Below are 119,155 nucleotides of genomic sequence, written 5' to 3' on the forward strand. Positions count from 1 at the left end.
AGACCTTTTACTCATGTCGCTTCATTAACATTCCGCTTGAGCTCATGTTGTATTATTTTGTCGCGTGTTCTGTATAATTGATGTCCAGTACATAGACGTGGTATGGTTACAAGCTGACGACGCGATTGGCCTATTTTGGTGTTGGAGACACTCCGTCTTTTTAAGATGGACCACTTTCTGGTTCGCACTGCCTGAACTCGAGAGCGGTTGTATATTTTTTATGTGCTGTGCGTTGACGTTCTTATATGTCCCCTTATTCGGCGACCTAACCCCTAAGTCTCTGTGTGATCGTGGCTGGTTCTGACACTTGGATCCGTGATACCTTTTGTGTCTAATTTCTTATTTATTGCTAGTTCCACATTGCCCTCGTTGACTTTCTTGACCTGTTTTCTAGTTTAATATGTTGCTTCTCATTTTATCTTAGTTGTGTGGCGTGAAACAATGGTGAGTTCCCCTTTTCTCTTTGCTTTAATTTTATGAGCTCGGTGCGCCCTTCCCTCTTCTCCCGTTTTAAGCTCTTTTACTTAATGACCTTATATTCTCGGGGGAAATGGATTTTTATTGTTCAGAGCTTTATGTCTTACCTTAGGAATTGAAAGGGAGAATGTTATGATAAATGCTATTACGCCATAAACTTATGGTTGTTTAGACCTGATGTGCATAATAGAAATACTTTGTACCCATCTAAATTCATATTCTTCATTTAATGATGGTAGATGCCAAGCCCTTGTACCTAACATTTCATCACGTCCTTTATCAAGGTAGGCGAGTCTGAAGGTGCGATAAACAGTGAATCTTCTGTATTTTGATTATGGGCCACGTATGATTAATATTATCTATTTGATTTTTGGCCCCTTTGTTTCGCCAATGCGACCTTTTTTATTTATTTTTTCTTCATAATAAATTTATGTTCTTGCCCCTATTCCTGTTATATTTTTATTAATTTGGGTCTCTTATATGTGTGTTATCTGTAAGAGGCCCAGGTCCAGTTCCTGGCAGTCTTTGCTAGTTTTGACCAAATCCACTGCACTGGGTCTTCGTCGTGTTCTTAGTGTCAGTTCAATTGGTAGGCAGAGCGTGGTTTGGTCAAAATGTTTCACCAGAAGGGTGATTTTTGGTGAAGCAGAGCTGGACTCGTCAAACCCCCTGAAAATACGTCATGATGTGACTACTTTTCATTATGTGCGATACATGTCCTTCCACTACCGACATTGTTTTCTACGCATGTACATTTGATTGTATCTTGTGCAGTGTTGTACTTTCATTCCTGATTTACGAGATCTTTTAAACTATTCCTTTATTTGCTCTTGCGTATTTTATCTGTAAGCTATGGACAACGATATGGATAAGCATGCTTGTAGTGGTACCCGATGACTCTCCGGGTATTGAACTAGACAAAAGTAATAATGTAACCAATAATGTTACTTCACCTCGTGCTTGTACAAATTGTAGCGATGCAGATATCAGGGTTGTGATAGTGGTCATGAACGTATCCCTGGCACGAACATGAGAGTTATGGATCAGATTCCTCGTTCCATTACAGACAGGTCCCCCTCTTTTAGCCCTGCTCTTGATATCATTCGTAAATGGAACTTGAAATTCTCCGGGGAAGGTAAAGGACTCTCGATGCACCTCGATGCCTTTAGATACATTTGTACCCGTCATTCCCGGTATATTGGAAGATAGTGCAAGCAAATGGTACAGATTATGTAAGTACAAAATTCAATGTTGGTCTGATTTCGTCCAAGAACTTAAAGTTAGATTCGGGTTATCTGATATGGACTTCGTATTAAAGCAAGAGATATTTGGGAGAACTCAAGGTCAGGATGAGCCCATCGACGAATATGTCACCGGTATTCTTACCCTATTTAATCGCTTGGATATTAGAATTCATGAGTCCGAAATTTTGGACACCTTCTACCGCAACCTAGCTCCTCAATATAAATTGTTTATAAAGAGGTCAGAATTAAATTGTGTTGACGACATCATCATTCTTGGCCGCGAATTTGAGTTGACACTGCAACTGATCAACATTTACCAATCCTCTCCTCCTCCTGCTGATTGCTCTTTTCCCGATACGGCTTGTCGCACCTCGCCTAAAATTGTTTATTTCGCTAGGTCGCCAACCAGTGTCCGACATTCTAACAGGTCTACTGATCGTTTTGAATCGCCTCATTCTTCGGGCCGTATCACCAATGCTCTCTTGAGCCAAGATGTATCTCGCCGTAAGGCTGCGAATCCCGTCAAATGCTGGAATTGTAGAAAATAAGGACATATTTTTCGTAACTGTAGAACGAAGTCTTCTGTAAAGTGCATCAATGTGGTTTGACTGGGGTCTATCGCAACATATGCCCTCAATGCAATTCTGACCAGGGAAACTAACGTCGCACTAACGCAATTGCCCACCGTTGGTGCCGAATAACTATCCTAATCGTAAAATTTGGGGACTTCCTTCATCTTCACCCTGGGCCAAGGTTCTTTGTAATTCTGGTTGTACGGAAAATTATGTATCTGCGGACAGTCGCCGCATATTTCCTGTGAAACGCATCCGAAACCAGGTAAAAATTCATAACCTTTCTTGGGACTGATACTTCAATGTCGTCCCAGACTTGGCCGATCCTCTCAGCCTAGGAACTGACTTCATGTTAGCTACTGGACTGTCGATTGATTCCATCAGTCAGTCCTTCGCTTTCAGTTTTAGATGAAAAGAAAGTTTCCCCTTTGAGAGTTCCTTCAGAAACAAGCCCCTGACGACAAATTTTACATCGGCCTAAGTGATCTGTCTGAAAATCAAACTTTCATGCTAAATTGTCTCCTGGAAGAATTCCCTGATGTACTGTCTGCAAAGTTAGGATGTGCTAAGGAGTTATCATATCGTATCATACTGAAGATGACACGCCTAATAGACTCCCTTCTTTTCCTTCATCTGCTCCTAAACTAGCCGCCATGTGGAAGTGCGCCATTGATTTGTTGGATAAAGGTGTCGTAAGCCCGTCGAAGTCGCCTTACAGCAGTCCTACTGTCAAGCGTGTCTGGTCATTGATTACAGGGTCCTGAACCGTAAGGTAATCTTCGACAGTTTCCTTCTTCCTACGATAGAGTCCGCCTTGCAGTCCTTCGGGAAAGCTAAATTTTATTCAGTCTTCGACTTCAGTTCAGCTTTCAGATTCCCTTGGATCCTAGTTGTCCGAATTGACTGCTTTCGAAACTCCTTTCGGCCTGTATCAGTTTCATAAGGTGATTATGGGTATCTACATTGGTGGTCAAGCGCTAAGCCGCATTCTTGACACGGTCTTTGACTTAAAGTTCTCCTGTCTGTTTTCGTACCTCGATGATGTGATCTTTTCTAACACCTTTGAAGAACACATTGCCCATCTCCGTGAATTTCTCACAAGGCTAAAGAGGCATGGTTTTACGGTCAACCATGAGAAAATATCCTTAAGTACTAGACGGATCAAGTTCTTGGGACACATCATCTCCGATTCTGACATCTCTGTAAATCCCGACAGGGTGAAATGTACCCGTGAGTTTCCTAGACCCAAGAATGTCCATGGTATCCGTAGATTTCTTGGTATGGTTGGGTTCTATTGTAGGTTCATCCCAAACTTCTCTGACATTTCTGCCCCTTTGTACCTATTAAAAAGAAAGAATGCTTGAATACGTGTTTCTGTTAGGGTGATGCTCAAGAACAAGTTTTCAGCAAACTGAAGGATGCCTTCTGTCAGGCTCAAATCAATCAATCAATCAATCAATCAATCAATCAATCAATCAATCAATCAATCAATCAATCAATCAATCAATCAATCAATCAATCAATCAATCAATCAATCAATCAATCAATCAATCAATCAATCAATCAATCAATCAATCAATCAATCAATCAATCAATCAATCAATCAATCAATCAATCAATCAATCAATCAATCAATCAATCAATCAATCAATCAATCAATCAATCAATCAATCAATCAATCAATCAATCAATCAATCAATCAATCAATCAATCAATCAATCAATCAATCAATCAATCAATCAATCCTGATCTGCATTTAAGGCAGTCGCCCAGGTGGCAGATTCCCTATCTGTTGTTTTCCTAGCCTTTCCTTAATAGATTTCTATGACATTGGATATATATTGAACGTCTCCCTTGGTAAGTTATTCCAGTCCCTAACTCCCCTTCCTATAAATTAATATTTGCCCCAATTTGTAGTCCTGTATTACAACTTTATCTTCATATTTTGATCTTTCCTACTTTTAAAGGCGCCACGCAAACGTATTCGTCTACTAATGTCATTCCATGCCATTTCTTCGCTGACAGCTCGAAACATACCACTCAGTCGAGCAGCTCGTCTCCTTCCTCCTAGTTCTTCCCAGCCCAAACTTTGCAATATTTTTGTAAAGCTGCTCTTTTGTCGGAAATCACCCAGAACAAATCGAGCTGCTTTTGTTTGGATTTTTTGCAGTTCTTGAATCAAGTAGTCATGGTATGGGTCCCATAAACTGGAACCATACTCTAATTGGGCCTTACCGGCTAGTTAGTTGCTTTACGTCGCACCGACACAGATAGGTGTTATAATGTTATTGGCTTTACGTCCCACTAACTACTTTTTCGGATTTCGGAGACGCCGAGGTGCCGGAATTTAGTCCCGCGGGAGTTCTTTTACGTGTCAGTAAATCTACCGACACGAGGCTGACGTATTTGAGCACCTTCAAATACCACCGGACTGAGCCAGGATCGAACCTGCCATGTTGGGGTCAGAAAGCCAGCGCCTCAACCGGCTCAGCCACTCAGCCCGGCTGATAGGTCTTATTATTGGGTCTTACCAGAGACTTATAAACCCTCTCCATTACATCCTTACTAAAACCACTAAACACCCTTATAACCACGTGCAGAGATCTATATCCTTTATTTACAATGCCATTTATGTAATAACCCCAGTGAAGATCTTTCCTTATATTAACACCCAGATACTTACAATGATCCCCAAAAGGAACTTTCACCCCATCAACGCAGTAATTAAAACGCACAGGTCTTTTCCTATTTGTGAAACTCACAACCTGACTTTTAACCCCGTTTGTCATCATACCATTGCCTACTGTCCATCTTACAACATTATCGAGGTCATTTTGCAGTTGCACACAATCTTGTAGTTTATTTATTACTCTATCGAGAAAAACATCATCCGCAAAAAGCCTTACCTCTGATTCCACTCCTTTAATCTATCATTTATATATATATAAGAAAACATAAATGTCCAATAATACTGCCTTGAGGAATTCCCCTCTGAATTATTACATGGTCAGATAAAGCTTCGCCTACTCTAATTCTCTGAGATCTATTTTCTAGAAATATAGCAACCCATTCAGTCACTGTTTTATCTAGTCCAATTGCACTCATTTTTGCCAGTAGTCTCCCATGATCCATCCTACCAAAAGCTTTAGACAGGTCAATCGCGATGCAGTCCATTTGAAATCCAGAATCCAAAATATCTGCTATATCTTGCTGGAATCCTACAAGTTGAGCTGGAGTGGAATAACCTTACCTGAAACCGAATCTCCTTCTATCGAACCAGTTATTAACCTCGCAAGCATGTCTGATGTACTCAGAAAGAATGCCTTCCCAAAGCTTACATACAACGCATGTTAAACTTACTGGCCTGTAATTTTCAGCTTTTTGTCTATGAACCTTTCCTTTATATACAGGGGCTACTCTCCATTCTTTTGGTATAGCTCCTTCAACCAAACAATGATCAAATAAGTACTTCAGATATGGTACTATATCCCAATCCATTGTCTTAAGTATATCCCCAGAAAACTTATCAATTCCAGCCGCTTTTCTAGTTTTCAAATTTTGTATCTTATTGTAAATATCATTGTTATCATATGTACATTTTAATACTTCTTTAGCATTAGTCACGTCCTCTATCTGGACTTTTTTCTTGTGACCAACAACTTTACAAACTGCTGACTGAATACTTCTGCCTTTTGAAGATCTTCAAATACACACTCTCCTTGTTCATTAATTATTCCTGGAATGTCCTCCTTGGAACCTATTTCTGCCTTAAAATACCTATAATACCCTTCCATTTTGCACTGAAATTTGTATGACTACCAATTATGCTTGCCATCGTGTTATCTTTAATTGCCTTCTTTGCTAGATTCAATTTCCTAGTAAGTTCCTTCAATTTCTCCTTACTTCCACAGCCATTTCTAACTCTATTTTTTCAAATCTGCACCTCCTTTTTTGTGTCTTTATTTCTCTATTATTATAAGGTGGGTCTCTGCCATTCCTTACCACCTTTAATGGTACAAACCTGTTTTCACATTCCTCAACATTACTTTCCGGATTTGGCTTTGACTCCTTTGCATCTATTTGCAATTTTAAATGATCACATTTCTTGCAGGTGACCATTTTACGAGATTTAAATTTGAGGTTGAATTACCTGTAAAATACCCTTTTGTAGGTATTAATGCTGAAAAGCGTCTCCATTACCACCCTTTGCTAAGTTATGTTATTTTCTATGATTTCAGTATACATTTCACATCGTACCAGTAACGCTGGTCCAAGATAAAGTCCTCGCACTTCGAAATTGAATCACGCGCTGCGCGCCAACTCGACAGCTAGCTGCAGCATGCAGACCGTATGCCACGTGGACCTTATGACGTCACAGCCTACCTCAACTTGCGACAGAAAGATTGCATCAGGCAGAGAACATTTGGAATCGTCTATGCCTAATAACTTTCGTTAGGATAATAATTAAATTATGAGAACATCACCGTGTTGCCAAAATTTTTGTCTCTTTCTCTGGTGTAAATCCGACGAAAGCTAAAGAAGATATCAATGAAATACAACTACTACTATCTTCACGATTTGCGTACATAAGGAGGGCTAATTCCCAAGGCAGATCAGTGTATAAGGTACCACGATCGAACCCGTTCGGTCGGCTCTTGGCAGTCGCGATGTAGTGTTGAGTGACAGTTTAATTTCTTCACGTTCAGGAACTTAAACTCAAGGGTGTTGAAAGTGGACTTATAAACTTTCTTCGGTATTCCAGTTCGTGAGTGATAGAATTTTTACTTAAACTAAGAGCTTGCCAGTATTAACATTTACAAGTCATTGATTATTTAGGATAAGTGTTTTAAGACTTGTGCTTATTTTACCAGTGCTCATATTTCAAAGCGAAGGAGACTTTCTGATCAGTGATAGATTTTTGAACGGTGCTCATACTTTGTCAAGTGTTTGAAATATTTCGATAGTTTTCATTGATATAATAGCGCTATAAGTTTTAGAATTTCTCAAGTGTCGAATATTGACGAGTGATTGAATACAAAATGATTTTTCTTTCAGACTCAAGGATTCGTTCCACAGAAGCATTATAAGTGCAACTACTCAATCTCCTGTAGACACCGACCCCACTAAACTGTCTGTCTGCAATTTTGTAATAAGCACATAAGGCCACTGGTAATTATTGAAAATATATTTACACAGTTCTATCACTGTGGTACGTATGTGACCAATCTTCCTTCTGTTTATGACATGTGTTTAAATCCATATAAGTATTAAACATGTAAGAACGAAAGGTTCAGGTTATCAAGACCAGTGATTGGACTAGCATCTTCATTTCTGGTATATGTACCTTTCATGGGATGCTGTATATTGCAGACTGACCACCACTTTTAAATTACTTTTAGAAACGGGATTGTGCCATCAGAAACATTTACACCTTGACTTTTAAACAATTACAAACCAGCAACATTCTTATGATCAAAGACTTTACTGCTAGTGATATATTCTGTCTCTACTGTTAGTGGATACGGAGACTTCCTAGAAAAATTTGGAGCCATTTTAGTAACAATCTCTTCTCTGAATAAAACATTAATTTATGGTCTGAAAATTTGGCCTCAGTAGTTGTAAATTTACAGACTGACTCTGCACCAACATCAGCACTTATCAACGTTTGGTACAATAAGAGAACGTCGCTGCCCATATGGTTAGTTCTGGAGAGTATCTTATTCGATTAGTTATAGAGAACTCTAACTGTTCCCGGACAAATTATATTTTACCAGTTCTCTCTGTATTAAACTCGCTCACACATTCTTTTCAAGAAAAGAGAAATTTTATCACTGAGCCCAATATTATCATCAGAATAACATATGAGATGACTTAACAAAGTGCTAAATTAGTCCGTATGTCACATTTCAGGTTTTCAGAAGCATCAGATGCCAATATAAAACTAAATTGCTCTGTAGGCAAACAAAAATCTTTTGTAAATATTTGAACTGCAAAAGAACTTGAAACTTTAAAACTCATTGACGGAACATTAATAAATGGCTCATCCTCCACCTTCACAAACAACACCTAATCTTACTTTACTAGTACATTGAATGGTTTTACTAATTTCTTCGTAACTTCACAGATGAAGGAGGTAAAATCTGTTATTTTGTCACTTTCACACCACTTACTGAAACAACATCATAGCACATTCAAAATATCCAGATAACCAATAAAAGGACATTGCAATAATACCGTATTTAACACACAAAAATGTTCGGTGGAAAATTTAATGGCGAAATTCAGTGGTGAGATAACCTCAGCCAACCACACACGTGAGCGGTATAAACCAAAATGAAATGAATGTAAACAAGGCCTCACACGCCGTCTACACGTGGCCCATTGTGGCAGCCATTTTGTCACGTATCGATGTATGCATTCGGGTCTGATAATATTGTAGTTGGTCTTGGTTCATATGTTGATAAAAATCGACAATCCTTTCCAACATACGATAAGTCAAAGACGCCAAAGTTTGCTTGTTTGAGATGGCCGACAACGCGAAGAGGCTGGGTGGTTCGCATACAGACGTAGAAATATTGCAAGATTAAATTTCCTGAAAAGTGTTTCTTATTTCGAAAATAAGGAGCAACATAATAAATATAACAGATTCGTCCGACTTCTATGGTGATTGGTCAGCGTTGAGGTCTTCAGTTCGGTGGGTTCCGTGTTCCGATCACGGGAGGGTCATGGTTTCAATTGCTTCCGGCTCGGGGACTGGGTGTTTGTGTTCATCCCAACACTCTCCTCTTCATATTTACGCAAAACTGCCAACACACAATAGTCATTACATCGCATCACGTAGGCTTGGCGTCGGGAAGAGCATCTGATTGTAAAACACAATGGGTCCCATCTCGCACCCACGACACACTGGTGCGGGAAAAGCGGTAGATGATCCATGCCATGTTATTTTAACTTATCTACAAGAAGCACCAGCAGCCTCAGAAAATTGAAAAGAGGATACACGATTATGTAACTTGCGTCGCGCGCAGTTTGTGCGATCTCCATAACTGACCATCTTCCTCGCTCCTTATCAGGATGACGATAAAGTGTTGTGTCAGCACGTATTTTATAATTATTGAAGTTAGTTCACTTACTTAGACTACTAGGTACTGTTCATTGTACAATTTGCTAGTTAAATATTTCATGAACTTCATATTTTATCATTTTCAGCACGTCGGACATTTTATTCAGTGAATTGGACTTAGCTATGAAACGTGGTTCATGTTCCACCACGCCATCAAGATGCACTGCTTCTCTTGCAGTCCTAGATGGAAGTACGCTGTGTACAGACACAGTGCTTCGAAGAAATTCGCTGTGCCGTATCGAATGTTCGAAGCAGTCAGCAGTGACATTTAGCTCATATCTACTGTTATAACTGCATTTAAGTCTACACGAAGCGGAATAATTCAGGCTTATCGCATTCTATGTTGTACAGATATAATCATAATATGAATCTAGCAATGATTCTTCTTCTCCTGCTAACATATCTTCATTGCATGTCCGCTGACATCAGGGCGATCTGCGAATTTACGGTTCCTGGCTCAAACATGGTTCCCTTTGGATCTGAAACTAGAGAAGGTGATGTCTACGGAGAGGGCGAACTGTACTCTGCTTCATGTCAAGTGTCAGGTGGAGCTGTGCCCACAAGGGAGTGCAATATAATTGTAGGGGTTGGTTTTAGACACCCTGTGATCAGTCAGCAAGCTTCGAACTTTTTGGCACGTACAGATTTATACCACACAGCAGAGGCAATTGTCACTGTTTCTGGATGAGCAGACCAGCTTGATCATATCAAAGCAAGAGAGGCCTTTTGACTCGATGTTGGGGCAGTGATACGCAAAGTGTGCCTTCAGACTGATAGGACTGATAGGACTGCTGATAGTGGGATTCGAACCTTCTATCTCCAGGATGCAAGCTCACAGCCGCGCGCCTCTACGCGCACGGCCAACTCGCCCGGTCATAGTAGATATTGAAGAGGAGTGGAATTATAACAGGACCTTGCCTAATCCCTTGCTTTATTTCAATAGCACAGCGGGTCGTCACTTCACCAGTGTCCGCTCCTCATGCTCGACAGCTTCCTGAACTCTTTGAGATTTTCGGTTTATTCTTCCACGGCCGGTGTCTTCGCTGCACGCCGTGGTCAAATTGCGTTAGTAGCTGCCAAGGTTTCGCCGGAAACCCGAAGTGGCAAGAAATTCCTCTGAAAGGAAGCATAAAACACTTTGTTGGTGTAGCTCCCAAGACGTAGCAGATTGAAACTGCCACGAAAGTGAGGATCTGGCAACGCTTGTGGGCGACGTGTGGAATGGACGTGTTCCTACAAGCTGGGCTCAGCTTACCTCGCCTGTCCGTTATGTAAAACAGAGGAAGGATTGTTTACAACTCGGCCATGTGTAGAGCTGTATAGTGATTATCTTCCTCATGACGGAACTGCAACGTGTGTCACAATTAGCCAAGTCTACTCCATCTCTTCGTGATGTGATGATGATTGTTATTTGAAGGGGCCTAGCATCTAGGTCATCGGCCCTTAATGGTAAGAAATGTAATACAAATGTTCAAGTCCAAAGATTCATCCAAAACCAAACCAAACCAAACCCCATGGCACTACAGCTCTTGAAGGGCCTTGGCCTACCAAGCGACCGCTGCTCAGCCCGAAGACCTGCAGATTACGAGGCGTCGTGTGGTCAGCACGACGAATCCTCTCGGCTGTTATTCTTGGCTTTCTAGACCGGGGCCGCCATCTCACCGTCAGATAGCTCCTCAATTCTAATCACGTAGGCTGAGTGGACCTCGAACCAGCCCTCAGGTCCAGGTAAAAATCCCTGACCTGGCCGGGAATCGAACCCGGGGCCTCCGGGTAAGAGGCAGGCACGCTACCCCTACACCACGGGGCCGGCTCAAAGATTCATCCACCGACCACAATCCAAATCTTGATTATGAATAATGAATGGATGAATAATAATGTACAATTATTAGCAGATCCAGCTCACAGTATAATATTTACAAATAATTACAAGTCGATCCTCCGACTAGAATTCAAAAACACGACGATGAGCAATGTTTATGAACTTAAAACCATCAGTGGATCCGATCCGCAATGACCCACCTTCCCACAATCTAACTTAAAACAATGGTATGTACTCACCATGGAGCTGCTTCCAAAGCACATCCCTGAATCGATGATGCTTTTTGTCTAAAGGGGTCCAAAATCCAGGTCAACGGCCTCTCATAAAGGTACGTATCTCTGGTAACGCAGAGCCATGTTATTCCCCTTGTAGCGGTACTAATCACAAGTAATGCAGACTCACGGTAATCCTCACATTGCAATACTACTCACAGGCAACGCAGACTTATGGTGTTCCTCACAAAAGGGGCCACTCATAAGGAACGCAAAACCATGGTGTATCTAACATAGTAGGTACTAATCACAGGGACCCGTACTAACCCGTGGTGTTCCTTACGTAGTTGGCATTAATCAAAGGTAAACCCCAGACCCATGGTGTTCTTCGGAACGATAACCCATTGCATTCGTCACATATTTGTACAAACCTCAGGGACCCGTACTATCCTGTAGTGTTTATCACATAGTTGGTACTAATGATAGGTAAAGCCCAGACCCGCGGTGTTCCTCGAACACAAACCTATGGTGTTCCTCACGTAGTGGCTATTGGAGATAGGTAGATCCTAGACCCGTGGTATTTCTCGGAACGCAAACCCAGGGTGTTCCTTACATAGTGGTAATAATCTCAGCATCCCGTACTATCCCGGGGTGTTCCTCACAATGTGGGTATTAATGGCAGATAAACCCCAGACCCGTGGTGTTCCTCACAAAGTGGGTATTAATGACATAAACCCCAGACCCGTGGTGTTCCTCGGGACGCAGACACGTGGTGTCCACAACCAGATGCTGAAACACTCAAGCGAGGTTAGCCTCTTTTTATCTCCATTAGATTTTCCCTACCGAATCTGGGCAAAGGTTTAGCCTCCGTCATAGTGGTGGGTACTATACACGGTACTGTAAATCCATAGTGATCCTCCAACAGACCCAAGGTATTCCTCAGTTTGTGGCAATAATCACAAGGATGATGGAACTAAACACAGGCAATTTGGTTCAAAATTCAGCATCAGTTGGTCTCTTCCCCCACCCACAGGGGTTCTTGGCTTGGCCCGCGAGAGCTATTTTATTTCGCTCAAGTCGCCCGGCAAGCCCGATAGGAACCCCTACCCCATCTTGGACGCAGCACGTAGGAGTATCACCTCTCCCCCCTGATACCGTTCTATGTTCGTGGTTAATTTGTTGTTATCTGATGGCTTACAACTGCCAATGGCTGCCATGAAGAAAAGCCATATAAGATGACTAGACCCTAATTATTCTGACCGTAAAATTTTGAAGATGATGGTGAGGTTTACAATTTTCCACGAGCTGCCGAAAAATCTGTTTAGCTGTTACATTCGCATGGCCCTGTCTAGCTGTTGGGTCACAACTCAGACGCTTAAGAAACCTCCAGGCTTTCTGGCTACTCCTTCTTAGATCAGTCTCCTCCATCGCTCCTGTTATTAGACATCGCTCTTAAGAGATCTTCCCCAGATTGAACTGTACCGAGCTCAAGGGATCGTTGTCAACGAGATCACGATAGCTTCTTAATATTTCCCTAGTTTCTGTATATAGTGTGCAGCCACAGGGAACTGAGATACAGAACAATGCTTCACGATATTTAAATATTCACCATATGATTCAGGAAAAGCCTCTATGTTCAGAATGTTCTCGTCCATTGAAATGGAACATTTCTCCCAATCAGACTTCTTGAAATGATATCTTCTTAGAAAGGGAACTCACATTATAACGATTTAAAGATAAATAGTATAGATCTAAGACGAACTAGTTACAAATGGAGGATTGTGGTGGCGTTTAGTAGATTCAGAGAGGGCCGCACACTGAACGCTGAAGTGCATAACAGTCTGTAATGAAGATATATGTATGAAGAGGAACTGTCCGTGGTCAGATTACAGCCTATATATCTGGCATATAAGAGGACGATGAGGGATTGCTTGCCCCACTGATTTCGGTGATAACAGAGATATGTCTCAGATACTGTAAGTTAATATCTTGATTAAATCCATGCTTCCATCTCGCATTGTTGAATGTTGCTGGACGTTTGTTATCATGCAGTAGAATTGGATCACACGTAACTCCCCATTCTACTTCAGCCTCTGCGCTTTTGTCGGTACCTGGGTAGCCCATGTTGTATTATGTCTGTTGAAATCACCAATCACCAACTTCACATATTAATGCTAGAATGCCCCCACAAACCTAAATACAGTACCTGGTGGCTTATTAATTAATCTCCACTGTGAAAGTTTCAACGTCATCACGGGAGAGGATCTGAATATTGGATAGCACTGAGGGTGTTCACCCACTAAGCGCATGCCCTTGCTTTTTGGACGGTGAAGATTCTATCTAGTCTCGGCGAGTTTCTTGAATGCATATTATTAGCATGTGGGGAAAACTGCTAAGGGATATATTTTGCGTTCTCTTTCAGATTATTAGAATTAAGTCAATAACAGAAACAAAATAATCAAAAATCAAAATATTATTATGCAAACTTGCGTAAAATAAACCAGTAAACCCATACATACAGAGGACGACGATGGGAAGAAAATGGGAGCTGATATGATTTAAATAAAATCTGTGAATTCCAGTAAATTCGACAAGTAGTCCGGTGTATTATGCTATGTGTAGCGCTGATTTGACCTTGTTTTATTTTAGTGGAAGTTTATCATAGTTTCAACTATTAATTTTTGTGCCGAGAAGAAACGAGGCGAAATTTACGATGTCTGCGTGTGTTGGAAGTGTCAGTGTGTTATAACATAAATTTTGTCATAGTTTTCTTCAGGGTGGGACGTTAAATTTAGTGCACTTACCATCGAATTTGTTCCTACGGAATGAGAAACATGTTAGCAGTAGGGCAGTGAAATTTAGGGGAATTTTAAGTACGTTAATTTGCGAGATTTAATATCCACAGACGTAGAATCAGTTGTGTATGAAAATCAGAAAGTTTTGGTCAACGTATAATTTTTAAATGTTAATGATTATAAAATATGCATTTATTTATTTGTTTACTAATTTATATGGTCAATGCCTACATTACTAAAAACAATTAATATTTACAATACTTATCTCATACTAATAACACTAATAATTGATTCCATCACGCTAGTAAGTTGAAGACGGCAGAAAGTTCGATTTTAATCTATCTCAGCAATATAACTAAGGTATATAGCGTTAGAGTTTGCCTCAAGACATTTTCTGGCAAGCTAGTTAATGTAAAATTAATATCTAGTGGTTGTCCTTTGCAGATGGTCTAGTTTTTCTATCCTACAATAAGTATGAACGAATTCAGTCTCTGGAGAAACTTCATGCAATTGCATCTAAAACGAATCCAAATCTCACATAAGAAACCCGATACATCGAAGGATCTGCTCGATACTTACACAAGCAAAATCTGATAAATCAGTTTGGCAAAACTGCTCTGGTAAATCATTTCACATAAGGTAGGTAGCGGTAATAAGGCCCAGCAGATATTAAGGCCCACTGTTTTATTTTCATATTTGCCGCTTCTTTGGTCGATAGTAAACCTACACGTCTGCTTACCGTCTATGCCTGCTACCTGTTGAAGAAAGCGAGAACTCGGCCCCCCTCAATATTTGGTTGCTAGGTCAGAGTCAAGACTCGAGAAGGGGAGTTGATCTCATTTTTATAACTTTTCTTTGGAAAAGGAAGTAAGAAGGGAGTGTTAGTGCTAGGATAGCATTAAAATAATATATGTATTGAATAGTGCATTAAATAAGTAATGAATCGGTGTACACTTTATCGAATTTGGTTAAGAACACAAGATGATGCAATCTAAATCCCTCAAGGTCACGATGCAGGAAATAAGGCCCACGCTTCGCAACGTGTGGGCCTTATTTCCTACAGCTGCTACGAAAGATTTAGTTTCATTTTAATACGAAAATATGTTAACCCAATGTTATTTTAGGACGTAAAGTATCACAAATAAAATAGACTAAGATTATTTTAAATAAACAAAGATTTTTTATTTTTTATCCATTGTGCACATTGGTATTGATCATCTGAATTTGAAGTCGAAGACATGTTCTTACACATTTTGAATTAAAGACTACCGCGGTGGTCTCAGGGTAGCTCTAGCTCCTGGGCGTGGATTCGATTCCCAGTATTGGCACACAATTTAGAAAAGCCAGGAGGCCAGGAGATCTGGAATGGCGTTATCTCAGCGTTGTGAGAATAATTGTGAGTAGTGGTTTCGGTCCAAAAACAAAGGGAAGCGTTAGGCTTCGGCCACAGTGCAAGAGGCGAGCGGAGCGTTACGTTGTGTGGCGGCATAGATGAAACTCAAACCTGCGTTAGCAAATGCATGTGGCCGTACCACCAACGGAGCGTCAGGAGTCGCTTACTCCTGTTTGAGATTTCAGCTGCGCCGCTCGCAGTGACCGTTACTGAATTAACAAGGGAAGAGATGAAGGATTTGTTGGACTGACTTTAAACGACAAGGAAGATTGTTTTCAGACATGGTTTTCGAAACATCAAAGACTCTTATTTCATGTAGAATTAAGTGTTAACTTAAAGTAAATTAGTTTTTAAATAAGTGAAAGGAAAATTTAAAAATGTCTTTGTCTGAAAATTAAGTGATTTTTTGAAAGTTTGTGTGATTTAAATGTCAAGAATTTTATATTTAGCGGTTATGATTAGTTTTTAAAGCACATTAGCTTAGTTTCACGAAGTATGATGAGAGGAAATGTTGCTTCCTGAAACTTTTAAAGAGGAAAATTATGATCTCCTAACTTAGCATGGTGAAATGTTCCATGTTATATTTTCAATTTATAAAATTCAACATAAATATTTTTGAATTAATGACCATGTCTTTTAAAACTTCTTATGTATAAAATATGCCATTTCCTATTCCAGTTTGACCTCTTAATTGACCATAGAGATGAGGTTAAGGTACTCTTCCATTGCGGGCCTTATAACATGTTGGAGCAGGAAATAAGGCCCAATTACATTAATTACATAATTGAGCTATGTGGCAACCACGGATGTATTTACAATTATTTGTTTGTGATATCTGGTGAAAAGATGTATCAAAGAACATTTCTTGTTTGAAACAAATTTTTGTATCTCTGTTACCTTGAGGGCAAACGACAGTCTATCTGTAAGTGGGCCTTATTTGCCCCGTTACCTTACTTGGCGAAATCATCCAACCATCTGCATTAAATCATAAAGCAAACAGAGAGAGGATATCTATATTACAAGAAGGCCATAGAATCATATGGAAAAGGTACAACATAAACTCAATATCCCAGAACGCTAAATTAAAGTATTATAACACCGTAATTAAGCCTGAAGCGTTGCACAAGTCAGAAACATTGATATTGGAGAAAGGTCACTGACTAAAATTTCAGGAAAATAAGAAAGAGATGTCTTGAGGGAAGTGTTTAATAACCAAGTATGCATAGGAGTGTGGATGAAAAGAGGCCTCTGGACTTATACCAACATACTGAGAAAATGTCACATACAACTGGAAAAAGGCGATTGAAATTTATTGGCCATATTCAAAGAATGGATGATGAAAGACTCCCTAAAAATATATTTAATTAAGCCTCCTCACTAAAAGTCATGAATAATTGGACAATCGAAATTAAAAAAGACATTCAAGAAATCAGCATACCAGATGAAATTATATGGGACACGCCTAGCTTTAGAATGTTGAGGAACAAACATTATTTTGCAAAAAACACAAAAAGACAACACCACCGCATGGACGGAAGAACGGATGAAATACACAGCGAGGTAAGAAGAGAATTTGGGAAGAGAAGAAAGCACATTCATCTGCAAAGTAATAATAATCGCGCTCCTCAGCTGAGCACAGCAATTTGAAAGAATAATACGTAATGGAATGAGTAATAGTTACTATCCGTGTGGTATGCTGTTTTGTGAAAGGTCAGTCTGCGATAAATTTGTCAGGTGATGGGACGGGGTTCGGTCTAATGAGGTTTAGTCTGCCTCGGTAGTGTAAGGGGTCGATTTGAAGTCAGTGTCACATGCACCTGGAGTATTGTATTTCCCAGTGAAGTGAGAAACTTCGTACTGTCCATAACTGTCGCTGGCAGATATATTTTATTTGTCCATGTAGTAATGAAACCATGCGATTCAGTGAGACATGTTCCTAGTAGATATTCCAGAGGTAATAGTGTAGATAATGCCCAGAGTTCTTTGTAAAAATGTCCGAGGGATAATCGTCAAGACAGAATGTTTTGAAATATGGTAAAGCCCATGGTTCGAAGATTGAATACGATCCTATATCCAGAGGGATCCTTTTTCAACAAATAACTCCATTAATACCAGTGAAAGGCATATCATATTCCACAGATCCCATTAGACTCGAGTACATTCGTGATGGCAATAATGTTGACCGATAAATTGTCTAAAAATACAAGGATTTGAATGTAGATCTACGCTGTAGTAAAAGGCCGTCAGTTGCGAGATTTGTTTGCTCACTTGTAAGACAGTCGAGAGTAGCAGGTATAAACACGTTTGACGAGATAACAGGTGTTCACATTTATATGAGGTGGACCCTGTTCCAAAATAGAAGGGCGTGTTACAACATTATCGATATTAAAGTAAAGGGAAGTTATTTTAATTTCAATTCTATTGCATAGGCAAATGATAGAGTGGATTCTTAGTAACAGTTCCAAACATTTGACTTTGATTTCCAGTTTCAATTCTTCCATAACACAGTCGTAATTCGTATTCCCACTGAGCATTTAAATAATTATTTTTCTTTCAAAAGTATGTCCTCAGATATTTAGGTTTTCCATTTCTTGATTTGTTTGCAGAGCAGCTAGGTGTTAAGGATTCTTGATGGCGTGTCCTCCAGTGGAAACGAAGGATGGTGGCTGAAGAGCATGAAAGGGATTTCTGGGATTGCTCGGCCATGCTAGGACCGTGAAATGATGAACGATTTAGCTAAACAACTACTACTAGATGAGAGGTGAGTATCCTAGTTTGACACAAAGAGTCGGTACCAGTTGGTATTCTATAAGATGTAGTAGCACTCTGCCGTTAGACCATGAGATGCCCATGTTGTTCATAAAGGTGTTGTAATATTTTCCATTTTTATGTTTTAGTAGGACTATATAAGTGCATGTATTTGAACTCCGTGGCCAATAATGTTTAAGGGTTACCCATGAGTAGAATTTATTTTGGGGTTTGTTTGAACGTTATAACAAAGTGATAGAAAGGGTCAAATTGTAGTAGCACAGGATTTCCTTTAATAGGTTTCCATGAATGTATGTCAATCACTGACTTTAAATTGTTTTTTTACGAATTAAAACAACAGGTTGTTTAATATAAATAATACTACTTTATGATGTGTAATTTTACCGTATTAATTCACTGGCACTTAAAGACTCCTTGCTTTGGAGGGTCAATTCAGTCGTTAGGCACATTCAATTAACTTCAGTGAAGAGTCACTTGGGTCATCAGGCACGTTTCTTTAACCTTAAACATTAACTTTTTGGATGATAATTATAGCTCAGCGATGTGAATTGGAGGTTACTCAGATTCAATTGAGGGTCGAGGTAACTCGTGCTACGCTGATTGCCAGTTAGTGGACAGCCTTAATTAATAACCTCTGGAGGTCATTTGCTGACATTTAGACGACCGAGATATCGGAAGCATAACGCACAGTTGTTTATGGAGCCGACCAGATTGAATCTCGTGTGGTTCTTTTCTTGTTAACCACAAAATGGCTTCTTTCTTTTGTGGTGGATATTAATATCCTCCTGAAACGGTCCAGCCGCAGCATTATATTAATGTCATGGCCGAATTTGTAAACACACCGGCCATCATATTTAATTATTTTTGCTTGAATAAGCATTGAATAAACAGTCAGATTATGTAAGCTTTTGATTTACGTAAGTAGGCCTTGCTTGATACCCGATAGTCATGTCTGGAAGTGACGGAGAACCATTAAAACCCCTGAGACACAAGAGTTAAGAATTCATGCTAAAGACCTAGAACTGGCAAATGTTATTTTGACATGAAGAAAATGGGGCAGTACATAGTACGTCCCTTCATCACTTGCAACGTTGAGATATAAGAGATTTTTAGTAACTTATTTGTGTTTCAATAGAGAAAATCGAGTGGCCAATTCTCTGCCACCAGATAAACAAAAATGGAGAAAGATAAGCGCGAATATACTGCAGCTGTCGACTTACGAGTCCTTACTTCGGACGCATCCTCGAGAACTACGTGACCTTCATGAATAGTTACGGGCACTGAAGTTGAACTTTCAATTTGCACTCGGAACAGTTTGACAGACACAATATTATCGTACAAGAGCCGAGGGCGCAGGTACAGTTTTGAGCTACTGGTCCACTCCGAATTAAAGTAACACACTAGTGACAAGAAGGAAGGGGGAGCACAGGTGTGCTCACTCTTCAGCAGCAATTTCTTCACCTTAATATAACTTTATTCTGCACTTATTTATTTCCTTCAATTGTTTGTTCAAACGTTTGAATATCCTTCTCCTGTGCTTCTAATCTATTACCACTTGTCTTTGTCATATGATTCTTCTCTGTTCATCCGGATTACTTCTTATCCTCACACCTGGACGGCTCCTCAATGAATGTTATTGAGCACACTTTTAATAAAGTGCAGAAATAGAAAAAGGGTCGTCCATGGCTGAGAAAAAGCAGGCGTCTTATATCTGAGATTGATGAGGATATTTCATGAAATATCCTTTGATCCTTTTGCACATGGACCCGGCATTATGCTACCTGAAGATTCTATCTCAGAGAAAATGGCACAAAGGGACAGACCACTCTCCGGTGTACATCATGGTACTCCGAGAACATGCTGTTCTGGCTGAAGAAATTATTACTTCTCTGCTGTGTGCATTCGCATATGCCTGGCTACATCTCCAGAATTGGAGGTGTTGTGGAATTACTAACTCTCGTGAAGTACTTGTGAAACCTAAACAAAACTAAATTATTAAATCACGTGCGGATTCATCCAATTGTGACGTCAGGGCCGTATGCCCAATTGCCCGTGTGCACCGACAGCGAGGTGATGCCTGCTAGCTATTTGCTACAAAGCACAGCGAAGTCCGGCATCACTCCAGTGTAGTCCACAAGTGCAAGTTTAATTATCCTGATTCTCGGAACATTTTATCGCGTTACTCAGCATTATATGCGCGTTCGGATGGGTACTGCTAGATATAATTTCTAGCTGAAGATTTGCGACACATTTAAGCAATATGGCTTCTCGTCCGTATGCAACTGTGTTTTTCGAGAGGGCAATTTCCCCCCCCCCCCTTAATAGTGATTACTACAGCTACTGCTGTGGTGTGGCTACTCGCCCGTGTAAGTCTGCATGTGATGTACTAAGTAGGCTTTCGGGGTGAAGGATTGATGCCCGTGTGAGACCCCATGTGCGGCGCTAGGCAGTCTATGTGGTTGAAGAATTTGCCACACACATAGCACCTGAGCGGCGTGTCACCTGTGTGAGTCAGCATGTGACCTGCTAGTCCACAACACTGAATGAGGTATTTGCCGCATAAGTGATATTAGTGTGCGCCTGCGTGAGTCAACATATGACTTGTTAGGTTGGCTTTCCAACTGAATGATTTGCCACACTCATTGCAGCAATACGGCTTCACACCTGTGTGAATAAGCATATGACTTGCCAGGTTGCTCTTCTGACTGAAGAATGCGCCACAGATATTGCAGCAGAATGGTCTCTCGCCTCTGTGAACACGCATGTGTTTCGCGAGTTTACTTATATCTATGAACAGCTTTTTGCAGATATTACAACAGTGTGGCCTTACGTCTGAGTGAGTCCTTAAATGTCGAGCAATGTAATGTTTCGTGCGAAAAGACTTCCCACATTCATTGCAGATGTACGGCTTGTTACTCCTGTGAGTCTGCACGTGTGTACGAAGTGAACTTGAATCAATGAACCGACTACCACAGATATTACAACAGTGTGGCCTTTCCCCCGTGTGAGTTCGAATGTGTCTCGAGAATTTACCTGTATGGGTATAGAGCTTACCACAGACACTGCACAAGTATGGTTTTTCACCTGTGTGAGTTCGCATGTGACTTGTTAATCTAACACAGCGGCTGAACGATTTCCCACAAACGTTGCAACGAAAGGGTTGCTCACCTTTGTGAAATAACATATGATCTTTTACACTGACTTTCGAGCTCAAGGATTTACTACACATATTACAAGAGTATTGCTTTTCGCCCGTGTGAGTACGCATATGAAAAGTTAAGTGGACTCTCTGACGGAAGAATTTGCCACAGGTTTCACAACAGTGTGGCTTATCGCCTGTGTGAGTCCGCATGTGCTCTGCAAGAACGTCTTTCCGGCTGTAAATTTTCCTACAGACAGTACACGGGTACGACTTCTTGCCTGTGTGAGTCAGCATGTGGCGTGACAACAAGACACTCTGGCTGAAGGATTTGCCACAGACGTTGCAAGAGAATGGCTTTTCCCCTGTGTGAGTGCGCATGTGTAGCGTCAGTTTACTTTTACAGGCTAACAGCTTACCACAGACACTGCAGCAATTTGGTGTCCTGACGTCTGGAGACTGATGATCTGCATAGGTCCCCTCCGGTCTCGATCTACAATGGCAAATCAATACCATGTGACCAATAGTTCAACAGCCAACGCGCACACAAAGGAATTGTTACTGAACATTCCACTCACTGATATCCAAAGCAAAGTGGTTGATACTGATGAACATCACATTTCTGAGGGTAAAAATCATCTGAAGTAAACTCAGAGTGTAGTGTTAAATTTCAATAGCTCAGACCTGTTTTGAAGATGTGTTGAGTCTTTTCTGTCGAATCACGATATCACGCACAAGAAACTTCTGACAACTTAGGAATGTACGAGCTCATAGACAACCTCATTTTGATTTCTAAAGTGTACCGATAATACATACATTATAGGTGTGCAAACTGCATTATATATACCTATATGAGTGAGGTGCAGATGAGTAATTGTGAAGTGTATAAACATACTTATATGTGCGATAAGTTATTAATACTCAATTCTAATGAGAAACTATTTATCTGACAATGTTTTGCGTATTATTGAAATTTTCTGCTGGTGAGTAACTGCCTGTTAAATATCAAGGAATAAACTCCTCTCTTTTCAAGAAGATAGACAACCAAAGAGAATAACAGCATTCAGAATACCCGCTGGTGAATAACAGCATACTTAATATCAAGGAATAAACTTTCTTCTTTTGAAGTTAGCAAACCAAGGAGAAATAACAGCGTGCCTTTACTCAGGTTGGAAACAAACAGTTCTGAATGGCACAATGTTGAGTGGTCTAACAATTTATTAATTAATTATTAATTAACTTATGGTTTGTTCAATTTGTTCAAAACATCTTCATTCTCATCTCCGATTAGGACCATCTTGTAAGTGTACTAATTCTGTAAGTTCGTACTTACTTCCGAAAGTGACATCTGCAGTGTCTTACATACGAGTGAACTGGCAAGATGGCTTCCAGAGAGAAAATAGGAATGAACACAGACAACATGGCTGTCAACAGTAATTCGGCATTACCAAATAACCCTTCATCAGTGAAAGGAAAATTGTGCGGAACATGCAAACTAGTCATTGATAAGGATTGCGACGCAATTGAATGCGAGGGTTCATGTAGCTCATGGTACCACAAAACCTGCTCGAAACTTACAAATGGAGAATTCGACATAATTAAGAGATGCAAATGTAAACTCACTTGGTTTTGTTACTCTTGCAAACCAAAAATTTTTAAACCGAAAGAAAGAAATGACCTGCAGGAACTAAATGAGAAAGTGGAAAATATCATCAACATTCTGACAAACGGCATGACTATCACGATCACGAAAACAGTCGAGAAGGCGCTCCAACTCGAAGAAAGGTCGACAGGGATGAAGGAATCCAATAAGAGGCAGGCTCACCCAGTGCCCAAACAACCGCAAACCTCTGAAACATCACAACAGAAAAAAATCACAAGAAATAGAGACAACAAAATATCCGCCTCTTGCCCAGAGCAAGTACCCGAGCCAGAAAGCAGAAACGGGACATACGCAGGTGCTGCAAGAAGCCCACAAAAACCTAGAGAACCCCAGAAAACAGTAGGAATACAGGAACCAATAGAAGGAGAACTTCAAGCAGGCCCTCAATATGCATGGCTGTACAAAGAAATAACTGAAAGGCATTTACAAAACCAAGGCGTTACCGAAATGAAAGAGTACGTGGAACTGTCAACAGTTAGCCATCTAAAGACCTTTCGTGTAGGAATACCAATAGAAGACCTAGAAAAAGCGACCGACGCAAACTTTTGGAAAAGAGGAGTTACGGTCAGACAGTAGTATAATTAGATGGTGCGGTGAGCGAGTTAGCTACTCAGTATGGTTTTATGATTTGTATATCGTTTACTGAGCGAGTTAGCTACGCGATATGTGCAGTGTGTTTTTATTTTCGTACTCATTGAATTTATATCGTTTACTGAGCGAGTCGGCTACGCAGTATGGTTTTATTTTTATACTAGGCAAATCATATGAAGTGTTGCTATATCGTTTACTAAGCAAGTAAGCTGCGCAGTATGGTTTTTGTTTGATTTTCACACTAGGCAAATCATTGAATTATTGCTATATTGTTTACTAAGCGGGTTAGCTACGCAGTATGGTTTTATTTTCGCACTAGGTCAATCATTGAAGTGTTGCTATATCCCTTACTGAGCGAGTTAGCTACGCGATATGTGCATAGTGTGTTTTCTGCTATATCGTTTACTGAGCAAGTTAGCTACGCGATATGTGCACAGTGTATTTTTTATTTTCGTACTCATTAAAGTTATATCGTTTACTGGGCGAGTTATCTACGCGATATGTGCACAGTATTTTTTATTTACGTACTCATTAAAGTTATGTCGTTTACTGAGCGTGTTAGCTACGCGATATGTGCACAGTGTGTTTTTTATTTTCGTACTCATTAAAGTTATATCGTTTACTGAGCGAGTTAGCTACGCGATATGTGCATAGTGTGTTTTTTATTATCGTACTCATTAAAGTTATATCGTTTACTAAGCGAGTTAGCTATGCGATATGTGCACAGTGTGTTCTTATTTTCGTACTCATTAAAGTTATATCGTTTACTGAGCGAGTTAGCTACGCGATATGTGCAGAGTGTGTTTTTATTATCGTACTCATTAAAGTTATATTGTTTACTGAGCGAGTTAGCTACGCGATATGTGCATAGTGTGTTTTTATTTTCGTACTCATTGAAGTTATATCGTTTACTGTGCGAGTTAGCTACGTGATATGCATAAGATCGCGTTGTATGTTCGATAAAGCTATGCCTTGACAGAGCAGGAAAATGAGGTTATAAAAATCGCTATCTTATGCAAGCTGTTCAGAATTCTTGTCTTATTAATTTTTTCTCTTAGAACAAAGGTATACCCCAGACATGTTGTAAACACATCAATCGATGTTCTGATCATATGTTGTATGGAGTACAGTGTTCAATTCTAGTCTTGATCACTTATTTAGTGTTCTGAACACATCAATTAATCTTCTGAACACATATTGAAGTTAACGGTATCGATTCTAGTCTTGTTATGTTTCAATCTGATTTAATGTTCTAATCACATGTTGTATCGAGTGCAGTGTTCGATTCTAGTCTTGTTATGTTTCAATCTGATTTTCTTAGAACAAAGGTATCACCTAGTATGTTCTAAACACATGTGGTATCGAGTGCAGTGTTCGATTCTAGACTTGTTATGTTTCAATCTGATGTGTTCAATGTGTTCTAAACACATGTGGTATCGAGTACCATGTTAGATTCTAGTCTTGATCACTTATTTAGTGTTTTGAACACATCAATCAATGTTCTAATGACATATTGAAGTTAACGACATCGATTCTAGTCTTGTTATGTTTTAATCTGATTTTCTTAGAACAAAGGTATCCCTAATATGTTGTACAGTGTTCGATTCTAGTCTTGATCACTTATTTAGTGATCTGAACACATCAATCAATGTTCTGATCACATGTTAAAGTTAAAAGTATCGATTCTAGTCTAGTTATGTTTCAATCTGATCGTCTTAGAACAAAGGTATCCCCTAACATGTTGTGCAGTATTCGGTTCTAGTCTTGATCACTTGTTTAGTGATCTGAACACACCAATCAATGTTCTAATCACATGCTGAAGTTAACAACATCGATTTTAGTCTTGTTATGTCTCACAAGTCTAAACATGTACAATGATGTTATCGGTGCACACTCATGCCTTCGCAATGCATGTTCGATAAAGCTAAGCCTTGACAGAGGAGGAGGTAGGGGAGGAGGATAGAATTTCAAATTGCCGCCACCACATGTTAAATGTATAGCAGCACGATGCTCTGCTGATTAAAGATGGCGGATATAGCTAACGGAAGTTCTTTCAAATTATCCACCACCACATGTTAAATGTATAGCAGCACGGTGCTTTGTTGATTAAAGATGGCGGATGACAGTGGACGGAATTACCCGCAAGATAGCAGCACAGTGCTCTCATGATTAAAGATGGCGCCAAAAATGTAGATTTTAAATTTCCCAACACCACCACGATAAGGTTTAGTACCGTAAAGATAGCGGCACTGAGGTAAGCGATGTAAGATGGCGGATGACAGCTGACGGAATTGCCCGCAAGATAGCAGCACGATGCTTTGTTGATTAGAGATGGCAGCTTGTCAAATAGAACTTTTCAAATTGCCCACCTCAAAGGTAAGTAGGTAAAGAGGGCAGAACGGTGCTCTGTTGATTAAAGATGGCTGCTTGTCAAAAAAGCACGTGGGTTTGTTTCCAAACAAGAGAGCTAAAGAGGGCAGCACGATGCTCTCTTGGTTGAAGATGGTTGCTGTCAAAAAATAATTTTTCAAATAACCGCCACCACTTTTCAAAGGTAAGTAGCTAAAGAGTGCAGCACTGAGGTTTGCGATATAAGATGGTGGATGACAGCTGACGGAATTACCAGAAGTGTCGTAAAGAGTGCAGCACTAAGGTTTGCGATGCAAGATGGCGGACATCTGTCACGTGGAATTACCCACCACCACATTTCAAAGGTATGTAGCTAAGGAGGGCAGCACGGTGTTCTGTTGATTAAAGATGGCTGATGACGGCTGTCAAAAAAGCACGTGGCTTTGTTTACCAATTCAAATCTCGCGCTAGTAAGGTGTAGTTGGCAGCACTGAGGATTAGGCCCGTCAAGATGGCAGCAGTGAGGTTAGCGATGCGTTGTTGTCGATGATAGCTGTCAAAAAGCACGTGGCTGTCAAAAAAGCACGTGGACTTGTTTACCAATCCTAATCTCGCGCTAGTTAGGTTAAGTTGGCAGCATTGAGGTTTAGGCCCGTCAAGATGGCAGCAGTGAGGTTAGCGATGCGTTGTTGTCGATGATAGCTGTCAAGAAGCACGTGGCTTTGTTTACCAGTTCAAATTTCCCGCGGGCGGAGGAGCAGGCCCCTCAGAAGGCCTCCCGTGCGGAGGCGGAGGAGAGGGCCCCTGTAGAGGCACCCCGTGCGGAGGCAGAGGAGCGGGCCCCTGAGAGCCTGCGGAGGCGGAGGCGCCCGAACCATTCAATTATACTACTTCAGACGTTTGTTTTCGTCGGTCCACAGGAGCAACACTTGCCCAGAAAGACCCCAACGCAAACGAACCAACAAGACAAAAACACACTAAAACTACTCCAATTGAACGTAGAAGGCATAAGGAATCCAAAAGCAACAATCCCTACCTACTTTTGGAACAATTTCGATGCAGTAATAGCCACTGAATTTTTCCTCTCAGAGCCCATCAACGAACCCCTCTTCTATAGTACACATGCACTGGCAAAAACAAAAGAACGCAGTAGACCAGAAGGAGACGTAACCGTCATGTATAACAACACCATAGGAAAACTCAAAGCAAAACACACAGAAGAAAACACAATCATAGGCCGGGCTGAGTGGCTCAGACGGTTGAGGCGTTGGCCTACTGACCCCAACTGGCTCAGTCCAGTGGTATTTGAAGGTGCTCAAATACGTCAGCCTCGTGTCGGTAGATTTAGTGGCACGTAAAAGAACTCCTGCGGGACTAAATTCCGGCACCTCGGCGTCTCCGAAAACCGTAAAAGAGTTTAGTGGGATGTAAAGCAAATAACATTAGTATTATTATTATTATTATTATTATTAACTAATCATAGGACTGCACACAAGTCCAGCGCAAACATTCGACGATACAGTAGAACAGATAATTAATGCAATCTCAATGACACAGGAAGAAGAAAATGTGGTTCTGGAAGGAGACCTAAACTGCAGGCTGGACAAGCCTGACCAAAAAACAGCTCTGGTTTTGGAATTACTACAGGAAGAAGGGTTCACACTGGTCAATAAAAAGGAAGAAAAGACAATACCTTGCACCTAATGGATCCAGTACAATAGACCTGGTCTTCTACACAGGAAAACACATTAAAATTACAAGAAGTGTTGGAACCATCAACATCACTGAAAAAACACCTACCAGTCTGCACCATATTTGCCATATCGGGAGCGGCTGCATTGCCGAAAACCTCCCATACACAGGTCTCAAGGAAACTGAACAATGACGCATTAGAAAAGAGAAAGGATCTCCTAGGGAATGTTCCAAGCCTAATAGAAAAGGACTGCTCCAATCTGCACGGGACTCCATGCTGTTGTATATACATAGTGCACAATTGCTGAAGAAAACAAGAACAGCACAGCCCAGGTTTGACACAGAATGCTACCGCACCAGAAAAGAAGCCCTACACCTCCTCCACAGAGCGAAACACACAAATACACCAGACAACCTGAAAGCATATGCACAAAAGAGGAAAGAATACAAGAAGCTAAACCTGCTCAAAATAGCAAATCAAATGGAAGCAGATGCACAAAGACAAGCAGACAAAACCCTAAAGGACCCCTTTATAGCGATCAAGAAGAAAATCAGAGCAGGAGTGGCAGAAATCCCGATGAATGTTTGGGAACAGCACTTCATTCAGCTTTACAACGAGAACTTAGAACAAGCATACGAAACCAAAGAGACATACACCATAGAATCTGAACCAATAACTGAGGATGAAGTAAGACGAGCCATCCTAGAATCTAACAAAGGAAAAGCAGCAGGACCAGAAGAGGTGTTCAACAAAAACCTCATAGAAACTCTCGAACATCCCACCCAGCTGTGGACGATGTTGTTTAACAAATGCCTTACATCAGGAAAAATACCAGAAGATTGGAGGAAGTCGAACATCATCTTGTTATACAAGGGTAAAGGCGACATAGAGGACCTCAACACATACAGAGGAATTGCACATGAGAACATCTTCAAGATATTCTCCACAATCCTGACGAACAGACTCTACTCACTAACAGACGACTTAATGCCGGAAACACAGTTTGGATTCAGGAAGGGAAGGGGAACCCTTCATGCAGTTGCTAACCTCCTAGAAGATATACATGACGCACGAAGACACCCGTCGAGGAAAATCTACAGTCTTCGTAGATTTCACAAAAGCCTTTGACCTGCCGAACAGACAAATACTCATGAAGAAACTTGAAAGTATGACAGGAAAGGATAACCCAACAACAGCTGCTTCATAATCCTGCTCACCTACAAAAAAATCACAATCAAAGATGGGGTGACGACCTCAGAAAACATAGTACAGAGCCACGGCGTTTTACATGGAGACCCGATTATCCCAACCCCATTCAACATCGTCATGTCAGACGTCAGATATCCTGCAAACGGACTCGGTGAAACTGTACCTCTGCAAAGATGGCAGGGAGGCCCTGCAAGACACTGTAGACCGGCTCCAGGAATGGGTCGAAAACAACCAACTCCAGCTGAATACCAAAAAGACAGTGCAAATGATCTACAGGAGGAGAGGAAGAACCTCTGCACAAGACAAAATGTATTACGCAGCGGAAGTGTTAAAGATCATAAACTCCTTCGAGAATCTAGGCATCACCCTACAACCATCGGGATCATCTTACAAAATTCACATACGGGAGAGGACACTTATGACATTTATGACATTAAAAATGTGACAAGACTAGCACTAGACACTGCATTATCAGTTTTCTATGCAAAGATAATGCCTATTCTGACCTATGGCATTGAGCTCATGTGGAACAACCTGACAACTAAAGACCTCTCGACCCTTGAGTGTGTGAAAGCAAGATACCTAAAGAGAACTTTGGATATATCAAAATACGCCCCTTCGAGACTGGCCTACGAACTTGCAAAAATGTGCTTCCTCATACAAGACTTGAGGTTCAGACAACAGCTGCCGGCGAGGAAACAAGAGTTGGACCTACTTCGGGACAGACAAAACAAGAGAGCGGACATCTGCCCCAAATTCTACGAGACACATGCAATGCTAGTCGGAACTGGACGGGACCAAACAAGAATTTATGAAGCGCCATAACTAGGCTCACGATGCACGGTTTCCACCACAAGCTATGCACAAGAAACTGTTTCCACGAACCCTCACAAGCGCACTAAATCACTAATGGAATATAGCAAAGAACAATGACCTTAACTCTCTGCACGTTTGTGCGCTTTTCTTATTAATAATAATTTTGAGAATGCAAAAAAGAAGTGGTCCAACCCAAAAGGTGAAATACAAGCCCTTTAATCCAGCACACATTTATCTATTGAAATCCGTACATGCTTGTTCTCCTACATGAAGGACGATCTTCTTCAAACACTCTGCACTTTGTTCCAGGCAACCCCCCTTGTTGTTGAGCAATGCCAATGTTGTACATATTGATAATGTTGAGAACGTTGTTTCCCGACAGTAAACAAGATCTGTTGAACCATGGCTGTTCTTATATGAATGTTATTTACAGTCGTGCAACCGTACATATTGTATTTGTACATTGTTATCATATCAGTGTAGCATTCCATTACATCACGTGTGGTTGTTTCTAATTACATAGCTTTCCTGTGCAATCAAAAAGAGCCGAACTACATATAGGACGATATGTTTATACAAGGAAGTTCACTCATTCTACCATGTATTACATCAGTCTACGTCCCAACTGCTGTCTTTAACAGAGGACGAATGCAACATGGAAGCCACAAACCTGATAAAATCCTGGAAAAGCTGAAATATAACAAGCAGATGACAGCTCTTTCCTTTACACTGACGTTTACTTTTCCCCTCCAGATACTGCTGTCATAGACATTAAGAAGGCCACAAAGAATATGACATTGGTAGTAATGTTTGATTTCAATGTTGTGATATCCTGAATTTGAACCCAAATCATGTCCTTGAATATTCTTGCAAGGGTTCCTTCTGAAACCACATTTAGAAGGAGCATGAAAATCAAGGCTTCAGCCAAAATTTGAGATGACAGTACATTGAACTGCACCGTAGTGGATATTGCTGCTAAGTAAATGAAGGAATGAGATTCCTTTCATTCAAAAGTTTACAGTAAAAGTGATTATTTTTAGTGGAATGGTAACATCGCTGCATAGCATCCACGTCTGTGCCTGTCTCCCAACTGCAGAGTGGTTATACATTTTCTAGGAAAGAAGAACAAGAAATAAAAATTTCTTGGTAAAAGTTCGGATCCGCTTATAACAGGCACATGGGAAAAGTCGATCACACAGGCCAAAATAAATCGTAACGTGAAGTTGCACTTCCCAATTCATGCTGTATGCGCTGAATTCACATGGCCCAGTCGAATGCATGATTTCATCACAAGCAAAGCAGTGGGAGGCTCAACCGCGTGTGGTTACTGCACTCTTAGGAGAAAATAAGTGGACAAATAAAAGGGTGACTCAGATTCCAGATACAACAGGCTAGACCTCTAGATCATTACAGAAGATATTGATGTTGATACTACTAGACAACAAGGGGCAGAAAATTCGACACTGGACTCTACGTCATACGTTTTGTCCTATCACGCCAAGCAAAAGGTGCAAAAGTCTGCGACAATTCTTCTTTATGTGATTATGTGATTTTTGTGACAAGTGATTTACCATGTTCACAGTTAGTATTTCAGTAAAATGGTATTTCATTTTGCATTGATGAATATTCTTCACGAACCAGCTACACTGCTGTAAAAAGTGGCCCGTCCCAGGTGACGGATACGTCTTCCCCACGGGCCTGCCGACAGCTCTCACGGATGGTTATGAATTTCATGTTTTTGGTCCGTATTGAACAATATATAAGTAATAATAATAATAATAACTTAAATGTTTCCACCTTTTCAATACAATATATTCACAAAATTACAAAATTATACGGTACTAGTTTCGACCCGTCTAGGGGTCATCATCAGCCGTATTGGAGCAAAGATCATTTGTGGCGAAATCCTAAGACAATATTATTTTAAAGAATAACAAGTGAAATGAGATGTTATGGTAATAGTTAATAATACAAGGAATGTACATAATAAGAGGTTTTTAACAAAGAATAAAGTATAAATGGGGTGTTGTAAAAATTATAATCATGGAAATCAGTAAGTCCTTGTATTGAAATGAAATATGGCTTAGGAAGAGGGCTTAAGGTGGGGCTGAAGGGTGCGGGAGAAAGTGTAATTGTCTTGGAAAAGTACCTTTGATTAAATTTAGGATTGAGTTTAGGTTGGCTGCATTATTGTTTCTGAGGAAAGTGATAAATAGATCGAAGAGGATGTTGGGTTTCTCTGAGATTTCATTGAGATTGTGACTGGCATTAAAGTATTGGTCTAGGTGTATGTAGTAATTTTCCATTATGTTCAGTAAAGGGCCCTTGTTTGCTAATACGAGGATGTCCATGTCTTGTTCAATACTGGTGAAATTATGGTTATAATCTTGCATGTGTTGGCTGATGGCTGAAAACTTGTTGTATTTTATTGCGTTAGTGTGCTCGTGGTATCTGATAATGTTCTCCCGGTTTGCCCGATGTAGGTTTTTTTACAGGTGGTACATTTGATCCTATAAACTCCTGATTTTAAAAAACTGCTGGTCTTGTTGATGTGTGAAGTATTGTATAAAACATTCATGTTCTTATTGTTGGTTTTGAAGGCTATTTTAACGCCTTGTTTCTTAAAGATGTTGGTTAACTTGTAGATATCATTGTTGAACGTGAAGGTGGAAAATGTTAGAGGTTTGGTTATTTCTTTTTTGAGGGTAGTTTTTGGGCGATGTTTGTGTTTATTGATTATCCTTTCTATAAAATGATTGCTGAAGCCGTTGAATTTTGCGATTCCGCGGATTGTGTTGAGTTCGTTTTTTAGATCTTTATTGGACATAGGTATGCTGAAGGCTCGGTGAACTAGGCTGTTGTATGTGGCTCGTTTGTGGGACTGGGGGTGCACTGAATCTTGGCGAATGGTGGAGGCTGTTTGAGTGGGTTTTCTGAAAATTTTATAACTGAAAGAATCTGAGTTTCTAGTGATGGTTAAATCTAGAAAGTTGATTTTTTGATTTGATTCGGATTCTAGTGTGAATTTGATATGAGGATCAATATTGTTAAGTCTTAAGAGGGTGGTGGGTGCGTTAATTGATTTCTCATTCATTATTACAAAGACATCGTCGACATATCTGGCCCAAAAGAGAATGTTTTCGAATTCGTTGTCAATTTTGGTGGAGATTGAGACATTCGGTTCAGAGCAGTTGGCAGAAGAGGTACTCTACCTTTCTGGAAGTTAATGCAAAAGGAGCATAGCGTTCCTTTTCTACAGGATCGACTGCAAAAGGCGTCTCTTCTGCATGTCCGGAGCGGCGTAACTACCTACTGTCATGAGATCTAAAATACTTCAAGACAAGCGGGCCATAAATAGCACCGTCTCATCATTACGGAAATATGTCTCATGGAATCGTAACCAAGGTTAGGGCGTCCTCTGGCACGGGCGCGTGTTGGCAGGTTCCAGTCAGCATGAAAAGTATGCAAAGGTTACCGTCGCAATGGCTGTGATGGCTAAGCAAGCGAGTACACACATTCTGTATTGCATCATTGAACTATGTCTGGATGAAGTAGCACATTAGCCACAGCACTTAAGAGGCGGCATGTAGGCATCTGTGAGGTACAGGAAAAAAAGATGGAGTGGAGAAAAGTCATGCTAAAAGGGGTGCGGTTACTAACTGGTGCACAATGGAAGCCGAAGAACAACTAATGGTGTGTGAACTGTTATATCAGCAAAACTTGACACTTCAGTCTCCGAGTTGAAAAACAATGGAAAGCACTTGATGTAACTCGTCTACATTGGGGGGAGAAGTAAATCCTAATTTTTCAGTGGAACGCTCCACAAACTGGCCTGTGCACGAAAACAAAAGGTGCCTTCTGGGAACTGCCTGTCAAGAAGACAGCTGACTATCTTGTGGTTAGATAGATAGATAGATAAGAAATGGGTGAGCCCTGTTTTCGCAGAGCTCCACACGTAGGTCTATGAAGACCCTTTGTGCCCCTTGAACGGGTTTGCCTAGTCCAGACCTAGTGCTCCTATAAAGGATACCAGTGTCCGGATTTTGGCGTTCCTGATGTCCTCCAGGCTCACAAAATGTGAGCCCAGGTATCGATGTCTAGTGCCTGCAAAAGCCTCGCACTGACATAACACATGCGCGGAGGTCTCCTCCTCCTTACCGCATCTTCTACACATCGGATCCTGGGTGATTTTCATGATGTGTAGGTGTCTCTGTAAGGTATTGTGGCCTGTTAACAGTCCAACTACCATTCTCATTCTGGTCCTATTCAAATTCATTAGGACCTTTTTATAGCTTTGACTAGGCCCTTTGATAAGTTCACGTGCCTGTCTTGCTATGGTTAACCTCTTCCAAATATCTAGGTGAGACTGGTTTATCCATTGGGATATTGCCAGTCTCACACTTCGGAGTGACACTTCCAGGAAGGGCTCTGGTCCTGTGAAGGAACCCATTGAGCCCTGTTTATCTTGTGGTTGCTGGTGTACTGAATGGACGTGTCGGACGGAGGAAAGAACACACAGTCCAGGGTGGACATGGATATAAGAACAACGATGGCAAACAAATTACTATTATGCAGAAACTGATCATCACAAAAACGCAGCTCAAAAAGCATGATACACATCTAGTCATGTGCTACAGTGGCTCGCAACTAACTCACATTGACTACATCCTTGTGAAACGAAGGAATCTCCAAGATATTCTACAGACAAAAGTTGTTCCTTACCAAACCGTTGCAAAGCAACATCGACCAGCATTTGAAAGCTGTGGACCAAGTCACCAAGAGCCCGATACTTCGCAGGAAATGGACAACAAAGGATCAAATGGTGGCGCCTGAAGGAGGCCAACGTTGTTGAAAAGTGCCACATATCACCATAATTGAAGTGAGCGGGACTAAACTGAGAGACACGGTAAGCTCTATTCTTGGAACAACTAAGTAAGGGTGACGACAAAAAATAATTAACTATGACACGTGGCCTCGGAATGACGATGTTCAGTATGCACTACGGTTGAGGAAACAGTATTTTGCTTGTTGGAATGCCTACAAAGCAGCCAATAGTAAAGTGAAGGAGGTCATTGTTGTAACAAATGCAAACCGGTATGCAGGTCTATATGCTAAACTTGACTCGCATGAAAACGAGCACGATTTTTAACGGCTATTCAAATCTGGGCTTCGGACAACAGAAGGAGTCTAATGTTTTTACGACATCAATGAGGAAACGTACGGTTTGCTACCCGACTGGCAGAAACTGCGAGTACACTGGCGGAACTACTTTAGCAAATTTTCAATATTGGAATTTCCGTATCTACCAATCCAATCACCTCCGCTGTTGAAGGTCCAATGTAGGAAATTGACGTCCCTGAAGTCCAGACTATGCTGAACGAAATGAAACCAGGGAAAGCCAACGGTCCTGCTGATCTTCCAGAAGAGCTTTGTTTCTCACAAATATGGGATCCAGCAGTGTGGTTAAAACAAGTTTCTCAACCCAATCATCAAAGAAGGTCAAAAACCAACAAATTAGCGACGAAGAATACATTCAAAAACACGGAAAGCCCTGCCGATTTTTCGAAATACCGCCTGATCATATCTCTGAGCAATGCAATGAAAATTACGAACAAATATTACACAAAAGGATTGGCGATTTTGCCAAACAAACAAAAAGCCCACTTGGATTTGCGTAAAATTGTGGCGCAACAGATGCAACCCACACCGCAGGTCTGTTATATGAGAGAGACTGTGAAAAGAATAAGAGGCTTCATCACGAATTTCTGGACTATGAGAAGGCCTTCCATCCAAACCTAACCACATGGCATCACAGCCCTTGGAGGTCCTTGGCCTACCAAGCGACTGTTGCTCAACTCGAAGGCCTGCAGATTGCGAGGTGTTGGGTGGTCAGCAAAACGAATCCTCTCGACCGTTCCTTCCACTGGGTACCTCATACCATAGCATTCCAGAGCACCTTGTTGAGAGGATATAATTGCTCTACGAAGAACCAAGCAGTTATGTTCAAGCTGCCACAGGAGCGTCTGATGACTACCGCATAACTGTAGGACTCCACCTTATCACCACAGTTGTTCATTCTTGTGATGGACACCATTATATAAGACGTGCACAGTCCAATACCATGGACACTTACTTCCCTATGCAAATGACGTAATTTTGGCTGGCGTAAGTTTAATCTCCACCGCCAAACAGAAGTCTGGAACAATCTACTAGTGCAATATGAACCACGCCTCAACAAAAAGAAGACAGAATTTATGACACTACATCGTCGAGAAGTTGGAATCATGCACGTTGATAGTGAAGATAAAGCACGAGTTGAGAAATTTAAGTATCTTGGCTCCTCAATATCTGATGATGGCCCACTCAATGACAAAGCCAACTTAAGGATATACAAAGCCCAGCTGAAGTGGAGAATGACAACAGGCGCCCTTGCAACCGTCGGATGAAGGACTATCTGAAATCTAAGATCTACGAAACTGTTATCCGTCCTGTCGTTTTCTACGACAATGAATGCTGGCCAGCTAAAGAGGAGGTAGAACGCCAACCAAGCATCATGGAAATGAAGATGCTTAGGTGGAAGGCTGGCATAACTAGACTGGATAACATTTCAAATGATGTTATTCGAAAACGATTTGGCATTGCACCGATCCAGAAGAAAAGTGAGGAAAGGCATGTGCGATAGTTTGGGTATGTGTTGCGTGTAGAGGACGATATATTGGGGAAGGCAGCGTATACACAGGAACTCGGCGAAAAGAGGCGCAAGAAACGAACAAGACAGCATAGGAGAGATACAGTGCACAACGACATATACGCTCTGAGACTGCATACAGACATGGCCTGAGAGCAAACCAACTGAAGACAATGAACCACAACACCGGACCCTGCCACCAGGCAGCACTAACACTAAAGAAGCAGAATAACAAGAAGCAGGTTTATGGATAATCTGTTATAAAAATGGGATACAATGGGTATTTTACACATCTTAACATTCAGCTTAGGATGTTCAAATTCTCCCCCTAAAGCCTATGTCTAACATGCTATTTTCACAAAATACTGCGTGAATGACAGAATGCTTCTGGATTTCGTTTTTAAGTGACCCCTACAAATGCATTAAAAAGAAAAATATATAACTCAATAAAATAAGAATGTCAGGATTATCTGTGTTACTCGGGAGTGTCAGTTTGAATATCTGGTCAAATTCTACGAGTACCAACAAGAGTGTTCTAGCCTGAATGGATTTTGCAATTCATATTTCTGCTTACATCCATCATAGAAAACAGAGGACCAGAATAATCAATGTCTGTCACCCCGATCAAGTCTATAAATATGAAGACCATGGAGGAGAGGCACAAAGTGGTCAGCTCAAGCCTATGTGACACTCGACAAGTGGAAGGAAACTGTATATAGGATAATATCTTTTGTTTATTTCCACCTATTCAATACATTACAAGATGTTGGCATTTACTTTAAAACATTATTCAGATGAGACATGTTTCGCCTCCTGCTGTGAGGCATCCTCAGTCATTATCAAAACCTTAATTATTTTACCAGGCATCTGGTTAAAGATATTCAAAAATGTGTTTGATGATTATAAGAGAGGTAAGATTTACGTTTGTTATAAACATGTTCATGAAGTAACTAAAAATCTAATATATTGATAAAAACATATGTAGTTCTTTGCTGAATAGGACTTGTTTGATTGTACTATAGTAAAAGAAGGTGGCTTGAAGCCGTAGTCATTAATAGATGTCTAATACATAGTGGAAAGCATCAAATATCAGTTCTATGAGAATATACATTACATTCAAATGATACTAAAAACTAGTGGATTCATAGGTAGTACATATAAAATGTTCAATGAAAAAACTAAAGATCTAATAAAATGATAAACACATATGTAGTTCTTTGTTGATTAGGACGTCGTATGATTGTACGGCTTAAAGCCGTAGTCATTAATAGATGTCTAATACATAGTGGAAGGCATATGAAATCAGTTCAATGAGAATATATAATACAATCAAACGTAAATCTTACCTCTCTTATAATCATCAAACACATTTTTGAATATCTTTAACCAGATGCCTGGTAAAATAATAAGGTTTTTGATAATGACTGAGGATGCCTCACAGCAGGAGGCGAAACATGTCTCATCTGAATAATGTTTTAAAGTAAATGCCAACATCTTGTAATGTATTGAATAGGTGGAAATAAAAAAGAAGATATTATCCTATATACAGTTTATGAAACTTTCAATACGGACAAAAAATGATTTTCATCACTTGTAATAATAAAGCCAACCAGGCTAATAAAAACAAGTATCTAAACCTTAAAACAAAAATTATCAAGATCTCAAAAGATATTCAATTCCTAAAAGAATGTGTAAGATCCAATCTAGTGCCGAAATTTCTAAAATCGACTCAAAGGAAAAACATTCCGAAACATAAATCTAACGATATTCAAAACAAAATCAACAACCTTTGGCTCAAAAATGAGATAAAACTATTGTATAGAAAGAAATCATTATTAAATACACAACTTTATCGCGAGCATTTGATTATCGTGCAATCGTTATCACCGCTAGAATGGATTTCTTATCAACAACACATTATATATAAAATACAGATTGCATTGAACAAAAAACAAGAAACACTAAATCGTAAATTGACACACTTAAAAGAAGAAAAAGCAAAATCAATAAACCGGAACAGTAATATAAAAATATCCCCCTCTCCATGGAACAATATTCCAACTACAATTAATCTATCCGACGTCACCTTCACAGATAAAGAAACACGTTTATTCAACTAAGGCTTAAAACATAATTGGCCCAACCCACATAAAGCAGAAGATATAATCACTACAACAGCCGAAGCTGAAACAAACATAAATAAACAAATTCCAACAGACAACCAAAACGACATAAAATACAAAATTAAAAAGAAATTACCTGCCCTTGTAAAAGTAATTTTTAACAAAAATAACTCGTCCTCACTAAAACAGATCCAAGAATTAAGAAAAAAAGTGGACACTAATAACATAATAATAACTAAAGCCGACAAAGGCAATACTGTAGTCTTAATGAAAAACCAAGATTACATTCATAAAACAGAGGAGTTCTTCTCTAATGAGACCTACACAATAATCTCAAAAGATCCCACTACAAAAACTCAACGTAATCTAAAAACACTTTTAAAAAACTCTTCATTTTTATTTAATGAACATGAATACCAAAGTCTCATTAATATGAACCCCAAACTACCCATCGTCAGATCACTACCGAAGGTACATAAAAAGGACGTTCCCATTCGACCAATCATAAACAGCCAAAATAGCCTGACATATAAAACCTCACAATTCCTCCAGAAATTTCTCAAAAAACATTTCAAATTCCATAACAAACACCCCAAAAATTCAATAGAACTATGTGAATCTCTCAAAAAATTTAACTTAAAACCTAATCATACATTGTGCTCATTTGACGTCATTAACATGTATTCAAACATTCCCGCTAAAAAACTATAGAAATAATAAAAAACAATCTTTCCAAACATAGCAATTTAAGCAAAATAGAAATAGAAGAATTCTTAAAAGTACTAAACTTCGTCTTACAAAACAACTTTTTCACTTTCAACAATAAAATATACAAACAGGAAGGCCTGGCCATGGGAGACCCTTTATCCGGAATACTTGCTGAAATTTATATGGAAAACCTCGAAAACAGCAAAATAATAAATAACATCAATGGATTAAATCTCTGGCTATGTTATGTTGATGACACGCTAGTAATAATTGACAAAAATCTCAACAATAGTGAAAACATATTAACTTATTTAAATAATCTGGATAACAATATTAAATTCACTAAAGAGGACAAGAACCACAAATCAATTAATTTTCTTGACATCACAATAACAAGAACTTCCAATAAGTTTGATTTCCAAATTTACAGAAAACCCTCATTCACACCTTTAACTATTAAACAAAGTTCCCTTCATCCACAATCACACAAACAGTCCTCATTTTATAGTATGGTGTACAGAGCTCTAAAAATTCCCCTTTCAACGACCAATTTAAAAAAAGAAATAAATACAATAAAAGAAATAGCCACTTTTAATGGATATAATCCCTCTATCATAGACATGATTTTCATCACTTGTAATAAAAGTGGAAAGAAACCACATCACTAAGTGATTAGGTCAGGACCATGTGTGTCTATACAAAGGAAGTTGGCCTCATCACTAATTATTTGGTTCAGGGCGATGTACCTCACCACACATGGAAGGTAATCTCATCACTAATTGGTAACCTCAAAAATATGTGTCTTCCCACAAGTCAGCAATTAGCAAAATTTATGAAACTTAAAACCTGTTCTTATGTAATTCAGTACCAAATTGACATGACAAATCTTTTATACATTCTAAAAGAAGTCATTTAAGCTGCTGCATGATATTTTAGACTGTTGAAATGAGTCAGGATAACAGCGCCTGAAACAAAATATAAGACAAAGTGGGAAGCAGTAGATAAGTTCCGGTCGACTAAATCTTCAGAACCATCTAAAATCTATGATATACAAGTGACTAAGCTATGTAGACAATGAACTGTCCACTGCCTTACATACCGAGGAAAAAGAATACACACAAAAGGCTTGTCGCTTTGCTGGTTCAAAGATGCCTCTGTACAAGGTATGTTCAGGAAGAAGAAAGCTAATTTTAAATCCATCCAAGAATTGAAAAATGCATTTTGTGTGTGAAAAGTAATCATAAGAAACATTTTTATTGATGGTCATAATACAAGATTGTTCTCTAACATAGCCTATTGTGTCCTGTTACACAAGGAATACAAAGAAACAGCAGAATTTTTAACCTCACAGAGTGGACATATTTGGGCAATTTTCAGTTGTGTGCATGGTTCTACTCTGACCAATGAGAGAGTGTAAGCCAGTACTGGGCAGTTCTTAGGATTGAAATGAATATTTCTTGCCACTAGTTGTGAATGCAGAGTAGGAACCAGTCAATGCGTCACATAACAGTCGAGAAGATGCATACCACCCACTAAATCAAATAAACCTTTCAGAATTCATAGTTCCCATCACTAATCCGGTTAGAAGTCAAACCTTAGGCTATGACTAGCCATAGAGGGACATGCCGATACAAGGGCTCAGTCAAGAGCACCAATCCGAGATTATACAATCAAATCTCAGGGATATCAAAGATTGTTTCACACAGTATCCACAGCAAAGGTGTGACAGCAAAATATTAATTACCAAGTAGTCCAATGGCACACCTCTAGTTCGAAAACCACAACTGCATTAAATGTTTAACACAAGGACATACACTTGTGCTACTTGGTAACATCAGTGATAAAAATTACAATTTTGAAATAATATTATGTCATTACATTATTATTTATCTACTGTTAGGGATAATAAATTCACTTGAAGAATTCTGAATTTTTTTAGGCAACCTGCACAAATTTCAAACATCACTTGTAGCTGTCTGTTTTATTAGTTTATATTGACTGTGTAAATGAATGTGTTTGCAATCAACACACTACAAGCACTCGACTGACAATGAGCACTAAACTGAAAAGTGAGAATTGGCAACAATCAGCAAGTGTGACCACAACACTGTACCTGATTATGCTAACAACAACAATGTGGAATAGAGGAATCTGACTTAACACACAAGATAACAGAAGAGATCATAAAAAAAAAGAAACCAAATAAATCATTTAAAAATGACATTCTTTTATTTATTGCACTATTCAACTCAGACATGATGATCTTGATTAATGAACCTAATTATGTCAGTTTGAAATTATTATGTTTACAATGTATAAAAATTACCAATTTTGGATTTGTGGATTTATTTTATAATCTACAGAGATGGCTTTCTCTGTGTGTCACTGTTGGTATGAACGTACAAAATTATTGAGAATATCTGGAGGTAACAGTTGCAGATGGCATTTCAGTTGATAAGAATGTGATGAACAAATGATGTAGGGACAGTGAAACAATGAACACATTTTTCATGGTCGATTATGAGGATGATGCTTGTTGTTTAAAAGGACCTAACATATAGGTCATCAGCCGCAAAAGGTACGAAATGAGACAATATGACATGACAAATTAAAAGCCCAAAAACATCCACTGACCACAATTCAAAACGTGAAGGCAAAGAATGAATGGATGGAAATGAATTTAAAATGATCAGTGGAACCGACCCACAGAGCCTCACATGCACAGAAGCTGGTGCAGAACAATACTATTACTGACCAAGGGACAGCTTTTATAGTACAATACTGGATCGATGATACCTGCAGTCAAAAGGGGTCCGAAATCCAAGTCAGTGTCCCCTCACAATGGTACATATTGCTAGGAAAGAAGAACCGTGGTATCTGTCATGTTGCGGTACTAATCAAGAGTAGTGCAGACTCGCGGCATTCTATAAATTATGGTACTGCTCATAGGTAATGAAATTCACACAAGTATTACAGAGCTACATTGTTTTGCACATTGCAGCGCCATTTACAGGCAACGCAAGCCAATGGTGTTCATCACATAAGGGTACTAACCACAGGAAATCGTACCATCCCGTGGTGTTCCCCATATAGTGGGTACTAATCATAGGCAAGCCAGAACCATGGGTTCCCTCATCCCATAGTGTCACTCATATAGTGCTACTAATCATAGATACTGTAAAACCCATTGTGTTCTTCTTTGCTAATAATCACAAACCTATTTGGTACCCAACACAGTGGTACTACGCGCAAGTAAAAGTGGCCCATTGTGTTCCCCGCATGGTGGTACTAATAACAAGTAGTGTCATGGTTCTAAATTGATCATCCCTTGGTTGCCCCTTTTAGTCACATCTTTCGACAGGCAGGGGGCACCGTGGGTGAATTCTTTGTCTGTCCCCCCACAGGGTTTTTTCATGGTTGTTAAAGGTCCTGTAAATGAATACACTTCAAAAATATCTAGCTTTACCAGAGATTTGTTTTGCAGATATATACATATTCAATAAAACTACATGAAGGAACATTAAATATGATCTTAAAGTTTCTGAATATTTTAGATAATTTTAACCAATAGAATTTTAAGACATTAGTGTTTCAATATAACCTCGTAAAGAAAATATTAAACTGATGAAAATGGACAGTTTTTGGAGATAAACCCACCACAACAGAACACAACATATTCCATATTGTTTAGGATTTCTAGTGTACGTACTTTGTTTCTTCTTTGACGTATGGCAACAGCTGATCATCAGTATGTTCTTCTATGTATATTTCTTCCTTAATATCTTTGGAAGGCTATAAGTAAGAAATAAGAGAAGTAGAATAAAGAAGTATGACAATAAAAATATATAGACCTAAACAAGAAACAGGTGAGAAAATAAATTTCATGTAGGCACAAGAAGAGTATAACTAATTTTTCTCCCATTTTAAAAATATAAGAATGTAAAGGGACAATCAAATCCAAATCACTTTAAATGCAAAATAGGTGTCTACCTTGGCGGCAAATGGTACACAAAATACATTATTATCAAGCACTAAATTTTAAATGAACAGAGAAGACAATTTCCTAAAATACAGGATTATACAATTTACACTAAATTTTTAAATGTTAAACACACAACTCATCCCTAATAAATTTACATTATTTACAAAATTCTACTCATAATGTCTTGTGTATTTACAAACATAATCAACTCACATAAAACATGTGGAATTACTTCAAAGTACACTAAACAACTTCTATTAGATTAAAATTTAGATCGCATTTATTTAATTTTTAACCCTTTTTGGAACGTAACTTGCATTACGACCTCCTGCATCTTAACCAGAGCCCCTTTTGCCACTGTTTTTTTATTGGACAGCTGATAAGTGAGATAAGAACATGAAAAGGAACAAACTGTAGGATAGCAGTAGACAAGGCAGCAACAGAAAAGGAGGAACATTTTAAATATGTAAATTTAAAATTGCCTACACATTCATGAATACTCAGCAGAGTATATGTATACATACATGTGGGGATGGAGGCACTACCGTGTATGTGTGCATGTACAATTTAACAAAAATAAATAATAATAATAATAATAATAATAATAATAATAATAATAATAATAATAATAATAATAATAATAATAATATCTCCAAATCATTACCCAATGCCATTCCTAGCTTCTCTTCCTCTTTCTGTAATATCAAATAACCCCACATTATTCCTACCACTTTCCCAACAAGTGGACAATGCTTAAATCATAACTATAGATATATCCATCATCCCTCTCTGGAAATCACATTAAGATGAAGAAACATAAATCAATCAAGGTCTCAATCAATTAATCAATCAATCAACAAAACAAGAGCACTTAGGGGCTCTCTGTTGTTTATGTAGAAAAAGATTGTGGAAATGTATGAAACAACTCCCTTGGTAAATTATTTTAGTCACTAAATCATCTTCCTATAAGTGAACATTTGCCAAAATTTTTTGCCATGAGTTCCAACTTATCTTCAAAATGTGAAATTTCCTATATTTAAAAAACATGACTTAAATTTATTCATCAACTAAAGTCATTCCAAGCCATCTCTCCAATGACATCTAAGAACATACTGCATAACCGAACAGCTTGTCTCTTTTCTCCAAGTGTTCCCAGCCGAAATTAGCAACATCTCTGCAACAACTCTTTTGTCAGAAATCACACTCAAGAAATGGAGCTGTTTCTGTGGTTTATTACCTGTTCTCTAATCAAGTAATACTGGTGACTGTCTCATACTCTCATTGTGGCCTTGATGGAGATTTATATGTACTCTCCTTTACAACATCTAAATAATCTCATACCATATTAAGAGATCTGTAAATTTTATTTCCAATCCTGTTTATGTGATTACGACAAGGAAAATCTATCCTTATTATGAATACCTAAAAACATAAAGAGGTGCATATGAGGAACTCTCACCCCATCAATGCAATAATTAAAACAGAGAGGACTCTTTCTCTTTGTGAAACACACAATATGACTTTTCACACCGTTTACCATCATACCATTGTCCGATGTCCATCTCAAAATATCATCAAGGTATTTTCGCAGTTGCTCACAATTCTGAAACATATTTATTGCAAAGAGCCTCATCTCTCATTCTAGTTCATTATTCATATTGTTTATATATTTCAGAAAATAAAGGTCTTATAAAACTTCCCTGTGGCAGCCAACCCCATAACTGTTACAGGATCAAATAAAGCTTCACCTACTCTAATGCTCTGAGTTCTATTTTCTAGAAATATACAACATGTGACCAAATTATTAGGGTAAAAGATATATTCCTATCTGTATGTAAATTATCGACGTTTATAGCCTAATCCATGAACATGTTTGGTGGTAAAGTTACCTCTTGGGATATCCCTGTCTTCACAAATATATTTTTTCATACAGTGGCTACAGTGACAACCACAATGTAATTTCATTATTTAGATGGTTTTGTGTCATTTTTGTTAGTGTTCATGTTTTGTTGTTTATCATCTATATCTGCACATTTTTGCTGTAGTGAAGTAAATAATGTGACATATTGTTAAGACTGTGCATCTTGTAAGACACACATTATTGATTGATTATTGGGTTGATAATTTTTAAGAGTGGTTCTAGAGAACTGTCACATTTTGAAGTTATGGGGAGATGAAAGGACCTTCTGTCAAGAAAGATAGGCATTGTCAGAGAGCTACTTGTTGAGAAACGCTATTCACAGCAAGATATAGCTTCTAGCAAATACAGGAGACAATACGCGACACTTCCGGACTTAGCTTTGTTAAAATAGGAGACAATTTGCAAGTGGCACTCCTAGTGGCCTGACCTGAAAATTCGTGCTTAATTCAAATATCAATAGAAATGTATATATGGAAATGGATAAATAAATTACGTCTAGAAACAAAGTGTTGCTAAAACATTAACTCCGAAGTTGCTTAAGCAATTCTGGATACATGAATGAAGAATAATTCTTCAAATAATTATTATTTATCAGGTTATTATTATTATTATTTAAAGACTGAAATTAGACATATAATCAAGATATGAAATGGACTGCTGTGAAATGGCTTGATCTTTCACTTATGCATTACTATTTTAGCTTTAGCATACCAGCCTGAACTTTCACGGCTAGATTTGACTTTTTTTTCTCATCCAAAAACATTGTACATCCATTAAGACCCTTATCAATAAAAATATCAGCACATTCCTTATATTCATGACTTAATGAATTTACATTTAGAAGCTGGACTATTTTCCTTTTAACTTGAAGCCTACTAACAGAAAGAAAATATACAAATTTAGCTGCAAAAACATTTAAAATTTTCCTATAGGCAATACTAGCCATTACATTAGGGTAAACCAAATTTGCATCATCATCACATTTCATAAATACCCCGTATTTTCTTCAGTGCTTGACAATGCATTATGGCATTCCAAATGGGGCAGCTTGGAACACACATATGCATTTTCCTGAATGAAATCAAAATCCACAGATCACACCTACAACACATGCTGCAGTAATACAATGAAATGAGCTTATTAAAATATGGGTCGCGCAGGTCAGAACTATAGGAAGTAGCCCTTCTATAAAAATATCTTTGTAACTGGAAGAATATATATGCAAACACAGTATTTACTTACATTTTCTTGTCACGAGGGAAACAGAAGAAAGACCGCGAATCCTTCTGCACTTCATAGTTATTGCAGCCGAACGCAGCACATATATTTCCACTCATATTGAGAGGAGATATAAAGGAAAGACACAAGCTACTATTCACTTATGTCAACTTAATGCAAACACAAAAAAACCCCAAAAACTTCACAAACAAATACATGTGCTCTTATGTCAGAATCAGTAACTCTCAGGTCAGTCCGCTTGATAGAACTCTAATCGTTGTCCCTCGATGTCTTGCAGAGTGTCGCGTATTGGCTCTACTGTATTTGCTTCTAGATTGCCAATACCACAGCTATCTGTTAGTAGAAGAAGACTAAATGTCAACAACGTATTGGAAACTGCACGCGAAAGAAGAAACTAATCCCAAGGGTAGCAAAAACAGATTAATTTGTCAGTAAACAATCACAAGCCTGCTAGATCGGATTTACCTAAGAAATTTGAAGAGTATGGGTCATTCATATCAGCCATGACTGTGACACGAGAGCTGTTTAATGCCGGAATGAAAGCAAGACGACCTCGAAGAAAGGCAAAGATTACTCCTGCTATGGCTGCAGAGAGTTTCCAGTGGGCCCAGACTCTGCAGAATTGGTCATCTGATGACTGGAAAAGTCAAGTCCATGACAATTACTATAATTCCTAAATTATCATTCCTTATTCCATTTTTAGCCAAATCTAATTGATGTAACCATTCTTTGATTCTGTTCAGCTTATTGCATTTCGTGCTAGGCTTATATGTTTTATTTATTTCAGGTTGGTTTTAGTGACGAATGGGTATCTCCTGTCGAAGAAGAGACAAGTCAATATGTCACAAGAAAAGAAACATTCCATCCAGATTGTGTGAAGCAGAGAGTGAAGCATCCAACTTCAGTGATGGTCTGGAGTGTGTGTGGACGATTATATATTTTAGAAGAAACTGTGAGACATGAACAGTATAGTATTAAGAACCTCAGGTGCAAGAGTGGTTTGTATGCAAGATGGGGGCTCCTTACCACAAAGCGAATAAAGAATTGGAATGTTTAAGGGACAACATTGTAGAAGTGCTTGATTGGCCGAGAAATAGTCCAGACATGAAACCCATAGAAAATCTTTGGGCGATAGCAACGAAAAAAATCCGAGAAACAAATATAACGACAAAAATTGAGTTGACTGAGAAGCTCGTTCAAATCTGCTTTCATGATGACGATTTAAAGTCAGTGTAAAATAATGATTGAGGGTATGCCCAGTCGAATAGAGTCACTCATAAAAGCAAAGGGGATGCATACCAAGTACCGAAGTCATCAACTTAAAAATTGGGAACATCTTATGTGTTCAGTTCTCACCTAACCATGAAAAATTGAATTCTTTAATGTTCACTCTAATAATTTGGCCATGTCTTTTTAGCCACCCTTTTAGTCACTATTTTACCTAGCCAAATTGCACTGTCAGTAGTCTCCCAAGATCTACCTTATCAAAAGTCTTAGATATGTCGATCGTGATACCTTTGATCTCTCAGAAAGGATGCATTCCAAGAGCGTGCATGCAACACCAGTCAAGGCGACTAGTGAGTAATTATTGGCTTTCTTTATGCACAGGGTGCTACTACACCAATGCTTCATTCTTCTGGTATAGCTGCTTCAAACATACACCAGTCAATTAAGCACTACAGATTTGGTTCTATATCTCAACCAACTGAATTTCGTGTATGCCCAGAAATTTAACAATCCTAGCAGCATTTCTAGTTTTAAATATTTTATCTTATTTTCTATGTCCTTTTATTGTAGGTCCATGTGGACACTGCAAAATAATTACAAGGTATTGGGTGAAATTGTCAACTGCATCAGGTACTGGAAAAGGACATGGCCATACCATTGGTGCGATGTCGTTTGCCTCACAAATGATGGATGCGATGCCTATTTGCTGGTGAACGGTGTCTGTTTTTTACATGATGCAGGAGTCCGATGCCCATCAACTAATAGAGTATACACATTCCCATGTTGTATAATTGCTACTCCATACCCTTCTCAGTCTGTCGACACTCAACAACGAACACAGCAACAAGACGGAGTACCATGCAGTATATTATGGACTTCAGATTTAGTGGCATTCTTCAAAGTGTATGCCTGGAAGTTCCCTTTATCTCATTCTTGCTGCCTTTATTATAATTCGGACTTCAACAAGTATCCCACTATCAGTCTGTGGGCAAGATCCTAGATATCTGAATGAACTTGGATGGAGCCACTAGATGGTTCGGATGACTCCAGGTATTCACTCTTCTTTTTGATCATTCTAAGGTCACATTGTGAGAAACAGGTATTCCAATCTATCAGCAAGTGCAACATCATCTGCATATAACAGAGTCCTAGGAACACTCCTTTACAGGTCCCATATGATGGTGTCCATGCTGAGGACAAATGGCAATGGGGACAGAGCGGAACAATGGCGTACACACCAACTTTCACTGAGGAGCTCTCCGAGACATTGACAGAACAACGTACACAACTTATGGTGTTCGTGTATAGCATCTTGATCCAAATTACACGCATTTCTGGTACACCGTGGTCAAGAATGCAGACAAGGTCACATGTTTGGAGTGTATGATGCAGACAGAGCGTATGAAAAATTCCCTCATACGACTTCGATACGAATGTCTCTAACAGGCAATGCCTACAGTTAATTTATTAAATAGCCGTAACTGCGCCCAAAGTTAAAGAACACACTCTTGACTCTTGGACTCTATCCAGGACATGTAGTGTGGGGGCGAACAGCTTGGAAAGATGCATATGTTCTTGGTGCAAGTATGTCTTACATTAAATGTGGGGTTCACATAGTAGTCAATTTCTGTAGAACAAACTGTACACCGCCTACCGGAGCTTGGAAGCGACTATGAGAAATGAAGGAGAAACTTGTGCGTTCGCACCGAGCATTACCTCTGTCTCCCACTTTTCACATCCCCTCCCTTCTCTCTTTTGACGCACAGAAACAGGCAGCGGCTGACTCTCTGGCATAGCAAATACAGCAAGTTCTTCAATTTGGATCAGGCGCTCAGGAATCTCACAGCACCATCATTCTCAACATCACACGAAGAACATGCATGATTTCCTTGTCGATATAGTTCTGATACACGTTGTACACAGGTCATTACAGTGAGTGCACCTCGATTCAGCGACAGATTTCTTAGCCACACGTTTGGCAATGACAATTCTTTCCCCGTGTTCTGGAGCCTTTTGTGAAACTCAGTTTATATACAGTATGTCTTTGTGCTTTCTTGCACCTCTTCTTGGACTGGAATCATCCATAAGGACATTTGATTTTCAAAACAGTAGGAACTAGGTTATGCTGTACCAAAGTTTACTCTAATGGTTGCAGTGAAATATCCGTAGAACGTGTCCACATGTTGTCGATTGCATTTAGGTCAACGAGAGGGAAATTTATGCTGTCTGCTAGGGTCTCCTTCTAGTCTTAATGCTTCCACCACTTGCTCTTCTCGGGGGCATTCATCCCTCCACCTCTACGATGCATGGAGGTCCTTAAGTCCGCTATGACTACCTTATGCTATGATGTATTTTGGAGTAATTTTATGTGTTTGCTATATAGCATATTTGGAAATTGTATCAAGGCAAATTACCATCCATGATTGAGTCTCGTTGACCTGTTGGCGTATTGTTAAATTTATAACGTGTTTCTGTGACTTCAAGAGAGTTTGCACGGATGCCAGACTCCTGAAGCTCGCCTCTGTACGGTGGTGCCACCTGGCTGCATGCACGGAACATTGTCTCGTCGTTTGTCAACTTGTACGTACAACGACAATTACTTAACTCTCACTTGTTAGTCTGGGGTGTTCGTAGATGAAACATCAATCTTTGCTGTTGCTTTGGACACTTAATTGAAGTTTAGTAAAATAAGAAGAAATGGTGATGGAGTACGATCCTGGTTGAGATAATCGCCATCCGGCGATGGGCCAAACATTTCTTGGACTATTTTCTTAATTTTTCTTCCTGCAAGACTGTAACATTATCAGTTATTCTTTGTCCCCGAACTGAAATAAAGTGATGGTTAAAGGACTAAAATTGAACTATGGCTGGTTTACTCAGAATATGTGCATCTAAATTTCATTCTGGTGATATTTATTTTACTTCGATGATAACGAAACTACATTTAGGCAAAAATGAAATTGTGTTCCAGTGCATTTGGGGTGTTTTGATGTAATTTTTTAGTCGAATTATTGGTGGTCTGATGACCATTTCAAAATTGATTAAACATTATAAATGATATATTAAATGTTATTTATTGTACGAGCTCGTAAAGGCAGGTATAACTCGTTTACTGTGGTATCAAAGAATGTCTATCCTGTTGTGCAAGTCAATGGTGGTTTAACTTACTAGTTCCTGAATAATTGTTTTAATGAGTTGGAAACTGTATCTTTTATCTAACTCGGCTTGTTTTGATGCAGCCATTTTTCTTTCCTGGGTCACATGATCTAGTTGCCTTAGTTTATTATAAAAACCTTATGTGGGCATTTCTCTGTTATTGATTGACATTTGATGTGCGATTGCTCTGTTATGAGTTTTAACATTCAACATTCAACTATTGAGATGATGTGCGGTTCCTCTTGGTATTGGTAGCTCAGTTCGATAGTATTTTAAATACGTCAAACACCTGCAGGACAAAATTATGGCACTTTACAATCTCTGCAGCGGTTGCTTCAGTATGATTCTCAGTGAAGACAGAGATTTTGCAGGCTAAGCAGTGGTACACAGATACTCCCCGTCCGATTTCTCGGTAAGGACAGGGTAAGTGTTCTACAAGATAGTGTGTTCGAATCCTATAATTTTACACTAAGTAAATGTTGTGAGTTAGAAGAGCACAATTCTTTGCAGTTAGATAGGGCTTTCTTCTGAGTCTAGACTCAGGTCAGGAGCCTCGTGGTCGCTAACCCAAGTTATAGCCTTAGAAGGTCAAGAGGTAAATTTGATTCGTACTTTAACTATCGTACAAGTAGTTTTTGACTAGGGATAGTACCTAAATTCAAGAACCGAATAGATGCCTTTGATATGTGGTGTTGGCGGAGAATGCTCCGTATACCATGGACAGAAAGAAGAACAAATGCCTCCATTATAGAAGAACTGAGCATCACAAAATGTTTATCCTCCCGCATTAGTGAAAGTTACCTCCAGATCCTGGGACACATTTTGAGGAGAGAAGGAGACAATTTAGAAAAGACCATTTTGCAAGGCAAAATTGAAGGCACCAGACCAAGAGACAGAACAACAAGTAGATGGTTAGACCAAGCACAGAAGATCACCGGTCTACCTCTTCACAATATCTTACGAAGAGCTGAAGACCGCTCAGCATGGAAAAATCTCGTTAAGGATGCAGTTACTAACGAAGTGAAGAAACGAGGTCACGACACTCAGCAATGAGTAATCCGACTGATGATGATGATGAGTACCTAAATTAAGGGTGCTTCTTTATCAATTTTAGAGGTAGGGATAGTACCTAACTTAAGACCGCTTCTTTAACATATTTAGAGGTAGCAGTGTTAGATTAGGAGACTTAGTTTGAAAGGAACAAGAGTTGACTAAGGAAGTCAGATAGGATAAAGCATGCAGTGAGTAAACTTTTGTTACTACTATAATCAACAAAGGTGTGTGCTAGCTGTTATAAACCCTTTCTGCTCTCTGGATAGCAACAAGACAGAGCACGGGAAATACTCTTTGTGAGACGCACGGCATTAATCCAGGCGTAGTCGTAGTGTGTGTGTGTGTTAAGTGCTTGCCGTACCAATCTGCGTATATATAAACGAATAGGCAATTTAGTGCATTCTCTTTTGATCGAAGCTCATCATCGTAATTCATGTCTGCCGTCTACATTATTCCAGTGCCATCTGCTAAAAAATTAATCATAATTCTTGGAATATTATTATGATTATTGATTTTTTTGTGTATTTAGGATTTTTATTTCTTCATTGAAAACCGTCATCCACATTGATATCTGTCGTCTACTTTATCCGAGTACTATCTGCTAAAAAAGTAAGTTTATTGATCTGCCTCTGTTTCATACTTAGCTTTAAGTGACAAACGAGCTCACAGCGGAGCTTTTGGGGATCCCACTAACCTTCGAGCAGAGTGTTTGCTATAAATCGTGTAATGCATGCATTTTAGTAGGCTACAACATCTAGCTCGGTGAAAAAACTAACTCAATCAGTACGCTTCTTTAGTGATGCTTAGGCTATCTATAACAGCTGATAGCGGAGCTGTTGAGGTTTTAACTAGCCTTCGAGCTATGCAGCTAGTGTCTCGTGTAAAACTGTTGCTTATAGAGTCGGTTAGTGCTTGCATTTTAGCAGACTACAACTTCTAGCTCGGTGAGGAAAGCACCATAAAACTACCTTACTTAGTACGCCTCTTTAGTGAAGGCTACAATGAACATGCATATCTTAAAGTATGTTTCAATTTTTTTATAAAACTCCTATGTATTAACTTCTTTTTTAAGTTAAAAAATAGTATTTCACTCGTTTGGAGAAAATCAAGCAGAGTAACCAGGTGGCTCAGCAATCTTCTACTAAATCAGCTATTTAAAGTGATTTCGCTTCGGAAACTGAAAGCAAAATTTGGTGAAATAATTCTGTGCATTTGTGAGGACTTCCAAATATTATTACCCAATAGATTTAGTATGCTAACAGATTTAGAATCAGAACAACTAAATCTATAACAGCTCATACCTGAGCTGTTGAGGATCCGACTAACTTTCGAACTGAGTGCCTGCTATAAATCGTGTAAAAACTAATGCTTATAGGGCTGTTTAGTGAACGCATTTTAGTCAGCTTAGCAGTAGCAACTTCTAGTTCGGTAAGGATAACTACCTTACCTAGTATGTCTCTTCAGTAATACCTAGGCTATCTATAAAAGCTGTTAGCAGAGCTGTTGAGCATTTAATTATCCTTCAAGCTACAGACATAAATTAATATTTTACTTATTTTTTGTTTTAAAGCTATACCGTGAATTATCGTCGTCATTGCTATTTGCCATTTATTTCATCCAAGTCACAGTTTGCTGTCTATGCACACACAGCAAGGCATATCTACAATGAACGTGCATATCTTAAAGTATGTTTCAATTTTTTTTATAAAACTCATATGTATTAACTTCTTTTTAACATTAAAAAATAGTATTTTGCTCGTTTGGAGAAAATCAAACAGAGTAACCAGGCGGCTCAGCAATCTCCTACTAAATCAGCTATTTAAAGTGATTTCACTTTGGAAACTGAAAGCAAAATTTGGTGAAATAATTTTGTGTGTTTGTGAGGACTTCCAAATATTTCTACCCAATAGATTTAGTGTGCTAACAGATTTAGAATCAGAACAGCTAAATCAACGATCTATTTGTATTATAGAGAACAAATCTTGTATCATTCTTTTTTTTATATATAATTATCGCAACGAATATGGAAACTATACATGTTTTTCATCGCGTATATTAAGTGGTTGAATGTTTTAGATCAAAATTCTTTCTTACCCTCTTGCTATAATGTTATCGAAGAAAACGTCACTTCTTCGCTGACTATGCATACGGCGCTTGAACTAAACGCCAGACTTGTTTCATCATTCTTTTCAAGGATAATCAGGAAATTCATGAAATATTTTTCATTTCTTCTAAAATGGCAAAACTCTTATGTTTAGACAGTATTTCAGAATTGTTTTGCAAAAGCATTGTTGACATATAGCTTGCTAAATTTCAAAAGTTTGAAGAGGGTGCGTATAATAAACACTCGAGAGTATTTCGCATCTTCAAATTAATGCATGTAAATTTGAACCCTTGAATTCAGGTAGGCGATACATTAAACATCCTCAAGCGATTGTATATAAGAGAGCAGTGATCAATACTGAGAATAACGATAACAATTGTATCACAATGGCATTAAAACCAGCAAATGGCAGTGATCTCTAACCTTAATCTGTGGGAAAATAATTGTCTGTTTACAGATGTTACATTGATCGGTTTCATCATGCAAAATCATCTCATCCAGTGTCATTTGAATGGGCACTGTTTGCGAAATAAGCATATGAACGCGATGTGCTCACTCTTGTAATTTTTTAGGATAGTGATGCATCGTTTGAACGCTTTATTTCATTCAGTTATCGTGCAGGCGATATTAACATTCGGTTTCTAGATTCCTATAAATTTATGAAATTTTCACTTGATACACTTGTAAATGGGCTTTCCAGCGATGACTTGAAATACATTCGGGAGTATTTTCCAGATCCTGAGCAATTTAAACTTTGTAAGATTAAAGGTATTCTGCCCTATGACTATATTCAGAGCTTTCAAACATTAGAAGAAACGAAATTACCTCCTCAGTCTGCATTTACAAGTATGTTAACTGAATATGGTACACTGTCACTCATCTCATCGTCATACAATAAGCATTCACAATGAAGTATTTATTTATTTTCCACCTAGTCAATACAATGATTGCTTAAGGCAATTTTTAATGGTCAAAAGTGGTACATGTTTCGTATATTATCAACATCTTCAGCAACATAACACTGTTTAGATGAAAAATATATAAAATTGACAAAGTAATGCTTTAGAGGAAGTGTCCTTAAGCAATCATTGTATCGACTAGGTGGAAAATAAATAAATACTTCATTGTGAATCTATTGAAGTGCGATACGGACCATGAAGCTGATTTTATGTAATACAATAAGCATACGGTATTGATTTCAGATGAAGAGTATTTGCATGCATGCCAGGTGTGGTCAACGTTTCATCTACACATATTAGTTCAATATGCAGGCTTGTATTTGAAGGTGGATACACTTTTACTCTGTAGTGTTTGAAAAGTTCCGTAAAATGTGTTTATCTATTCACAGATTAGCCCCTTGCTATTACTACACAACACCAGGTCTCTCATGGGATGCGATGCTAAAGTGTACTGGCGTTCAACTTGATTTTCTTATGGATGTCGACATGCTTTTGGTTTTTGAACGCAGCATTCGCGGCGGACTAGTTTTGCTTGTCAACAGGCATGCGATCGTGAATATCCCCTACCTCGGCAACTATAATTCAGAGAAAGAAGATTCTTAACTTAAGTATTTCGATGTCAGTAATCTGTATGGGTAGGTCATGTCACAGCCATTACCATGTAAAGATTTTGTATGGCTAACAGAAACTGAAATTCAATACTTTGATGTTTTTGAAGATGCTAAAGATCCTAATCGCGGCTACGTGCTGGAAGCTTCTCTTGCATGCCCTTCTCATCTGCATGATTCACATTCCGAACTTCCTTTTTCCATTGAAAAAATTACTCCACCTAATGATACATCAAAACATAGTAGACTGCTAGCCACTCTCTTTCCCAAAAAGCGGTATGTTATCCACATACTATGTCTTGTTCAATGTCTCAAATTCGGCCTACAGTTAGAGTGTATTCATCGTTTCATTGCGTTTAAGCAAGAAGCATGGCTTAAACCTACATAGATTTGAATACTGAACATCGTCAATGTGCTACAACAAAATCTGAGAGTACGTTTTTCAAACTGATGAATAACTCGATCTATGGCAAAGGCACGGAAAAAGTACGCAAACATTGTGACATTCATTTAATTAATTAATGGGATGGCCGGTATGGGGCACGCAAGTACATCTCAAAACCAAATTTCGAAGCCTATCATGTTATTGATCGTGACCTTATTTCTGTTGAAATGAAAAAACTGAGATCGTCTATGCCAAGCCAATTTATTTAGGAATGCTATACTTGATTTTTCAAATTCAAAAATGTACGATTTTCATTATGGATTGGGAAAGAAAGAGTTTTATGATCTTACACATTTGTATATGGATACAGATAGATTCATTTATCATATTTGGACGACAGACGCCTACGATGTGATGCGAAACCATTCTCAATACTTTGACACTTCTTCCTTTTTACCGAGTAATACATTTAACATTCAGCCACAGAAGAAGAAAGTGATATGGCTTATGAAAAATGAATGTGGCATGAATATCATGACTGAGTTTACTGGTTTAAAGTAGCAGCAAAATGTATGCCTATGACACTAAAAATTCACAATCTGTTAAAAAAGCAAAAGGCGTACGTTCAAGCGTCGTTAGCCGTTTACACGTTCAACATTATCGCGATGTACTAACACGTAGAAATGCCACTTTCTTACGCAACAGGATGCATAAATAACATTGCTGTACGTACATGATCTGTAAGAAGAGAAAATTGCATTATCATTTAAGAAGGGAGAGGTACACCACTATGTGTAATATAATTACATCATCGTTCAAGATGCTGAGAATGATTAAGTTGTACATATAAGAAGGGGAAATGACTAATTCTGTAGTACAGCAAATCATTCAAGATGAAACTTGTACATACAAGATGGAATGTTAATAAATAATGTAGAATCTGCATATTCTTTTATTTTAGATGATATATTCTTTTGCCCACATGTGTATTACCTCCTCCTCCTCTTACTGCTCCCTCCTCTTCCTTGTAAGATAAGGTTAGGATCGTTTGCTTAAATTCTACATCTGCACATCACTCAAAGAGGAGGAGCAAGGGGGGAGGGAGGAGGAGGAGGAAGCTGTTACATTTTATTTTAAAGTAAGTATGTCAAGAAAGGTCTTATCAGTGTTCAGAAGAACAGGTATTAAATCAATGTTCTTTAAGATATTAAAAACAGCAGCTTCATTTAAGTATGCCAAAAACTAAGTTCTCTAAGAGAATAGTATGTTGAGATGGGCAGTTTGCTATAAGATAGTATGTTGAGAAGAGTTGCAGTAAGCAATTTTCTTCCTTTCTGTTCAAATCGATCTTCTTAGGACAAAAGTATCCCCTGCTAAACAGTAAACATGTTACTTTGCATTCTGAACACAACAATCAGTGTTCTGAACACTAGTTGTAGGCATTGACTATAGTGTTTCATTCTAGTTTGTTACTATTGCAGTACAAGATATATATTTTTTTCTCCGTTCGAATCCATCTTCTCAAGACAAAAGTATCTCTTCCTAAGAAGTAAACATGTTTCAGTGTTCTTATCACCTGTTGTCGGTAACAACGGCTTCGTTTAAGTTAGTAAGTATGTCAACAAAGAAACAAAGTCTTAGAGTGTTGAAAAAAGCAGCTTGATTGTATACTTAAAAACAATAGTATGTTGAGAAGGGCAGCTCACTATAGGATGGTGATATGTCAACAAAAGCAGCTAAAACAAGTGCACGTGGTTAAAGGTAACAGCTCTCACCTTGAGAGCTGTCGATTCTAGTTTGTTACTTTTGCAGTAGACAATACACTTTTTCTCTGTTCAAATCCATCTTCTTAAGACAAAAGTCAAAAAAGCACGCGGAATTTCAAATTGCCCACCACCACGTGCAAAAGGTAGCAGCCATGAAGTTTAGTGCCATAAAGACGGCAGCACTGAGTTAGCGGTGCTCTGTTGTTTAAAGATGGTGGCTGTCAGCTTGACAGCAGTCTAAAAAGCATGTTGCCTACTTTACAAACAAAAGCACGTGGAATTCAAATTTCTCGAGCTACTGAGTCAGCAGTCACGTGACCCACTCCGCGAACTCTGATTGGAGAGCCGTTGAACTGTCACAGCTCCTCTACTGGCAAGTTTTCAGAACTCTTCAAAACACCAGTTTCGAACCAAGATATTTTAAGAAGACATGAAGAAACTTCATGACTGGTTTCCAACTAATCACACCTTCTGGGCTGAGAACTGATAAAGGCAGTGTGTAATCGACGCTCAACTTGCTCAGCTCTTACTCTACTGTCTTCATACTGCTCTACTTTAGAGCACAACTTCACTTCGCTTTCCCGCTAATATTCTACAAGATGAAATGAAATGGCGTATGGCTTTTAGTGCCGGGAGTGTCCGAGGACATGTTCGGCTCGCCAGATGCAGGTCTTTTGATGTGACACCCGTAGGTGACCTGCGCGTCGTGATGAGGATGAAATGATTATGAAGACGACACATACGCCCAGCCCCCGTGTCAGCGAAATTAACCAATGAAGGTTAAAATTCCCGACCCTGCCGGGAATCGAACCCGGGACCCCTGTGACCAAAGGCCAGCACGCTAACCATTTAGCCATGGAGCCGGACTTTCTACAAGATATTGTATGCCAATAGACGTTTCTTAGTTCTGATGACTTACAAAGGGAACAGTTTATTTCGTTTATAAGACATAAGCAGAACAACATTAATTGCATAACACATATGGTATGCATAAATCATCTAAACCCGTAAGTGTCAACTGACATTAGGTAGGCATGGTTGGAACACATATTAATGTGACGTTTTAGTTTCAGTGTGTGCGAGGGTGTGTGTGTATGTAGGAAGCCTATTGTTACAAGAAGGCTGCAAGACAAGGAACAAGGAGAACCATCATGCTGCTTGGAAGAGGAATCTCTACTATCATCATGGTGCACTTTGCAAGGGATATTCCCTCCAGAATGTGCCCTAAAGGCACCAATCTTGGGACGTGGCCAGCAAGGACTCAATCAAATTCCAGCATAAATATTAATTTCCTTTTCAGAAGGAATTCATTCCTGAAATAATATTTTCTATTATTTTGTGTCGTTACAGATTCTTATCGCTTCTGATCAACTTATTGGTGTTGGTAAATATTGTGAATGATTGAAATACACTCATCTCTATAAAATCCAGAACACCTTGATATACTAAAGATAGGAAGGTGATATTCAAAGGCAATGTGCATTAGTATGTTCTGAAGAAATGATTAGCATTTGAACCATGTTGACCCTCATGTCCAAGGTCCACATCCATATCTCTGCACAACACCACCGACTGGTAAATTGTGCCTGCGGCTCTTGTTGGCTAAAATCCGAAGGCAATGGATCAGTGTGACTCGACCAGACTTGCAGGATGCATCCCAGACTTATGTAAGAAAATTACTGTCAAGTAAGTGAGTCTGAAAGAGGGTGCATTATTGGCACGAGAGGATGTGATGCATCTACCTGGGAAATTTGCTGCTCATGTGCAAATAAGTGTGTCGGGAGTACGAGTGTGTACAGAACGTTCACAGAAGGCCGTAGATTACGACAAGAAGGATTTGGTCGCACCACCCAGATCAGACCCCTCCCCCGAGAATATCGACACCTCATGGATCTGCGTCCTCCTTGGCTTTGGCGCAACAGTGGAACAGTGTAACACATCATACACTCTCAGGAGTGACAGTCCATCCCCATTTATTACGATCCGGGTTACCGGCGTGTAGTCCACTCCGCTCCCTACTTTTGACTAATCTGCATAAACATGCTAGACTGCAGTGGTGTAAGGAACGACGTCACTGGGGACATAAATGGAAGCAGCTAGTGTCTTCGGACAAATCCAGCTTGTTTGTTTGAAAATGATGGACGCATTTTGGTTTGCCGCAGACAGGGGGAGACCCATCACACTAACTGCATTTGCACCACAAGACATACAGTACAAACTCAAGACTTTATGGTATGGGGTGCTATTGGGTAAAACCACAAATCACAGTTGGTGCGTGTCCAGGTCACTGTTACCAGTTTGACCTACGTGAATGACATCCTGTGACCCGTAGCCATACCCTTTCTGCACGACACCCCAGATGCCATAAATCAGTAGGACAATGCACGACCTCAACTAGAGTACGGTTCCAGTATATGGGACACTCACCAGGATTACTTGATTCAAGAACTGGAAAAAAACCAATGAAAAGCAGCTCGATTTGTTCTGGGTGATTTTCAACAAAAGAGTAGCATTACAAAAATGTTGCCAAGTTTGGCTGGAAAGAATTTGGAGAAGACCAGCTGCTCGACTAAGTGGTATGTTGCAACTGATTAATATCATTGTTGATCCATATTAAAATTTGTTATTTTTGCTAAAATAATTGTTTATTGTTCAACCACCTGTTCAATACATTAAATTCATGAGAAATTTCAGGGTTTTATCCCACTTATATTCGATGAAACAGGACATGTTTTGCCTCACTTTGGAGGCAACATCAGCCACTGTACCTCCTCAAGGTACCTGATTTAAAGTTAACTTGTAAGTTACTAGGATTATATATCTATCCACTTAAAATTGGATAAGCATCATTACAGAAGAATTGAAATGTACAATTATAATAATACATTGAATTAACAAATTCCCTGGTTTGCAAGTCACATGTGACTTGTACAGTACAAAAATGTGGTGCTGGAAAAAATACACATTTTATTCCTATGCTGCAACTGTGATAACTTTGCATAACAGTACAACAGCGAGTCACAGGTGGTATCTATGCTGTTCTATGGCATAGTTGTATTTTTAACAACTAGCTTACACCAAGAGGCACAGGTGACTCATGACACATGGAAGTAATGCAGCTTTTACTATTTGCTCTACGAGTCACCAGAGTCTCGCATTTTTACTAGACATCCTGCTCAGCTGCGGTGGACAACATGGGCTATACATTGTTGATCAAGTATTACCATGCTCTAGCCATCATTGTAGGCTGGTGAAAATCTGTTTCGACAGCGTGTGAATACTCTTGTCATCGTGTGAGGTAACTACATGATATACAATTGGGCATTTACTCTTTGCAGCATCACGGTAAGAACGTTACTTATATACAGATTTCATCATCTTATTCTCAACTACAAGCATAGAAAGCTAAGGAATGTGAGTTAATTGTATGAGATGAAACGTAGATTACCAGACTTTCAACAACCCAGAGAGTGTTCCAGTTCGGACACTTCACAACGAGCCAGGAGATCTCGATTTGAGAAACCATTAGAGGAGTTGGATATTGAGGATCTTTTAGGAGATGGAGATATCCAATGTAGTGATATTGAGGATCCCAATTTTTCATTGTCAATTTCATCATCTTCACCAGTGTCCTCTGGAACCGACACAGATGTACATGATAGCCACAGTGAAAGTGACAGTGAACAAGTTAAAACACAATCAGTTACATAACGCTGCAGTTGGTGCGATATAACCAGGAATGATTCAGGCTTCACTGTTTTTCCTGCGGAAGCAAAGGTTCAGTTACAGTTAGAAGAGGGACAGCCCGCTGATATATACTCTCACTTCATGGATGACAGCCTATTAGAAACGAAGGTTCAGGAAACCAACAGGTATGTCAATCAATTTAAATAGTCATTATGAGAAAAGCAAGTCCAGAAGTTTGAAATGGAAGGAAACTAATGCCGAGGAAATGAAACAGTTTCTAGGAATTATCATGTGTATAGGTCTTGTTCCTCACCCAACTATTAACTCATACTGGTCTAAGAACGACTTGTATGATGTGCAACTTATTGGACGGGCAATGCAACGGGATCGTTTCCTTCTCCTCCTGAGATTCTGGCATTTTGCAGACAACGAAGCTAACCAACAACCAGATCAAATCCAACCCCTGCTTGATAAATTAAACCAATATTTTGGGAATTCCTAGACAATGGGGAAGGAAATGGTTATAGATGAAACTATGGTTCCTTGAAGAGGCCGTTTAGTTTCCAGAATGTATAATCCTAACAAAACTCACAAATATGGAGTTAAGGTGTATAAACTCTGTACGAAAGAGGGCTACACTGTTAGAACGAAGGTCTATGCAAGAAAATCCAGTAAGAGTGAAAGCGGAGTAGGTCATGTTCATTCTGTTGTAATGGAGCTTCTACGTGGATTCTTAAATGAAGGACGTATCGTCTTTGCCGGTAATTTCTACACCAGTGTGCCTCTAGCAGAAGAACTTCTGAGGAATGAAACATTTGAAGGGTCGGGGGAAAAAACCAGGCAAGTCACTTTTTCATCGAAATTGAGATATTGTTACAGTCCGCTTCATCTATTGAGAAGTCGGAAATGGGAAAAAAAGCAGGCAAGTCAGGAGAAATTAGCACTCAAAGTTTCGCTGTTAGGGGAAGGAAATAGGGAATTCAAGCACAAAAGTTGCTTTTTCTCAAGTTGTACAAACATTGACTCTCCTGCTTTTTTCCCCTGACCCTTCATTTGTGTGTGGGACTCTTCGTATTAATAGATGTGGACTACTGATGATAGTGAAACAGTTATCAAGTGGGACAAGCAACCTGTTCTAATGCTTTCAAAACTGCCGAGTCACAGTGACTGTCTGGTAGACTCTGGAAAGAAAATCAGAGACAGTGAACCTGTCAGGAAGCCTCCCTCTGTTCTTGATTACAATGTAGCTAAAAAGGGGGTCGATTTCAGTGATTAGATGTCTTCCTATTATTCAGGTCTGCGGGAAGGTTTAAAATGGTACAGGAAAGTAGCCCTAGAAGTTATCACTGGAACGGCCTTGGTTAATGCTTGGATACTTCACACCATGACATCTGCGAAAAAAATGCCACTACTAAAATTTCAAGAAAAGGTTGCAAGAAGTCTGATTGGACCACAGACAGAACCTGTCATCAGTCCTGGGAGGAGGTGTGCGCACACACTCTCACAAATGGAAGGACCAGCCAAAAAAGTTCAAAGACGATGCATGGTTTACTATAAAGCTCAGCGAGTATGTGGCACATCGAAAGACGCTGACAACAAAATAAAAGCAGGTGACAACCTACTGTGAGGAATGCCCAAACAAACCATTCATGTGCATTGAATGATTTAATAAGGTTCATGAATGCTGAAATGGAACTTACTGTATTCAAAATAAAAACTGCCGTTGTATAATAACAAAATTAATGAGATCATGAGTGTAAATAGTTTACAGAATTTTGATATCAATGAAAAGAAATAGACTATTGAGTTCAAATAGAGGAGAGTGTTATTTTAAATTTTATATGCAGTGCTTTTATTATAAAGCAAATATATATGGTCATTTATTACTTGTGTAAAAATGTATTGATGGTCATGTAAATCACCCTTTACCAACATGCAGAAAGGGATGTTAACGCTCTGTTCTGTGCTGCGTGAGGAACGGGTGACTCGTGGACTTTAATAATTACTGCCGCTAAACCGAGCGCTGGTGGATCCTCCTGCTGAGGAATGTGAGAACTTGACATCCACATATTTTGAAATAATATACTTTGGCCATCCACAGGCAGCCCGCACAGCTACTTCCGTAGGACGAGTCACACGTGCCTCATGAAGCACACCAGCAAAGTACAGTACGAGACAGTGGTGACTCGTGACGCACTCACACTTAACACAGTGCAAACCGGTCCCGAGAAAACTCGTGTTTGCCTTACCGAACGTTACGGACCGGTCCAGAGTTATCTCGTGTTAGCAGCAGATCCAGCAGACTGAAATTTAGTGCTATCTTTTGAGATATACCGGAACTGTTTGGAGGTCAAGAGTGATAGAACTCTGTTACGTATGCTTTTACACAATCGATAGTCGCATTTCTTTACAATAATTCCTCATATCATAGATTTTCTTTGCATTTCTGACAACATGTTTACAAAGTTTGAAGAGCCATGCAAGATGGCATCGCCCAGGGATCACATGTGTTTATACAAGGATGAAATTATTCACAAATTACCATATTTCCCGGCATAATCATCGCACTTTTTATACCAAAATTTTCGGAAAAAAAGTAGGGTGTGACCATTATAGGAAGAATTTTTTATATCAGTATTTGTATTACTCAAAAAATTCACTTACAACTAAACTGTATTTGATACAAATTGAAGATGCACGTCTTACTTGTGTTTGTACATTAAAATAATTAAAATAGTCTAAAACAAAATTCATAATTATTTGCAACAATTCGGCGAATGTTTTTCCAACCTGAAAATAAAAATGAACATATTAAGTTAATTGCCATTAATTTGAGTATTAAAGTTAAAATATTACACTTGCAAAAAATTATTGCTTTGTTGTGTAATACGGACTTACTGGTACACAATTTATTCTAAATCTTCTGTGTTGCTATCACAGGTTTCGGTATCTGATACGCCGTCCTCGCCGCTGTTAATACCAGTATCAGATTCTTTGTCTCTCTGCCACACTACGTCATCTTCAGATCCGTCTAGTGCATTCGAAATCCCAGTCTTTTAAAGCTCTTGGAGACTAGTTCAGGTGGTATTAGATTCCAACTCTTCATCACCCACGAGCATAACGAGTCCAATTGTGGACGCCTGATATTTCCAGCGGGCGTCAATTGCTGTTCGCCTCTCATCATCCACTCGTAAAATCGACGTAAGTGGTTTTTAAGGGTTTATTAATGCATACGTCTAGTGGCTGCAAAGCAGATGTTAGGCCACGGGAATGACTATCTGCCGTGTCTTATTTTTTACTGAGAAGTTGCTTCACTTCGTTCCCGAGGTGACCTTGGAAACTATCTAAAACAAGCAGAGCTGGTTGTTTTAGTAGTGCACCGGGTCTTCTATCCCACACAGTTTTAACCCAGTCCAGCACGAGTTCTACGTCCATCCAACCATTTGGTTGCATTCGTACATGAATTCCACGGGGAAACTGTATATTCTTAGGCATCGTTTTCCTCTGGAAAATGATGTAAGGCGGCAACTTTCATCCATCAGCTGTAATGGCTAGCATTGCCATGCATCGCAACTTCTCACTACCGCTGGTTTTCATTAATACACTCCGTGATCCTTTTAGCGCAATAGTGCTGTTGCGAAGCATATCAAAAAAGATTGGAGTCTGATCGGCATTACCGATTTGGGAAAGCAAGTACGAATTTTCCTTGCACAAACATATGACAAATCAGTGAAAATTTACAATCTTGTCCGTGTAATCAGAAGGCAACTTTTAGCTTAGTGTTGTTCTCCTTCACACTGGCAGATTATGTTGTCGCATGAACCCCTTAATCCACCCACGACTGAGTTATCTTGTGTTTGCGCGCTACCTCCCGTCCCTTAATTTGTAACATTTCATATGATACACTGCAGCCATTGCTACGATTTCATTGACATACGTAAACACTGCTTTGTCAATTATAGGAAACTTCCCTGTTTTAGGGCCTCTAAATGCGCGTCTAGAAGGGTTTGTGCTCTTTAGCATGTTTTTGAATTTCCACCAGTCACACACCAACTTTTCACTCACTGAAAATTTTCTTTCTGCATCTCTGTTCCCGTGCTGTTCAGTGAAGGCAATTACGCTTAGCTTGAAGCCCGCAGAGTAGTTTCTACCATCTATTTACCCATAATTGCTTATAAATGCTTCACACGTTAATGTTTTGCAATATAAATGACTTTCTGTAATTGTTCACCATTAGAACTATTTATTTCTACAAACACCCCAAACACAAATTAAAAACTTAAATTCTCATGCACACATGCCTACAGTAATCACGTCAGTCACAAACAAATAAATGCATCTGTGATCTGTCCATTCCAGAGCAGCCAATACCATTAGGCAGCAAGGAAGCATGCAGCAATTTGTTATCAGTTGAGCTCTTTGGTTGCGACACACTAGTGCGCTTGCGCAAAGCTCACAAACCGGAGCACGGACGTCTTCATACATCGCTCTGGCTAGCCTGGTGTAGATCAACTGTAGTTGACCGTGTTCCGAGACGTCAGTAACAAACATTCATCTTTTTCAATTTCTTTTAAACGTATGGTAATTAGGTTAATATTTCCTCCCAGATAGTGATGATTTTACATTACATTACTGACGAGTTTATAAAATAAAACACTAATACCATTGGAATAATAATTATCTTGACTGCTTGGGTAAAAGTTTTCATCCCATCCCCGGACACTTACGAGGTAGTAGTAAGATAAGAGTCTAGCGATGACAACTGAGATATCGTAAATAATTCGGCTGACCGTGAGCTGAATAATTCCGTGGAAATCTGTGTTATCGTCTTGAATTTCACTTCGTGCACAATAACGCAGGAGCCGGCCCCATGGTGTAGGGGTAGCATGCCTGCCTCTTACACGGAGGCCCCGGGTTCAATTCATGGCCGGGTCAGCGAATTTTACCTGTATATGAGGGCTGGTTCGAGGTCCACTCAACCTACATCATTACAATTGAGAAGCTATCTGATGGTGAGATGGTGGCCCCGGTCTAGAGAGCCAAGAATAACGGCCGTGAGGATTCGCATGCTGACCACACAACACCTCGTAATCTGCAGGCCTTCGGGCTGAGCAGCGGTCGCTTGCTAGGCCAAGGTCCTTCGCAACTGTTGTGCCGGGGGGCGGGTGGTCGTAATAAAGCAGAATTCTAGCAGACCTATTGTCTACTAGAAGACAAGTGTGTGTTGGTACCGGTATTTCCTGGTGACGTTGCAGATAAGCGATAACTTACAGCTTTACGCATTTCAAATGAGAACTCATAATATGGAGGTCATGAATAAATTGTACACTGTCTCGCGACCACGTTGTCAAACTGCCGATAGCCTACTGGTAAGCCATGCATCGTACATATACCGGTATTATTTATTTATATGTTGTGCCACATCTCGCAAATGTGACTCTGTTGGCAAATTGCCCATAAACCATACACGTATTTAAATTGCGCATTCACGTGCAACTCACATTGCAGTTCCATTTACATTTTAACCAGATTGGTGAACAAAATTTGGACGTGCAACGATTATGCAATTAAATGTTTAAAGTCTGATTTTTGTATTGAAAATAAAGGATGCAACGATTACGCAGTGGCGACGATTATGCCGGGAAATACGGTATGTGCTGATACATGCTCCGAATATCCAAGTGATGCTGAGTTCGATGATGAAATATCTTCCAACAGAAATGTTTCAAGTGATGACAAGGATATAGCCTTATCTTCAAGGTGTAGAACTAGCGTAGCACAGAACGAGTCTGATAATTGTGTTACGGGTGTAAATATTCTAAACATTGTAAATAATGTAGTGTTCTCTGACAACTGGGTTGTGAACAACAGTGAACCTAGGCTAGAGGATTTTGAAGGTACTCCTGGTATAAATGTATGGCCTAATGAATCTGGAAACATAGTACAAATAGCAGGACTTATGTTTGGTGAGGAATTTTTTTTAGTATGTAGCTGAGCAAACAAACTTATACTATGAGCAGAATTCACATTTTCATAACATATCCCCTAAAATACTAAAGTGGACTTATGTCACTAGCAGGGAAATTAAAAAAATATTGCTCTGTGTATATTGATAGGGCAGGTGAAAAAATCATGTCTGAAAGATTACTGACCAGATGATCCCCTAATAGAAAATCCCATATTTCGGAAAACTATGAGCCAAAATAGATTTCAACAAATACTTATCTACCTGCATTTCGACAACTATTCAGGAAGGCCACCAGAAAAAAAACACAGTAGTCCTTCAAAAGCTAGTGAAGTTCTGACGGTTTATTTGAATGCATGCACTCCAGCTTGGAGGTAGTTAGAATGTGGCAAGGAACAGGGCTGTGCACAGGGTGAAGGGCACCCGGTCTGCAACGTGTTCATGTCAACAGTGTAACAATAGCAGCGAAAGTGTTAACAAAATTATAGCAATAGCTATGATTAAAAATTGATTGTATCTAATGTACTTAATATAATGACATAAATGGTGGCAATATTATGTAATGTTAAGAGCTGCTACACATTTTCAGTATGATTATAAGAAAACACATTCCAACTAAAGTATCAATTGGCAATACTGTTAAAATCTTATATAAATAAAAATGTTAAAAATATAAAATCATCTTGTCAGAATCCTGGGTTCGAGAGATTAAAAATTTGTTTAACCTGCATTAGACGCAGTCCTTGAAGAAGAGTTCAAGAATTAGATTTTAAGCAACAAACAACGTAATTAAAGTTGTCATGAACTCAATTGGGCCATTTTCCATCATGTTAGAGTGTTGATGGAGAAATAAAGTTGCAATTAGCATCGCATGTCGATGATGGAACGTGATGATACAAGCGAGCCGGTCGAAAGGGAACAATCAAACTTTTTGATAGACATTAAGAGTGGGCAGAATGCTAAGTGTGTTTTGAAAGTCTGTATGATATAGATGTTGATTCCCATACCGAACCTGAAATATTTGCCGCAATGAGTAAATTTATAATACCATTATAAATGGTCCATTACTGGACATAATAAATTTTACACCTAAATCCTTCACCCTAGTGTGCTAAGTTGGGCTTATCAGGTGGTAAATAGCATACCCACAAGGACGCATGGCTAGTGCATAACATGGAGGCCACTGCATAGACTATTTGGAGCCACCGGCAGTGCCAATGCACTATGACAGATTATGTCTCATTACCAAAAATTGATGCTTGCCTGGTCATCAGATGAAATAGATGTTGATTCCCATAGATAACCTGAAATATTTGTTCCGAATGGGTAAATTTATGATACCAGTATAAATGGTCTGTTATTGGACATTATAAATTTTCCAGCTAAGTCATTCCTAGTTGCCAGCGTTTCACCCCAGTGTGCTAAGTTGGGCTCCTCATTTGGTAAATAGCACTGCCACCAAGACGCATGGCTAGTGCATAACGTGGTGGCCTTTCATCGAAACAACCCCAAGAAAAACGAACTCTTCACGGCAACTGCAGGCATGGGACTGACATGGTAATTCATCCTACCTGCAGCACCAAACTTTGGTGGAATCTGGGAAGCAACTGTCAAGAGTCTGAAATATCACCTCAGAAGAGTGATGGATTCTTATCGCTTCACCAACAAAGAATGGAACACTCTTACGAAACATACGTCCCTTTACTAAAGTGACCCTTTTGATACTTCTTACCTACCTACATCCCATTTCCTTATAGGAGAGCCAATTACTACACTCCCTGATCATGAACATACTTTCTCCCTCATCACTAACTTGCCCAGATGGCTATATATTCAATAGCTAACCCAGAACTCCCGGAAGAGGTAGTCAAATGAATATCTCAATAAATGGGCAATGAAATACCCCATACCAGCATGCTATGCAGTGGACAATGGCAGTGATCAAATGTGTTTCCTGGTAGTAATGGATTCATTCATGTAACGAATGTCCAGCTAAGTAATGGTAAACATGCAACACCTATTCAAAAACAATATCCCTTACGAATTATGAAACAGAAAGGCAAGATCACTCTTGAAGGGCTTATTTATTCATTGCAAGTTTAAGCAATATTATAAATCACAATAGCATAACACCACAGACCACATTACGTAGAATAGCAATGTTTCTCACTTACCACATGATGGCTACAATGTGTGTAGTGTATATGTGAATATCACCTTCACCTTGTATCTATAAATAATTGTATTATCTAGAAATTGATAATTAAAATAATCAATAAGATTACAAAGGTGTTTCATTTGGAAGCAACTAATAAAACATCCAATAACAGTAACAAGAGAATGTATCTTGTAGCAATTCTGTGTTTGAAAATATCTGCATACTCAAAAGTATCAGCAGGAATGATACCAGCTCCCAAATTATATACAGTAGATGTCTTTGGAGCAATCCTAACAGCTACACAATACATAATGCAAGATCGTGGAACAACTTGAAGGAAAAGTGAAATTAGGTCAGTAAACAGTCAATCTCATAAAAAAGTATATTCTGCGCAGGACTATCAATTGTATGCATTGAAATGAAGAGTCACCCACTGATATCTGTTGGGTAATTTTCTAACTATTTTCATTACCTGACAACGGCTTATCAGATTATGCACATTACCTCAAGAGAGTTTTCCTGTGTTTGCCCTGGCTCTGTTAACTCCAATTTGGCTTCTTTCTTCAGAACTATCATATCTGATACATGTTCAATATTTTCCTGTGGAAAATAAGATATAATAGTTATGCACATAACAAACATGTACAAATATAGTCACCAACAAATGAGCATGATAATTCATTACCTGCCAGTATTACAGTTACTTTCATAATTTCACTAATGTTTAACGAAGATTTCTACCAGCAGACGATTCTTATAACCAAAAGCTGTACTGAGAATGGTGTTATTATCCTTACTCACTGCTTATGTCAGAGAAAGGATGAGACTGAAAACCGAATATAAAATGAGAAACATTTTCTATCTATGTCAGAAGATATCCTACCGGGCATGCAATTGGGGCCATCTCGCACAGAATTTGGAAGGAAGCTGACACAGACATAAACACCAAATCGTATTAACTGTTTTCATATGTCCAATCATATCAATCATATCTTAGAGGTTGCCTGAACCATTTCCAGGTGTTAAAACTGTTCTAAATCTTTTCTTTCTTCTCAGCATAGAGTCTGCTTACAGACAGATTAAAATACCTTGAAATATTTTAATCACATTTTCTACTCTGGTTTTGCTGAGTTCACAAGGGCTTCATAAAGCATTGAGACAGTTCTGTTTCAAACAGCATATTTAAATGCTTCCAAGTGTAAAAATATAAAATGAACAAGAAAGAAGCAGGCTTATCACAGTCATATACCAGGGAAAGATGTGATGTAGCCCAAACTCAAAGCAACTACAAACGCAATGTTATACTACTACAACAATGTTATGTACAATTCTGTGAAGAACTGTGAGGATGAGAACACCAGCAGTGTTGTAGTGTACATCTGCAGTTTCAGAAACTCTTTCATGATCTACTACGAGACCTCACTTGGATTCATGAAACCTCTCTGTGTATGGGAGAGGGACTGTAATCAAAAGCTTACGATCAAATATAAGTTCATTTAAAAATAAAAGTGAATTAAAGTATACAATTCTAGAATACAAAGACTTGACAAATTCAATATAGGAGAAAGAGAATAGAAGCTGAACTACGGAAAGGATGACAAATGATGGACAAAATGAAATAATGGCAAAGAGGGAAAAAAAGTCCATTTTTAATGTGCCTTAAGTCCTCAAAGTGTCAGAGCCCACTAAGAAGGGGCATATTAAAGACAATTTTCTCAGAAATCATGTATTCTAGAGACCTTATACATGGTTCTATATATACAGATCTGTATTGGAGGAATAAAATTAATCACTATTCTGCCTTTCTAAATGAATTCAACATCCGAGCAAAATACTTATTTTGAGAGAAATTACATTCAGATTTTGAACTATTTTATCTCTTGTATGTCATAGGCAAATCTGCTCTTTCCTTAACACACATATCTTCCAGCTCATTGTGGATATGAGGGTAACCCAGAGTTATCACACCTGTGTTAACATTCTGTTTCAGTAGACTGTTTTGGTGATGATGATGCTTGTTTGAAGGGGCTTAACATCTAGGTCAGCAGCCCATAATGGTTCGAAATGAGACAAAATGTAATGACAATTTAAAAGGACAAAATTCATCAACTGAGCAGAATTCAAGATGTAATGATGAAGAATGAATGGATGAATATGAATTTAAAACAATCAGTGGATCCGACCCGCAAAGTCTCACCTTTCCTGAAATTATATTACCGACCAAGGGACTTCTTCCACAGCACAATCCTGAATCAATGCTTGTTATCTAAAGGGGTTCTATATCCAGGACAACGGTCCCTCATAATGGCACTTAATGCTAGTAAAGTAGAACCAATGTATTTCTCAAGTTGCGGTACTAATCAAAGGTAGTGTAAACTCACGGTGTTTGAAACATTATGGTACCACTCACAAGTATTGTACATCGTACAAGGAAGGCAGACCTACAGTGTTTCTCACATAATGGTGTCACTCGTAGGCAACGCAAACCCATGGTGCACCTCACATAGGTGTACTAATCATATGGATTTGTACTATCCCGTGGCGTTCCTCACATACTGAGTACAAATCACAGCAACGCAGACCAACAGTGTCACTCATACAGTGGTACTAATCATAGGCAATGCCCAGACCCATAGTGTTTCTCGCATGATGGTACAAATCACAGGCAACACAGACCAACAGTGTCACTCATACAGTCGTACTAATCATAGGCAATGCCCAGACCCATGGTGTTTCTCGCATGATGGTACAAATCACAGGCAACACAGACCAACAGTGTCACTCATACTGTGGTACTAATCATAGGTAATGCCCAGACCCATGGTGTTTCTCGCATGATGGTACAAATCACAGGCAACACAGACCAACAGTGTCACTCATACAGTGGTACTAATCATAGGCAATGCCCAGACCCATGGTGTTTCTCACATAATGATACTAATCACAGGCAACACCCAGACCCATGGTGTTTCTCACATAATGGTACAAATCACAGGCAAAGTAAGCCCGTGATGTTATGCATATAGTGGTACTAATCACAGATACTGGAAACACTGAGTGAACTGCCCTCTGCCGCTACTAATCACAAACCTATTGCATACCTAACCCCGAGTGATGGTATTAATCACAAGTAGTTTCATAGTTCTAATTCAATCATCCCTTGGTCGCCCCTCCTTGTCACCTCTTATGACAGGCAGGGCATAACGTGGGTGCAATCTTCATCTGTAACCCCCACCCACAGGGGGTAGTAGACTCACGAAATATTTGTGATTTATCTTCTTCAACACTAATTAAGATAGGAGTAATAATTTTTAACATGTGGTGCTAATGGTGGTAGAGTAGTGTTGGAGGATATTACTTTTTTCGAAAGTAAAATGGGCCAACTATCCTTTTTTATAATCAGATGGTAAAAATAGTAGAGGTGCAATCTGATATCTGTACAAGTCTGACACAGTAGCACTATAAGAAATATCAAACCTAGAGTTCTTGATCAGGAGTGCGCTAATATGTCAGGTTCAAGTTTGAAAAGAACATGACATGACAAGAAATATGAAAGGCACAGATCTTGAATAGTGGTCCACTCATATCTTGGGATATGTTCGACCACCATTCTCCTGTGCAGTGCCTGTAACATAGAACTCAAAACAGCATGCATTAATTGCAGAATTTGAGCTTTAATCAACTCTTGGACAATATCTCATCTATAAATTAGCAGTCTACAGTGTTTGCAACAGATTATTACTGTGAAGTCACAGTTATTGATTGAACATCCCTCTTCCAACTTTCAAGATTTTCAAAGACTCTGAGGTGCCAGAATGATGTGGAGGAATTCACTTTCATGCCAATATAACTACAGACATGTCCTGCGATAATTCAGCTTCCTCAAATAACCCTAAACTGGATCAGAATCACACTCGCGAACATGAAATTAGCATAGCATCAGTTTACCCTCTGAGCTACCAGATCAAGAGCCACTGAACTGAAAGTCACACACTCAGATGAGTGTACTGTACTACGATTAGAGTAGCAACAGACAGAGTAAAGAAAGGTAATGTAAAGATAATGCTTCTTCTCAAAAATATTCCACTGCATCTCTGCCTTCATCAGGATGTTTGATTTAGATGAGCTATACCCACAGTACACTGCCAGGGCAGAATTTTACTACTTGCTCATCCAACATTAGTAATAATGTAAAAAAGTTTACTTGATGCAAATCTTAACTGTAATTTCTTATTAAGGAAAAATATGTTCACCATGAGAGCCACGGACCTACTGGCCATAACCCAATTCAATCTAGCACCCACCATTTTACATCACCTCAGCAATTACTACCAATGCAGTTGGCTGACATATGAGAGGAAATGATGTCAATCCCACAAAGATTCCATTACCAAACCAAGCAGAATAAAGACTTGACCACACACCCCACAGAAATCTATTTCACAACCAACAGAGGTAAACATTTAAAAACAGACAGTCAGTCGATGGGTACTTCACACATGAAATGCCCTGAAAACTCAATCTTGAGACACTGCCTATCACAACTTTGTCACAAGATGAACCTAAATAAGGTTATTTTACTATCAAGCCCACAACATTAATTCAGCTTTTTGCCTCTATCAAACAGGGAATGCACGGCCATGTCCCTAGTAATTGCTAGAGGCCAATTGTCCACTCGGCGGCCGATACCTGCGGGCTTATGCCACCAGAACCCCTTTCCTCGACCCATGAACTATGCTTTAGTCACTAGCTGGAGCAATAGATGTACAACTTGTGTCTGAAAAGTTCAGAGAATGGTCGGCTAGTTTGTACACCGTGCTAGTTCAGACGGTGCACTCGCGCATACCCATAGCACGACATAACACCAAATGCCCCATATCGGTGAACTCTACACAGTTAAATGGAGTTGAATGCTGCAACACATTGCACGGAGTCAGTGTGAGGACTTGTGTCATTGCACAATGGAGTGCAAATTGGAGCAACGCATTAACTTGAAGTTTTGCTTCCACCTAGGAAAAACGGCAATGGAAACATATGCAATGTCAGAGCAAGTTTACCACGCTCAGGCAGTGAGTAAAAAGTGCAGTTTTGTCTGGTTGGGGTTGAGGACGAGGCGCGTTCGGGTCGACCAACCACAAGCACATCTCCAGACAACATCAAACGAGTGAGACAGATGCTTGTGAATGATTAGCGACTGTCCTTACGAATGATAGCAGATGAAGTGGGTGCAGGAAACGACAGTGTAAGGACCATTGTTCACGAACATTTGAAAAAGCGGAAGTTTTGTGCCCGGTTTGTACTGCACAACCTGACAGACTAGCAGAAGCAAAATCGTATGGAACTTGATGAGCATGTTTGAACATTGAGTAAGTGACTGCTACAGCTAATGACTGCTAGGAATAATACTATCATATATATATTATTCTTATTATTATTATCTTTATTTCTCTCTTGATTCTGGGGTTTTAATTCAACGGAATGAGGGGCATGGCACGAGGTTCTGAGGATGACTGCTGTGGTGACTCTATTTAGGGGTTTTACGTTTCCGGAGTATCAAACGAATCTCATGGCATGCCCAGGGGATACGGCAATTTCTTTCCTTACCCTTTTTTTGTAATATGAGTTGTCTATTATTATTATTATTATTATTATATTAGGGCAGGTGCTTTTTTCTCACCATACATGCATATTAGGAGGGGGGAGTAAGGGAGGATGGGCAAGTGAGAAAGACGGGGTGGGTAAGGCCCACTCCAAATAAGCCAAGGAAGGGAAGAATACGATAGGCTGGATAGGGGAGGAGAGAGGATCCAGTTAGATGTGGACCGTCGTAATGGAATGGTGGGAAGAAAACACACTGTCATCTGGTAGGATGGTTGGGGTTCTCCTTAGGGCCCCACAGTTAGTGCCAGCCTTGTCATCATGGGGAAGGCGGCCTTCTTCTCACCAGGGGGATGACACAGTCGGACGGTAGCAGCAGACAGCTAAATTTGTATTGCTTCACTTTATTATTCTCTATTATTTATTTTACTCTGTATGTGAACATGTATAGGGGCAAAGTCGCCTGTTATGTTCAATAAATGTTCTGTTGTGTTCAAAATCGTATGGAAACGTTGGGAGACATCATTGACGTATGTGACCAAAATTGGCGGATGTTGAAAACCATCATTACAGGAGACGAGTCATGGAGCTACCAGTATGATACGGAGACCAAGAGACAGTCAATAGCGTGATGTTCAGCGTCTTCTCCGCCTCCCGAGAAAAGTTGGCTCATAATTGACTTTTTCGATAGCAACGGTGTCATTCATCATGAATTTGTACCCCAGGGTACACCTATCAATGCGGAATTCCACATGGGAATTTAGTACTGTAACGCATCAGTCGGGTTCGGCCTGAACTGTACCAGAGTAGACAGTGGAAGCTCCTGCCCGTCTGCACACCGCAATCCTCATGACTCAGTTTCTCGCCGAACGGAAGGTTATTGTTCATCCACACCCTCCGTATTCTCTGGATTTTGGGTAGGCAGATTTTGTTTTGTTCCCCGTCTCAAATTAGCCCTTAAAGGCCACCAGTTCGACAGTGTAGCATGTAATTGAAATAATAACATTAACATTAAGTGTAGCATGTATCCAACAACACATGACAAGGGTTCTCCAGGAGATTTCAAAAGAAGTGTTTGCTGGCAGCTTCCAGCAGCTTTATAGTCAATGTCAAAAGTGTGTTGTAGCTAACAGAGATTACTTCGAAGGCCAGTAATGGAATTTTGTGTGTAACTTATGTTGTCTTTATTTCATGAGAACATTCACTGAACTTTTCAGACACAGGCTGTATATCAATACTGTTGTTTGTAGTTCCTAAGAGTTGGCAGCTTTCTGTAGCATGCTGCTGCAGTATTCCCAGACAAAGAAACAAAACAGAGACATACCACGCTTAGATAACCATGCAGCAAATTGTGACTGCTGATGTTAATATAGGGGAAGCACATAGTAAATTATGCCCCAGCAAATATATTCAGCTGGTAAGGGTTAAATTCTGAACTCTATCAAGTTATCTGGAATGAGACTTACAAGTGATGCATTTGTTGTTCCTTCAAGCCTGGCTGGTTCTTCTTTCATATCTATTTCCAGGTCCATTTCACACTGCAACTGAAGTAGTTAGAAGGTAATAGAGTTTTTGACTACTTCCAATGACCTTACACTGAAACACAGTCCAGAAAAATATATTACCTTATTGTTACTTAGGTTATTTGTCAACAGACTAAGCAAATTTTCTTTGCTAGTGGCTTTACGTCGCACCGACACAGATAGGTCTTATTGCGACGATGGGAAAGGGAAGGCCTAGGAATGGGAAGGAAGCGGCCGTGGCCTTATTAAGGTGGTGTGAAAATGGGAAACCATGGAAAATAAAAATTTATAAAACACTTCTATAACCTCATTTCATCGAAGAAATGCTACCAACATTTACTTAAGTGCACTTTCATTATTTGTCTGTGCATGTCATGTCTAATGACACAACCAAGATTTGATTAAAAGAGCACCCCATGAAGGGAGTTCCATGTCAAACAATTGCTTTAAATATTTAGCAGTTTTTATTGTTCCCCAAGGTGGTAAGAAACTTGTCTGTGTTGAACACCTTGAGTCGTGCCTCACAGAATTCATTTCAGCCAATAAGAGTGCTTGTTAGTCACCGTGATATTTTACTGTAAAATTAAACATAATGCATAAATATAATACGAGCTTCATTCCTGTGTCCATTTGCATCAATTCTTATCATTGCCAGAAAGAGATTTCGATGTAAACACATATCTATTCAGGAAACTACGATCAATTATTTTGTATATTGCAACATAGGCACACTACTTGTTCTGGCCATCACTGGTTATTGTATTAATATATTATTGATTTTACTTTCAAGTAACCACCTTTTACAGTTTCCAGAGCCAGAATGTGTCCCTGAAGATTTTTCTTCCATTTTTTGCTACTGGTTTAATGTTGCACCAACAATTCTAAGGGAAAGTGCTAGGATTAAGAAGATAGTGGCGTTAATTAAAGTTAATTAACGAGAAAAAGGGGAACCACGGAAATGATTTTCAGGGCTGTCTATCCTGGGATTCGAACCCATGCAAAAAGATCTTTTACACACCAATAAATCAGGAAATATCTTACGAAAGAGAGGCAGCCTATTGTTAACTAAAACATGAGGAGTAAATACCAAATACAGCTGTTGTGGTGTAAGGATGTAGTACAGAAGAATCACCACAACAACACTGATACACCAAGAATCCTACATATGCAAATAATCTTACAGATATCCTACACGGAACAGCTCTCAAGATTTCAAACACTACTACAATCTTTTGCAGCCTACAGTGTATATAACAACTCAACATCCACAGCGTCACTTTTAATTCACACAAATCACACATCAACACAATAATTAAAATTATACATTACATTTTGTAATTTCTTTCTAAAACTAGTATCCGCAATTCTTCACCTACGTAGCCCTACAAAACAATTCCTCATTCCAATAAATTTCGATACCCGATATACTGCTACAACACACGAGGGTAAGACTTGCCTGCAACTGTAACGCAAAAGTAAATTACTGAAACTTGGGCATTACCACTGCCTTCGTGATGTCCAGGCCGTACTGTAACTAGCGCGGGAAAGCAATCAGCTGATCGTTAGGGGGGAAGTTTAGCACATGAGTTAGTAGAGTTAAACACAGTTTTTCGCAGTTTTATTGAAACTTTTAACGATGGCTGCATGTTCACTCAGATTTATGTGAGAATGAGTCGTCATCGACTGCATTATTAAGTGGAAAGTCGTTAATTAGTGAAGAAAACTTAGTGTGAGCGTGTATTTATGTGAAGCTATAGGTTAAGAAGATCGTTCTTCGGTGTTTTAATTTTGTAGTTTATTTGTGTAAAGTTATATTTATAGTGTAAAATTAATTGAGTTTCTGCATTCTGTGTTTTATTATTAACCACGAATTGTATATACTTGAATTAAGATGATCAGTGAGGGAAATCACCATGCCTTAGAGTTGCTGTGTGCCTGGCTGCAAAGCCAATTATAAACAAGGAGACTACACTCCGGTATTTGTGTTTCCTTTTGATGAAGAACTAGTTTAGTTATGGAAGAAGGCTATTCCCAGGGAGAATTTAATAGTTAATCAAAACACAGTTGTGTGTATCAAGCACTTTCCTGAAAATCACATCCTGAGAGAAATAAGAGTGTCACGTCCAGATGGTGAGGTAAATTTTTTTATTATGTCATAAACATGGGTCCCATTAGGTAGGTCCTGTATTTTTATGTAATTAGACCTATGGCTTATCTGAATTCGGTGTATTTGAAAATGCAAGTCTTATTTATGAGTATCACCGAGCTCGATAGCTGCAGTCGCTTAAGTGCGGCCAGTATCCAGTATTCGGGAGACAGTGGGTTCGAACCCCACTGTCGGCAGCCCTGAAGATGGTTTTCCGTGGTTCTCCATTTTCACGCCAGGCGAATGCTGGGGCTGTACCTTAATTAAGGCCACGGCCACTTCCTTCCCATTCCTAGACCTTTCCTGCCCTATCGTCGCCGTAAGACCTATCTGTGTCGGCGCGACGAGAAGCAAATGGCAACAACAAAAAAAGAGTATCAAACAGCAGTGTGATTTATGTAAATGTTATCTTCTGACAGATTCAGATCTTATATATGAATTATCTCCAGAAGTAAGATATCTGAATTTCCTAAATCGAGGGGGCTTAAAGTATCCATCAGACATGTCAATAGAACTTAGAATTGAGGTGTACAAAGTATTTTGTGTGTTAGTGTCAGATACATATAAGATGGTATTTCTAAATTCAGACAATCTTAAGTGTGTCACAATATCCTTGGCTTTGGAGTCAATGCAGTTGGCAGATTCCCTAGTCATTTGTGACTGCGGGAAGAAATTGGAAAACCTGGCCGGACAGTGTATATATATTTGGGTGAATATGTTTTTAAATAATTTTTCCAAAATTCACACCGACTTGTGTATTCAACAAAGTGCTTCAAAGAGAGCAGACCTACTCCTTACTGGTGTAACTTCCTGTAAGAGGTTCAGGAAAGCTGCAGTGTTCATGAAGTGGAAACAGTGAGGTACAGAAATAATTTATATTTGTAATAAATAGTATGGTAATTGGCTGCATGTTTTCTGTCAGTGTGTATGATGTGAATGTTCCAGTTGACCAGAAAATGGATAAAATCGGAAGAATATGTCTCAAAATGTTAGGCTGTACTCACGCAAACGAACGTATATACGCGAGAAATAGAACGTTACGGAGAAGAATATGCATTGTATGTCAGAATTAACAAATATTTGACGATAGGTTTTGGTTTTATAAGGTGTTAACAGTTCTTTAAGTAATTTGAACGAGTGTGTTATTCAAGCGGAGCGTATGCGTATCGCCTTCAAGTTCCCCCCAAAGCGTGACGTCATCAGAGGTACAGTACGGCCTGGACATTACGAAGGCAGTGGCATTACGGACAATATGTTAGATGCTGCGGACACAGTGTAAAATAATAGAAATCACAATTACTCAATGAAGAAAACCTGTAATACAATTAACGTAATAAGCTGTACAACTGGCAAATACGCGTCTTATACATACCTGACACTTCGAGACAAAACCTGATATTTTAATGTAATTTAATCACTTAAAACAAACTCCTGAAAAACGGATTTGATTTGTACCAGTCGGTAGAACAGGCTGAATTTAGGAAAGGATGAATTACCAGTTAATATTCCAGAGCATACGACACTTCTTCTTCTTCTTTCTTGATACTTTGGGACTCTTTTTTTTTTACTGTCGTCCAGCCACTATGCGAATAATACAAGAAATCACACGCGAGACAGAGTCTAAAGAACATAAGATAAGGGCAAATTGGACATATTAATGGAGGGGTAGAAAACTGATGTCCCTGAAATCTGTCGAGGTATTCACAGTTCACACACGAACAAATCTTGCACTTAGTTCAAAATGGAAGCCGAAACATAGCGGTCAAGGGTAGATAAGAGTGCACTTAGTTCAAAATGGAAGCCGAAACATAGCGGTCAAGGGTAGATAAGAGAAGTACTGTATGAAGAGAACAAAATCATTAATCACTTGTAAATATGATCGAGCTGTGGACATGCCACTCACATTCCCGTATGGAACGAAAAGTTTTTGAAGTTAGGGTGACAGGTGTAGAGAGGATCGCTCATGAGACGCGGGGATTAAGCAAATAAGCAAAAAGGGGATGAGACATAGGAAAGCGCACAGGGACACAAAGGTGCTAATCTTCACAATGAAGTGACCCATCTTGGCGACTTGTTTGCTACTCAAACACACGACCGGGTCTACAATTGGGATAGACAAACATGTAGGAAAGATCTATGAGGGGGAAGAAGAAAAAAAATTAAATAATAAATTTTAAAACTAAGAGGAGGGTAAACGTTGAAGGATTGAGGAGGAAATGAGACAAATATCGGAGAGTGTAGTGTATAGATAAGAGTACTAACCTAAAACAATGACACGCGATGTCTGATCTAGTTGACAAAAGAGGAACGCACCGGAAATACGTACGATAATGTATGAAGCAGGAGTATTGGGAGTGACAAAAGGCAGCAGCTATATGTAGTAGCGAGAAGGACAGTAGCACCAGGAGTAAAGTATAACGGAAGGCAAAAATAAACTAAGACCAGAAAGAAAGTGAGTGAATAAACTTACACGCCAGTGAAATAGGTCAGTAAAGGAGTCGTGAACTTGGAATGGTTATAGAATCAATTGAGCATCAGCAAGGAGTTGATTAAGAAGTGTAATGATGTCAGGTGATAGATCAAATAACAGACAGGAAAGACTGGTACGAAAGGGATTTTTCATTCGTGTCAGACTAATGATTTCACTTTACAATGGCGAAAAATGAAAGTATCCTCCTATTCAATACATCATATATTCCGTCATTAGACGGAGTAAACAAGTTCAGACATGTTTCGGCTCGTTAGAGCCATCTTCAGTGAAAAAATTAGGGGGTTGGAATAATTTACATAATATGAGTTGAAAAAATGCTAAAAAACATAATGAAAGCGCAAATGAAAAAACAAACAAAAGAGAGCCTAGACGGAAACAAAATAGCACAAATATACAATATTTACATCAATATGCAGAGCAAAAAACTTATTGCAACAAAATTCAGTGAAACAGGAGATAATTTGAAATAATAATTGATACTAAAAAACTGCGTTAACCTAAGAAACAAGGGAATGAGAAAACAAATGATGCAGATGGAAATGAATAATGGTAGCACATGGTGAGGTTGTGGACCTCATAGTTTACAAATTATTAGTTTATAAAAACGACAAAACAGTTTGAAATCGCTGTCAAAATCCTAGTGGAAACCCATCACATCAAAATGGTCAGGAGGAGAGCGGGAGCAAACATTTTGAGAGAAACCAAGCCTGAATTAACCTGCAGGCGAAAAGCCTGTGATAAGGAGAAAAAACACCTTTTTGCTCTGCATATTGATGTAAATATTGTATATTTGTGCTATTTTGTTTCCGTCTAGGCTCTCTTTTGTTTGTTTTTTCATTTGCGCTTTCATTATGTTTTTTAGCATTTTTTCAACTCATATTATGTAAATTATTCCAACCCCCTAATTTTTTCACTGAAGATGGCTCTAACGAGCCGAAACATGTCTGAACTTGTTTACTCCGTCTAATGACGGAATATATGATGTATTGAATAGGAGGATACTTTCATTTTTCACCATTGTAAAGTGAAAACCGTCAATACGGAATGATTCTGATATCTTGTAAAAGACTAATGATTAGCTTACGACAGGGGGCAAAATAGACAGGACATTGAAAAAATAGATGGCTACTATCCCCTTCTAAATCACCACACACAGAGGTAGGCTGGTTAACTAAATGAAAACGAAACTTGAGTATACGACACTTACTGTAAAGAACACTGGGTGCAATATCCCGCTATGCTAGGCCCAAAGAGGATCTTCGTCCCCTTGAAAGGTGATTGGGCTTTCAGTTCTTACCAAAGTAGTGTAAATGGGACAGTTCTGCGGCAGCCGCCGCCGCCCGCCTCCTCCGCCCGCCTCCTCCGCCGCCGCCTCCGCCGCATCCTCCCGCGGGAAATTTGAATTTTTGGCGGGAAATTTGAATTTTGGCGGGAGATTTGAATTTGTAAACAAAGCCACGTGCTTTTTGACAGCTGTCATCGACAACAACGCATCGCTAACCTCACTGCTGCCATCTTGACGGGCCTAAACCTCAGTGGTACCAACTTAACCTAACTAGCTCGAGGTAAACAAAGCCACGTGCTTTTTGACAGCCACGTGCTTTATGACAGATTTGTAAACAAAGCCACGTGCTTTTTGACAGACAACAACGCATCGCTAACCTCAGTACTGCCATCTTAACGGGCCTAAACCTTAGTGGTACCAACTTAACCTAACTAGCGCGAGGTAAACAAAGCCACGTGCTTTTTGACAGCCACGTGCTTTTTGACAGATTTGTAAACAAAGCCACGTGCTTTTTGACAGCTACGTGCAGCTGTCATCCGCCATCTTTAAACCACAGAGCACTGTGCTGCCCTCTTTATCGTAGTAGATGTAAAATTCGTCACCTGTCATCGGCAGTGCTGCCATCTTGACGAGCCTAAACCTTAGTACTACCAACTTAAACTCACTAGCGTGAGATAAACAAAGCCACGTGCTTTTTTGACAGCTGTCATCCGCAATCTTTAAAGTACAGAGCACCGTGCTGCCCTCTTTTTCGCAGTAGCTGTAAATTCGTCACCTGTCATCCGCAGTGCTGCCATCATGGCGGGCCTAAACCTTAGTGCTACCAACTTAATCTCACTAGCGCGAGATTTGAATCGGTAAACAAACCCACGTGCTTTTCTGACAGCTGTCATCCGCCATCTTTAATCAACAGAACACCATGCTGCCCTCTATATCTTTGAAATGTGGTGGCGGATAATTTGAAAAATGCTTTTTTGATAGCAGCCATCTTTGAGCACCGCGCTGCACTCTATGTGGTAGCGGCAATTTGAAAACTTCTAAGTGCCCCTGTTTGGAAACAAACCACGTGCTTTTTTGACAGCTACATCCGCCATCTTTAATCAAGGGAGCACCGTACCGCACTCTATGTGGTGGCGGCAATTTGAAAAATTCCACGTGCTCTTGTTTGGAAACAATGCTACATGCTTATTTGACAGCTACCGTCCGCCATCTTTAATCTATAGAGCACAGCGCTGCCCTCTTTAGTTTGAAATGTGGTGGCGGATAATTTGAAAAATGCTTTTTGACAGCAGCCATCTTTGAGCATCGTGCTGCCCTCTTTAGCTAGATACCTGTGGTGGCAGGCAATTCCACATGACAGCAGCCATCTTTAATCAAGAGAGCACCGTGCTGCCCTCTATATGGTGGCGGCAAATTCTACATGCTCTTGTTTGGAAACAAACCCACGCGCTTTTTTGACAGCCGTCATCCGCCATCTTTAATCAACAGAGCACAGTGCTACCCTCTTTAGCTAGATACCTTTGAAATGTGGTGGCGGCAAATTCTACGTGCTCTTGTTTGGAAACAAAGCCACGTGCTTTTTGACAGCTGTCATCCACCATCTTTAATCAATAGAGCACTGTGCTGCTATCATGCGGGCAATTTCGTCAGCTGTCATCCGCCATCTTTAATCCACAGAGCACGGTGCTGCCCTCTGTAGTAGCGGGTAATTTGAAAAGTTCTGTTAGCTGTCATCCGCCATCTTTATTCAAGAGAGCACCGTGCTGCCATCTTTAGCTAGATACCTTTGAAATGTGGCGGCGGCAAATTGAAAATTCCCACGTGCTCTTGTTTGGAAACAAACTCGCGTGCTTTTTGACAGCTGTCACCCGCCATCTTACATCGCTAACCTCAGTGCTACACTCTTTAGTTGAAATATGGTGGCGGATAATTTAAAAAGAAAAATTCTACAGCAGCCGTCTCTCGACGCTAATTGCACAAGATGGTGACTCCTTAAAGGTTCTTATGCAAGATGACCGCTATACATAGGTTCTTATGAGACGCCCTTGGGATGCTTGCATAAGATGGTGGTTATACAAGGCTCCTTATGAGACACCCTAGGGATGCTTGTGCAAGATGGCGGTTGCTCTTATGAGGTGGCTTAAGGGTCCTTGGCTAGAGATGCCCTAAGGATGCTTGCGCAAGATGGCGGCTATACACGACTCCTTATGAGACGCCTTAAGGGTGCTTACGCAAGATGGCTGCTGCTCTTAGCTTAGAGGCTAACGTGTCGTGCTAGTTCGATTCATTAAATTTGGGGCTTAAATGCAAAATGTTAAATATCTCGAAAACGGTGCATCGTAGAGCAAAACGGACAAAATTTTTCTGCCCAATACCTCGGTTCGCAGTACGAGGAACATGATAACATAAGTCTAATGATGAGATCGACGGTTCGGTTCCTACTTAGGCCCTTTGGCATTCACTCTGTTTTAGCTTGTATTGAAGCAAGTCTTCGTAACATGATCAGGTCTAGCTATGGTAGAGAGTATAACGTGCCGTGCAGGTTCTATTCATTAAATTTAGGGCTTAAATGCAAAATGTTAAATATCTCGAAAACGGATAAAATTTTTCTACCTGATACCTAGGTTTGCAGTATCAGGAGCATAAGAAAAACATAGTCTAATGATGAGATCGACGGTTCGATCCCTACTTAGGACCTTTGGCATTGGCAGCTATCTAATTCTACAAGATGGCGGCTATACATAGCTTCTTATGAGACAGATTAAGAGCGCTTGCACAAGATGGCTGCTGCTCTTATGAGACGCCCAAGGGGTGCTTGCGCAAGGTAGCAGTGACAAGACGGTGACTATACACAGCTGCTTATGATACGGCCTAGAGGTGCTCACACAAGATGGTGGCTGCTCTGATGAAGAAAGTTAGCTTTGCATCGTGCAGGTATCTTTACAGCACTAAACCTCATACCTTTGAAATGTGGTGGCAGGTAATTTGAAAAATTCGACGTGCTTTTTCATAAGCTGTTAAGGCCTCTTATGTCAAGGCATAGCTCTATCGAACAAGTTTAAACCTGCATCGGGATAGCTAGAGTAAGCGCGTGCTGCAGTGATGACGTCATTATGCATGTTTAGACTTGCAAATCACAGAAGAAACGTAACAAGGCAGGAATCGAAAACTGCACTCTATGCTGTTAATTTTATCATGTGATCGAAACATTGATTGAAGTATTTAGAACACGCAATAAGTAGAACCAAACACTGTACTCAATACAACATGTGTTTAGAACATGTCAGGGGATATCTTTGTTCTAAGAAGATTAGTTTACCGCACATTCCTTGGCCAAAGGGCTAATGGGCTAAAGGGCTAATGGGCTAAAGGGCTAATGGGCTAAAGGGCTAAAGAGCTAAAGGTGCAACAACCTCATCGATCGCTATCAGCAAGAACGCTTGTACTTTGTTAAGTGTAGAAAATTAATCTTTATTGGTAAATGGTTTTATGTTCAGAACAAGGAATGGAACCTAGGGGTTACGTCTTACCTAATAAAATCTCCGAGGTGCGATGAGTTACGTTTTTCGAACTAGTGTTTGGAACACTGAACTTTTCAAGATGGCAAGAGTGAGGTTAGCAATGTTCTGTTGTTGGATTTTAAATTCCGCGCTACAACATGCATAAGGTGGCAGCCCTTGAGGTTTACTGCCGTAAAGATGGCAAGAGTGAGGTTAGCAATGTTCCGTTGTTGGATTTTAAATTCCCCGCTATAACATGCAAAAGGTGGCAGCCTTGAGGTTTACCGCCGTAAAGATGGCAGCAGTGAGGTTAGCGACGCTCTATTGTCCTTCAAAGTGAGGTTAGGGTTCGTCAAGAAGACAGCTGTCAAAAAAAGCACGTGGCTATGTTTACCAAACAAGACCACGTGGTCGTGACGTCACGGTCACGTAATCAATCCTTAGCTCGACGTCGCTAAGAGCAGCATTAGGATTAGCTATTCTTAAAAGTCTTGGGAACAGAGCAGCAGTATGAATTGCTATGTTTCAAAGCGTGTACACATCACCTATCGATTTTACATACATCGACCATCGAACTAAACTTCATCCGCTAGATCGTGCTGCTATCTTAGCATGACTGTAAGTACAATGAATAGCTATGTTTCGAAGCGTGTACACGTCACCTATGGAATTTGCATGCATCGACTTTCGTACTAAACTTCTTCCGCTAGATTGGGCTGCTATCTTAGCATGACTTTAAAGTACAAAGAATAGCCATGTTTCAAAGCGTGTACACATTACCTATCTACTTTGCATGTATCGACTCTCGTACTAAACTTCTGCAGGTGATTGTGCTGCTATCTTAGCATAACTTATACGCATGAACTTAAAGTACAAAGAATAGCTATGTCTCAAAGCGTGTACACATTACTTATTGATTTTGCATGCAACAAATATCGTACTAAACTTCTTCCTCTAGATTGTACTGCTATCTTAGCATAACTTATACACATGAACTTAAAAGTAGAAAGAATAGCCATGTTTCAAAGCGTGTACACATTACTTATTGATTTTGCATGCATCAAATATCGTACTAAACTCCTTCCGCTAGATTGTGTTGCTATCTTAACATAACCTATACGCATGACCTTAAAGTAAAAAGGTGTGTACACATCACCTATCGATTTTGCATGCATCGAATCTCGTACTGAACTTCGTCCGCTAGATAGTGCTGGTACCTTAGCATAACTTATACACATGAACTTAAAAGTACAAAGAATAGCCATGTTTCAAAGCGTGTACACATCAACTATCGAATTTGCATGTATTGACTCTCGTACTAAACTCCTTCCGCGAGATCGTGCTGCTATCTTAGCATAACCAATCCGCATGAACTTAAAGTAAAAAGAATAGCCAGTTTCAAAGTGTGTACACATCACCTATCGATTTTGCATGCAACAAATATTGTACTAAACTTCTTCCGCTAGGTTGTGCTGCTATCTTAGCATAACTTGTACGCATGAACTTAAAGTACAAAGAATAGCCATGTTTCAAAGCGTGTACACATTACTTATTGATTTTGCATGCATCAAATCTTGTACTAAATTTATTCTGCTAGATTATGCTGCTATCTTAGCATAACCTATACCAATGAACTTAAAGTACAATGATTAGTCATGTTTCAAAGCGTGTACACATCAACTATCGAATTTGCATGTTTCGACTCTCGTACTAAACTTCTGCAGGTAGATTGTGCTGCTATCTTAGCATAACTAAGATGCATGAACTTAAAGTACAAAGAATAGCTATGTCTCAAAGCATGTACACATTACCTATCGATTTTGCAAGCATCGACTCTCGTACTAAACTTCTTCCGCTAGATTGTGCTGGTATCTTAGCATAACCTATACGCATGGCCTTAAGGTACAAAGAATAGCCATGTTTCAAAGCGTGTACACATTACCTATCGATTTTGCATGCATTGACTCTCGTACTAAACTTCTTCCGCTAGATTGTGCTGGCATCATAGCATAACTTATACACATGAACTTAAAAGTACAAAGAATAGCCATGTTTCAAAGCATGTACACATTACCTATGGATTTTGCATGCATTGACTCTCGTACTAATCTCCTGCCGCTAGATTGTGCTGCTATCCTAGCATAACCTATACGCATGACCTTAAAGTAAAAAGAATAGCCATGTTTCAAAGTGTGTACACATCACCTATCGATTTGCATGCAACAAATATCGTACTAAACTTCTTCCGCTAGATTGTGCTGCTATCTTAGCATAACTAAGATGCATGAACTGAAAGTACAAAGAATAGCCATGTTTCAAAGTGTGTACACATCACCTATCGATTTTGCATGCATCGACTCTCGTACTAAACTTCTTACGCTAGACTGTGCTGCTATCTTAGCCTAACCTATACGCATGAACTTAAAGTACGAAGAATAACCATGTTTTAAAGCGTGTACTCATTACTTATCGATTTTACATGCATCGACTCTCGTACTAAACTTCTTGCGCTAGATTGTGCTGCTATCTTAGCATAACCTGTACGCATGAACTTAAAGTACAAAGAATAGCCTTGTTTCGAAGCGTTTACACATTACCTAATGATTTTGCACGAAACAACTATCATACTAAACTTTTCCCACTAGATTGTGCTAAAATCATGTAAGTGTGCTGCTATCTTAGCATAACCTATCGATTTTACATGCATCGACTATCGTACTAGACTTCTTCCGCTAGAGCATGTAGCAATCGCTCTTGTGTATCCCTAACCCATGTGCATGAACTTAAAGCATAAAGATGAGCTATGTTCTAAAGCGTGTACACATCACCTATCGATAATGTATGTATCGAATATCGTACTAAACTTCTCCTGCTAGAGCGTACGAGTATCGCTTGTGCGTGCACGAACTTAAAGCATAAAGAATAGCAATGTATAAAAATCTTGTAAACAAAGCAGCAGCATTACGTATAGTCAAGATTAAATGCGTGCACACATCATGTATCCATAACGCACACAGTACTAAACTTATTCCATTAGAATGTACAAAGTTCGCATGTGTTTGTGCTGCTATCTTAGCATAGCCTATGTGAATGAACTTAAAGCATAAAGAATAGTGATGTATAAAAATCTTGTGAACATAGCAGAGTGTTAACTACGTAGGTGTAGACATTGAACTTTGCATGCTGAGGCAGCATACTACGTGACCGTGACGTCACGACCACGTGCTCTTGTTTGGTAAACATAGCCACGTGCTTTTGTTGACAGCTGTCTTCTTGACGAACCCTAACCTCACTTTGAAGGACAATAGAGCGTCGCTAACCTCACTGCTGCCATCTTTACGGCGGTAAACCTCAAGGCTGCCACCTTTTGCATGTTATAGCGGGGAATTTAAAATCCAACAACGGAACATTGCTAACCTCACTCTTGCCATCTTTACGGCAGTAAACCTCAAGGGCTGCCACCTTATGCATGTTGTAGCGCGGAATTTAAAATCCAACAACAGAACATTGCTAACCTCACTCTTGCCATCTTGAAAAGTTCAGTGTTCCAAACACTAGTTCGAAAAACGTAACTCATCGCACCTCGGGGATTTTATTAGGTAAGACGTAACCCCTAGGTTCCATTCCTTGTTCTGAACATAAAACCATTTACCAATAAAGATTAATTTTCTACACTTAACAAAGTACAAGCGTTCTTGCTGATAGCGATCGATGAGGTTGTTGCACCTTTAGCCCTTTAGCCCTTTAGCCCATTAGCCCTTTAGCCCATTAGCCCTTTAGCCCATTCACCCTTTAGCCAAGGAATGTGCGGTAAACTAATCTTCTTAGAACAAAGATATCCCCTGACATGTTCTAAACACATGTTGTATTGAGTACAGTGTTTGGTTCTACTTATTGCGTGTTCTAAATACTTCAATCAATGTTTCGATCACATGATAAAGTTAACAGCATAGAGTGCAGTTTTCGATTCCAGCCTTGTTACGTTTCTTCTGTGATTTGCAAGTCTAAACATGCATAATGACGTCATCACTGCAGCACGCGCTTACTCTAGCTATCCCGATGCAGGTTTAAACTTGTTCGATAGAGCTATGCCTTGACATAAGAGGAGGCCTTAACAGCATATGAAAAAGCACGTCGAATTTTTCAAATTACCTGCCACCACATTTCAAAGGTATGAGGTTTAGTGCTGTAAAGATACCTGCACGATGCAAAGCTAACTTTCTTCATCAGAGCAGCCACCATCTTGTGTGAGCACCTCTAGGCCGTATCATAAGCAGCTGTGTATAGTCACCGTCTTGTCACTGCTACCTTGCGCAAGCACCCCTAGGGAGTCTCATAAGAGCAGCAGCCATCTTGTGCAAGCGCTCTTAATCTGTCTCATAAGAAGCTATGTATAGCCGCCATCTTGTAGAATTAGATAGCTGCCAATGCCAAAGGTCCTAAGTAGGGATCGAACCGTCGATCTCATCATTAGACTATGTTTTTCTTATGCTCCTGATACTGCAAACCTAGGTATCAGGTAGAAAAATTTTATCCGTTTTCGAGATATTTAACATTTTGCATTTAAGCCCTAAATTTAATGAATAGAACCTGCACGGCACGTTATACTCTCTACCATAGCTAGACCTGATCATGTTACGAAGACTTGCTTCAATACAAGCTAAAACAGAGTGAATGCCAAAGGGCCTAAGTAGGAACCGAACCGTCGATCTCATCATTAGACTTATGCTATCATGTTCCTCGTACTGCGAACCGAGGTATTGGGCAGAAAAATTTTGTCCGTTTTGCTCTACGATGCACCGTTTTCGAGATATTTAACATTTTGCATTTAAGCCCCAAATTTAATGAATCGAACTAGCACGACACGTTAGCCTCTAAGCTAAGAGCAGCAGCCATCTTGCGCAAGCACCCTTAAGGCGTCTCATAAGGAGTCGTGTATAGCCGCCATCTTGCGTCCGCCATCTTGCGCAAGCATCCTTAGGGCATCTCTAGCCAAGGACCCTTAAGCCACCTCATAAGAGCAACCGCCATCTTGCACAAGCATCGCTAGGGTGTCTCATAAGGAGCCTTGTATAACCACCATCTTACGCAAGCATCCCAAGGGAGTCTCATAAGAACCTATGTATAGCGGCCATCTTGCATAAGCACGTTTAAGGAGTCATGTATAGCCACCATCTTGTGCAATTAGCGTCGAGAGATGGCTGCTGTAGAATTTTCCTTTTTAAATTATCCGCCACCATATTTCAACTAAAGATTGTAGCACTGAGGTTTGCGATGTAAGATGGCGGGTGACAGCTGTCAAAAAGCACGCGAGTTTGTTTCCAAACAAGAGCACGTGGGAATTTTCAATTTGCCGCCGCCACATTTCAAAGGTATCTAGCTAAAGATGGCAGCACGGTGCTCTCTTGAATAAAGATGGCGGATGACAGCTAACAGAACTTTTCAAATTACCTGCTACTACAGAGGGCAGCACCGTGCTCTGTGGATTAAAGATGGCGGATGACAGCTGACGAAATTGCCCGCATGATAGCAGCACAGTGCTCTATTGATTAAAGATGGTGGATGACAGCTGTCAAAAAGCACGTGGCTTTGTTTCCAAACAAGAGCACGTGGAATTTGGCGCCACCACATTTTAAAGGTATCTAGCTAAAGAGGGCAGCACAGTGCTCTATTGATTAAAGATGGTGGATGACAGCTGTCAAAAAGCACGTGGCTTTGTTTCCAAACAAGAGCACGTAGAATTTGCCGCCACCACATTTCAAAGGTATCTAGCTAAAGAGGGTAGCACTGTGCTCTGTTGATTAAAGATGGCGGATGACGGCTATCAAAAAAGCGCGTGGGTTTGTTTCCAAACAAGAGCATGTAGAATTTGCCGCCACCATATAGAGGGCAGCACGGTGCTCTCTTGATTAAAGATGGCTGCTGTCATGTGGAATTGCCTGCCACCACAGGTATCTAGCTAAAGAGGGCAGCACGGTGCTCAAAGATGGCTGCTGTCAAAAAGCATTTTTCAAATTATCCGCCACCACATTTCAAACTAAAGAGGGCAGCGCTGTGCTCTATAGATTAAAGATGGCGGACGGTAGCTGTCAAATAAGCAAGTAGCATTGTTTCCAAACAAGAGCACGTGGAATTTTTCAAATTGCCGCCACCACATAGAGTGCGGTACGGTGCTCCCTTGATTAAAGATGGCGGATGTAGCTGTCAAAAAAGCACGTGGTTTGTTTCCAAACAGGGGCACTTAGAAGTTTTCAAATTGCCGCTACCACATAGAGTGCAGCACGGTGCTCAAAGATGGCTGCTATCAAAAAAGCATTTTTCAAATTATCCGCCACCACATTTCAAAGATATAGAGGGCAGCATGGTGTTCTGTTGATTAAAGATGGCGTATGACAGCTGTCAGAAAAGCACGTGGGTTTGTTTACCGATTCAAATCTCGCGCTAGTGAGATTAAGTTGGTAGCACTAAGGTTTAGGCCCGCCAAGATGGCAGCACTGCGGATGACAGGTGACGAATTTACAGCTATTGCGAAAAAGAGGGCAGCACGGTGCTCTGTAATTTAAAGATGGCGGATGACAGCTGTCAAAAAAGCACGTGGCTTTGTTTATCTCACGCTAGTGAGGTTAAGTTGGTAGTACTAAGGTTTAGGCTCGTCAAGATGGCAGCACTGCCGATGACAGGTGACGGATTTTACATCTACTACGATAAAGAGGGCAGCACAGTGCTCTGTGGTTTAAAGATGGCGGATGACAGCTGCACGTAGCTGTCAAAAAGCACGTGGCTTTGTTTACCTCGCGCTAGTTAGGTTAAGTTGGCGCTACTGAGGTTTAGGCCCGTCAAGATGGCAGTACTGAGATTAGCGATGCATTGTTGTCGATGACAGCTGTCAGAAAGCACGTGGCTTTGTTTACAAATCTGTCAAAAAGCACGTGGCTGTCAAAAAACACGTGGCTTTGTTTACCTCATGCTAGTTAGGTTAAGTTGGTACCACTGAGGTTTAGGCCCGTCAAGATGGCAGCAGTGAGGTTAGCGGTGCGTTGTTGTCTGTCAAAAAGCACGTGGCTGTCAAAAAACACGTGGCTTTGTTTACCTCACGCTAGTTAGGTTAAGTTGGTACCACTGAGGTTTAGGCCCGTCAAGATGGCAGCAGTGAGGTTAGCGATGCGTTGTTGTCGATGACAGCTGTCAAAAAGCACGTGGCTTTGTTTACAAATTCATATCTCCCGCCAAAATTCAAATTTCCCGCGGGAGGAGGCGGCGGAGGAGGCGGGCGGCGGAGGAGGCCGCAGAACCATCCAATTATACTACTTACCAAGTCACAATAAAAATGTAAGGGAACACAACTGACACTTCCTAAATAACATACAAATTTTACATGTAACTTCCGATCAGTTTATCTGCTGAGGAAGTGCAAAATTTTTACCTTACGTTACACACAATAAGTGGGACTAACAAGGGGTTATTCTGAATGAAGCTCGTCTGCAGCGTTGCCAACACTGTGAAAATGAAAACCGCTAATTGACTGTGCCAATTCCGTTAGAAATCCGCTAGATTCTTCAAAATTTATTTTAATAGTAAATAAAATGTGCAATCACGTATTATTTATTTCCTGAGTTGGAACGAAGCTTAGTAGGGCATAGAATTGGGAATGGTTGAAATAGCACCACTTAGTATAAGCAAATACAGTAGAGATAATACGCGACAGTTCCGGATTTAGCCTTGTTAAAATGGGAGACAAATCGCAAGTGGCGCTCCTAGTGGCGTGACCTGAAAATTCGCGCTAAATTCAAATATCAATGGAAATGTATACACGGAAATGGATAAATAAATTATGTCTAGAAAGAAAGTGTTACTAAGATATTAACTTCGAAGTTGCTAAAGCAATTCTAAATAAATGAATGAAGAATTATTTAACAGGTTATTACTTAAAGACTGAAATTAGACATATAATCAAGATGTGAAATGTATTGCTGTAAAAGGGCTTGATCTTTCATTTATGCATTACATTTTTAGCCTTAGCATTACTTCCTGAACGTTCACGGCTAGATTTGTCTTTTTTCTCATTTAATAGTATTGCATCATCATGTTAAAACACTTATCAACAAAAAATCGGCACATTCCTTGCACACATCATTCGATGGATTTACATTTAAGAGCTGGACAATTTTCCTTTTCACTTGAAGAAAGAAAATCTATAAATTTAGCCTCAAAAACATTCAAACTTTCCCTACAAGCAATAGACTACTTGCCATAATGCCACTACATTAGGGTTAAGCAAATTTGCATCATCATATTGTTTCTGAAAAATATGTACATTTCTTAATGAAGATGATGCTTGTTGTTTAAAGGGGCCTAACATCCAAGGTCATCGGCCCGTACATTTCTTAAATCACCCATATTTTCTTCAGTGCTTGACAACGCATTACGGCATTCCAAATGGGGTAACTTGGAAACAACACACATATGCGTATGTGTTTTCCTGAATAAAATCAAATCCACAGATCACACCTACAACACATCGGTATTGAAGGTCAACTGCTGCACTATACAATAAAATAAGCCTGTTAAAATGTGGGTCGCGCAGGTCAGAAGTTTAAGAAGTACTATAAAAATCTCTTTGTAAATGGCAGAATATATATGCAAACTCAATATTTACTTACATTTTCTTGTCGGGAGGGAAGCGGAAGAAAGACTCCGAATCCTTCTGCACTTCATAGTTTTGCAGCCAAACACAGCACATATCTTTCCACTCATATTGAGAGGAGATATGAAGGAATGACACGCGCTACTATTTACTTATGTCAACTTAATGCAAACGCATAAATAATGCCAAACACTTCGCAAACAAATACACGTGCTCTTATGACAGACTCAGCAACTCTCAGGTCAGTCCGCTAGAGGGAGCTCTAATCGCTGTCCCTCGATATCTCGCAGAGTGTCGCGTATTGTCTCTACTGTATTTGGTATAAGAAAGTATGATTCATTAAATATAAGATCATATAGTGCTTAACTGCCTACCGCCTACTGGAACGCAATATAAATACGGTATAACAGACACCAGTCATTAGGAATCTATTACACCGTGAAACGTTCCACAGAATTTTAAGACCCCACCAAATGTTGATTCGTCAATGATGATACTGTAAAGGCTGTCACTTAAATATTTTCTCAACTCATTTATGAAATGAGGGCCAAGTGAATTTTAGTTATTGCAGAATAATTCGTTCTACAGAACTGAAAATCTCTGGCAACAACCGAGTCTGTACACATCGTCTTGCAAACTTCGCCCAAGTGATTGATTAGTGTTCCTGATATTTAAACATGCGCATACAGTAAGTACAATGAGTCATTAAGGCAGAAGAAAGATAAATTGATCAAGTAAATTTTTTAAACATAAAAAATGCACAATGCATGCAAAACGCACTGATGAAAGTCACTAAAATAACAAATAATTTTTAAAATGGCCCCTTGGTGCTACAGAATGACTCAGTCCCACACAGAGAGCAGCGATGAACTGAACTAACGTACAAACTCATAAAGGTAAGCAGATCTCGTCCAGTAAAAAAAAGGTACCGGTACTTCCCAATTACACGAAGGCGGTTTACGAGCACGACCCGACGGAATCCAGAGACAACTTTTTGTGGTACTTTCACCGGAGACTAGGTACATTTTACCCACTAATTTTATTCAGCACCTATTATTTGTGCCACGAATGTGTTCCATTACGCTTACATTTTACAAAGCCACTAGAAAATCCCCTGACTCATCTAAATTCCGCTAGTTGCTAAACGCATTATTTCGCCGCTAGAAGGATTTAGAATCCGCCAGATTTAGCGAGAAATCCGCTAAGTAGGCAACACTGCTCGTCTGTAGCAAGGATGACCAAACAACTTAACTTTTGTGATAAGCAAATAAATTTGCGATAGTACTCAGTCACTATACGGGGGTAAGGGACACACACAGAAAGGATAGCGTCACCGTTCACTCAGCCAGAAACGTTCCAAATCAAATATAAAGGGGTATATAGACCGGCATAGGAAGGGAATCATATCAAACCTGCAAATTACACACAGGGGAGGATCACAAGGACACAATGTGCAAAGTTTCACACCAGAGTGGTCCTTCTCCGCGACACATACGACACATACATAACCGGGTCAACATACAAGGGAGATGTGAGGAAATGCCCAAAGAGTATACATAATAGAGAATGAACCCCTCCGTGTATAAATAGACGGGAATGCACAACTTCGACGTCATTTGCTTCAGGGGAGAAAAAGAATGCGACAGGAGGTTCATAAGTCGTAACGTATGTGGACAGCTATGGAAGGAGGGATCAACTGACTGAATTTTACGATCCATATCTTCGTATAACAGAAATAAAACCGTACATTATTATTATTATTATTATTATTATTATTATTATTGTAGTCGTTGTTGTTGTTGTTGTGGGTGAGATTAGCTCAGTGGCTTAGCTGCTGGCTTCCCATCTGGAAGCTGAGGACCGAATCCCCGTCGATACTGCGTTGGGATTTTCATCCCAAAAATCACGCGGCATCCGGTCCTGAACACCCGGCCTTAGTGACTCCAGCGACCTCAGATGCAGCCGGGCTAAGCTGAAGAAATTACATATTGTCGGTAACGTTCAAGGCTCAATCATTTACTCACTAGAGTACATTCATCCTCTTCTTCTTCTGCTCCTCTTTCTTCTTTCTATTCTTGTGTACTGGTCGTCTATGTGCCCGTATGTGACACTCCCGGGTTGGCTCTTCCGATCCTCAGGGAGCTGGTAGGTAGGCAAAATGGAAGGAAAGACAGGTGAGTAAATCTCTTAAGTCAAGGATAACGATGGCTAAGGTTTGGTTATCCTTAGCGAGTGGGCCCAGGAGATGTTGGTTTGAGTAACTGCAGGAACATCAGCAGACAGAAGATGGAGATCAGGGAAGTGTTACAAAGGTATGGCGGGGCAAGCGGAAAGGAAAAAGTGGACTAGTGGATAAGAGGAAGAAGAAGGAAGAGAGAAAGGGGGAAGAATTAACCAAAAGAGGAGGGGATCTGAAGACGGTGGGTTTGAGACTCTGGTCATGGACGTGGAGGAAAGAGAACCAGAGTGGAGTACTAAGGAAGATGTTGAGGAAAATAGAAGTGCTGGAGGAGAATGTGGAGAAGGTGGTAATTTTCAATGTATGGCAAGCAGGAGATTTGTGGGACCTGGTTACCGCAGAACAGAAGAATTTTAAGGAAGTGGAGATAGTTTTCAGTAGGATAGTATGCAGGAGGGATAATGAATGTAATATGATTGGGAATATAAATGAGACTATGGAATTGGTATGTGGGGGAGAGTGGAACACATTGAACCACGGGGGACGTGAACCAGGTTACGTAACTTCAGTATAAATAAAGAAATTATTTTCTCCCTCTGGGTATGTTAGTAGACCTGCTCTACCTACTTGCATATTGTTTCTGCAACATATGGTTCCTGCCATTAACTCTCTGCATGTGTTATTTGGTTACGGCTACAGTGAAGTAATTTTCTGAGAACTTGGTAGATTAACATCTGCTGGCGAATGATTGGTTGCAATTCAGTTTAAGTAAGTTATTATAACAGCATAAGAATCGTGTTTTAATGTTACATATCTTAAAATATAAACACTGTTCACACATAACCTCAAAATAGCTTTGTATAAAATATATACTGCGAGGGCACGTTGAATTAAGCCCTCCCGGAGCACTGCCCCATAATGCTTCATTGTGCACCCGGAGTGATTTAATTTTCCCTAATACCGCGTGTCCTTTTGTGGGTTTCTCAGCATGGGTAAATACCTTGGTGCTGGTAATGTCTATGCATTTACATACTTTAACTAGTCGTATTTTCTTTTATCAGGCTTGAAGATGGTTCGTACATATCACAGAAAGACAGGTAGAGGTAAAACTAGTCATGATGTAATGCAAGATTATGTACAGGATGTTCTGAATACTGGAATGTCAGCTCGCCAAGCAGCTAAATCTCATTCAATATCCTACTCTTCGACGATACGTCCAGAAAATGAAAAGTGATTCCGGTGGAAGATTGACACAAACTTTGTCAATCGTAAGGTATTTACTGCGGAACAAGAAAAGGAATTAGTGGAGTATGTGTTGCATTCTTCTAAGATATGTTTCGGCGTTGACACCAAAACATGCCGGCGCTTAGCGTGTGAGATTGCTGTGAAAAATTGTCTGACAATTCCAGGGAACTGGAATGAGGGAATTACAGGTGTGGACTGGTTATATGGGTTCATGAAACGAAATCCTAGTTTAAGTATCCGATTCCCAGAAGACTGCAGCTTGTTCAGGGCAACGTCTTTTAATCGGTGTAATGATTCGACTTTCCTCACCACTTGGAAGAGCTGTACCGGAGGTATCCTGAGTTTGGTGATGGTACTAGGGTCTTCAGTTTAGATGAAACCAGTACCCCATCTGTACCAGAGAGACTTCCAATGATTGTGGCACAGAATGGAACCAAACAGGTTTCTCAAGCTACAAGTGGTGAACGTGGTGTCTTGGTCACCACGTGCTGCATAATTAGTGCGAGTGGTACTTTCTTGCCCCCAGTAATAGTATTTCCTCGAGTACATTCTAAGCAACATATAACAAGTAGTGCACCGACAGGCACCCTCGGATTAGCTACAAAGTTTGGCTGGATGAACACTGAACTCTGTGGATGTCATGAAGCATTTCATTCATAATTCAAGTAGTAGCAAAGATAATCCTTCTCTTTTGATTTTAGACAATCACGAAAACCATCTGTCTATTGACGTGATAGATTTAGTAAAGGCCAATGGAGTTATGCTGACTACACCGCCACATACCTCAAACAAACTGCAGCCTCTAGATGTAGGCGTTTTCTCTTCATTCAAGGGAAGTTATTACTTAGCACTAAATTCCAAACTCGTACTAAGTAAGAGTATTCCTCTTACAATTTACGATGTAGCTGCATGCATTAAAATTGCTCATGACAGATCTATGACACACTCTAACATATGTTCTGCCTTTCAAAAAAAACTGGAATTTTTCCTTTTGATAAAGACATATTCACCGATGAAGATTATATGGCCAGTGAGGTGACAAACAGAGTTAACGAAAATAATGTAACACCGTCAGATGCTAATTCTGGCACTGTTAGCCTGTCACAAGATCAGCAGCAAGCAGGACCATGTGTAGTGCAAGACAGGCAGTGGCGGCTCGTGGATATCAGCAGTGGGGGGCGCACCTTAGTTTCATAATTCCACAAAATATCTCAAGTTTTTCAAAACATGTTATCAAGGTACACACTTCGAACACTATACGGTGCAATGCATATGCAATTGTTTTGATTATGATGTTGATTATTATTATTATTATTATTATTATTCTTTCGAATGGGCCACCAGAGGACCACGTGCCAATTTCAATTCCTTCTTCTTTGTTCTTTCCTTTTCTTCCAGTACGCTTTCATCTGTTCACTATGTTTCTTCTTTCTGTCTTCAGACCACTTTGAACCAGTGTTTTTTACTTTCCTACCTTGGAATCCTTCTATTTTCAATACTTTTTCCCGAAAGCCTTCTCTATTATTTTTTTCTTCTGTTGTTATATTGTTTTTTTCTAAATCCTTTCTTACTTCATTGAGCCAGCTTGTCGTTGATTTCTTACCCCACAAATATCTGAAAATCTTACTGGATAATCTATTATCTTGTATTCGATATAAATGTCCTAAAAACATAAGTCTCCTTTTCCTCATTACATCTGATATATTTTCTATTTTTTGATATATTTCAGCATTACTTCGTAATTTCCAACCTTCTGCTGTGTTTTGTGGGCCTAATATTTTCCTCATGATTCGCCTTTCTAGTATTTCTAGCTTATCTAAATTATAGTTTAATGCCAGACATTCGCTTGCATATAGGCATTCTGGCTTCACTACTGTGTTGTAATGCCTTATTTTTGCATTTTTGGATATGCATCTTTTATTGTAGATATCTTTGGTGACTCCATTATTATTATTATTATTATTATTATTATTATTATTATTATTATTATTATTATTATTATTATTATTATTATTATTATATTATTATTACTAATTATTATTAATAAACAGAATATTTGCCTGTTCTTGTCCACCATAGAGTTATGTTTACGAATAGTTTCGTTGTAGTGATCACTTACACAAGACACGACATTGACTTCACCAAGCATTTCAAAGTCCATGGTACTATTGGTATCACCCCTGTGGTGATCCATTTATCTCCTTTCCTAGAACGGGAGAATAGCAGGTTAGGAAAGCAGTAAAATGTTTCTGAGATATCACTTTCACATATCCGCGAGTTCTTGTTATATACGTCAGGAGAACTAATTGGTCTTTGGAAAGCCCTATTTTCATTTTTCTTTGTCTCCGGTTTTTTCAACGAGAAGTCTGGTGTCGGCCTAAAACACTCCTTCAGTTCGACTTTCTTCTCGATGGAAAGAGAAGAAAACGTTAGTTCTTTAATATGTTCGACGGTAATCATACTGTACGAAGTGCATACATAACACTACGCCTACATATAAATCACAACCTTTCTCGTAATTTCACCTTGTCACAGTCACCTCACGAGATCATTCATCAACACAAAGTTAAACATCGCGCTCTCCAGTGAGTATGGCCAACATGAGTCAAGTGCGAGGAGCCAATAGTTACAGTCGTTACTCGTTTCGTTAGTTAATAATCCTAAAAATTACAAGACAATTTTAAATGTATACCGGCACATTTAACTCAGGTAAGTGCCTCAGTAAAATAGTTCCTAGTTTTAGGAGAGAAATGGCATAAATTGACCCCTGTTAAATAGAAATCAGATCACCAATGTTTCGGGTAGGTTGGATGCAACGATGGGCCGCGGCAGAAACGCGCCGGAATCTCCGTAGAACAGCACATCTCTACTGCGCCTCTGATTGGCTCCCTCAAGGCCAGTCAAGCGAGACTCGGGAGTATTTGGTCCGCTGTGAGAGAGCGCCCTCCTGCGTAGGGCCAGCAGCGCATCGCGCCGCAGCACAGTACAACTCGCGCCCTTGATAATAATCTTATAGTAAAATATTTCCCTTGTTAACATTTAAGATTAAAATTCCCGAATTTAATGGAACCCCGTGGGGGGCGCGCGCCTTAGCGCCTCCCAAACGAGCCGCCACTGAAGACAGGCCTACTCAAACATATTTTCCTAAAGGATTTTCTCCAGAAGTAATTCGAGGATATCCAAAAGCTGAGAACAGAAAGAAGAGCAGTAGGCCTAAACGCAAGAAAGGACGAAGGTTACTTGCAACTGATACACTGGAGGAAAAATTGTTGAAAGCCACAAAACATCCCATAAAATAGGTTAAACGGAAGCTTTATGAACAGAAATCTGAGGAAGAGGAGAGTGAAGTTCAGTACGAAGAGAGCGATGCCAACCTGGATGAGTTTGATGAATCCGAATACAACTTTGAAGATTTGGACAAAACTCCAGAAACAGATGATTTTGTTGTGACCAAGTTTGAACTGAAAAACAAAAAGTACGTTTACTATGTGGGGAAAATATTGAAACCGAAGGATGAAGCAGGCGATTATTAGGTGTCATTTTTGAGAAAGGGTGAAAAAATAGGTGGAAAGTTCTTTTTTCCTCAGGTAAGGGACGAGGCACCTGTTCCAGCAAACAATATAGTATATGTGCTGCCAAATTCTACTGAACAGGGTTGACAAAGAGGCAAAAATCATACTTCAAAATTGGAATTAACTTCCAGTCCATTGAAGTCCGTTATTTTCAAATGTGGATGCGTGGTTGAATGTCTATATGCTTAGTTATATGACTTAAAAGAGGATTGTACGTGTAGATTACATAAAATTTGGAAATAACTCTGTAATTAAGTTCTTCTAATGAAACTCTGTAGACTGGTTCATGGCACCCCAAGGGTGGGGCAGAATGAACTATTTACCTAATTTCATTTAAATACATGCAGCCTAGAAACTACTATTCATATAAGGGCTTTTGATACTTGAATTATTTAACTTCAAAAGGGAAGAAACGCAGGTCTGTATCAAAATTACTGGATGACAATTATTGACAGCTATTTTTTCCAGTTCAATGTGGCCCACTCTCCCCTGGGCAATTGAAAGTGAGATTTGGAGATCCTAATGCGTGGGTAGGAGATAGGGATTTGCACAAAGATGGCCTACACTTCAACGGCAATGGTAGACCTACGTGTAAGTTAGTGTTTTTTTTCAGGATAGTTATAGGGAGGTATATTCAGAGAAACGCGGTCGACTAGGGAGCGGTGATCAGAGGCGGATCCAGGATTCCTTGAAGGGGAGGGGAGCTTATTTTTAAAATATATGCGACAAGAAAAACAACGAATTTACATTGTGTAGTGAAGCGAGATGTGAAAACCGCATTAACATTTACTGTTCCATGCATTTTCATGAGCATTAAAATGTTTAGAGTTATAGTGCCGATTGCAGAAGCGACGACTAGTTCTAAGCCCTAGACAACGTCTACCTAAACAACGCCTAAGTTGTGCACGGTCTTCCATTGCATAAACAATGTTTGTCCGGTGTTTAACTAGGCATAGTTTAAAGTTTCAATATTGGTTCGAAAATGGAGACAGAAATGTCTTTCACATAACTCTTTGCTTGTCGCAACCAATTAAATTTGTCAGTACGCGTGCCGAACGCTAGTCAGCTGTTGTCCTCCTACACATTACTCAAATATGGCTAAGCATGACTTTCCCGCAGAGAAGAATATCACCTTCGGTGGAAATTAAATTTCATAATATTATCGACACAAAAGCGAAACGCCACCGTACGAGGAAATGTAGCTTTGATTATAGTGTTGTTATGGTGAGTGTAATGGTACTCGTAAATAGTTTCGGCGAAGGGAGGATGAAACAATAGTACTGTGTAACCGAATAAATTGTTCATGCCATATAGATGTAGCTTGCATTGTTGAGAGCAAAGGTTCGATCGAAACGCATCATCGGCAGCCCTGAAGATATTGTTTTCCATATTTTCCCTATTTTTACACCAGGCAAATTCTAGGGCTGTGCTTATGGCCACGGCTCTTCTTCCTCAGTACTCCTCTATAAACAATAATCACCACCACCACCACCACCACCACCACCATCACTTGCCTTTTCCTATCTCATTGTTGCCGAAAACTTCTCTGAATAAGCGCGACGATTATAAAAATCCCACATACAACCTACTTTTCACTTGTCACTATTATGTGTGCTTACTTGGCATTAAATATAAGTGAATCCCTCCCAGTTATGCATGTGACAGCCCTCTGACGCTTGAGAAAAGTAATATTTTGGTATGTATGTTGTCGAAGTAACCTATAACTCCATGGAAATTATCCCATGTACAATCAAATATATCGGTTGACAAGAATTGTAGTCAAGTTGACAGTTACCGGACTGCCCCTATGTCAGTCTCAAGAAACAAGTGTCTCGAATAGCGGAATCTTACTTTAAGCTGTACCTCCCCGTACATTTCGCAGCGTAAGGCACACAGAGGGGCCGTCGGACTAGACTCTCCTCCCGAAACCGTCTCAACATAATAATACAATTTACATGTTACATAGTAGAGGGGTGTAGAAGCGAAACCCACATTGTCCACTTTTCATGATTTTCGGTAAAGCGGAAAAAACTGTCAGATGTGTACACCTGGTCGAATCTTGCTATATACGTTTCTGTTTACATCTTGAATGTAATGATAAATGCCGGAGAACATCTTTTGTTGTGGAAAGTAAACGTGAAGATGGAAAATTACATATTAAGTTTGGATAATGCGAGTTATGCATCACAAGGCTGTGGATAATGTAAGTTTTGGTACAAATATTCTTATGTTCAGTAGTCTATACCAAGCTAAGAAACACGATTCAAACGGTGAACAGAAGAAAATAAATAAAAGGAAAATGGACACTTGGAGGAGAATAATCAAAATAAATTTTATTAAAAAGTAATGCATTGTGATAACACATGTTTATTAAAACGGAATTATAGTACTTTACCTCAAGATGTTAACATGAATAACCTACATTCCCACAAATCAAATCAGTTCGAAATCACTTAATTTCCTAGCGGAATAGATACACTGGAAATTCCTAAACTATTTAAATGAACAAATGCGGAGCTTCTTCCTTTGGCTGGCAGTGAAGTCTTCTTGTTCATCCTCATTGACATCTTCATTTCCATCTACAATGCGTTTATAGAAGGAATTCTGTCTCCCTTATGGTTTGGAATGAAATATTTTGTCCCGCAAGACTGAATAATGTATCTTCCTGTGGTGGGCCTCTTTCTTTTCGTGCCTCCAGTCTCCATAAATTTTAAAATACAGTAGTCTTGGGAAACTTTGTCCTTATGAAAACAGAATCTCTTGTGAAACCTGCGAAGGTCTTGAGCTCCAATTATACGACATAAGAAGGCTTCTTGCCTGTGTTTGCATTCTGGAAACTTTTGTATCCTTTTTGTATAATATCTCGAAGAAAATGAATTCAAAACATGTAAATACGAAAACTTGGAATAGTGAAACCTTCTCTTAATACTCCACCTTCAGAGCAAGAATGTGCACATCCAACTCACCTCATTTGTTTAGCCTTGTTTCTTTACCAGTTACATTGATCTCTACTCCTCTTCCGACCTCTGTCCTCTGGAGAACATGGTTTCACACTTTCTTCCATTTATAAGCCTGATTTTGGGGAACTATTTATCTTAATTCAACAACTGACGTACTGATGAAGCCTTCAGCTAGCAATATGACAATCTGTAAACCAATGTAAACATGGGATACCCACAATGCGCCTGGAAACATGTGTAGCAACATGATTAGTGTAACCGGAGAGTGTGACTTTTGCTTTGTGCTCGGAAGTGGATAATGTGAGTTTTGCAACTAACCCTGAATTTAAGAATGATTTTATACAAGTAAAATGTTAGTTTCGCTACAAGTGTTTCATTAGAAATGATGCCTATTAAGGTAGAGAACATGCCTTCACACAGAACTCAACATTTAAAAAAATGGAGAATGTGAGTTTTGCTTCTATACCCCTCATAGTACATAACCTCTGATTGTGATTCCCTCCTCACATTTGAGGTTAAACAGTGTTCTCGGCAGTGCTAAAACATGGCCGGTTTAACATCGATTTTACACAGTGTCTAAGTTATAAATAACGTCCCTGCAATACGGCAGCCATACTTAGACATTGTTAAACTGTAGACATCTTCTCAACACTGTTTCTGCAATCGGAACAAAATTTTTATATGACTACCAACATTCCACTAAGTATTCAATATTTTCATAGATAAGTAACAGGACGGTTTAGCGAGATCCTGTTGTATTATATACCGGAATTAGATTACTGTAAAGAAGGAGGATGTACTAAGCATGCAAAGTCATGCACACCACCACTAGTACCTACGACTTCCCATGTTTGGGTCATTTGTGAACTTCATTTTGAATAATAATAATAATAATAATAATAATAATAATAATAATAATAATAATAATAATAATAATAATAATAATAATAACAGTTACGGGGTTTTCCGTGATCTGGAGAGGGAAGTAAACGTGAGGACTGAATGCCTGGAAAAATTTACGAACCAAAGTTAAAATTTTGAAAATAAACATTATTGAATGATTTCGTTCCTTTACTGAAGAAAACTATGTCGAGAAAACAACAAGAAGAACAATGATAGAGATTTAACAACAGATAACGAACGACAAGCTTATAAGCTCAGTTAATTCACATCCAGGGGAGAAAGGAATGCCAATTGCACACAAGACTTTCAGTCGAAACCAGGCCAATAAATCTTATAAATTTACAAATCTTTGGCTTAAATAGTGAGACACTAGCCTTTACAAATGAAGTCCTCCCAGCAGAGGGTATATAGAAACTCACTTTCTTCAAACAGAGGATTCTATAACAAAGTAACCAAACCCTCAAATTCAAAGTTACATATCAGATGGGTCTCGAACTCTGAGCCACAATTAATAATAAATATTTTACAGTGACCTAATGGGCTTCGAATTCACATTAGGCTAATGACTTCACGTCAAAACATCTCTAGTCACATTTAGCAGAATTCTGCTCTTAAACACTACCCTAAATTTATCGGGGAGCCAGAAAATACAGGAGCCACACGGCCAAGAAGAGCCGAGAACAAAAATGAAATGGAGGCACTCCTATTACTAGGTTCGGTGCCACCGAAATGAGAAAAGTTCAAGGCCGAAAGGAAGGGCAGAAAATTCGAACTTGAAAACTCAGTCACCAGAAGATAAAGTGGACAAGGGAAAAGGGGTTACACACTCGTGCGTCCCTTTTAGGAGTTTTACTTTAAGTCCGTAGAAAACTTACATTGTAAGTCCCAACACAAACGGGAGGAACCGTACATTTAAATTTGAGAAAACGCAGATCGACCAAACTGTTACATGCTAAAGGGGAACGCTGGAGTCTCCCTTTTGCCATAAGCAGGTAAGTTCATATAGTTAGGCGTTTGTTGTGCCTCGCCTTATGCTAGTTTTACGCGTTAGGCTCCAGAAGAGATCTCCTAAATGAACGTAGCACTCTGAAAGGACCCGATTAATATTGACACTATGAGCTTCAAACTCACAGCTATGAAAATGTGGTTGGGAAATGACGTAATTAAACATCCTGATTTGTGAAACATGACATCATAAGGCAGATAGCTGATTGGTGGATGAAGTCAACAGCAGCTGAGGGTGACCAGGTTCATTACCGTTCAATCCACTACGTGGCACTTAGAAACAAGAGTGGTGACATCTTGTGAAGAACGAGACACTGCTCATAGACGATACCATCACTACCCAACGGAAGTGAACTACCACCTTATAAAACACTGCGTAATAAAACGACCTCTAAAATTCGAAGCGTTAGACTACAGTTACGCCCATAACTTGATTAGACCTGACATGCGCCCTGCGATGAAGTGGAAATCTGTGAAATATTTTGAGTAGGTATATTGGACAGTTCGGCCGCCACCTCCACCTCCGGCACCCAGGGGCCCGCTCCACCTCCGCCGCACGGGAGGCCTTTCCAGGGGCCTCTTCCAGTGCTGCCAACTTAACCTTACTAGCGCAAAATTTGAATTGGTAAACAAAGCCACGTGCTTTTCCTGACAGCCACGTGCTTTTTGACAGACAACAACGCATCGCTAACCTCACTGCTGCCATCTTGACGGGCCTAAACCTCAGTGCTGCCAACTTAACCTCACTAGCGCGAGATTTGAATCGGTAAACAAATCTACGTGCTTTTTGACAGCCACGTACTTCTTGACAGACAACAACGCATTGCTAACGTCAGTGCAGCCATCTTGACGCGCCTATACCTCAGTGGTACCAACTTAACCTCACTAGCGCGAGATTTGAATCAGTAAACAAAGCCACGTGCTTTTTTGACAGCTGTCATCCGCCATCATTAATCAACAGATCACCGTGCTGCTATCTTGCGAGCAATTTCGTCAGCTGTCATCCGCCATCTTTAATCCACAGAGCATCGTGCTTCACTCTTTGGCTAAATACCTTTGAAATGTGGTGGTGGCAAATTCCACGTGCTCTTGATTGGAAACAAACCCACGTGCTTTTTTGACAGCTGTCATCCGCCATCTTTAATCAAGAGAGCACAGCGCTGCACTCTTTAGCTACTTACCTTTGAAATGCGGTGGCGGCAAGTTCCACGTGCTCTTGTCTGGAAACAAATCCACGTGCTTTTTTGACAGTTGTCATCCGCCATCTTTAATCAACAGAGCACCGTGCTGCACTCTTTAGCTAGGTACCTTTGAAATGTGGTGGCGGCAATGTGAAAAATTCCACATTTTCTTGTTTGGAAACAAATCCACGTGCTTTTTGACAGCTGTCATCCACCACCTTTAATCAAGAGAGCACCGTGCAGCCCTCTTTAGCTACATACCTTTGGAATGTGGCGGCGGTAATTTGAAAAATGCTTTTTGACAAGCAGCCATCTTTAATCAACAGAGCATCGTGCTGCCGTCTTTAGCTACTTACCTTTGAGGCGGGTAATTTGAAAAAAATTCTATTTGACAAGCTGCCATCTTTAATGAGCAGAGCATCGTACTGCTACCTTGCGGGTAATTTCTACGTTACATTTGTCATCCACCATCTTGCATTGTTAACCTTAGTGCTGCCCTCTTTAGCTATTTACCTTTAACATGTGGTGACGGACTATTTGAAATATTCTATTTGACAAGCTGTTATCCGCCATCTTGCATGGCAAACCTCAGTACTGCCCTCTTTAGCTACTTAAATTTAACATGTGGTGGCGGTCTATTTGAAAAACTATTTTTAAGAACTGCCGACTTTAATCAACAAAGCACCGTGCTGCCATCCTTAGCTACCGCTATCTTACACCGCTTACCTCGGTGCTGCACTCTTTAGCTACTTACCTTTGAAATGTGGTGGCGGCAAATTTAAAATATTCTATTTGGCAGCAGCCATCTTTATTCAACAAAGCATCGTGCTGCTATCTTTACGGCTACTGCCTCGCTAATTAGCACTTAGGGGCTACTACACAAGATGGCGGTGGCTGTTATAGCCTCCTTCTCCACCTCCCCTGTTAAGGCATAGTTTTATTGAACAAGTTTAAACATGCATCGGGATAGCTAGAGTAAGCACGTGTTGCAGTAATGACGTCATTGTGCATGTTTAGATTTGATCGTTTTCTTAAGAGTAAGTAGGTGTAAGGAATGCCATGAGTGTGCATGTGCTGCAGCGATGACATTATTATAGGTGTGCATGTTTAAAACTGTTCGTTGACTAAAAGCTTTAGTCTTCGAGATACAGTGATAGAGAGTGGAGTGCAAACATAACGAAAACATTAATAGTTGATGTACAAGGCTTTAAAGTAAACGGCAACAAATTTGTGTTTAAAGTGGTGGCTGTGTTAGATTGCAGTGTGTTGTGGGCACCTAAACTTGTTAGTTTAGTATTTAGCCCACCTTTCCCTTACTGTCTGCAAACAGATGAAGATAAAAAGCGGACTCAATGGATCAAAAACAATTTAGGTTTGAAGTGGGAAGAAAAAGGAATATCTTGTCGTTTTCTATCTTTAATGATGAATGCACATTTGTCAAGAGGAGATCTTGTTCTTTTAAAGGGCTGTGAAAGAAAGAATGGTTGCGTGATTTTCTACCATCATCGTGTGAAATTGTCGACATGCAGTCATGTGACCCACACCGCGGCCTCTGATTGACTCGGGTTTTGAACCATCACAGCTCCTCTACTATCTGGGATTGATCAGGAGAAAACTCAAGAAATGTCCTTTGCTCCTTTCACACTCGCACCTGGCATTTTGCTGAGGTGTGACGAGAAGGTATGTTCTGCCTGAAGAACTTATTAATTCAACGTTGTGTGCGATCGTATGTGCCTGGCTACATCTTCAGTATTGGGGAACGTCTTGTGGGTTTCAGAAGCATCGTGTAGTAGTTAGCGGGACATAAAAGTGAAATAACATTATTAAATTGCGTGCGGTTTTAGCCTGGCGTGACGTGACGGTGGTGCGCACCGACAGCGTTTTTCTGCGTGCGAACGATTTGCCACCAAATACCCAGCAGTGCGGCATCTCTCCAGTGTGGTTCACATGCACATGCTTTAGTCACATGATTACCTGAACATTTTATCGCATTACAGAGCACTCGTCTACCTTCATACGTATTTGCGGTCGGTTTGAACTGTTAGATTGACTTTCAGGCTTGAGACTTGCCACAGACATTGCACAGTGGGGCTTGTCACCCGTGCGAGTCCGAACGTGACGTCGTATGTGGGATCTTGTGGTGAATAATTTGTCACAGACATTGCATCAAATTGGAGTCACGGATATGTGAGTCCGCATGTGACGAGCTAAGGTTCCTCTTTGACTGAAGTATTTGCCACAGATATTACACAAGTACGGCTTGACTCCTGTGTGGGTAAACATATGATGTTTGAAAGTGCTTTTATGGCTGAATGATTTGCCACAAAGATTGCAACAGTATGGCTTCTCGTCACTGTGAGTGACCGTATGAACTGTAAGGCTGCTCTTATGCCTGAAGCATTTGCCACATATATTGCAGGAATATGGCTTCTCGCCTGTATGAGTCCGCATGTGAACTTTAAGGTCTCTTCCATGGCTGAAAGATCTGGCACAGACACTGCACCAGTGTTGTTTCTCTCCTGTGTGAGTCAACATGTCGGTTCTAAGATCTACCTTCTCGCCGAAGGATTTTACACAGATATGACACCAGGGTAGCTTCTCGTCTTTGAGAGTCCGCATGTGGGCAGTTAGACTGCCTTTCTGGCTCAGGAATTTGCCACAGACAGGTGCTCCGCCATCTGGAGGTCGATGATCCACGAAGCTCACGTCTAGTTTCGATCTACAGTGAAAATCAAAATGATGTGACCAATAGTTCAACATTCAACTCCACTATAACTCACACACAAAGGAAATTATACTGAACATCCCACTAATTGATATCCCCTGCACAGAGCTCATAATTCAATAACGTTACATTCTTGAAAGTATGTATCATCTAAGGTCCAATTCAAAGTGTAGTCTAAATTTGAAAAGGTGTCACTTGTTACGAGGATGTGTTGCGTCTTTTCTATCTAATCATGATATCACGTGCAAGAAACTTCAGACGATTTAGGAGCGTACCAACTAACAGACGAATTCATTTAAATAATGCATGAGAAGTGGTCCAACCTAAAAGGTGAAATACAAGCTATTTAACCCGCAAACATTTATCTATTAAAATCCGTATGTGTCTGTTCTCCTACGTAAATGATAGTATATGATTTGGAGATTTGATCTTTGTTCAACCACTCTGCCGTTTCTGGAAAGCGAATAATACTTTTTGTAAAAGCCCTTGTTGTTGAGGTTGTTTGAGAGAATTTCAGTGTAGCAGATATTAAAACTGAGAACATTGTTTGCCGACAGTCAGCGAGATCTGCTGAACCATGGGAAATCGTTTATAAATATTACTTACTGCCGAACTAATGTACGTATTTTATTTGTACATTTTTATCATAACAGTGTAGCATTCCATTATGTCACAGTTTGGTTATTTATAATTACGTAGCATTGATGTGCAATCAAACAGAGCCGACCTATAGGTCGGACGGTACGTTTCTAGAGGGAAGTTCATACTTACTACCATGTATTACATCAGTCTACGTCTTCATTGCTGTCTTTAACAGATGCCATATATAACATGGAAACCACTAATCCTGATGAAATCTTCAAAAAGCTACAAAAAAGCATACAGATGACGGCACTTCCCCTAACCCAGACGCGTTCATTTCACCTCCAAATACTGATGTCATACGCATTATGGTGGCGACAGAGAATATGGGTTAGTTGTAGTGTTTTATTACTGTGTTTTGATATCCTGAAATATTTGAACCCAAATACAAGCTATCACGTTCTTGAGTATACGTACAAGTGTTCCTTTAACACTACAGCTAAAAGGGTCATGAATATCAAGGCGTGAGCCAAACTTCAAGATGACAGGTTATTCAAATGCACCGTAGCGGATATAGCTGCTATATAAAGGAAGGAATAAGATACATTTTATTACAAAAACTTCAAGGAACAAGTGATAATATTTAGGGAAATGATAACATTGTTGGATAGCATCCAAGTCTGTGCCTGTCTCTCCACGGCAGAGTGGTTCTAGGAAGTAGGAATGAAGAGCGAGAAATACAACTTTCTTGGTTAAAGGTGAGATTCGCTTGCAACAGGAGCATGGGAAAAGTCGATCAAGTAGGACAAAATACATCATAATATGAAGTGGAAATTTCCTATTCATGCCGTATGCACTGAAATCTTATGGCCCGGTGGAATGCATGACATCCTCACAGTTAAAGTAGTAGGTGGCTAGACAATGTGTTGTTATTGCAGAAAATAAGTGGACAAATAAAACGGGGACATTGATTCCAGATACGACAGGCTAGACCACTTGATCGCCGCACATGGTATTGACATTGCAACAACAAGACAACAGGGGGCAGAAAATAGGACGGTGGCTTGTATGCCATACCTGTATTGGCATATCATGCAAAGCAAAATTTGCAATGGACTATGGCAATTCTTCATAATGATATTACGTGATTTCTGTGACAAGTGATTTATCAGATCCTCAATTAGTTTTCCAGTAAAAAGGTATTTCATTCTGTATTGATGAATATTCTCCAAGAACCAGTTACACTGCCGTAGTACGTGGCACGTCCCAGGTGATGGATACAGGTTCTGCACCGGCCTGCCGGCAGACTTGAACGGAATATAATAGCTCTTGCGGACCAAACAGGCGCAAAGTTTTTAATGGCAACTTCAGCTGAGATGGAGACGTCCTGTACGGAACAGTTGACAGAAGAGGTACTCTACCTTTCAGGAAGTTAATGCAGAAAAGAGCTTAGTGTTCCTTCTTCAGAGGAGTGGCTACAAAAGTCGTCTGTTCTCCATGTCCGGAGCGTCGTAACTACCTGCTGTCACGAGCCTTAAAACACTTCATAACAGGCCGGCCGTTAAAGAAAACAGTCACATCCTTATGGAAATATGTGTCATGGAATCGGAACCAACGTTACGGCTTCCTCTTGAAAGGACGCGCGTTGGCAGGGCCTAGTCAGCATGAACAGTACGCAAGGGTTACCGTCGCACGGGCTGTGACGGCTAAGCAAGCGAGTATCCTCATTCTGTATCACATCACTGAACTACGTCTGGACGAAGTAGCAAAATAGCCATAGCACTTGAGAGAAGGCATATAGGCATCTGTGAGGTGCAGGAAAAAATGGAGTGGAGAAAAGTAAACCGAATTGAGGTGCGGTTTCTAACTGAAATACAAGGGAAACCAATGAACTAATTGTGCTGGCATTGTTATATCAACAACATTGTCACAATTGAATCTCTGAGGTGCAAATGTACGACAATCACTTGATGTAATTTGTCTACATTGGTGATAGCAGGAAAATCCAATTTTTCACTGCAACGCTCCTCAAACTGGCCTGAGCACGGGAACCAAAGATGCCTTCTGGGCACCGCTTGATAAGAAGACCGTTGACTATCTTATTGTTGCCAGTGACCTGAATGGACGTCGGACGATGGAAAGAAGACCACACAGCCCATTGTGGCCATGGATTGGACAGAGAAACGATGGCGACTGCCAAGGAATTTCCGATTATGTACAAACTGATCATCGACCAGTCATGTGCAAGCTACAGATAAAGTCACAGGAAATGGACCAAAATGTATCAAACTGTGGCACCTGAAGAAGGGGGTCGACGTTGTTACAAAAATTACAGTGCCACCAATCACCAGAGTTGAAGCGAGCCGGACTAAACAGTAAGAAGTCGCATGCCCTGTTCTTGAGACAATTAAATGAGGGCGACGACGACGAAGGATTAATAATGGCCCGTGAATTAAGAATGACGAAGTTAAGGATGCAGTAATGTTGAAGGAACAGCTGTTTCGCAGAATGTTTTGAAGAGTGGATTACCTACAAAGCAGCCAGTAGTGAAGTGAAGGAGGTCATTGCCATAACAAAACCGAACAGCTATGCAGCTCTATATGTGAAACATGACATGCACGAATACGAGCAGGATGTTTAACGGCTAGTCAAATCGAGGCATTTCGAAATGGAAGAATGCCAACGCTTTTACGGCTTCAATGAGGAAACAGACGACTGGCGTGAACGCGAGAGCGCTTGCTGAACTGCTTTGACAAAATTCCAATCTTGGAATTTCCGTATCTACCTGTCCAAATCACCTGCGTTGTAGTCCAGCGCCATGACTAAATTGTTAGCGTGCTGGCCTTCGGTCAAAGGTGTCCCGGGTTCGATTCCCAGCAGGGTCGGGAGTTTTACCCATAATTGGCTAATTTCGCTCGCACGGGGGCTGGGTGTACGTGTTGTCTTCATCATCATTTCATTCTCATCACGGCGCGCAGGTCGCCTACGAGCGTCAAATCAAAAAAGACCTGCATCTGGCGAGCTGAACTTATCCTTGGACAATCCCGGCACTAAGAGCCATACGCCATTTCATTTTACCTCCGTTGTTGAAGGTCTGATGAAGGAAATTGACGTCACTGAAGTCCAGGCTCCGCTGAAGGAAAAAAAACAGGGAAAGCCGTCGGTCCCGCTAATTTCCAGCAAAGTTTTGTTTTGCTCAATGGTGGAATGTAGGAGTTGTGGCTAAAACAAGTTCTCAAACAGATCTCAAACAAGGTCAAAAACCAACAGATTGGCGAGGGTATCCATTCAAAAATAGAAATAGAAATATATTTATTTAAAGTTAATTACAAGTAGGACCAGAGGTCCCTTTGGCTGTAACTAACTGCCACTTTAACTTAAATGTATCACCTAACATACAAAATCTAATAAAAGAATACATAAGAAGCGTAAGATACATTTTCCTACTGAGGATATAAGATAAAGATTAAAAACTAAACATCTAGGAGGTTACAATAATACTTTTAACATTTCATAAACATACATTATACTAACAAGGAACAGAAGACGAAAGAGAAACCTAAGAATTTTAAAGCCGAGGATGAATTAAGGGTAAAACTGAGCATCTAAAATGTATCTAGGGGATTATGATATTTCGTACTATTTAATTAATTTGGTGAAAATTCATTTACATGCCTTAATAAGTGGAAAGGTAGCGGTATTTACGAGATTTTTTCTGAGTTCCAACACTACTTTGCTGAATTTCATATAGTTTAAGATCGTTGTATAATTGAGAGGCAGTAACAATGAACGACTTACTGCACTTTACCGTACGATGCTGTGGAACCTGAAGGGTGTTAGCTGTAAACCTATTGTCACGGTCGTGCACTTGGCTCATCTGGACAAAGGAATTGGTCAAATATGAGGGAGCATTAGATTTTAAAATTATCAGAAGTAAGCAAGCAGCTGAGTATGATTGTCTATCCCTGAGTTTCAACCACTCTGCGGCTTTGTAGTAAGATGTTACGTGACAGTCTTTACTAATATTGAAGACGAATCGAACACAGGCATTCTGAATACGTTGGAGTTTGCTATTATATTTCTCAGAGATATCGCTGTAAATTACAGCGCCGTAATCTAAAATAGGAAATACCATAGTTTGGATTAACATCTTTCTCACCGAGAAAGGAAGATACGGCAAGTTTCGTCGAAACTGATGCAATATGCCAGACACTTTCTTGACCAAGTGCTTGGCATGAAAGGTCCAGGACAGAGTGTTATCCATTAGAATACCTAAATTCTTAACACATTCCTGATACTTGACTACAGAACCGTTTACAATTACTTAAAGAATGTCCCTGTTGAAACGATTTGATAAGTTTCGTCGATATCCTAGAAGAATAGCCTTGCCAGTAGTATAATTGGACGGTTCTGGCACCACCGCCACCGCGGACTACCAGAGGCCACCTCCACTGCCACCGCACTGGGGGGCCTCCCAGGGGCCTCCTCCACCGCCACCGCAGCCAGAGGCCTCCCAGAGGTCTCCTACACCACCCGCGGGAAATTTGAATTGGTAAACAAATCCACGTGTTTTTTGACAGCCACGTGCTTTTTGACAGACAACAACGCATTGCTAACCTCAGTACTGCCATCTTGACGGGCCTAAACCACAGTAGTACCAACTTAACCTAACTAGCGCGAGATAAACAATTCCACGTGTTTTTTGACAGCCACGTGCTTTTTTGACAGCTGTCATCCGCCATCTTTAAACCACAGAGCACTGTGCTGCCCTCTTTATCGCAGTAGCCGCAAATTCGTCACTGTCATCCGCAGTGCTGCCGTCTTAACGGGTCTAAACCTTAGTGCTACAAACTTAACCTCACAAGCGAGATTTGAATCGGTAAACAAATCCACGTGCTTTTTTGATAGCTGTCATCCGCCATCTTTAATCTATAGAGCACAGTGCTGCCCTCTTTAGCTACTTACCTATGAAATGTGGTGGCGGATAATTTGAAAAATGCTTTTTGACAGCAGCCATCTTTGAGCACCGTGCTGCCCTCTTTAGCTAGATACCTTTGAAATGTGGCGGCAGTCAATTCCACATGACAGCAGCCATCTTTAATCAAGAGAGCACCGTGCTGCCCTCTATGTGGTGGTGGCAATTTGAAAAATTCTACATGCTCTTGTTTGGAAACAAACTCACGCGCTTTTTTGACAGCCGTCATCCGCCATCTTTAATCAACAGAGCACAGTGCTGCCCTCTTTAGCTAGATACCTCTGAAATGTGGTGGCGGCAAATTCCACGTGCTCTTGTTTGGAAACAAAGCCATGTGCTTTTTTGACAGCTGTCATCCGCCATCTTTAATCAACAGAGCACCGTGCTGCTATCATGCGGGCAATTTCGTCAGCTGTCATCCGCCATCTTTAATCCACAGAACACCGTGCTGCCCTCTTTATGGCTACTACCTTAAGCACGTAGTAGCGGGCAATTTGAAAAGTTCTGTTAGCTATCATCCGCCATCTTTAATCAAGAGAGCACCGTGCTGCCATCTTTAGCTAGATACATTTGAAATGTGGTGGCGGCAAATTCCACGTGCTCTTGTTTGGAAACAAAGCCATGTGCTTTTTTGACAGGTGTCATCTGCCATCTTTAATCAACAGAGCACCGTGTTGCTATCATGCGGGCAATTTCGTCAGCTGTCATACGCCACCTTTAATCTACAGAGCACCGTGCTGCCCTCTGTAGTAGCGGGCAATTTGAAAAGTTCTGTTAGCTGTCATCTGCCATCTTTAATCAAGAGAGCACCGTGCTGCCATCTTTAGCTAGATACCTTTGAAATGTGGTGGTGGATAATTTAAAAAGAAAAATTCTACAGCAGCCATCTCTCGACGCTAATTGCATAAGATGGTGGCTATACATGACTCCTTAAGGGTGCCTACGCAAGATGGCTGCTATACATAGGTTCTTATGAGACACCATTGGGATGCTCGCGCAAGATGGCAGTTATACATGACTCCTTATGAGATGCCCTAGGGATGCTTGCTCAAGATAGCGGCTGCTCTTATAGGACGGCTTAAGGGTCCTTGAACAAGATGGCTTGAGACGCCCTAAGGATGCTTGCGCAAGATGCGGACACAAGATGGCGGCTACACACAACTCCTTATGAGACGCTTTAAGGGTGCTTGCGCAAGATGGCTGCCACTCTTATGAAGAAAGCTAGCTTAGAGGCTAACGTGTCGTGCTAGTTCGATTCATTAAATTTAGGACTTAAATGCAAAATGTTAAATATCTCGAAAACGGTGCACCGTAGAGCAAAACGGACAAAATTTTTCCGCCTGATACCCAGGTTCGCAGTATGAGGAACAAGAAAACTATAGTCTAATGATGGGATCAACGGTTCGGTTCCTACTTAGGCCCTTTGGCATTTGCTCTGTTTTAGCTTGTATTGAAGCGAGTCTTCGTAACATGATCAGGTCTAGCTATGGTAGAGAGTATAACGTACCGTGCTGGTTCGATTCATTAAATTTGGAGGCTTAAATGCAAAATGTTAAATATCTCGAAAACGGTGCATCGTAGAGCAAAACGGACAAAATTTTTCCGCCTAATACGTAGGTTCGTAGTATCAGGAACAAGAAAAAACATAGTCTAATGATGAGATCAACGGTTCGATTCCTACTTGAGCCCTTTGGCATTGGAAGCTATCTATTTCTACAAGATGGTGGCTGCTCTTATAAGACACAAGATGGCTTGAGACGTCCTAGGGATGCTTACGCAAGATGGCGGACACAAAATTCTGACTATACATAGCTCCTTATGAGACAGCCTAGGGGTGCTCGCACAAGATGGCGGCTACTCTTATGAAGAAAGCTAGCTTAGAGGCTACTGCGCAAGATAACAGGTGCTGTTATGCATGCGGTGGAGGGCAATTTGAAATTCTATGTGCTTAATCAACAGAGCACCCTGCTACCCTCTTTAGCTGAAATGTGGTGGCGGATAATTTGAAAAATTCTTTGACAGCTGTCATCTTTAAACAATGGCGACTATACATAGTCTGTTAAGGCCTTATCATTCTCCTCTTCCTCCTCCTCCTTCTCTACCTCTTCCTCCGCCTCTTATGTCAAGGCATAGCTTTATATCGAACAAGTTTAAACCTGCATCGCGAAGGCAGCGTGTGCAGCGATAACATTATTGTGCATGTTTAGACTTTCGAAACATAAGAAGAGTAGAATCAAACGCTGTACTCGATACTACATGTGATCAGAACATTGATTGATGTGTTCAGAAAACAAAATAAGTGATCAAGACTAGAATCGAACACTGTACTCAATACATCATGTGTGTTTAGAATATGTCAGGGGATACCCTTGTTCTAAGAAGATCAGATTGAAACATAACAAGACTAGAATAGAACACTGTAATCGATGTTGTTAACTTCAACATGTGATCAGTACATTGATTGATGTGTTCAGAACACAAAATAAGTGATCATGACTAGAATCGAACACTGTACTCGATACAACATGTGATCAGAACACAAAATAAGTGATCAAGACTAGAATCGAACACTGTACTCAATACAACATGTGTTTAGAACATGTTAGGGGGTACCCTTGTTCTAAGATCAGAATGAGACATAACAAGACTAGAATCGAACACTGTAATCGATGTTGTTAACTTCAACATATGATCAGAACATTGTTTGATGTGATCAGAGCAAAAGTACAATTTTGATGATTTGCTTAGTGTAAAATCAAAAACTATGGAAACACACTGTGTACATATCGCGTAGCTAACTCGCTCAGTAAGCAATATTGCAAAACTACAACTTCAATGATTTGCCTAGTGTAAAAATCAAAAACACACTTTACCCATACTGCGCAGCTAACTCGCTCGGTAAACGATATAGCAAAAGTACAACTTCAAATTATTTACCTTCCATCATTCGTCTTGTGTGAAAATCAGTCGAACAAGTTATCCCATAAACAAGTAAAATGAAATATCAGTCAAGCTGTTGGCATGGGTTACAAGCATGTAGCTTTT

General features: G+C 39.9%; 1 protein-coding gene across 1 annotated transcript; it reads right to left on the minus strand.

The window, feature by feature from the left end:
- Positions 1–3,438: 3,438 nt before the first annotated feature.
- On the minus strand, positions 3,439–80,581 carry LOC136885370 (zinc finger protein 577-like). Its single transcript, XM_067157882.2, has 6 exons — positions 80,360–80,581; positions 76,661–76,790; positions 70,101–70,196; positions 43,096–43,178; positions 21,610–22,039; positions 3,439–3,633 (listed from the first exon to the last, which is right to left on the minus strand). The coding sequence occupies exons 2-6, from the start codon at positions 76,724–76,726 to the stop codon at positions 3,439–3,441; spliced, it is 870 nt and encodes a 289-aa protein (XP_067013983.2). The 5' UTR covers positions 76,727–76,790; positions 80,360–80,581.
- Between the last annotated feature and the right edge of the window lie 38,574 nt (positions 80,582–119,155).

The sequence above is a fragment of the Anabrus simplex genome, chromosome 14 (assembly GCF_040414725.1).
Source record: "Anabrus simplex isolate iqAnaSimp1 chromosome 14, ASM4041472v1, whole genome shotgun sequence".
Classification (NCBI taxonomy): Eukaryota; Metazoa; Arthropoda; class Insecta; order Orthoptera; family Tettigoniidae; genus Anabrus; species Anabrus simplex.

Bases quoted from the DNA above. Each gene is read 5' to 3' on its own strand.
- LOC136885370 (XM_067157882.2), bottom strand. From the start codon at position 76,726: ATGGACCTGGAAATAGATATGAAAGAAGAACCAGCCAGGCTTGAAGGA. The intron at 70,197-76,660 runs GTAAGTCTCATT...TATTTTCCACAG, and splicing joins GAACAACAAATGCATCACTT to GAAAATATTGAACATGTATC. The intron at 22,040-43,095 runs GTACGTACACTA...TTGCCATTGTAG, and splicing joins TACGTCAAAGAAGAAACAAA to ATCGAGACCGGAGGGGACCT.